Source organism: Chlorocebus sabaeus, chromosome 10 (genome assembly GCF_047675955.1).
Source record: "Chlorocebus sabaeus isolate Y175 chromosome 10, mChlSab1.0.hap1, whole genome shotgun sequence".
Classification (NCBI taxonomy): Eukaryota; Metazoa; Chordata; class Mammalia; order Primates; family Cercopithecidae; genus Chlorocebus; species Chlorocebus sabaeus.
The window spans coordinates 2278290-2422468 of record NC_132913.1 but is presented as its reverse complement, the minus strand read 5'-3'; the positions used below and the strand labels follow the sequence as shown (position 1 = coordinate 2422468).

The 144179-nt window shown below is 40.6% G+C and overlaps 1 long non-coding RNA gene across 1 annotated transcript; it reads right to left on the bottom strand.

Moving 5' to 3' along the window:
* Positions 1 to 47023: 47023 nt before the first annotated feature.
* LOC140712657 (uncharacterized) lies at positions 47024 to 123568 on the bottom strand. The gene is made up of 4 exons (XR_012094371.1): positions 123401 to 123568; positions 119862 to 119899; positions 98278 to 98399; positions 47024 to 49012 (listed from the first exon to the last, which is right to left on the bottom strand). It is a non-coding gene; the product is annotated as an uncharacterized lncRNA (long non-coding RNA).
* Between the last annotated feature and the right edge of the window lie 20611 nt (positions 123569 to 144179).

Below are 144179 nucleotides of genomic sequence, written 5' to 3'. Positions count from 1 at the left end.
CCCTTCCCGTTACTCCTTCTAGTTTGCTGTGCTGTCACTCCAAAGGCTGATCTGACAGGGTTCGGTCAGTGAGAGCAGTGCCAGGAGCCTGGGGCACAGGACGAGGGGCTGGTGGAAGGGAGCAGCTGAGTATGAGGATACACAGACTGGAATGAGGTGAGGGCTTCCGAGCTGGGGCAGTGAGCCAGACACGGGAGAGTGCAGAGCAGGATGCAGCTGGGAGTCTGTCCAGGCAGTGGGATGGCACCAAAGAGAAGGGCAGTGGTGAAGATTGATTTGAGGGCATCTACACCCTCCCTGCCAATCTGCCACTGAAGAACACAGAAGGAGAAGATCTGGGAGAAAAAAAAAAGGAGAGTTCCAGTTTGGATGAGTTATATTTAAAATGTCTGTGAGGTGTCCCAGTAGATATGGCCAGTTTCAACTGGGAACGAAGTCTGAAGCTCAGGAGAGAGGGCTGGGCTGCAGATACCTGGGGGAGGGCACGATCCCTGGAGCCCCTGGCTCAGCTCAAGTCATCAGCCTGTGCCCTGGATAAGATTCCCAAATCCTCAGTGTAAAACAAGGAGCATGATCTTGTGGGGTAGAGTGAAGTCATTCATGTGAATCCCTTTGAACAGTGCCTGGCACATGTAGTACAGTCTTTAAAAAAACACACACACACACTGTTGTGTATACTTAAGGTTTACAACATGATGTTGTGAGGATACATAGATAGTGAAATTGTTACTATAGTGAGGAAGATTAACATATCTAACATCTCACAAAGGTGTGTGTGTGTGTGTGTGTGTGACAAGAACAGCTAAAATCTACTTATTTAACAAAAATCCCTAATGCAATACACGTTTATTTGCTACAGTCTTCATGTTGTTCATTAGGTCTCTGGATTTGTTCACCCTACATAACTACTACTTTGTATTCTCTGACCTATATCCACCCCTTATCCCTCCGCCCCGCCCTCCCGCCTCGCCCCCCGTAACTACTATTTTATTCTCCATCTCTGTGTATTTGATTTTCAAATTTACACACATAAGTGAGATCATGCAATATTTTTCTTTCTGGTTTGGTCTATTTCACTTAGCATAATGTCATCCAGGTTCATCCATATGTGGCAAATGGCAGAATCTGCTTTTTTTTTTTTTTTTTTTAAAATAAGGCTGATTAATATTCTATTGCATATCTTTACAACATTTTCTTTATCCATGTGTCCATCAACAAACACTGAGGTTGTCTTCCATCTTGGCTATTGAGAGTAATGCTGGAGTGCAGATATATTCTTGATGTGGTGGTTTCATCTTTTTGGGGTATATAGCCAGAAATGGGATTGCTGGGTCACATGGTAGTTCTGTTTTTAATTTGGTGAGGAACCTCCATACTGTTTCCCATAACGGTTGTACCAACCTGCATTCTCATCAACGGTGTGCTAAGGTTCCCTTTTCTCTATATGCTTACCGACACTTGTTATCTCTTGTCTTTTTGATAATAGCCATTCTAATGTGTATGAGGTGATATCTCCTTGTGGTTTTAATTTGCATTTCCCTGTTGATTAGTGATATTGAACACATTTTCATCTATGTGTTGGTCATTATTATGTCTTCTTTGGAAATATATCTTTTCAGGTCCTCTACTCATTTTTAAAATCTTGTTGTTCTGCTACTGACTCATAAGAGTTCTTTGTAGATTTTGGATATTAAACCCTTATCAGGTATGTGGTTTGCAAATGTTTATACCCAGTCAGTAGGCTACCTTATCATTTCACTTACTGATTTCTTTACTGCATAGGAGTTTTTCAGTTTGATATTTTCTCATTTATTTTTACTTTTGTAGCCTGAGCTTTTGGTGTGATATCCAAAAAATTCATTGCAAAGACCAGTGTCAAAGAACGTTTGCCCAATTTTTCTATTGCCAGAGTTTTATGGTTTCACATCTTACATTTAGGTCTTTTATTCATTTCACGTTTATTTTTGTGTATAGTGTATAACAAGAGTCGAATTTCATTCTTTTGCATGTGAAAATTCAGTTTTCCCAGCATCATTCAGCATCATTTATTGAAAAGGCAGTCCTTTCCCTGTTGTGTCCTCTTAGTGCCCTTGTCAAAAATTAGTTGACCGTATACATCTGGACTTATTTCTGGGCTCTGTAGTCTGTTCCATTGGTCTATATTTCTGTTTTTATGCCAATTCCATACTATTTGATTACTATGGCTTTTTAATATAGTCTTAAATGAGGAAGTGTAATGCTTTCAACTTTGTTTTATCTTCTCAGTATTGCTTTGACTCCTCAGGGTTTTGTGGTTTCGGAAGTATTTTAGGATATTTCTTCTTCTGTAAAGAATGCAATCAGCATTTTTATAGGAATTGCAGTGAATCTGTATATTGCTTTGGATAGTATAGACAGCAATATTAATTTTTCAATCCATGAACATGGGATGTCTATTATAGTCTTAAAAATATGTTTATGAATGGAAGCTGAACTCGATGTCATGTGTGTCATCTCCAAATTTGGTAATATTTTATCTTTTTAGATATGGTGAAATATAACACCCGCCTAAAACTGTTTTTGACCAGGGCTTGATGATTAAGACCAAGTGGCTGTGATTTGGGTGTTTACAGATTTTATATAGTGTTCATATTCATGAGAGAGGGAAAAAAGTCACCTGAGTGGGTTATATAGGGTTGGCCTGAAAGTTATGTCCTGTTCATAGGTAGGTTGACTCTAAAATTTACAATCTAAACCAGGACATATTTGTGAATGAAAGAAGAGAGGGCATTTCATTAATGACCACAGCTTATGGTCAAGGAAAGGCATCCTGAGGGATGACAGCTTTGGGAAATGACCAGGACTACAGATCATATCAGAAGTCCAGGTGCTATTCGAGGTTCCGGCCTCATCCCATGCGCCTCTTCCTCCTCCCTCCCAGCTTACTCATTCAGCTCCAGCCATACCGGCCCTGGAACATGCCCAGGCTTTCACTCTCAAGCCTCAGTGCTCATAGTTTCCTCTGCCTGCTGTGTCTCCTCTCCAATTTGATCCTTCTCACCCTTCTGACCTCAGTTATTGTATGTCTTCCTGACTCGAACACCTCACCATCCAAAGATGGCTCTTCCCAAGTTCTCACTGTCAGCACCCCTCAAGATAATTCCCTCCATGGCTCTTATTGCAATAATTAGCTAATTGTCTTCGTATCCATTTACATATGAAATCCGCAAAGACAATGACTGGTCTCACCTTCATCTTCAGCACCTAAGACAGTGCCTGGAATACAGCTGCCACTCACTATGCATGAATCCAAGGAGCAAATAAACTAAGCAGAGCTCCACAGATGCCCCTTTGGGGATTCTGTGCTTTGAAGGCTCATTGAATCTATAATGGATTATTGATTTAGGGATTTTATGTTTTCCCATTTGAGGTCAGTGTTCTATTAAAGAAATGTATGTGCTTTCCGTACCACCTGGAATACCAGCTGCCACCTGAAATACCCGGTCAGCCCTCCTCACGTCTGCCCGTAGCTGACTTCTGAGGTCTTGCTGCCTTTAGGGAGCCCTTGCGGATTCCCATAGCATGAAGGTTCTTCTTGGTGCCCTCCTGCCCTGCATTTTGACAATTTCATTTGCATTTGCCCATTTCAGAGTGAGTCTGCCTCTTCTATTACGTAGATGCTCCTTGAGCTCTGGGCGCTCCTGGCACAGAGCAGAGCTTAGTCCCTCCGTGGGTGTGTGTAGGACAGGCAGGCTTGGGTACATGTGCCAGCAGCCAGGGACACTGATGGAGAGGCACTTGTAGAGGAAGACCCAACTCCACAGGGGATGCATTTGAGCTCTTACCAGTTGCAGATGCCAGATGCTAATAGTGGAAGACAGTTATTCTGAATAAAAAGGTGGTTAACATTCTGCAAACATTTTCTATCTCAGATGTGCACAGAGTAATTTTGATGAAATGTGTTGGTTTACTCAACCTTTGGTATTATGCACATTCACAGAAATGCATTTGGACTTGGGTCTGCCTTGGAGGATTATTGTGGAGGAACGTAATCAAATCACTTGTGAACTCAATATTGCTTTCCTGTGGACTGTTTGGATGTGGCTTTAATAAAAATGCTTTTTTTCCCCCTCTCTAGCAAATCATTTCTGTGTGCAGCCATGAAACGTTGTTGCACTCCTACTTTATTGCAGATTTAAATTACTTGGATTATTCTGTTGGACAGTGGCTCCCCAAAGCACAATGAATCAAATCATTAATTACCGCTCGAGTGTGTGTGATCCATTGGAAAGCATTAAGCTCCACTCAGGAGCTCATTTCGTGATGATGACTTCTGAGTCAGTCCCTGGGGCCCAGATCAAATGGAAACTTCCGGACAAGATGTTGCCGTTTGCTCCTCTGGGCCTGAAATTGTAAGTGCTGCTGTGTGAGATAGACCAGGTGCCCTGGGGTTCCTGATTCTGTCAGATGGGCCCTCTTTTCATGCCCCTTCCAGCACGTAGCGAACAAGCCTCACCTGGCACCTGCATTTTTCCACCACGTCTCCCTATTTTTTACTTTGTGTATCCTTCAGTTGACAACAAGGAAAATCAGCTTTCTGAAATGCAAATCCAGTCACAACTTGCCCTTTTAAAAATGCGTCACAGCCTTCCCATTGCCCTGGAAGGTAAATCAAGCTCTTCATCTAGCTGGACTCCTGCTAAGTCTGGCCTCTCCTGCCTCCCTAGCGTCATTTCCCACTACTTTACCCCGCCTTTTCCCTCCCAGTCCTGCACTGCCTGCCAGATGGCCCTTCTGGTATCTCCACTGTGTTAGGTTTCTATAAACAGCTCCCATAGAACACCACCGTTCTTTAAGCAATGGACTTCAAAGCACAGCGCTGACATCATTCTGTTCAGGAATCTCTTATGAGACCTCTGGCAGGTGGAGAGTGTTACCCCAGAGTGCCCAGTACCCTCTGATTCCCAGGAGCAGTCTCTCCCTGAGTAGATGGATACAGCAGTGTGGTCTGGTGGACACCCCTCACATGCACACAAACAGCATGGGTGTTTCATGTAGAACCAGTGAACTGGTTCTGGGGGACAATACAGAGTGGTGGAGACTGTGGCAGGGTGGAGAGCCCATGCCAAGGAGCTGTCACCATCTGCCTCATCATGCTGCTGAACGGGAAGGTGAACCCTTCAGTGACTCAAGCGATAGGACACCTGCCTTACCTGTGAAGCTTCTGGACTTTCTAATGTCAAAGGAAAAACTAAGTTGCTTTTGTGTGGTTTGCCTTACAAATATATTTTTACACACCATATGTACTAAGTAAAACCATTGGACAGATCAGATATGGCCCACTGGCCACCAGCCTTTTTTTCCCTCTGGTATGGATGTAGACAGTGAATGAGAAAAGCCATCTACATTGATACGTTTATAGTCATTGACCTCCCAGTGTGATTGCGGGCTTTGTGTTGGGACTGAGGCATGCAGACAGTGGATATGGCAGGAGCCAGGCCACCGCCGAATCCCTGCTCTCTCCCTCCTCTTAGGCCCACATTCAGCTGGATGACTCTTCCCATAGCACTCACAATTGGATGTAGCCAGGGAACTGAGTCTGGCCAATGGCATGGAGTGGAAGCGAACGTGCCCTGCTTTAACCCTCGGCCCATAGACACCTGTTGTGTTCTCTATTCTGTCTTCCTTAGCCTGCCCTGCAGAGGGTGACACCCAGGGTGATGACCTCGGGAACTTCTTTCAGCCAGGTCCCCAGATAACTGGGTGAAGCAGAGCCTCCCCTCCATGCCCACTCCCTTATTAACGGTACTTTACCTGAGCAAAAAATACATTTCTATTGTATGGGGCACTGAGATTTTAGAGTTCTTGGCTTGCAGCACTTCATGCTAATGTTACTAATGCAGCCTGGCTTCCCCCGACGGACAGTGACCATGCCCAGTGGGCCCCAGTCCCAGGTGGATGAGGCTACCGACCACTTTGGCTCTCACCCCAGAACAGAGTCCTTGGGTTTGGCCTCGAGCAACCCTCGGCCCTAATGCCCCGTAATCCTGGTGTTGATTGTTGCTTTCTTCATGGACAAAGGAGGCAAGGGAAGCTGGGCCTGGAGCAGTCCCACCCTCAAGTTGTCTGATGCTGGATTCCCTCATGGTCCAAGGCACAACTCAGGAGAAACAATCCGCTCTTTTGTGTGCAGCTCTGCCCTCTAATCTATCAGCCCTAGATGACCCCAGGGTCAATGCACCAGCTGTCACCTCTGCCATACCTTTCACTTTCTCCACAGTCTCTTGATTTTACCCCTATTACCTCTCTGATTCTCTGGCTCTGGCCCTGACCATGACAGTCACCTCTGACCTCAGGCTTCCAAATGTCCAGGGCTCCTGGGCCCCTCAACTACTTGGTACTTCTCTGATTTGAGAGTGGGGGATCTCCCACTCAGCTAATTTCCAAGTGAAATAGAAACCTGTGGTCCTACCCCAGCTGGGCCAGATCCCATCCCCCAATTTTATCCCCAAGGAAGGAGCACACGTGACTAGTTCTGGAGCCCTGAGTTAGGGAGACTCACCTAAGAGGAGATGAGGGGCTCCTGACAGGGAACCCACCTTTGCCTCCCCTGCTCTGTCGGCAAGCAAGGCTCACCACCCAGGACCAATGTTGGACTCTGGGCTCGGCCCCTGCTGCAGTTGCCTGGATCATGGAGCTCAGATCCCAGGATCAATGCAGCTGCCTGGATCGTGGAACTCGGATCTCAGGATCTATTCCCGACCCTAGTTATATCAGTTTCCTTCCCTACAGGGACTGAGTCTGAGAGAAGAGGCGCTAAATGCTTAGCATGTGGATGCACTTTGCCCTGCCTATCCAACTACAACCAAATTCCCAAGCGAAAAGGAGACAGGCAGCCCTATGGCCCCGACTCAACCCAGTGGTGGCGAAACCACTTTTTATTGACGGTCATCGATGCAGAAAATCTAATCTTGGGTCATATAGGTCAAAATAAGGCAAAAACTAAAACATATATCTCAAATTAATTTACCTAAGCATTATTGAGAATCTATAAGAGAAATTTAAAATGGTCCTGAAATAATTCAAGCAAATTTTATCTAACAAACAAGGTAATTGCTTTATTAAATTAGACTTTGATTTCTTGTTATGAATAGCTGGTGGAGCAGGGGCATGTCCATGAGTGTTCACGGATGTGTTCTTATTGTAAAGGAATGTCTACTCATTACTCGAGAACACATCCCTGTAGGCAGGAAAGGGGCGTGGGTGGTGGGACAGGTCATGCATGCCCTTTATTCTATGTTGGAATTGCTTGACTTTTTAAAAAAATGAGTATTACATTGTTTTTAAATTAAACATTAGGCTGGATGCAGTGGCTCATGCCTGCAATCCTAGCATTTTGGGAGGCCGAGGTGGATGAATCGCATGAGGTCAGGAGTTTGAGACCAGCCTGGCCAACATGGCAAGACCCCATCTCCACTGAGAGTACAAAAATTAGCTGGGCATGGTAGTGCATGCCTGTTATCCCAGCTAGTAGGGAGGCTAAGGCAGGAGAATTGCTTGAACCCAGGGGGCAGATGTTGCAGTGAGCCAAGATAGCATCACAGCACTTCAGCCTGGATGACAGAGTGAGACTCTGTCTCAAAAAAAATTACATAAATAAATAAAAATTAATAAAAGGAAGAAAAAGGGAAAGAAGAAAAATGAGTAAGGGAAAATAAAACAAAAAAGAGAAAAAGAAAGGGAGTGAACAAGGAAATATTGAGAGCCACAGGAGGCGTATTTTACAGGGTCAGGGGAGGGAGGGGAGAGCAGGGAGAGTCGGCAGAGAGAAAGGGGAGCCTCCTGCCCCATAAGCCCTTCCGTGTCACCCAGCACCTTAGTGAACCAGGTGACTGCCCAGCACATCTCATTAACTGCTGTTTATGTTCAAGTCTTCCTTCTGAAGCTCTGATTTAAAGTCACAGCCAACTAGAGACGAGAAGTGTCTCTCTAGTTTTCGCAGTAGAAACCATGGAGGGGCAGGGATCTGGGTGGCACAAGGAATCTAGGCAAAGGCCAGACATCCCAGCTCAAGGAAGGGCTCCATCCTTAAAGCAGGAGTCAGTGGGCCCCTGACATTTCCCACCTTCAATTCTTATTTTGTTCTTTCACAAAGCCATCTGCCAATCAAATAAACCGTATTTCCCACAAGAAAAGACTTCTTGCAAGGGCCCCAGAGTAAGAGGATGCATTAACACACACACAATTGGTGATGTGATGCGGATGTCACCTGGTCACCGTCTCCCCTGCTGGCCTAGGGTGTACATCCTTAGAAGGCAGTGCTAGCTTCACCTTCTGTGTGTGCAATAAGCACACACAGTTATTAAACTTGCTTAAGGGCAAAATGAGGGAAGACAGAACAGTGGAGTCAGGTAGATGTCTCCACTGTCCTGATTAATTTATAGCCCTCAAAAGTCATGGTGAATAAGGTCTCAGCACTTGACTTCCTCCCCATTTCTTTTTACCTTTTTTTTAGGTTTGAGATTATTTTTATAGTTTTTATTTTCGTAATTTTATTTTAGTTTCAGGGATACAGGTGCTGCTTGGTCACGTAGGTAAATTGTGTGTTGTGGGGTGATATGGTTTGACTGGTTGTCCACCCAAATCTCATCTTGAATTCCCACCTGTGGTGGGAGGGACCTGGTGGGAGGTAATTGAATCATGGGGGCAGGTCTTTCTTGTGCTGTTCTCATGATAGTGGGTACATCTCACAAGATCTGATGGTTTTAAAAGGAGGAGTTTCCCTGCACAAGCTCCCTCTCCCTCTTGTCTGTTACCGTGTGGGATGTGCCTTTCCCCTTCTGCCATGACTATGAGGCCTCCACAGCCACGTGGAACTGCGAGTCTATTAAACCTCTTTCTTTGGTAATTTGTCCAATCTCGGGTTTGTCTTTATCATCAGTGCGAAAATGACCTAATACAGTACACTGGTACCAGTGGAGCTGGACACTGCTGAAAAGATACCTGAAAACGTGGAAGGAACTTTGGAATTGGGTAACAGGTAGAGGTTGGAACAGTTTGGAGGGCTCAGAAGACAGGAAAATGTGGGAAAGTTGGGGAGTCACTAGAGACTTGTTGAGTGGCTTTGACCAAACTGCTGACGGTGATATGGACAATGAAATCCAGGCTGACGTGGTCTCAGATGGAGAAGAGGAACTTGTTGGGAACTGGAGCAAAGGTTACTCTTGTTATGTTTAACAAAGAGACTGGGGGCATTTTGCCCCTGCCTTAGAGTTTTCTGGAAGTGTGAACTTGAGACAGATGTTTTAGGGTATCTGGTAGAAGAAATTTCTAAGCAGCAAAGCATTCAAGAGGTGATGTTAAGGGCATTCAGTTTTATAAGGGAAGCAGAGCCTAAAAGTTCAGAAACTTCGCAGCCTGACAATTCAATAGAAAAGAAAATCCAGTTTTCTGAGGAGAAATTCAAGCCAGTTGCAGAAATTTGCAAAAGTAACGAGGAGCCGAGTGTTAATCGCCAAGACAATGGGGAAAATGTCTTCAGGGAATGTCAGAGGTCTTCATGGCAGTTCCTCCCATCACAGGCCCGGAGGTGTAGGAGGAAAACATAGTTTCTTCGGCTGTGCCTTGGGCCTCCCTGGTCTGTGCAGTCTGAGGACTTGGTACCCTATGTTCCAGTCTCTCCAGCCATGGTTAAAAGGGGCTAAAGTACAGCTTGGGCTGTTGCTTCAGAGGATGGAAACCCCAAACCTTGGCAGCTTCTACATGGTGTTGAATCTGTGGGTGTACAGAAGTCAAGAGTTGAGGTTTGGGAACCTCCACCTAGATTTCAGAGGATGTAGGGATATGCCTGGATGCCCAAGCAGAAGTTTGTTGCAGGAATAGGGCCCTCATGGAGAACCTCTGCTAGGGCAGTGCAGAAGGGGGTCAGAGCCCCAACACAGAGGCTAGTGGAGCTGTTAGAAGAAGGCCACCATCCTCCAAACCCCAGAATGGTAGATCCACCAACAGCTTGCACTGTGAACCTGGAAAAGTCAAGACACTCAACACCAGCCCGATTTATCCCATTTGGAACAGCTGTATTTACTCAATGCCTGTACCTCCATTGTATTTAGGAACTAATTAACTTGCTTTTGATTTTACAGATAGATGATAGGCGGAAGGGACTTGCCTTGTCTTAGATGAGACTTTTGGTCTGTGGACTTTTGAGTTAATGCTGAAATGAGTTAGGACTTTGGGGGCACTGATGGGAAGGCCTGATTGGTTTTGTAATTTGAGGACATGAGATTTGGGAGGGGCCAGGGGTGGAAAGATATGGTTTGGGTGTCCCCACCCAAATCTTGTCTTGAATTCCCATGTGTTGTGGGAGGGACCCAGTGGCAGGCAGTTGAATCAAGGGGGCAGGCAGGTCTTTCCCATGCTGCTCTCATGATAGTGAATAAGTCTCATGAGATCTGACAGTTTTAAAATGAAGAGTTTCCCTAAATAAGCTCCTTCTCTCTCTTGTCTGTTACTGTGTGGGACATGCCTTTCCCCTTCCACCATGATTGTGAGGCCTCCACAGCCATGTGGAACTGTAAGTCCAATAAACCTCTTTCTTTTGTAAATTGCCCAGTCTCAGGTATGTATTTATCAGCAGCATGAAAACGGACTAATACACGGGGGTTTGGAGTACAAATTATTTTGTCACCCAGGTAATAAGGTGAGGATTGAAAAATTACCTCCCCATTTGTTGATAAGGAAATAACCAGATAATCCCAAAGAATCTCCTATAGAAAGTTGTCTTTAGATTTTGCCAAACTGTTTTGATTTCAAAGAACATATGAGAACTTTCCAGGTGTGAAAACGTCTTGTTTATAAGCAGTGCAAGTTGCTGGCAGCATGTCTGCTGCTGCCCAGTTGCCTGCTAGTGCTTCCTTGGGAAGCCTTAATGCTGCAGACCCCATGTCCTTTGCTGTTCAGGAGCTTGTCTGCCTAACAGAAGACAATAAGGATGTAACGAGGGTGGGGCTGAACATGGCCCCTCTCATTATAGAACACGGTCTCATGTTTGAAATTTTATTATGAAACATTTGAAATAAATTTAAAAGTAGAGAGAATCTTAAGGATTCTCATCCCTGCTTTAACATATCAAGATATAGCCAACTTTGTTTTCTTTTTCTTTTTGTAGAGACAGGGTCTTTCTCTGTGACCCAGGCTGGAGTGCAGTGGCATGATCAGACCATAGCTTACTGCAGCCTTCAACTCTTCAGCTCAAGAGATTCTCCTGCCTCAGCCTCATCAGCATCTGTTGTTTTTTGACTTTTTAATAATCACCATTCTGATTGGTGTGAGATGATATTTCATTGTGGTCTTGATTTGCATTTTCCTGATGATTAGAGATGCTACACATTTTTAAAATGCTTGTTGGCTGCTTGTATGTCTTTGTTTGAGAAGTGTCTATTAATGTCCTTTGCCTACTTTTTAATGGGATTGTTTTTTGCTTGTTGAATTAAGTTTCTTATAGATTTTGAATAGTAGGCCTTTGTCAGATGCATGGTTTGTGAATATTTTCCCCCATTCTGTAGGTTATTTACTGTGTCAATATTTTCTTTTCCTGTGCAAATGCTCTTTAATTGGATACCACCTATCAGTTTTCTTTGTTGCAATTGCCTTTGATAACTGAATCATAAATTATTTCCCTAAAGCCAATGTCCATAATGGTGTTTCCTAGGTTTTCTTCTGAAATTCTTCTAGTTTAAGGTCTTACATTTAAATCTTTAATTCATCTTGAGTTAATTTTTGTATATGGTAAAATGTAGGGGGTCCAGTTTTATTTTTTTGTATGTAGCTAACCAGTTATCTCAGCATCATTTATTGAATAGACAGCCCATTCCCCAGTTTTTATTTTTGTTCATTTTGTCAAAGATCAGATAGCTATAGGTATAAGGCTTTATGTCTGGGTTCCTTATTCTGTTCCATTAGTCTATGTGTCTGTTTTTTGTTTGTTTGTTTTATTTTACCATTACCATGCTGTTTTGGTTACTGTAGCCTTATAGTATAGTTTGAAGTCAGATAGTGTGATGCTTCTGTCTATTCTTTTGGCTTAGGATTGTTTTGACTCTTAAGGCTCTTCTTTGGTTCCATATGAATTTTAGAATAGTTTTATTGAATTCTGTGAAAAATGACATTGGTAGTTTGATAGGAATATTGTGGGATCTGTAGATTGCTTTGGGAAGTATGATCATTTTAATGACATTGATTCTTCCAATCCATGAGTATGGAATGTTTTTCCATTTGTTTCTGTCATCTATGATTTCTTCCATTAGTGTTTTGTAGTGCTCCTGGCAGACATCCTTTACCTCCTTGGTTAGATTCCTAGGTATTTTATTTTTTTGTGTGTATGGTAATTGTGAATGGGATTACACTCTTAATTTGACTCTCAGCTTAAACATTATTGGTGTATAGAAATACTACTGATTTTTGTACCTTGATTTTATATCCTGAAAGTTTACTGAAGTCATTTATCAGTTCCAGGAACACTTTGGTGGAATCTGTAGGGTTTTCTAGGTATAAAATCATATCATCAGTGAAGAGAGATAGTTTGACTTCATTTATTCCTATATACCTCATCTTTATTTCTTTCTCTTGCCTAATTGCTCTGTCCAGGACTTCTAGTACTATGTTGAATAGGAGTGGTGAGAGTGAGCATCCTTGTCTTGCTCCAGTTCTCTAGGGGAATGATTCAAGCTTTTGCCTGTTCAGTATAATGTTGGCTGTGGGCTTGTCATAGATTGGTTTTATTATTTTGAGGTATGTTCTTTCAGTCTGGGGAGAGTTTTTATCATAAAGAGATGTTGGGTTTATTGAAGGCTTTTTTTTTCTATGCCAGTTGAAATTATATGTATTTTACTTTTAATTCTATGTGATTAGTCATTTTTAGTGATTTGCATATGTTGAACTGACCTTGCATCCCAGGACGAAGCTTACTTGATCATGGTGAATTAGCTATGTTTTCCTTTTTTGTGACAGGGTCTCACTGTATTGCCCAGACTGGAGTGGGTCACCACTGGAGTGGGTGATCTTGGCTCACCACAACCTCCACCTTCCAGGCTCCAGTGATTCTGCTGCCTCAGCCTCTGGAGTAGCTGGGGTTACAGACACACGCCACTACCGCCCAGCTAATTTTTGTATTTTTAGTGAGATGGGTTTCACCATGTTGGCTAGGCTTGTCTTGAACTCCTGACCTCAAATGATCCACCTGCCTCAGCCTCTCAAAGTGCTGGTATTACAGGCATGAGTCACCGTGCCTGGCCATGAACTAACTTACTGATATGCTGCTTGATTGAGCTTTCTAATACTATATGGAGGATTTTTGCTTCTATATTAATCAGAGATTTTGGCTTGAAGTTTTCTTTTTTTTGTTGTGTCACCTCCAGGTTTTGCTATCATGGTAATACTGGCTTTGTAGAATGAGTTAGGATCTGCTCGATTTTGTAGAAATGGTATTAGTTCTTCTTTGTATGTCTGGTAGAATTGGCATTAGTTCTTTGTATGTCTAGTAGAATTTGGCTGTGAATTCATCTAGTCTGAGGCTTTTTATGGTTGGTAGATTTTCTATTGTTGATTCAGTTTTGGAACTTGATATGGGTTGGTTCAGGGTTTCAATTTCTTCCTGATTCAATCCTAGGAGGTTGTGTGCTTCCAGGAATTTATCCTTTTCCTCGCATTTTCTAGTTTGTGTGCATAGATGTGCTCATAGTAGTCTTTGAGGATCTTTCTGTTTCTGTGGGATCAGTTATAACATGACCTTTCTCATTTCTGTTTGTGTTTACTCAGACCTTCTCTCTTTTTTTCTTTATTAATCTAGCTAGCAACCAATTAATATTGATAATCATTTACAAGAACCAACTTTTGGTTTCATTGGTTTTTTTTTTTTTTTTTGCGTGGATTTTTGGGGTCTCAATTTCATTCAATTCCATTCTGATTTTAGTTATTTCTTTTCTTCTGTTAGCTTTTGGGTTTGTTTGTCCTTATTTTTCTAGTTATTGGTGTGATGTTAGATCATTAATTTGAAGTGTTTTAAACTTTTTGAGGTAAGCATTTAGCACTATAAATTTTTCTCTTAATACTGCTTTTGCTGCATCCCTGAGATTTTGATATGTTCTGTCTGTTTTTATTTATTTCAAAGGAGATTATCATTTCTGCCTTAATTTAATTGTTTACCTAAAAGTCATTCAGGAACAAGTCATTTAATTTTTAAATAACTGTGTGGTTTGGGGAGATATTCTTGGTATTGATTTTTATTTTTGTTCTACTGTAGTCTGACTGTGTGGTTGGTGCAATGTCAGTTTTTCTAAATATATTCAGACTTGCTTTATGGCTAAGCATGGGGTTGCTCTTGGAGTATGTTTCGTGCATCTCACATGTTTTATTTATTGTTTTCTCATTCTTTAGAAATGATAATTATAGTGGAAGGCTTAATCTCTATATTCTTTGTTTTTAAATACCTAATTGTAAATAAAGTAAAAGGTGTATGCAGCCTATTAACAATTACAGATCTCATTACCAGCTAGTCAATAAATCCGTTTGGTGCTTATTATTTGCCAGATGTGCTATCCATAAAGAAATACAAAATAGTTGAGCTCTAAACATCCCTTCAGTCCTAAATCATGATCATTTAATTATAAAATTCAGGCACGCAAGCTGTTGTTTGTGTGTGAGTCTCTTCATCAGTTCAGATAAACACAGGGTCTATTGAAGGTAACCTGGATGGTGATGGGGTGGCTACTGTATCACCTGACAGGCCAATGATGCATGTTTTCACTTACAATTACTCCTTGGGACACTGCAGTGATTGTAGAGAGGGAGTCTAGGGACCTCTTTTATGGACAAGGTTGCCTAGGCTCATAGGAATCTCATGCTGTGCTCAGTGGTGTTGAGGTAGTATTATGGTGGCATTAAAGACAACTACCATGTATTGAGAACCTGCTGCATCCAAGGCATTTGGTATATGTTACTTCTGTTGATCCTTACACTGAGTCATGAGATAATATCATTCACAGTCTACAGGTGGAGAAATCAATACACAGAAAGCTCATGCGCAACCACATCTCCACAATTCATTGACGGTCAGGCTGGGGTTTAAACTCAGATCATTTCCTGTTCTGCATCATGGTCTTACTCTCCTGACCAGGAGGGACCAGATCAGGATCTCAGTCCTGAAAAAGTGGAGGCAGTTGGTCTAGTGGGCCAGACAATAGCCAGAATGAGGGCTACCACGCAGTGGGTGGGGTGTCGCAAGTGTGCCTTCCTTCCTCCGTCCTAGCTTTATTTCAGGTGTTCTAATTATGAAATCTGCTTGTATATGGTAGGTTCTCATTTTGACAACTTTTCTTTTTATTGTTATTCCCACGTGCTTGCAGATTGTGCTACTCCCTTCCCTTGCTTTGCTAGAAGCAATATGGGCCAGTATCTCTTGGGCCCACCCAGAGTGCCAGTGGGAGTTGAAATTAAATGGATTTGTCAGTGTCCAATAACCTTACCTTCAACGGCCCCAGTGGCCATCTCCATCCTGAGTGCCCAATGGACGGCCAGGCGCCCATCCAGCCCTAGTCCTGATTAAGGTTCTGTAGTGGAAGGGTCTCCTTAGTGTCTCCCTGAGGCCCTGATGTCCATGGAGAAGGCCATCCTGCATCTCTAGGATGCTGGACAAGGCATAATTCTCCAATGTCTGGAGCATCCATCCACCCATTCATCAACAGAGCATTCCTTAAACACCCAAACCTGCTCCTCTGTGCTGGTTCTGAGAACACAGACATGAAGAAAAAGAAAACTCTATCCTACAGGGGCTTACAGTTCAGACAGGGAGGCTGACCGGTAACCAGGAGGTCCAGTGCACTCTACTGGGCACTGATGCAGAGACACAAGTAAGGTGCTATTACTGCATGGTAGGGGCACCTGACCCAGTTTCAGTGCCCTGTACTGAAGAGTTCTGAACACTGCCCAGCTTAGTAACCCATTCTTACACTTCTCTTACCTTCACTCTTACCTTTTCCCACAGACTATAGACCTGTGCCCACATCTGTTTCAGAGACTATACACGTGTGCTCATGTCTATTTCAGAGACCATAGACCTATGCCCATGTCTGTTTCAGAGACCATACACGTGTGCTCATGTCTATTTCAGAGACCGTAGACCTATGCCCATGTCTGTTTCAGAGACCATAGACCTGTGCCCATGTCTGATTCCACAGACCATAAACCCTTTCCCACATTTCTTTCAGAGGTCAAAGACCTATGGACACCCACATCTGTTTCAGAGATCATAGGCCTGTGCCCACATCTGTTTCCACAGACTATAGACCCATGCCCATGTCTGTTTTAGAGATCATAGCCCCACACTTATGTCTGATGCCATAGAGCATTGATCCATGCCCATGTCTGCATTCACAGACCATAGACCTCTGTCCATGTCTGTTTCAGAGACCACAGACCCATGACCAAGTCTGTTTCCACAGACCATAGACCCATGCCCAAGTTTGTTTCCACAGACCATAGACCCATGCCCAAGTCTGTTTCCACAGACCATAGACCCATGCCCAAGTCTGTTTCCACAGACCATAGACCCATGTCCAAGTATGTTTAAAGACCATAGACCCATGTCCAAGTCTGTTTCCACAGAGCATAGACCCATGCCCAAGTCTGTTTCAGAGACCATAGACCCATGCCCAAGTCTGTTTCAGAGATTATAGTCTCATGCCTACATCTGATCCCATAGACTATAGACCCATGCCGAAATCTGTTTCAGAGATCATAGACCCATGCCATGTCTTTTTCAGAAATCATAGTCTTGTGCCTACGTCTAATTCCACAGACCATAGACCCATGCTCATGTCTGTTTTAGAGACTACGGACCTGTGCCCACATCTGTTTCCATAGACCATAGACTTGTGCCCGCACCCATTTTCATCAATTGTAGACCTTTGCCCATATCTATTTTTGTAGACTTGTGCTTAAATCTTTTTTTTTTTTTTTGTAGGTTTTAGACCTGTATCTACATCTGTTTCCATGGACTGTAAACCTGTGCCCTCTTCTGTTTCCACAGACAATAGTAGCATGACAGACTTGCACCCACATCTGTTTCTGTAGACCATAGACCTGTGTTCACATGTTTTGACAAACCACACTTGTGTTCACATCAATCTTCATAAACCAGAGACCTTTGGATACCTGCCACACAGTTTGGACATTAATTAATTTTCCCACTCTACCCTAATTTAATGTTAGTTATCTGTCACCCCAGAGGATTTTACTCACATTACTGCTATCACTTTTTCCTTCCACCAGAGAATTTCTCTCTGATTTTCAGTCTTTTCTTGGCCCTGAGAATAACCCCCACTGGCGAGTGTAGGCTGTCATGCCAGACACCTGTTACTATCTTATTAGAGCAAAACTCATCAAATCCCAAATGGTTTCATTCTTTCATAGTCATGCATGATATATTGGCCATGCCTTGCCTTGTGCTGGGAACTGAAGACACAGCACCAATATTGCTAACACATGTGCTCACTTTTGAGGCGATCACCATAGCATTCTCAGATAGGTTAAGTGTAGCACAGGTGTCCATTTCACCCCTCACTTGACCAGGGAAGACATCACTAATCAACCACAGCATCCTTTCCTGCTGAGCTAGTATTGGGGGAAACCAGTCCCCAATATTTCACATACATTCTTCTTTTTCCCTAAGTGTCAGCCAATTTGAGAAATAAAGGGAAAGAGTACAAAAGAGAGAAATTTTAAAACTGGGGGTCCAAGGGAGACATCACATGTTGGCAGGTTCTGTGATGCCCCCCAAGCCACAAAACCAGCAAGTTTTTATTAGTGATTTTCAAAAGGGGAGGGAGTGTATGAATAGGGTGTGGGTCACAGAGATCACATGCTTCACAAGGTAATCAAATATCACAAGGCAAATGGAGGCAGGGCAAGATCACAGGACCGGGGCAAAATTAAAATTGCTAATGAAGTTTCGGGCAATCATTATCATTGGTAACATCTTATCAGGAGACAGGGTTTGAGAGCAGACAACTGGTCTGACCAAAATTTATTAGGCAAGAATTTCTTCGTCCTAATAGGCCTGGGAGTGCTACAGGAGACTGGGGCTTATTTCATCCCTTATCTGCAATGTTAAAAGACAGACATTCCCAAAGCAGCCATTTCAGAAGCATCCCCTTAGGAATGCATTCTCTTTCTCAGGGATGTTCCTTGCTGAGAAAAAGAACTCAGTGATAGTTCTCCTATTTGCTTTTGAAAGAAGAGAAATATGGCTTTGTTCCGCCCGGCCCACAGGCAGCCAGACTTTAAGGTCATCTCCCTTGTTCCCTGAAAATCACTGTTATCCTGTTCTTAAGGTGCCCAGATTTCATACTGTTCAAATACTCATGCTCTACAAACAATTTGTGCAGTTAATGCAATCATCACAGGGTCCTGAGGTGACATTCATCCTCAGCTTATGAAGATGATGGGATTAAGAGATTAAAGACAAGTATAGGAACTCAAGAGCATTGATTGGGGAAGTGGTAAGTGTCCATGAAATCTTCACAATTTATGTTCAGAGATTGCAGTAAAGACAGGCATAAAAAATTATAAAAGTATTAATTTGGAGAACTAATAAATGTCCATGAAATCTTCACAATTTATGTTCTTCTGTCTCAGCTTCAGCCAGTCCCTTCAATTGGGGTACCTGAATTCCCACAACAAGCTAGAGTTTGGATTGAGAAGTCTTCTTTTCAATCTGATGATAAAAATGAAATGCGTTTGTTCTTCCTGGTGTGATGGGCAAGAGTTGGTGCCCTGAAAAATTCAAGCAGAGGTAAAGATTTTTACCTGGGTGTCAGCCTCTGCAGTTTGGAGGGACTCTGAGCTTCGGTATTCACACCCTGGTTTCCAAGCTGCCTGTTCTCTGGTAGAAAAGAGTACAGGCACTTGCATCAGAGTCCAGGCACCACCCAACATTGCCAAGAGAACCCTCAGAGAAGCCTCATGAGACAGGCACCACTTCCCAAGTAACAGATGGAGGACAACAGGCTGAAGACACCAGCCCCTTGGAAAGATTGAACAGCAGGTAGTGAGGGGACTAACTTCAAGTGCAACATCTGTCTACACCCCAGGAACCAAATGCATTCCATTACACAAGGCTGCCTGGCTGGAAAGACAGTGCCTCCAAGTAATAGTTTGTTCTTGATTCAAAGAAGGGTGGTAGTTTTGTTACTCTAAGTAGGATCATGGTCACTAATATGTAAACAGAGCAAGGACCACATCTTGGGACTTCTATGTCCAGCATTCTTACTTGAAAACTGAGTTTGCTCATGAAATGCAGAATGTAGATACTTCCCCCAAATACTGACAATGCAGTAAAAATGCCTGAGGTGCTGTTCACTTCATGCTCTGACCCTGCCAAGGGAATCCCCGGGTGCAGGGGAATGTCCCCTCCCTGGGTCAGCTTACCTCAGTGTACAAGTGTAAACCAGGGAGGAAAAGAGGAGCAAACCCTACAAGGAATATTTAGCACTGGATGACACAAAACAGCTTTGCAGAATGGGCTCTCTTTCTCCTTAGTGGGCTTGAATTGATGCAGCTGTCCTATTTTCTTAAAGCACGTGCATACATACATGTAAACCCCAAACACCACAGAACAAAAGAGGCCAATCTGACTCAATTATATTTCATTCCTCTATCAGGACTGGCTTGCAGAAATTGGTAACAGTAAATCTAAAAGGCTGCTCACAGGAACCTTAATAGGAATAACCCAGATTTGTACCAGGCTGAATGAGAGATTTATGAATTTTGAGAGCATCAAGCAGGCTAGGTTTCTGGCCCTCATCCATACCAACTCCCCAAAATTGATGTGTGGAATGAAAAGTTTGAGAATTGCTATTTCAGTTTTTTTTTTTTTTTGAGGCGGAGTCTCGCTCTGTCACCCAGGCTGGAGTGCAGTGGCGCGATCTTGGCTCACTGCAAGCTCTGCCTCCTGGGTTCACACCATTCTCCTGCCTCAGCCTCCTGAGTAGCTGGGACTACGGGCGCCCGCCACCGCGCCCAGCTAACTTTTTGTATTTTTAGTAGAGATGGGGTTTCACTGTGGTCTCGATCTCCTGACCTTGTGATCCACCCACCTTGGCCTCCCAAAGTGTTGGGGCTATTTCAGTTTTATCTGCATACATATCAGAGGGGCTGGCAGTGAGAGGGAAGAGGCAGAAACAGGACCAAGTAGGAATATAGTCACTTTTGTTTTTTGAAAACTACTTGCTGAAAACTTGAGGTAAAGCTATACCCAAGGTGGTCCTGGATAGAGCTTATCAGTGTGGGCTCATTGAGGACATCCAAGTTGACTTTACTGTCATACTGGACAGCTCCTCCTTGCCGTGCATCCTGGCTGATCACTATGAAGCAGGAGCTGCAGTGAGGGCAAGCACCAAAATGCCCTGTTATAGTCACAGACAGTCCTGTTATCCTTGCCTAGAGCCATCTGGAACCGTTCCTCTTTCTCTGTTCAGAGGAGGATATTAGACCTCTAACAACAGTCAGCCTGGGCAGTAAGTGGATCCTGGGAGTTCATTCCATACTCCAAAGTAGTATGACAGTCATTTATTTAATCATATATGTATTTAGCCCTCCACTCTAGCCAGCCTTTACCTTTATTCCTTCATTCACTTCTCACTTCAGGAACCAAAACCTACTGTTAAAGTCAATTGTATTGTCATTTTGCAGGAAAGGAAATAAAAGCAGACACTTTGGGGTCAAGTGCACATAGGTCTCAGGATCTTGGGCATTGAAGAAGTGGATTGCAAATTAATTATGTTGGGGACAGGACACTGTGGCTGGGTCTGGTGCTCCATATTTCATAATGGTTGATGCACATCAGACAGGTTGGATTTCCAAGTCTGCTGTTTGGGAGCATTAAGTCTTCCAGCCACCAAACTTTGAACTCAGTTTTAATGTCTGTAAAATGGGTGTAAATGGGAGTAAACCCCTTTCCCTACACATCTAAAGTGCCGTCACAGAGTTGGTGTGCACATAGGCCGAAGAGCACAGTGGGCACTTGATTAAAGACTGCTTCTGCTTTGAGAGAACATGAAGTCGGAATGGCAGGAAGGCCAGGCACCACCATCTTTACAGAGGGGATGCGTGTGTCTGTTGCATAACCGGTTAGAAGTGCATGGGAACACCCAGAGGAGACAGCTCTGCAACTAATAAAATACTGGTTCCTATCACACATTCCTGGCAGTGACAAGAGGAGATTGGTAAAGGGTGGCTAAGTTGGTGAGCTGAAGTTGGATGGGTAGAGCACCTCATCTAACTCATAGCCCTGTGGGGGTGCAGGGATTCTCCTCTATTGCCTGTGGGGAGGATGTGAGGACAGACATTTATGCCCAATTACTAGTAGGAATTTAAAAATCATGGTACCACTCCTCTGAAGGGCAACTTGGACATATTTAGCGAGGGTAGAGGTGCAGATGTCATCTATTGCTTTTTCACCAGGGTACTGAAAAAGGGAACACCTGAGACCTGCAAAGTATCAATACCAGGAAATAGACTTCAGCAGGGTGATAAAGCTCAGGAAAAATGATCCACAAAGTTGTTTATCTCCAGGGGAAACTCCTGAGCTGACTATATGTGGGTCTTATTCAAACAAGAATAGAATAGATTTTGATCACTTGGCTCTGGCTAGACTACTGTCCAGGCACGCTGATCCCTGGGAGTACATATGTAAGAGAGCTGTAAACAGCGTTTACAGCATGCAGAAGGTTGATTGGAACTTGCTGTGCTCACCAAAATGGGTCTCTTGGCTGCTAAAATAGAGTGTCTATTTTCTCTATAGAATTTAAATGGGATCCAGCATCTCAAAACACAGTATACATAATATCCAAGATAGTATCCAGAGTTACTCAGCAAAGAGTAAACTAGTAAAATCTTACCTCTCACAGGAAAGAATAATCAAGAGACTTCAAAACTGAGATGATACACGTTGGAATTATCTGGCAAAGACTTTAAAGTAGTCATAGAAATTCTCCAATAAGTAAGGACAAACACTCTTAAAAAAAAGACAAACAATTTCAGAAAAAAATAGAAAATGTAACACAAAAAGAAGCAGCAAATGGCAATTTTAGAACTGACAGGTTAAGCTATAAGAAATGAAAAATAATCCTACAATTCAACAAAAATACCAGCAAACCCATTTTAAAAATGGGCAAGGACTTGAATAGACTTTTTTTTTTCCAAATAGGTTGAGATCACCAATAAGCACATCAAATGTTCAACATCATTAATAATTAGGGAAATGGTAATCAAAATCACAAGATACCAATTCACATCTATCTGATTCACGTTAGGATGGCTATTACAAAAACAAACAAACAAAAACAAACAAAAAAACAGAAAATAATGAGTGTTGGTGAGGATGTGGAGAAACTGGAACCTTTGTGCCTTACTGGTGGGAATGTAAAATGGTGCAGCCACTGTGGAAAACAGACAGCAGTTCCTTAAAAAATTAAACAGAGAGTTACCGTATGATTTAGAAATTCCACTTGCAGCTATATATGTAAAAGAAGTGGAAGATGAGCTGATTAGATATTTATAAACCAATGTTTATTGCATCTTTATTCACAATAGCCAAAAAGTAGAAACAATCTAACTGTCCATTGATTGAAGAATGGATAAACAAAATTCAGTATGCGCAGTCACATACTCAAAAAGGAAGAAAATTCCAATGCATGCTACAGTATAGATGAAACTTGAATGTTATGGTAAGTGAAATAAGCCAGACATGAAAAGACAAATATTGTGTGATTCCACTCATATAAGGTATACTCAGTAGTCAAATTTAGGGAGCTAGAAAGTAGAATCAAGAGCAGGAGTTCGAGACCAGCCTGGCCAACATAATGAAATCCTGTCTCTAATAAATATACAAAAAATATTACCTGGGTGGCACCAGCCCTGTAATTCCAGCTACTCGGGAGACTGAGGCAGGAGAATCACTTGAACCTAGCACGCAGAGGTTGCAGTGAGCTGAGATCATGCCACTGTGCTCCCGCTTGGGTGACAGAGTGAGAGTCTGTCAGAAAAAATAAGAAAGAAAGAAAAAGAAAGAAAGAAAGAAGAAAAAGAAAGAAAGAAAAAGAAAGAAAAGAGAAAGAGAGAAAGAGAGAAAGAAAGAAAGAAAGAAAGAAAGAAAGAAAGAAAGAAAGAAAGAAAGAAAGAAAGAAGAGAAGAGAAGAGAAGAGAAGAGAGAAGAAATAAAACACCACAACTGGCCAGGCATGGTGGCTCATGCCTGTAATGCCAGTACTTTGGGAGGCCGAGGCGGGTGGATCACGAGGTCAGGAGTTTGAGACCAGCCTGACCAACATAGTGAAACCCTGTCTCTACTGAAGAAAAAAATTAACCAGGTGTGATGGCATGCGCCTGTAGTCCCAGCTCCTCGGGAGGCTAAAGCGGGAGAATCGCTTGAACCCTGGAGGTGGAGGCTGCAGTGAGCCAAGACCATGACATTGTACTCCAGCCTGGGTGACAAAGTGAGACTCCATGTCAGAAAACAAACAAACAAACAAAGTAACAACAACAACAACAACAACAACAACAAACAAGTGGAAGTAGAGTTTTACCTCAGGAGTTCAAGACTGTTCAGTAATCTAAAATCAACAATGTAATTCATCATATTTACAGTCTGAAGAAGAAAAACACATGTTATCATATCTTAAGATTAGACAAAATTCACCATCCACACATGATAAAATCTTAGCAAATTAAGCAAACCAAACAAAACTAGGAACGTGATATTGTTTGGATGTGCCCCTCCAAATCTCATGTTGAAATGTGACCTCCAAGGTTGGAGATAGACCTGGTGTGAGGTGTTGGAGCCATGAGGACAGATTTTTCATGAATGATTTGATGTTCTCCTTGCAATAATGAGTGAGTTGTCACTCTATTAGTTCACCAAGAGCTGGTAGTTTAAAAGAGGCTGGCACCTCTTCTCCATCTCTTGCTCCCACTCTTGCCATGTGACACACTGGCTCTCCTTCCTTCTTCTACAACTAAAAGCTCCCCGAGCCCTCCCCAGAAGCCAAGCATGCTTGGCCCCATTCTTACACAGCCGGCAGAACTGTGAGCCAAATACACCTCTTTTCTTTACAAAGTACCAGCATTGGGTATTATTTTATAGCAATGCAAATGGACTAATACAGATGGAAACTTCCTCAACCTGAGAACAGGACTTTACTAAAAAACCTTCAGCTCTCAATAGGCTTCATGGTGAAAGACTGAAAATTTTACCCCAAAATGATATACAAAGCTATTCTCACAATACATAGCTATTCATATCAAAATTGTACCGGAATTTATGCATAAATATATAAAACATGTAGATTGAAATGGGATAAATAAAATCATTTATTTTCTCAGATGTAATTGTGCAGAACATATCAAGGAATTGACAACATGTGTGCACACAGACACATTCACACCTCCTAGAACTCGTATGTGAATTTACAAAGTTACAGTATCATAGGTCACACAAAAATCGTACTTCTGTTTACCAGCAACGTACAACTGGAAATCAAATTTAAATAATAATAATATCATTTACAATAGCTTCAACAAATGAAATATTCATATATATATCTCTCTAACAGAACATAGATGGAATCTAAATGCTCACAACAACAGGATGTTGGTGAAAAACTGTCTTTGATTTATATTTAAACCAAAATGAATGGAGAGATACCACTTTCATGGATGGAAACACAGCAGTGTAGAGATGCCAATGTTTCCCAAGTTGATTTGTAGATTAAATGCAAACTCAATAAAAATCCTGGCAGGAGTTTCTTGTGAAGATACAGACAAGCTGATTATAAAACCTGTATGGAAAGTCAAAGGAAGTAGAGTAACCAAAATAATTTTGAAAAAGGAAAAATAAATTTAGAGGAATCACATTACCCAATTTTTAGATTCACTTTAAAGTTCCAGTAATAAAGTCAATGTATTACTTTTAAGTTAATAAACATATAGATCAAAAAAACAGAATAGAGAGTCTATGTTGACTCACCCAATTGTTTTCTAAGAAAAGTACAGAAGCAAAATGCAGAAAGGATAGTTTTTAAATAAATAGCTTTTGAAAAATTGGACATCCATATGCCATGAAAGAAAAAAAAAACAACTTTGATCTGAGCCTCAGACCTTAAAAGATTACTAAAAATAAATTATAAATTTAAATAAACAACTTAAAATTATAAACTTTTAGAAGAAATATAATAGTAAAACTTCTTGGCCTGTGGTTTGGCAGTAAATTCTTATATATGAGACCAAAGAAACAACCCAGAAAAAATGCAATTTATCCAAATAAAACCAATATTTTGTTCTGCAAAAGACATAGGTAGAAGAATAAAAATGTAGATGATAAATTGGGAGAAAATGCTTACATATCGCATATGCAAAGAAGGACTTGTATCTAGCATAAGTAAAAATCTCTTAAAACTCAGGAATAAAAAAAAAAAAAAAACTACCCCAAAAAGTGGGCAAAAGACCTGAATAGACACTTTAATAAATCATACATGTGGATGGCAAAAAAGCACATGAAAAGATGTTTAATATCATTAATCATTAGAGAAATGCACCAGTACACTGAAACCACAATAAGATACAACTTCACACCTATCAGAATGGCTAAAATAAAGTTTAAAAAAATAGTGACCATATTGAGTGTATTTGTCCATTCTCACAGTGCTATAAGGACTGTGACTTATACCTGAGACTGGGTGATTTATAAAGGAAAGAGATTTAATTGATTCACAGTTCTGCATTGCTGGAGAGGCCTCAGGAAACTTTCAATCATGGTGGAAGGCGAAGCAAACGTGTCCTTCACATGGGGGCAGGAGAGAGAAGTGCTGAGCAATGCAGTAAAAAACCCTTATAAAACCATCAAATCTTGTGAGAACTCACTGTCACGAGAACAGCAGCATGGGGGAAACTGCCCCCACGATTCAATTACCTCCCAGCTGGTGTCTCCCATGACACATAGGGGTTATGGGAACTACAATTAAAGATGAGATTTGGGTGGGGACATAAAGCCAAATCATATCATTCCACCCCTGCTCCTCTCCCCAGATCTCATGTCCTCACACTTCAAAACAATCACGCCCTTCCAATATTCCCCCAAAGTCTTAACTCATTCCAGCATTAACCCCAAAATGCAAGTCCAAAGTCTCATCTGAAATAAGGCAAATTCCTTCCACCTATGAGCCTGTAAAATCAAAAGCAAGTTAGTTGGTTCCTAAATTCAATGGAGGTACAGGCGTTGGGTAAGTACGCCCATCCCAAATGGGATAAATTGTCCAAAACAAAGCAGCTACAGGCTCCATGCAAGTCCAAAATCCAATAGAACAGTCATTAAACCTGAAAGCTCGAAAATGATCTTTGACTCCATGTTTCACATGCAGGTCATGCTGATGCAAGAAGGGGGCTCCTATGGCCTTGGGCAGCTCCACCCCTGTGGCTTTGCAAGATATAACCTCCCACCTGGCTGCTTTCACAGGCTGCTGTTCAGTGTCTGTGGCTCTTTCTAAGCACATGGTACAAGGTGTTGGTGGATCTACCATTCTGGGGTCTAGAGGATGGTGGCCCTCTTCTCACAGCTCTGCTAGGCAGTGCCCCAGTGGGAACTCTCTGTGGGGGCTCCAACCCCACATTTTTCTTCCACACTGACCTAGTAGAGATTCTCCATGAGGGCTCCTACCATGCAGCAAACTTCTGCTCAAACAAACAGCCATTTCCATACATCTTCTGAAATCTGGGTGGAGGCTCCCAAACCTCAATTTATGACTTTTGTCCACCTGCAGGCTCAAAACCACTTGGAAGCTGCCAAGGCTTGGGGCTTCTTTCACCCTCTGAAGCCATGGTCTGAGCTGTACCTTGTTCCCTTTGTGCAACAGCTGGAGTGACTGGGATGCAGTGCATCAATTCCTTAGGCTTCACACAGCGGGGCTCTGGGCCTGATCCATGTGACCATTTTTTTCCTCCTAGTCTCCAGTTCTGTGATGAGAGGGGCTGCTATGAAGGTCTCTGACATATCATGGAAAGATTTTCCCCATTGTCTTGATGAATAACATTTGACTTTTTGTTACTTATGCAAATTTCTGCAGCAGGCATGAATTTCTCCCCCCAAAATTGGTTTTTCTTTTTTATTGTGTCATCAGGCTGCAAATTTTCCAAACTTATATGCTCTGCTTCCTCTTGAATGCTTTGCTATTTAGAAATTTCTCCCTCCAGATACCCTAAATAATCTCTCTCAAGTTCAAAGTTCCACGGCTCTCTAGAGCAGGGGCAAAATGCCGCCAGTAGTTTTGCTAAAGCACAAGAGTCACCTTGGCTCTAGTTTCCAAAAAGTTCCTCATTTCCATGTGAGACCACCTCAGCCTGGACTTCATTGTTCATATCATCATCAGCATTTTGGTCAAAACTGTTCAACAAGTCTCTAAGAGATTTTAATTTATGTCCTCTAGCTCAGAGTTTCTCATTCAACTTAGAGTTCTCAGGGTTTCTCCCAAAGCTTTGTAAAAGCTGCTTGCTCAATAAATATTCATCAGTTAGATGAAATTATTTATTTGCTGAAAAAAAGGCAGGAGCTATTTCATTCTGACCCATTGTAATGTAACATGTATCTATAGTTACCAGTAAATACCTCAACCAACACGTCATTGTTAGTGTCACTTTTCTGAAATTATCCAGAAAAATTATCCAGAAAATTGGGGAAGAAGAGCTTGCCTTCTTGCAGTTGCCATGCACTATAAAATGGAAAATTCGAAGAAGAAACTCACAGGTAGTTTTGCTTCTATTTCAGTAGGTTATATTATTTCACTAGGTTGAGCACCCATTATTTTATGTAGTATTGTACTTTTATATTTTCTCACCATCACTTAAAGGAACGAAAAGTTTTTCATCTGTTTTTGTTAGCAGTCATACATTTTGCCCAGAATGAGAAATGCAACATGATACAGAGCAAACCTTCTGAATTGTATCCCATACTTTCCAACAGTAAAACACAACGACTCTCAGTGCAGTGAGTGAGTTGCTTTTATTTGTCACACTGGTCACCAGATATCTCGTTTTATGTTGGGATCACCAACATTGGATTTTCTCATTGCTTTGCTCTCAGATGCGAGAAAAGCATTTTTACTTTTTCCTACACTAGTTTGGAACCTTGTAGAAGTAGTTAGTCTTTATGACAAATATTGACCTAAGACAGTATAATACAATGGCAAGAGCACAGACTTAGAACTCAATAACATCCTAAGGTGATGAGAGATGCTGCCCCTGCTAGACATGTATGATTTTGGATCAATTGTGATACTTCTAACTTCCATTTCTGCATGCATAAAATGGGATTGTGAATACATGATTTTTTCAAGGTTGTAAAAATTAAAATATGTGATACATAAGACAACTATATCTGTTCACTAAATAATAAACTTACTTTCACTGCTCCACCCCTTAGAGGAAGAGCTGTGGATTTTACTCGTGGTAGTATGTTGGGTACCCATTTATTGCCTCTCAGCTCTGAATACATCCTTCAGTATAGATTCTACAGTATGTAAGTGAATTTCATCAAATATTTCTCCTCTGCATTGATATCAATGTTAAGATTTTCAGCAGAGGGTGTGAATAGGACATTACACCATTACACAAAGAAAAGGCAGTTAATAGTGTAGACTGGGAGTTGGTAGTGTCGGCATGAAAAAAAGAAATAAAGGACATCCAGATTGGAAAGGAAGTAAAACTATCTTTACCCACATATGGCATAATCTTGTATATAGAAAATCCTAAAGATTTCACTGAAAATCCCATGGTACAAATAAACAAATTCAGAGAATTTGCAGGATACAAGATCAATATGCAAAAATCAGTTCTATTTCTGATTTGCATTTCCCTAATGACTAGTGTTGTCGAACATCTCTTCACATGCTTATTGAAGATTTCTATATCATCTTTGGAGTCTATTCAAGTACTTTGCTCATTTTTAAATTGAGTTTTTTATTGTTGAGGTTTTTTTTAAATTAATTTATTTTTTATTATTCTTTAAGTTCTGGGGTACATGTGAAGAATGTGCAGCTTTATTACATAGGTATATATGTGCCATGGTGGTTTGCTACACCCATCAACCCGTCATCTACATTAGGTATTTCTCCTAATGCTATCCCTCCCTGTACCTCCCATCCCACGACAGGCCCCAGTGTGTGATGTTCCCCTCCCTGTGTCCATGTGTTCTCATTGTTCAACTCCCACTTATGAGTGAGAACATGAGGTGTTTGGTTTTCTTTTCTTGTGTTATTTTGCTGAGAATGATGGTTTCCAGCTTCATCCATATCCCTGCAAAGGACATGAACTCATCCTTTTATATGGCTGCATAGTATTCCATGGCGTATGTGTGCCACATTTTCTTTATCCAGTCTATCATTGATGCGTATTTAGGTTGGTTCCAAGTATTTGCTATTGTGAACAGTGCTGCAATAAACATACGTGTGCATGTGTGTTTATTGTAGAATAATTTATAACCCTTTGGGTATATACTCAGTAATAAGACTGCTGGGTCAAATCTGGTTCTAGATCCTTGAGGAATCACCACACTGTCTTGCACAATGGATGAACTAATTTACACTCCCACCAACAGTGTAAAAGTGTTCCCATTTCTCCACATTCTCTCCAGCATCTGTTATTTCCTTACTTTTTAAGGACCACCATTCTAACTGGCTTGAGATGGTATCTTATTGTGGTTTTGATGTGCATTTCTCTAATGACCAGTGATGATGAGCATTTTTTCATATGTTTGTTGCCTGCATAAACGTCTTTTTTGACAAGTGTCTGTTCATATCCTTTGCCCACTTTTTGATGGGGTTGTTTGTTTTTTTCTTGTATATTTGTTTAAGTGCTTCATAGATTCTGGATATTAGCCGTTTGTCAGACGGATAGATCACAAAATTTTTCTCCCATTCTGTAGGTTGTCTGTTCACTCTGACGGTAGTTTCTTTTGCTGTGCAGAAGCTCTTTTGTTTAATTATATCCCATTTTTCTATTTTGGCTTTTGTTGCCATTGCTTTTGGTGTTATAGTCATGAAGTCTTTGCCCATGCCTATGTCCTGAATGGTATTGCCTAGGTTTTCTTCTACAGTTTTTGTGGTTTTAGGTCTTACTAATTTAAGTCCTTCATCCACCTTGAGTTAATTTTTGTATAAGGTGTAAGGAAGGGATCCAGTTTCTGCTTTCTGCATATGGTTAGCCAGATTTCTCAACACCATTTATTAAATAGAGAATCCTTTCCCCATTGCTTGTTTTTGTCAGGTTTGTCAAAGATCAGATGGTTGTAGATGTGTGGTGTTATTTCTGAGACCTCTGTTTGTTCCATTGGTCTGTATACCTCTTTTGGTACTAGTACCATGCTGTTTTGGTTAATGTAGCCTTGTAGTATGGTTTAAAGTCAGGTAGTGTGATGCCTCCAGCTTTGTTCTTTTTGCTTAGGATTATCTTGGTGATACGGGCCAACATGATGGTTCCATATGGTTTGGTTTTTGGTTATGGTTCCATATGAAATTTAAAGTGGTTTTTCAATTCTATGAAGAAAGTCAATGATAGTTTGATGGGGATAGCATTGAATCTTTAAATTACTTTGGGCAGTATGGCCATTTTTACGATATTGATTCTTCCTATTCACAAGCATGGAATGTTTTTCCATTTGTTTGTGTCCTGTCTTATTTCCTTGAGCAGTCGTTTGTAGTTCTCCTTGAAGAGGTCCTTCACATGTCTTATAAGTTGTATTCCTAGGTATTTTATTCTGTTTGTAGCAATTGTGAATGGGAATTCACTCATGATTTGGCTCTCTGTTTGTCTGCTATTGGTGTATAGGAATGCTTGTGATTTTTGCACATGGATTTTGTATCCTGAGACTGCTGAAGTTGCTTATCAGCTTAAGGAGATTTGGGACTGAGACAATGTGGTTTTCTAAATATACAATCATGTCATATGCAAACAGAGACAATTTGACTTCCTATTTTCCTAACTGAATACACTTTATTTATTTCTCTTCCCTGATTGCCCTGGCCAGAACTTCCAATACTATGTTGAATAGGAGTGGTGAGAAAGAGCATCCTGTCTTGTGTCAGTTTTCAAAGGGAATGCTTCCCGTTTTTGCTCATTCAGTATGATATTGGATGTGGGTTTGTCATAAATAGCTCTCATTATTTTGAGATCCATCAATGCCTAGTTTATTGAGAGTTTTTAGCATGAAGAGCTGTTGAATTTTGTCGACGGCTTTTTCTGCATCTATTGAGATAATCATGTGAATTTCGTCATTGGTTTTGTTTATGTGATGATTACGTTTGTTGATTTGCATATGTTGAACCAGGCTTGCATCCCAGGGATCAAGCCGACTTGATCTTGGTGGAAAAGCCTTTTGATGGGCTGCTAGATTCAGTTTGCCAGTATTTTACTGAGGATTTTTGCATCAATGTTCATCAGGGATATTGGCCTAAAAATTTTTTTTGTTGTCTCTGCCAGGTTTTGGTAGGAGGATGATGCTGGCCTCATAAAATGGGCTAGGGAGGATTCCCTCTTTGTCTGTTGTTTGGAATATTTTCAGAAGGAATGGTAGCAGCTCCTCTTTGTACCTCTGGTAGAATTTGGCTGTGAATTCATCCGGTCCTGGACTTTTTTTGATTGGTAGGATATTAATTACTGCTTCAATTTCAGAACTTGTTATTGGTCTATTCAGGGATTCAACTTCTTCGTGGTTTAGTCTTGGGAGGGTGTATGTGTCCAGGAATTTAACTATTTCTTTTAGATTTTCTGGTTTATTTTTATAGAGATGTTTATATCTCTGACGGTAGTTTGTATTTCTATGGGATCGGTTATGAAATCCTCTTTATCATTTTTTATTGAGTCTATCCGATTCTTCTCTATTTTCTTCTTTATTAGTCTGGCTACTGGTCGATCTATTTTTTTTGATCTTTTCAAAAAAACAGCTCCTGGATTCATTGATTTTTGAAGGGTTTTTCATGATTCTATCTCTTGCAGTTCTGTTCTGATCTTAGTTATTTCTTGTCTTCTGCTAGCTTTTGAATTTGTTTGCTCTTGCTTCTCCAGTTCCTTTAACTGTGATGCTAGAGTGTCAGTTTTAGATCTTTCCTGCTTTCTCTTGTGGGCATTTAGTGCCATACATTTCCCTCTATATACTGCTTTCATGTGTCCCAGAGATTCTGGTATGTTGTGTCTTTGTTCTCATTGGTTCCAAAGAACATCTTTATTTCTGCCTTCATTTTGTTATTTACCCAGTAGTAATTCAGGAGCAGGTTGTTCAGTTTCCATGCAATTGTGTGGTTTTGAATGAGTTTCTTAATCCTAACTTCTAATTTGATTGGACTGTGGTCTGAGAGAATGTTTGTTATGATTTCTGCTTTTGCATTTGCTGAGAAGTGTTTTACTTTCAATTATATGGTCAATTTTAGAATAAGTGCGATGTGGTGCTGAGAAGAATGTATATTCTGTTTATTTGGGGTGGAGAGTTCTGTAGATATATATTAGGTTTGCTTGGTCCAGAGCTGAGTTCAAGTCCTGGATATCCTTGTTAATTTTATTTCTCATTGATCTGTCTAATATTGACAGTAGGGTGTTAAATTCTCCCACTATTATTGTGAGGGAGTCTACATCTCTTTGTAGGTCTTTAAGAACTTGCTTTATGAATCTGGATGCTCCTGTTTTGGGTGCATCTATATTTAGAATAGTTAGCTCTTCTTGTTGCATTGATCCCTTTTCATTATGTAATGTCCTTCTTTGTCTCTTTTGATCTTTGTTCGTTTAAAGTCTGTTTTATCAGAGACTAGGATTGCAATCCCTGCTTTTTTTTTTTTTTTTTTTTTCCATCTCCTTGGCAAATCTTCCTCCATCCCTTTATTTTGAGCCTATGTGTTTCTTTGCATGTAAGATGGGTCTCCTGAATACAGCACACTGATGGATCTTGAACCTTTATCCAATTTGCCAGTCTGTGTCTTTTAATTGGGGCATTTAGCCCATGTACATTTAACATTGTTATTTGTGAATTTGATCCTGTCAGTATGACACTAGCTGGTTATTTTGCCTGTTAGTTATGCAGTCTCTTCATAGTGTCAATGGTCTTTACAATTTGGTATGTTTTTGCAGTGGCTGGCATTCATTGTTTCTTGCCGTGTTTATTGCTTCCTTCAGGAGCTCTTGTAAGGCAGGCTTGGTGGTCACAAAATCTATCAGCATTTGCTTGTCTGTAAAGGATTTTATTTCTCCTTGGCTTATGAAGCTTATTTTGGCTGGATATAAAATTCTGGGTTTAAATTCTTTTCTTTAAGAATCTTGAATATTGGCCCCCACTCTCTTTTGGCTTGTTGAGTTTGTGCTAAGAGATCCTCTGTTAGTCTGATGGGCTTCCTTTTCCCGACCTTTCTCTCTGGCTTCCCTTAACATTTTTTCCTTCACTTCAGCTTTGGTGAATCTGACAATTACATGTTTGGGGTTGGTCTTCTTGTGGAATATCTTTGTGGTGTCCTCCATATTTCCTGAATTTGAATGTTGGCCTGCCTTGCTAGGATGGGGAAGTTCCCCTGGATAATATCCTGAAGAAAGTTTTCCAACTTGATTCCATTCTCCCCATCACTTTCAAGTTCACCAATCAAACCTAGATTTGGTCTTTTCACATAGTTCCAATTTCTTGGAGCTTTGTTCATTTCTTTTCACTCTCTTTACTCTAATCTTGTCTTCTTGCTTTATTTCATTGAGTTGATCTTCAATCTCTGATATCCTTTCATCCACTTGGTTGGTTCAGCTATTGATACTTGTATATGCTTTACAAAGGTCTCTTGCTGTTTTTCAGCTCCATCAGATCATTTATGTTCTTCTCTAAGCTGGTTATTCTAGTTAGCAATTCATCTAACCTTTTTTCAAGATTCTTAGCTTCCTTGCATTGGATTAGAACATCCTCCTTTAGTTCAGAGGAGTTTGTTTTTTCCCACCTTCTGAAGCCGACTTCTGTCAATTTGTCAAACTCATTCTCAGTCCAGTTGTGTTCCCTTGCTGGCGAGGAGTTGTGATCCTTTGGAGGAGAAGAGGTGTTCTGGTTTTTGGAATTTTCCGCCTTTTTGCATTGGTTTCTCCCCATCTTTGCAGATTTATCTGTCTCTGGTCTTTGATGTTGGTGATGTTTATACTATTCCTTTCTGTTTGTTAGTTTTCTTTCTAACAGTCAGACCTCTCTTCTGCAGGTCTGCTGGAGTTTGCTGGATGTCTGCTTCAGACCCTGTTTGCCTGGGCATCACTGCGGAGGCTGCGGAACAACAAAGATTGCTGCCTGTTCCTACCTCTGGAAGCTTCATCCCAGAGGGGCACCCACCAGAGGCCAGCCAGAACTCTCCTGTATGAGGTATCTGTTGGCCCCTACTGGGAGGAGTGTCCAGTCTGGATACATGGGGGTCAGGGACCCACTGGAGGAGGTAGCCTGTCCTTTATCAGAGCTCAGTGATGTGGTTAGAGAACCACTGCTCACTTCAGAGTTGTCAAGCAGGGATGTTTAAGTCTGCTGAAGCTATGCCCACAGTTGCCCCTTCCCCCAGGTGCTCTGTGCCAGGGAGCTGAGGTAGGCTCTTCCCAGTTTGATCTTCCTGTGGTGTTGTTTACACTGTATGGGTAAAACTGTCTACTCAAGCCTCAGCAATGGTGGATGCCCCTCTCCCCACCAAGCTCCATCATCCCAGGCCGACCTCAGACTGCTGTGCTAGCAGCGAGAGTTTCAAGCCAGTGGATTTTAGCTTGCTAGGCTCCGTGGGGGTGCAACCCACCAAGCCAGGCACTGGAGAGAATCTCCTGGTCTGCCAGTAGCAAACACCATGGGAAAACCACAGTATCTGGGCCAAAATGCACTGTACAGTCTCTTATGGCTTCCCTTGGCTAGGAAAAGGAAATTCCCCAACCCATTGCACCTCCTGGGTGAGGGCCACCTCACCCTGCTTTGGCTTGCCCTCTGTGGGCTGCACCCACTGTCCAACCAGTCCCAATGAGATGAACCAGGTACCTCAGTTGGAAATGCAGGAATCACTTTATGCCTTGATCTCGCTGAGAGCTGCAGACCAGAGCTGTTCCTATTCGGCCATCTGGCCAGCTCAAAAACTATTGTTGAGTTTTAAGAGTTCTTTACATATTCTGGTTATTCATTGTCAGATATATGATTTGAAAATATTTTCTCTCACTCTTTTGGCTGCCTTTTTACTCTGTTGATGTTGTTTTTTTATGCAAAAAATTTTATGAAGTCAAATTTTGGTAGTTTTTTCTTCTGTTGAGTGTGCCTTTGGTGTCATATCCAACAAATGCAATATTGTGAAGCTTTTGTCCCACGTTTTCTTCTAAGAGTTTTGTAGTTTTAGATCTTACATTTAGCTCTTCGACCCATTTCTTTTTCTTGTTTTGTTTTGTCTTGTGTTGTTTTTTGTTTTGAGACAGGGTCTCACTCTGTCACTCAGGCTGGAGTGCATTTGTGCGATCTCGTCTCACTGTAAACTCTGCCTCTCGGGTTCAAGCAATTCTCCTGCCTCAGCCTCCCAAATAGCTGGGATTACAGACACACATCACAACGTCTGGCTAATTTTTGTATTTTAATAGAAATGGGGATTCACGATGCTGACCAAACTGGTCTTGAACTCCTGACCTCAGGTAATCTGCCCGCCTCAGCCTCCCAAAATGCTGGTATAACAGAGGTAAGACATTGCCCAGCCTTTGATCCACTTTGAATTCATTTTATATGTGATGTTATGTAAAGGTCCAACTTCATTCTTGTGCATGTGGACATGTTTGAGATACTACCTCACACCTCTTGGAATGACTACCATTTAAAAAAGCAGAAACTAACAGGTATTGGTGAGCATGTGATGAAACTGGAACCCCTGTTTTGATGAGAATATAAAATGGTACAGCTGCTGTGGAAAGCATTATGGTGGTTCCTCAAAAAATTAAACATAGAACTACATAATCCAGCAATACTATTGTGGGGTATATATCCAGAAGGATAGAAAATGGAGTCTTGAAGAGATATTTGTATAACCATGTTCATAGCAGCGTTATTCACAGTTGCCAAAATGTGGAAGCAACCAAGATGTCCATCAGTGGATGAATAAACAAAATATCACACACACATACACGCACACACACACACGCACGCACATACACACACAATGGAATACTATGGAATGCTATTCAACCTTAGAAAATAGAATGGTGGTTGACAAGGTTTCAGGAGAGGGTGAAAGAGGGAGTTATTGTTTAATGGGTATAGAGTTTGTTTTACAAGATGAAAAGATATATGGAGATACTTGATGGTGATGGATGCACAATGTGAATGCACTTAATATCACTGAAAGGCACAGTTAAAATGGTTATAATGGTAAATTTTATGTTATGTGTGTTTTACCATGGTAAGAAATTGAAAAATAATCCATTGTATTCCTATACACTAGCAATAAACAATCCAAAAATACCACTAAGAATGCAATTTAACTTACCACAGCAACAAAGAGAATAAAATACTTAGAAATAAATTACATAAAATCAATGCAAGGCTTGTACATAGAAAAGTACCCTGTTGAAAGAAATAGAAGATCTAAATGAATGAAAAGATACACCATGCTCTTAGATCAGAACACTTACTATTGTTTAGATGGCAATACTCCTCAAATTGATCTATGAAATCAGCTCAGCCCTTACTAAAATCCCAGGTGGGTTTTTTATATCAACTGATAAGCTGATTTTAAAATTAATATGAAACTATAAAGACTCTGAATAGCAAAAACAATCTTGAAAAAGAACACAATTAGAGGACTTACAATTCCCAATTTAAAAATTTGCTATAAACTTCAATAATCAAGACAGTGTGGTATGGCATAAAGATAAACACATAGATCAACAACACATACTGAGAGTCCAGAAATAAATCTTACATTTATGGTCCATTGATTTTTGACAAGAGTGCCAATAAATCAATAAGAAAAATATCAGTCTTCATAACAAATGGTGTTGGGACAATTGGATATCTGTATTCAAAAGAATGAAGTTGTACTCTTTCCTCATACCATACTGAAAAAGTAACTCAGGTCTGTAATCCCAGCACATTGAGAGGCTAAGGCAGACAGATCACTAGGTCAGGAGGTCGAGACCATCCTGGCCAACACGGTGAAACTCTGTCTCTACTAAAAATACAAAAAATTAGCCGGGCATGGCGGTGGGTGCCTGTAGTCCCAGCTACTGGGGAGGCTGAGGCAGGAGAATGGCGTGAACCCGGGAGGCGGAGCTTGCAGTGAGCCAAGATCACACCACTGCACTCCAGCCTGGGCGACTGAGCAAGACTCTGTCTCAAAAAAAAAAAAAAAAGAAAAAGAAAAAGGAAAAACTCAGAGTGAAGCATAGAACTAAATATAAGAGCTGAAAAGAGCTGAAACTATACAACTCAAAGAAATACCAAAATAAACCTTATGACCTCAGGCTAGGCAATGGATTCTTAGATTTGACACCAAACGTGAGCAACAAATGAAAAAATAGAGAAAATAGACTTCATTAAAGTTAACTTTTGTGCATGAAAGGACATTATCAAGAAAGGGAAAAATATAGAGAATGGGAGAAAATATTTTCATTTCAAACATCTGATAAAGGTTTAATATAGAGAATGTATAAAGAATCCTTACAACTCAACAACAAAAAGACAACTCAATTTAAAAACTGGAAAACGAATTGAATAGACATTTCTTCAAAGAAGATACACAAGTGTCAAGCAAGCATATAAAAATGTTCCACATCATTGGCCATTAAGGAAATACAAATCAAAATCATGATGAAATATCACTTGTCACACACAAGGATGGCTATAATTGTAAAAAAAATGTGCTTGTAGAAATGTGGAGAAACAGAAATCCTCACAAATTTTCAGTGGGAATGTAAAATGGTGCAGCCACTGAAGAAAACACTTTGGTAATTTCTCAAAAAGTTCAACAAAGAGTTCCAGATGACCCAGAAATTCCCCTGCTAGGTAGATACCCAAGGGAAATGAGAACATCTGTCCATAAGAAACCTTGCTCATGAATTTTTGCATTGGAATTACTCATAATAACCAGATAGTGGAAACAACTCAAATGTCCATCAACTGATTAATGGGTAAATGCAACTTGATATATCCATATAATGAAAACTTATTCAGCCTTAAAAAGAAGTGATGTACTGACACATGCTGTAACATGGATTAACCTTAAAATCTTGATGCTAAGTGAAAGGAGGCAGTCAAAAAAGACCACGTATTGTACGAGTCCATTTATGTGAAATGTCCAGAATGAGCAAATCCATAGAGACAAAATATCGATTAGTGTTTGGCTAGGATTGGGGAATGTGTGTGTGTGGGGTGGGAGGCAGGGTGGGAAGTGACTGCTAATGTGGGGCTTCTTTTGGGGATGATCAAAATGCTCTAAAATAGATTGTGGTCTTTGGAATCTGTGGATTCACACTTGTGCCATGGAAGCACAACTAAAACTATTGGCTCATATACTTTAGGTGAGTTTTATTGTATATAAATCACATCTCATTAAAGCTGTTCATACCACACAGAAAAAAAGAATGGTGGGCTCAGGGGAAGATGGGCAGAGCCCTGAGATCCGGCTTTCCAGACAGTGGCCTCCCATGCCAATCTTTAAGTCTTCCGGTTGACCTTCAGTAAACATTCTTTTCTGCTTTCTGACCACCTCAATAAAAGGATACGTGAGAAAAATCACAGGATGCCCTTCCTGTGAAGCACAGCCATCGGGTGGCATTTTATTTCAGGATCACCTGCCAAGCCACTTACCAAAGCTGCTGCTGCCCAGAGGCAGCCCTGAGCGGACTCCCAGCTCCCTGAAGTGCCTCACTTGGTATCTCCTCTACCGGCCTGGCAAACCCCTGCCACTCACATTTTGGTCATTATTTAGTTTTCACTCATATGTATCAGCAAAGATGTTTATTAAATTTTAACAAATCCTTGAGTGAGAAATGTGGAACTTTACTGATGAAGCTATAAATGTAAATACACAAATGGTAGGATGAGGCAGGATGATGCTTCTAATAATGAAACATGTTTGATATTGGAAAAGACACGTCAATTTTGTGATTTAACTACTATCTATTTCAGTCAATTTAGCAAAGGAAAATTGAGTGAGGTTATGTTACTCAGATATTCTCACGTTCTTAGATCCTGTTTTGGTTTATTTTCATTGGGTGACTTTATTATTGCATCATCGTGCCCTTTTCTGCTTTTATTTTATATACAGGATTATTTATAGCGCAGACACATAGTCTTGCTAAAGAGACACTTTTACAGCAGTTTTCAGTGTCTTTTGGGAGCAATTAGAGAATACTTTCGGGGCAATGGTCTCATTTAGATATTCAGTTACAAACCTTTCCATCTTAAGCATTCTACCAAATGGCTTTTGAATGTTTCTGAAGTATTATGTATTTAAAAATATTCTGATTATGAAACAATATGAAACTAGACGTGCAGTGCCTTGCAGCTTTGAAATACTTTCACTCCTCCTGTCCAAGGCCATCCCGGACAGTGGGGGACAGGGGCTGGGGGCTCTTCCCTGGGCCTTCCTTCCTCCCTGGTCTTTGCTGACCCTCGGTGCCACCTCCTTCTTCCCATCGTGTCTGAACTATTCAGCCTGTCCTTTGGTGCCTTCCAGTGTTTCCCAGTGGAAATGTGCGTGGTCAATTGATGTGAGGACTCCCGACTAGAAAGCCTCGTGAACTCCGATCCTTTGCGGGAGAGCAGGACTTGCCTGTGTGGGCTGAGCGAGGCAGCACATCTGCTTCCTGCAACATGGGATGAACCCAGCTCATCGTCTCAACCTAGGGGATGATCCCTTCTCAGATATTACAGAGAAACCATCCCGAAGTCGCAAGTATTTCCTTCCCAGTCTAGAGCCCTGACAGCACGTTCTCTGCTTTCTTCTGGGGATGGGAAGGGCATGTTGATGTGGATTCCAACTCAGTTCAACACACTGACTTTTCTAGCAATGTGGGGCTTCATCTGTGTCCTCATCTCTCTCCTCTTTAAGGCCTGTTTCAGAAATGTCCAGGAAGTTGGAGTCACAAGCCTGCTGGCGCTGATGTCTTTGACTCAAGCAGTCCTGTGTCCCTCATTCCAGCGTCGTTGCTCTGCCAGGACCAAACCCATGCAGCAGGAGTTGGAGACACTCAGAGTGCAAAATGCAAGCCCTTCTGGTGGCCCTTTCAATCACCGGCCTTCAACTCTGCTAAGAACACATGAGCTTCTGGGTCTAGGCTTACTCTCCAGGTGACCCCGGAAAGTCCTTGACCTTCTCTGAGCCTGTCCCATCATGTGTAAGTGACACACATTCTCAGTAGCAGGTTGCTGCGAAGCAGATAGCAACGGGCAAGTGGCAGATGCTCAGTCCAAGACACCGCCTCCCTCACACCCCTGGGAACCGGCTCACAGGCAGGAGTCAGTGGCCCGGGACCCTCCCGTCCCTCCTCACCGGCATTGACAGGCAGATGTTACTTGAGGAAGCTAGAGCTGCTCAGAGTGATTCTTCTCTTAAACCATGGTGCTGTTTTGCAGCTTATACTGTGCAGTGTTTATTTTTTCTTAACAACTAATTCATTTATAAAATGGAGCTAACAGTCAAAAGAGGAGAAAAAAAGTAAAGTTTCATAAAAACCACAACAAAGATATTACAGCTGTCAAGAGGGTTTTGGTCAATGAGTTTCCACTTTGTACAGAGAATGGCAGGCTCCACGGTGAATCAGAAAGAGGCTGGGGTATGGAGAGACCTGGGTCAGGCCCCAACCCTGCCTGGACGTGTGTGTGACTCAGGGTTCGCCTTGCCCGGTCCCCGTAGAGCAGCAGGTGGATGGATCAGAGGCCTTGCCCCAGGCAAAACTCCATGTTCCAGATTAGTAGGTAGGAGGAAGTGAGTCAAACCACGCACGACGAACTCGACTAGACACCGGCGAGCAGGCATAGGCCCCACGGCTGCCTCCCCACAGAGGACAGGCACCCAGCCAACAAGTCTCATGCCAAGTGGATTACAGGTCCTGTTGGTTCCCTAGGGAGCACCAATGTCCCCTCCCCCATTTCCACTGCCAGCGTCATCTCACACAGATCCACTTTTTCTCTATTAACCCATCCACTCAGCAAGTCTTTGCCAGGCATGGCTACGTGCCCGGCCCTGTGCCAGATGCGCAAATGCAGCCGTAGTCCTCTCCCTCCTCGACTGCAGCCACGGGCAGACTCTTGGGTCTTCCTGCCCTGCACCCTTCAGCCTCTGTCTCACAGGCTGTTACGAAGGATGCTTCCTAAGACAACGTGGGACTGCACTCTGACCTTCAGGACACAGTCACACACTTTGACCTTGTGGCAAGGGCTCCCAGACCTGCTCCTGCCCCTCTGCAGCTCCGCTCAGACGCTGCTGCTGCTTACATCGGCTGTATGAAAACATCTGTGAGGCTGCTCAGGTCTGATTCATTTCCACACCTTTGGAACTTTGCTGAAATTTCTCTTCCTGCTGGCATTGCCCGATTCCTGTGCCAAGAGTGCTGATTCCATCTTTCAAGGCTCAGCTCAAGGGCACCTGCAAAGCCCTTCTTGAGCACCCTGCCCTCCCTGTCCCCAGGTAGTGCTCCTCCTCTCTTCCTAGCTCTCTCTACAGATTCCTACAGAGCATCTCTGTGCCTTACGTACCTGCCCGCTTTCCGGCTCTAAGCCTCTGAAGGTCAAGATGTGCCCTGGGTCTCCCGCTTCTGCCTGGTGCCTCACCCATCCTTATCCTCTATATGTTCCCGTTGAGTGGATGAAGATGTCGAGATTTCCTCCTGAGGCACCTCAGCAAAAGTGCACAAGGTTAGTGGCAAGAGGAATGAAGACAATATCAGCCCAGACACTTTTAGAAGCCAAGACTCTCTTCCTGCCTGCTTTCATGTCTAGCACATGGCATGGCATGGAGCAGTTTCTCACTAACCTGTTATTGGTTAAAATGAAAGAATGAGGGAGTAAGAGCTCAGGCCTCCTAACTTCCACCCCAGGGCTGCTCTTCCCGCCGGAAGACCATGGTGTAGCCTGCAGCGTCTTGGTGCCTCGTGAGACAATCCACTCTTTAGACACGGTTGAAGCCTGGAGTGGGTCCTCCAGAATAGAGCGGGCCCTTGGTTCTGCATGTGCTGACTTTTTCTGTCTTTATGTGGATGGAGAGTAGGAGGCATTCAGTCTGCTTCCCTGGGGATGGATGGCAAGTTCAGGGCGGAGAGCCACGTGCACCTAGACTCCCTCACTCCTGCACCCACAAGACAGGGGCCCTGTTTTCTGCTAAGCACAGATGATGGGTTTGAATTCTTCTTCTTCTTTTTCTTTTTTTTTCTTTTGAGATGGAGCATTGCTCTGTTGCCCAGGTTGGAGTGCAGTGGTGCCATCTCTGCTCCCTGGGTTTAAGCAATTATCCTGCCTCAGCCTCCCTAGTAGCTGGAATCACAGATGCCCGCCACCACGCCCAGGTAATTTTTATATTTTAGTAGAGATGGGGTTTTGACATGTTGGCCAGGCTGGTCTCGAACTCCTGACCTCAAGCAATCCACCTGCCTCGGCCTCCCAAAGTGCTGGGATTACAGGCGTGGGGCACCGCTCCCAGCCTCACAGAATCCCTCTTAACACTGTGCTAGAGTCAACGGCTTCAAACCAGTTACCTATGCCGTGAAGTTTATTTGACATCCTTGTCCAAGAGCTTCTCAGCCCCATCTTTATTTGACAGACTTGCCCTGCCCCACCCTCTGTTGCCCCCCTGCTGGCCCAGGACTCCTGGAGACAGGGCTTTTTGTGCCAGCCCCTCACAGGCTGGTCCATGAGGCACTGAAGGAGGAAGATTCCACAGGCCACAACACCGCTGCCTGCCTTGGGGAGGAGGACCTGGCCTTGTGGGGTGCAGATCTGCTTCTGCCTCAGGGCTTTCCACTGGGCTTTCAAGAGCTCTCCTGGCTATTAAAACTGCAAACCTGGGATAACATTAAAAATGTGAATGTGCTGTAAAACTTTCCACGTGTGAGACTTTCACCTGAAAAGAAGAGGAGATGAGCCTGTAATGGCTGGCTGTTCATCTTCTCGATGGATTTTATTATAGCAGTAACAAGTGCAATTCCACTTAAAAGACTCTTGTCAGGTAACAGTTCCAGTAGACTATAACTCAGCGTGAGAAACAATCTCTGCCCCACACGAACTTGGAACGGCCAGGAAAAAAAAAAATGAGTATCAAGAAATACAGCTCACTGGTCCTATACCCGTGAATGTTTTTGAGAGGGCGGACGTTAGGGATAAACTGGGGGGTGGGTAATGGAGGAGGCAAGTCACATCACTCCATTCATTCATGTGCCATCAGGGCACAAAATAGGCCCTTCTGAGGACTCCAGTATGATTTTTATCTCTTAAAAATTGTAGCGAAGACTGGGATACAGAACCTGTCAGGCCTGTTACAAAAGCAACATTGTCACTGGCAATTTTAAATAGCCGGGACAGTATTCACCTTGGAAGGGGGAGGAGGGTGTGTAAAGTGGGCAAACAATCCTGCTACCCAGACCAAATGATCTTGTGGAGAAGTCTCAGCAGGACAGCGATTCGGGCTCTGTTGCTCTCTCGGACTTCCTGTGTCCCAGGAACTGATACGGACTTCTGTATCACATGAAGCGGATATGTGGCAGCTCCATCCTCTCTGACATGCCACGACCTCCCCTGATGCCCAGCAAAGTTCAGTGGCAGCAGCCTGTGGTCTAAGTCCAGCCTGCGGCTGGTTTCCTCATTTTCCTGCCTGGTTTGCCAGGGACAGAATGGTAAGCAGGACCCAATGCCACACTGAGTGGCCACTTTGCATGTGAGAGCCACCAAGGAAAGGCATGCAGATAGCCACGCTGGGGTCTTTGGGGTCAAGGCCAGAGAGTTCGAGATTTCCTTACTTGTAGCTCAGTGAAAATATATAAGGTGGGTGGTAAGAAAAATGGAGACAAAATCAGCCTAGACATTCTTGGAAGCCAAGACTGTCTTCTTGTCTGCATTCAGGTCTAGCACGTGGCACGGCGTGGAGCAATTTCTCACCAACTAGTTGAATACAGTGAAAGAACGGGTAAGTGAGAACTCAGGCCTCCTAATTTCCATCCCAGGGCTGCTCTCCCCACTGGAAGATCACGGTGTAGGTGGCGGCATCTTGGTGCCATCTCTTAGCAGGCCTTGCTCTCTGATTCCCCTTTCTCAGTTGCCCGTGAAAGGTGGACCCCTGCCTCTAGCCTCCTGTGCTGGGAGTCTGATACGAATACAGTATCTGGGATGGTGTCTGGGCTTGCTGGACACAGCACTCCTGCTGTGAATCGTGTCCTTTGGGTAATTATTTCACCTCTTCTGGCTTAAGAGACAAACTTCTGGGTGCCATTGGCAGAGGGCAGCCTGGTCACAGAGTCATCCAACATGAAGAAATTAACCCAGATAGTAAAACCCAGGCCAGTTTTACCATGAGCAACCCAGTCTGGTAAGGCCATACCCTTCATTGCATTAGACATGGAAAGAAATATATTCTGGCACAGTGTGGCTCTCCATAGAAACAAAGCTCTCACATGAAGCATTGTTTTTATAAAGTGTTCAACATAAGGAGATGTGTAATTAAACTATTAAACATCTGTTTAATGATCATGATTGGGTCATTGAAAATAATGTTTTCAAATAGTTTACGATAATAGCTGACTTTCATATACAAGGTTAAAAGGTAGTACTCAAAAGTGTATATACAACATTATTCAAGCTTTGAAAAACGTTACAAAGCTATGCAAAAAATAACCCTCTGGGAGAAAATAGATTGACTATTATGATTTATTTATTATTTTTCTTTAGAGACAGAGTCTTGCTCTGTCACCCAGGCTGGAGTATGGTGGTGTGATCACAGCTCCCTGTGACTCTGAACTCCTGCGCTCAACCAGTCTTTCTGCCTCAGCCTCCTAAGTAGCTGGGAACACATGGCACATGCCACCACGGCTGGCTACTTTAGGTTTTTAGAGACAGAGTCTCGCTATGTTGCTCAAGCTAATCTCAAACTCCTGACCTCAAGTGTTCCCCCATCACAGTCATTTTTTCTTTTCTTTCTTTCTTTCTTTTGTTTGTTTGTTTGGTTTTTTGGTTTTTTTTTGAGATGGAGTCTCGCTCTGTCGCCCAGGCTGGAGTGCAGTGGCACGATCTTGGCTCACTGCAAGCTCTGCCTCCTGGGGTCATGCCATTCTCCTGCCTCAGCCTCCCGAATAGCTGGGGCTACAGACACCTGCCACCATGCCCGGCTGATTTTTTTTTTTTTTAGTAGAGATGGGGTTTCACGTGTTAGCCAGGATGATCTCTATCTTCTGACCTCATGTTCCACCCGCCTCGGCCTCCCGAAGTGCTAGGATTACAGGGGTAAGCCATTGCGCCCAGCCCACAGTCTCATTTTCTAAATACATTTTTAAAATTCTAGAATAGTTTTAGACTTACAGAAAACCTGTAAATACATTACAGCGTTCCCACATCCTCCACACCCAGTTTCCCCAGCTGTGACTGTATCGCATTACCATAGCACATTTCTGACAACTGCCAAAGCATATAGCATTGGTTTTTAAACAGAGAAGATGACTCACAATCTCTTCCTGCAGCGTAATGCATTTCAGTTCTGTACGAAACCTACAGACCTCCCCTCAACGGCTCCTTGGTATCTACTTATCTGCCCCATTACTGGATGGCTGTGTGTTACACAGACAGGCAGAGGCTGCTGCTTCGTAGCCACAGGGATTATCCTGCATTCTGGGACCAGGGAAATAAGCTTGGGCCTCCACAAAGAAAACTTAAACTTCACAGGGGTTGGAACTGGGGAAGAACAGGTCTTCCTTCCCATATGCTGAAGGGCTGCTTCCAGGGGTCCTGGGAGGATCTGAACTTGCCCTTGCAGATCACAGGTGCAATGAGAACGTGGCTTCCACTCCATCGCCCTCCTGGCCTCATGGGTTTGGACCAGGTTCAAGATGGTCATTGCGATGGCTGCTGCTTCATCTACTTTGCTAGGAAATAGGATTTTGAGTCCTGTTTTAGTGGTAGAGGCAGCAATAGATGCGTGCAGAAACTCCAAGGAGCTAGATTTAGGGGGCCTTAAAGTAGAACAGGGTAAGGCAGAGAGGAGGCTTGTGGCCTGATAAATTCATGTTGGACCAGAAATTTAACGATTAGACTGAAGGATAAGAGTGTTTGTTATTTTTTCCCCGGGTTCATTCATCAAAATGTTGGAGCAGATAGGATGTGCCTGGCATTAGACACTGCGATGGCATTTAAGCCAAATCAGCTGTGAGCTTTCTTTTTCTATTGAATTATTTAGAAGAAGCCCATATGTAATCAAGTTTAGAAAAGACCTGGTGGAGATATATCTTAAAAGTTCCCCTTCTGATATATTTGGAAACCGTTCTGTAAACATGTTCCAGATGAAGACCAAAATGCGCAAGAGTCCCACATCCTATAGGAGGTGAACTCGGAGGCAGAAGGCAAGGGGTGCTTCAAAGTAACGCCACCTCCCCAAGCCAAGTGCGACACCACAGCCAGGACAGGCAGTCTGGCAAAGCCACATCTTGCCTGTCCATTAATCTGACTTCCAGAAGCTAAGTGCAGCTTGTTCTAGCCCTGCTTCCTGGGCTGGTCATGGGAAGTTTAACAGACCCGAAGGCCTGGAATGAAGCTTTGACTTTGTGCTTGGCAAAATACGTTTAACGCAACATCCAATACAGTGCTGAGTCATGACTGTTCAGAGAGAGCCGTGATTCAGCATCTCACCAGAAAGGCCTGCTGGGGAGTTGAGCTCTCTCTCAATGAGTCCTGATCTACCCAAGGGAAGAGCAATGTGCAGGACCTGTGTGTTAAGGAGAGTCTGAGGAGAGGTTTAGAAAAGAAAGCAAAATCACCGGGAACCAGAATGATTTTACTTGATAAGAAGACCAAGAGGAGGAGAGGTTTAGAAAAGAAAACAAAATCACCGGGAACCAGAATGATTTTACTTGATAAGAAGACCAAGATGCTTTGTACAGAAGTGTTGAACATCTGGAAAGGTTGATGGCTACAAGAAAGCAAAGTGTAAGATACTCATGTTGGTAGTGATGCTGATCTGGTGGCAGCAGGCCTGAGCCAGTGCCTGAGCTGAGCCAGCATCTGTATTCGTTCTTCTCACATGTGCATTATCATCACAGCTAGTCTGTGGTGCAGGGATTACAACCTGCATCTCTTGGAGTGGGCAGGTTAAGCACATGGAGATAAAAGTTGACTTGCCTGAAGTCAAGGTGTCTGCGTTACTTCAAAGCCTCAGCTGCTGAGCTGTGCAGTCATCCATCCATCTGTCCATCCATCCACCAGTTCATCCACCTATCCATCCACCTGTTTGTTCATCTACTTGTCCATAATCCATCCATCCATCCATCCACCCACCCACTCATCCGTTCTTCCATTTACCCTTCCACCCACCCCATCCATTCTTTTATCCACCCATCTACCCACTCATCCATCTATCTATCTATCAGTCCATCCATCTGTTTGTCTGTTCATCCATCCATATATCCATCCACGTATCCATCCTTGTAGAAGCCTAGTGACATGAACTGATGAACGAGTACTGGGTGCTTTGGAGTCACTTTTGGGAGTCTCCTGTGGGCTGGCTGATGAAGCAGAGCTTGGGGGCCTATGCTGTGGGTAAAGTTTAAATAGGCAAGCACATATTTTTTGAGACTAAGTGTGAAAATTTGGAACTGGCAACAGGAGATGGATAAAGGTTGTTGTTTGTTTGTTTGTTTGTTTGTTTGTTTGTTTTTTCCTGTTTTTCTCTCTGAATGACTTTAAAACTAGATTTTTTACGTTACCCAATTAGGTAATATTTTTCTTCAACCATAAGCAGGAAAATGGATGACAGGAACATTCCTGTCCTATCTCAGTCCTAAGATTCAGTGCTTTGTCTGAGAGTGACCCATTTGGAACATCTCCGCGGGGAGGAGGGGCTGAGATGACTTGTTTCTGCTGCTCCGTTCCTTATTTTTGATAAAGGGTGAGATGGTTTAGGACCTCCTATAACAGTGTAATCTAATGAGCCAAGTAGGTTTTAAGAATCATAAAATGCTGTCGCGTTTCAAACGGCCATATCAAATTGTTTTAGAATTTCAGTTAAAGAAATGTATCCCAGCATGACACGTTTTATCTTAAAAGAACTTTTTTTTTTTCAGAGCCAACTTATAAACTCTTGCAGCAGTGGTACCCGGTAAAACTGCCAGCAGACCCTTAACTGCAGTGGCACAAACACTGCTACTGCAATAAAGAGAATAAGGGTATTGTGAGACCTGCCTTTTTACATACACTTTGCTATCCTCAGTCAGTGAGAGGATGCAGGACTGATCATATTCACAGAGTCCTAACAGTTATAAAACCTTGACAAATATATGGCTGTGTACAGAGTACCCCAAATGAAATATTTTTACTCTGCAATTCAGTCCTGGCTGGTGATAGAGAGCTAGGGCATGCCAAGCCTTTGCATTATTTATGATGGACGTTGCTGTGCTCTTATAAAAGTGTGAGCAATATTAGAAGGCATCTGAGTGGAAAAACTGATTATTTTGTTATTTGGTGCCTTCATTACATGGCATTCTTCACGTTGGTTATCTGAGACACTTCATGCTGTTATCAAAGACATTTTTCCATGCTCAAAAGTCTCTGTTACGGAGCAAGAGAGTAATCATATTAAACATCACAAAGCTGGGTTCAACATCGTGAAGGAGCAAGCATTTCCTGAGTCATCACAGCAGCTTCCCCATGTTGGGTGTTCCGTTCTGTAGACACTCACGTTCTGCCATGACGGTAGACCAGGCAGCCACATGGGATCCAGAGGAAGGGGTGGGCAAGGAGCTGGAGGGGAAATAATGAGATGAAGTCACAGTGAATTTGACTGTGGCAGTAATTAGATAACAGATCTTGCTGTGGGGCTGGGAAAAGCTAACACATTCTGGCATCGGCGAGACAGATGATTCTGCTGATTCAGCCTCGAGAGCACAGATGAAGAGGTTCCACTGTCATCAGGAAGGGTAGTTAGACTCACACCCGGGAATGGTAGGTTCTGCTCAGCTGGGAAGAGGGCAAGCCCTGGACCAGGAAAGGCTGTGGGTCATGTGGAGCCTGAGCACACCAGAGCGGGTGGGAGATCTGCAGAGCACTGGACAGATGTCTAGGACAGAGCCTAACACACATCAGGGGCTCATGAACATCATCTCTAAACGGTGCTGCCTACGGGTAAGTGGCTGAACAGTGTTGTTCTGTGGTAACTCCTGCCTCTCCCCCTGAGTGCACTAACTGCCCCGCCCATGCATTTCACTCCAGGAGCAGCTGAAGCTCAGGCCTGAGCTCTAAATAAGAGCCCATTGCCGCCATTGTCAGCTGACCTTCCTGCCCTGTGTCTGCTGGGAGGATGAGGGCTATGCATGGCACATCGGCTTCCCAGGCAGTTAGCAAAGAGTCTTCACAGAATAAGTGCTCCTCAATTACTAGCTTGCTAAATAATACAATAGGAAATGCTATAGAGGCCAAATTACTTTTTGTTTTAGCCTAAGCTCCTTAAGCTTTTAATGTGGCCCTATTTCCTAGCATGTTGTTTAGTACACAGGTGCATTTACATGTACGTAGATGAGTACATTAGTGACTCAATGGAATCTAAATTGTTTCTCGATGCGCATTATACTCTTTGAAGGTAAGGATAATGTCTTCTTTATATCTGGCCCACTACTTAGTGTAGTGCCCTGAATATAAGAACGTAGTAAATATTGGCGGAATGGAGGGAATGAGAAATATGACAAATACTTAATAACGTTGTACTCTGCATTAGATTCTTTTAACTTGAGCAGTGATTGAGAATGCAGTCTTCTGGGTAAGAGTCTGAAATAGGACTCTGGGGGAGCCAGGAGTTTAAGATTGTAGTAGAACTTCTAAAATAAAAATGGGAAGACTCCAGGATTCATTTTTACGGCATCCTAACTTTGCACCGAGAAGCCCTTCCTGTGTTCATGTTTAAGCCTCTGATGCCAGACTCTGAGCATTTGAGTCTTATGCACCTGAAAATATCAGCACATCCATGGTGCATCTGGTAGAAGCACGGCTGCATAAGATGGAAAGAGCCCAGGCCACAGAGTCAGCAGCCCTGGGTGGCCATCCTGGCTTTGTGTTCTTGGGTAATTTCCTTTAACTCGGAGCCTCAGATCCCTCATGTGGGAAATGGGATGACAATATTCCCTTTGCCTGATCATGTATGAAAATCAGTAATAACTTACGTTCAGTCCCTTATATGCTGTAGATACTCTACAATTGGTAACTAAAGATATTGATTCTAATTTTGCAAACTTTTTGTCTACAGGAAATTACTTCTACCTTTAATAATTTAGTGAAATAACATATAAATACATTGTCATTCCGAAAGTTCAAAACACAATATGTGAAAATTACCCTTCTTCACTACAAACTTCCAGTACACCTTTACCTGAAGGATATCTAGATTGGTATTAAACACATTATAAACATACACACATTTTATATATACATCTATGTACACACACCTTCTGTATTAGTATTACATTATATGTAATTAGATACAATGTGTTCTATAATATAAATTATAAATATGGTAAACTATATGTCTATATACACACGTGTATTTTGTAAATAGGTTCATTCTTCATGTCTCCACATACTGCCTTTTACAATCAGTGATAAGTTGGAAAATATTCTAAGCCATATTTATCTGGTGCCTTGTAAAGGCTGAGTTGTATCCTGCAGTGTGGTAGCATCGTCGTCCTGAGCTGTGCGCCAATCCTAATGGGCATTTAGGTGGCTTGTAGTGTCGTGGCCCTGGCACCTGTCTCTCTGAGCCTGCTGGGAGCAGTTCTCTAGGAGATGCAGTGGCGTCTCTAATTCATCACGTCCCCGCTTCCTCATGCCACAAGGCAGACTTTCTCCTCGGCTTTCCTTGGCTTCTCTATGCCATGTCTTACTCTGCTTGCTTTCTAAGCTCCGCACAGCTCTTTTTCCATAAACAGCAGGCATCAACTGACACACATTTGAGTTCTAACCTACAGGTTTGAATAAATGTATAATGGCATGGACCCACTATGGGGTCAATTATGTTTAAAGCAGCCTAGACTTCATGGAGAAGAAAACTGGAGTGACCTCTTTCTCCTAGAGACACAGGGAAGTCTTTTTGTTGACTCTGCTTCTAACTAAGGGAGGCTCTGGAAAGAAAAGTTTTGAAGGGTGTTTCTGGAGATGGCCCTGGGAGCCTCTGTGGTGGAACGAACCTGGCCAGGGGCAACACTGGGGCTTGTCCAGGTGCCCACGAGGGCACTAGGTGGGACACTGAGCTGGATTCTCTGCCCTGGAAAATTTGGCTGTTTTGGAAATCAAATAGAATGGACTTGGTCTTCACTTTGCACCTCTCACATGACCGGTTTCATATTAGGTTCTTGGTACCATATAAGAGCAGTAAAATTACACCCCAAAATCAAGAAGCTAGGGGTGTGTGTATGTGTGTATCTGCACATGTATGTGTATATGTGTGTCTGTATGTGAACGGGTATATGTGTGTAGATGTGTGGATGTGTGTGTGTGTGCACTGGTGAGTATGTATGTGCATGTGTCTGTGTGTGTGTGGTTATGTGTGTATGTGTGTGTGTGTGTCTGTGTGTGAATGGGCGTACATGTATATGTGTGGATGTGAGTGCATGTGTGTATGTGTGTGTGGTTGTGTCTGTATATATATGTAAGCGTGTGCCTATGTGTGAGTGGGTGTATGTGTATATATGTGTGGATATGTGTGTGCTTGTGTGTATGTGTCTGTGTGTGTGTCTCTGTGCGTGTGGCTGTGTCTGTACATATGTGTGAATGTATCTATGCCTACGTGAGTGGGTGTATGTGTGTAGTTGTGTGGATGTATGTGTTTGTGCACTGGTGAGTATGTATGTGCATGTGTGTGGTTATGTGTGTACATATGTGTGAGTGTGTGTGTCTGTGAGTGGGTGTAAATGTATATGTGTGGACGTGTGTGTGCCTGTATGTGTCTACGTGTGTGTGTATATATGTTTGGATACGTGTGTCTCCCTGTCTGTATGGATGTGCATGTGTGTGTATGTCTGTACATATGTGTGAGTGTATGTGTGTCTATGTGTGAGTGGGTATATGTATGCATATGTGTGTCTCTGTGTGACTGTGTGTGTCTGTGTACATACATGTGAGTGTATGTATGTCTGTGAGTGGGTGTATGTACATGTGTGTCTGTGTGTGCATCTGTGTCTGTGTGTGACTGTGTCTGTACATATATGTGTGTGTGTGTGCGCACATGTAGTTTTGGAGTCTGATCCATCACCTGAAAGTCACAGGGCGCCTGCCGACAGGGATGCTGACATGAGCTCTGGCTAGGGTTCTTTCTTCAGTATCTGCCAGTGCTTTAAAAAATAAAACAAGGCAGAATAAAGAAGGCTGAGCACTTTGATGTAAAAACACGCTACTCAAGAGCAAATTACCATCCCCTCCCGAGCCAGGAAGGCTGACTGTGGTTCTCTTGAGTCCCCACCTCTTGCAGATGTGGGACAGGCTATCAGCCAGGCTGCCAGACGCTCATGAGAGAGGCATTTGCAGATCTGTCCTTGGAGGGCAGTGGCTCATTCTCTGCCCTTAAAAGTCTCCATGACAGAAGTGTCAAGTTGGCAAACGAAAACCAAAAAATTATGATACGCTCATTCCTCAAAGCAGCAATCCTCTGTGAAGGCACAAATAAACTGCTTGTTATGCCAACTTCTTATTTATTTTTATTTCAAATAAAATGGTTAGAAGAGTATATAGTTCAATGACATACTTTTAATTTAAAGTAGAATAGATTATATCTAGTTTAATATATATGACAACAAATGCGTTATATTTCATTTACGAGTCGTTTGCTATTTCCGTCTCTTGCAGGTAATTTACTTTTGGGAATCATCACCGTCAATGCCTAGTGACATTGATGTAGCTGGTAAGATGAGTCCTCACACCCCCGCCAAGCCTGTGGTGGAGAACTTACAAATCAAAGACCGGAATGTGCGCCGAGACCTTGCAGCTTTATTTATTTTCCCCTCCAGGGTGTGACAAGCCCCTTGCCTGGCTTCTTACTTCTACTCCAGGCTCTGAAGGCTTGGCCCCCTCTGCCACTGGCGTAATTTGTGCTGTGTTTGAAATGACCATTACCGTGTCTGTCTTGATGAGCAATTCCGAGGACAAATGTCATAAAAATGGAGGCATGCGACCCGGGACTGGTCTTCGAAAAGAAGGATGAATCTCCCTGATATAAATATGAAGTTTTGGAGCCTTCTAAGGAGAGCTAGTCAACGAACGCTTCTCAGGGCTGGAGAAATTGTGAAATTCTTCTTTGGCAATGGGCACACACAATGCACTGATTTTCTTTAAGGTGCTAATATCTGATAGTGTAAGGTGGCATTTCCCCAAAGAAAACCAGTTTTATTCATATTTCTGGACTCACCAGATAATCCATTTTTACTGCTCAGTCTTGTTGGGTTGTGACAGTGTAAGGCTTAGGGAGTGAGCATTTCAGCCACGTCGAAATCCCACCAGGCTGGCAGGCTCTTCTGATTCCCACAGATGGGGCCCGGGAGAGCAGTGAGACCCACAGGCACTGGGGGCCCCAGCAGGCAGGTGCCCTGCAGGAGGCTTTACGCACCAACATGACGTGTCTTCCATTCGGAGCCTCCTGACCTGTGCTCCGTAGGTCACCTGTCCCAGGGCCATCTGCTTCTCTGGCTACCATGTGGGTTGGAAGTTCTTCAGAAGTTGAAGCTCTTCATCACCGTCTTTGCTTCTCAGCACTTACTCTGGACTCTGAGACATCCGAGGGGCTGCAGGAGGTTGGCCGAGTGAATGGGAGCTGCTTAATGTCGCATGCTTGTGGTGTGCCGGGCTTTTGCTCACATCCTCTCACCCGCACACTCACTGCACACCTAGAGGGGAACCATGAGTCCATCCGCCACATGAGGAAACAGGCTCAGAGTGCGCTGGACTGTGGGGTGTCAGGAAAGGGCCCTGGTACCCTCGTTAGAAAGTCCGTGATCTCTTCCGGGCTCCGCGGCTGCCCTGCAGAGGCTGCTGCCTCTGTCAGCAGGAAGCTCCGTGGCTGAGGCTGGAGAGGTGAGACTGTGTGAATGTTCTGGAGAGAATGTCATGGAAAACAAAGTCTTATTCTGACGGGACTTGGGCACATGTGAGGATGTGCAGAGCTGTGTGTGGGGCCCTGATGCCCCCAAAGTGGGCATTCATATTCCACGCACGGGCAGCACCAGACCTGATGGTCAGGTTCTCACCCAAGCCCCCAGGTGCAGGAATGGCAGGTGGTGCTAAGGTGCCAGGCCCTTTGCAGCGGCAACGTTTTCTTTTTTTCTTCTGTTCCTGCTACCCTGAGGGAGGGGCAGAGTGAATGTCCCAAGGCCACAGAGTTAGTAAACAGCCACACCTGGGCTCAGGGCCAGTTTCCTGACATCAGGCTAGCTTTAAATTAGACCTGGGAATGTCACTGGAGGGAAGCGCTGACCGGGTCCTCTGCATGCCGTGTGGCATCCTCAGACACACACACAGCCTCCACGGAACGGGTCTGAGGGGTCTGGCCCCTCTTGTCTTCTCTAGCCAAAGATGGAGTGAGGGTTGATGCTTAGACCTCCTGGACCCCCAAGCTCTGGGCCATCTATTTAATGTGTTTGAGCTTCAGTTTCGTGTTTGCAGGGTGGAAGCAGCTGTGAGAATCGGTTGAGATGACACACAGGCTGTGACTGCAGCGGGGGCTGGCTGCAAGCACGCTGTCAGTCGATGGCTTGTTATTGCCCCAGCCTTTACTTGCCCTGGACTCCTGCAAGGCTCCTCCCTGCCACAAGTGCACCCCTGGTTGTTTAGCTTGTGTGTTGCTTTCTGTAATTGCAATTCTTCATGAGGACATACCCTGTTCTTATGAGTTGGACCTGAGCGTTTTGAAGGTCACACCAGCGCCTGGTGTCAGAGCAGCTGTTAGGGTCCACTTCTCCTGTGCTAAGATGGCCTCTAAGGAGAACTGGGCAACCCTTCTGCAGCCGCTTGTGTGGATCCATATTATGAAGCTGAGGGTGTGGTGCCTGGAATGGGGACACGTGGACACTGGTGTGCAGCACTGGTGACATTGCTGGGGTGGTCTGGGCAGTGTTGCTTGATGTTCCCATGAGGATCTGTGTCTGTGGCCATCATGATGATGCCCTTGATAGGGACATAAAGTGCTTGATTGCTGCAACAGTCTGGCATTTTGCCAAATGCCTCTGAAAAGGTCCCAGATGCACCTTTTCCCTCTGAACCCATCTGATTTTTTGATGCTCTCATCCTCTGTTCTCTGTTTCCCTGGTGGATTTCCAGACTGTTTGCTGATTAGATGAATTTTTCTCAGCTGCACGGATGGTTAGTAGCTCCTGGAACTGCCTTTCCTGCCTGTCCTCCAGACTTCTAGCCCTGTTTGGCATAATGACTGTGGGCAATGATTAGAAAATAATAATGGAGTAAATTTTTTAAAGCTTGGGATGCTCCAGCAATACACAGATTTTTTTTTCAAGTTTTGGTCCATTTTATGATGGTTTTTCCTAATCCTTAAAACTAACAAAGAAAACCCTCTTGTCGTCAGTCACTGTTCACCACAATAATTATTTGTGTAAACATCTGATTTCTTTTTTTGTTTCTTTTTGTTTACTTTTGATTCCTAAAATTGAAAAGTCCACCAAATTTAATCAGATCTCAACTTGGCTACATCCATTATTAAGCAAAGTTCGTCACTTGGAGCTTTCCAGGTATTCTCTGGTCTGTTTCTGAGATTCAGATGCCAGCAGCCCATATAACATCAATACAACAAAACGCGTGCCCATGCAGTTCCAACCTTCCCATGGCCTCCATCCACACCCAGAGGACCCCAGTCCTCCAGGACAGGTGACTACGGCCCACTGGACCCCTTCTCTCCACGTCCAGTCCGTTCTCACATCCTGCAGGTCACTTCCTCCCAGTCTCTTTTCCACCCCACCCTCACCCATATCCCGGGTATGCTTACTTCACACGTAGAAAATTGGCACAGCCTAAGGGTGACCCTTGAGTAGTACAAACTCACCAGTGGATTATCTGTTTGCAGTCTGCCTTTTCCAACCTTCTCACAATTAGCCAGGGGATTATTTGCAAAATTAGTTACTCTCACAGTGACATGCCCTTGCAAAATTCCTCTGTGGGTGTCCGAGGTTCACGGATTACAATTCTACCACTCGTTCTTGTATTGAAGGCACCCCACAGTCCATTCCCAACTTGTCCAAGATGTTTTTCAAACCTCCCCGTGAAAATAACGTTTTCATTCTACTTTCCCAACATGCCAACAATTCCTTATCTTTATAGCTTTCATTCATGAATCAAGTGATTACTGGGCCAGTGGTCCACATGTTGGTGTCAGAAAGTAAAACCAACGATTGGATAGCAAAGGCAAATTGGAGCAATCCTTCAGAGGACTTCCATGAATTTTCTGAAGCATATCGTGAATGGACCCACAATACTACCACAGCTTTACTAGACACTGTCCCTTTAGTTTTCCAAAGAGTAGTTGATTGGAACAAAACCCAACGATGTTGATGAAATCTCAGTGAGCCTGTGGTGTCATACGATAAAAGGTGTTTACAAAAGCATTTAAATAACATTCAGGCCTATCAGAAGAAGGTTATACTAACCACCAAAATTGTACCAAAATCAAGTTGAATCCCCTTTATTCAACTTTATAAACAGATTGGACGAAGAACTGGCAATTTCAATAAAGAGACAATGCCCCCTTTGGGCTACCACTCAAACTCATGGTCTTGTTAATTTTGCTAATCAATGTCCCACACTCTGACCAGGGAAGAAAAGGAAAGGAAAGTTAAACAGAGCAATAAAATCAGCTAAACAATTGCCTTCCCATTTTGTAGCTCCCAAACAGCTTAAGAAGTTCCTAAACTGACCCAGTCCTCCACTTTGCAATCACTGGAAAAAGCCTAGATATTTCAAAAAGGATTATATAAAATTAAAATGGAAAGAACAGCAACAGGCCAAAGCAGAGGGAGAGTAGGGGTGCTCTGAGGAAATAAATAACACCTTCTCTTTTGTCTTCATTAATACCCTAGGGAAAATGGAAACGAAGAACAAATACAAGCTCCTACTGACATTGGAGCTACATCATCGGCGACAAATTCCACCTTACTACAAGGAGTGAAAAAAAATACAAATGGCGGGTAAAACAAATACTTATATATCAGTATGTTAAGTCTCAACCTGTAGTTTTGCAGGTGGGTCCCCTACAGGGAATTCATGTTTTTTCTTGCTTTCTTCAGCCCCCATCCATTTGTTAGGGAGAGGCTTTTTAGAATTATAAAATACCCACATCTCTTTCTCCCAAAAGGGGGAAATATATTTAGAATTAAAAGATGTGAAGAATTATAAGAGCTATTAAAAATAGTACCTGATTAATTGTGGTCAAATGCCTCCACTGATATTGTGAAAAGTATCTGGGCTGACCCTATCAAAATTCAAATAGATCCATCGAAACTTTTTCTGAACCTTAAACAATATCCTCTAAGATCAGAGGACTCAGAGGGGATAAGACCCATAATTTTGAATGATATAAAATAGGCTTGATTTTTCCTTTTACAAGCCCATGTAACATTCTATCCTCCCCATAAGGAATCCAAATGATAAAGGATGAGATTGGTACAGGATCTGAGAGCAATTACAGTCAGTCCCTACATCCAGTAGCACCAAAGCCCCATACGTCGTTGACTGCCATCCCAACAGAAGGTGAGTTCTTCACTGTAATAAAGCCTTGTAGTGCATACCTTTAGATAAACACAGTCAATATCCCTTTGTCTTCATGTGGGAAGACAGATGATACGCATGGACGGTTATGCTCAGGGATACACTGAGTGTCCTACTTATTTTCCACAAATATTAAAAGCCAACATTTTGGACGTTGAATTCCCTTAGAGATCCACCTTGATACGATACATGGGCAATCTACTTCTCTGTCCAAGGGACAGGCAACATCCACAGGAGAGGGAATTTATTTATTACAACAGTTAGCTTTAAAGGGACACAAGGTTTTCAAAGGAAAATCTTCCATTTCGTCTAAAACAAACAATATATTTAGGTCACCTAATATCAAAGGAAGGGTTTTTAATCAGTCTAGATAGAATAAAATAAATATTACCCTTCTCGATCCCAAAAAACTGAGAAACAACCGAGAGGATTTTGGATGTTGGCAGGATACTTTAGAAATTGGACCCCAAACTTCTTCTTAAAACCTCAACCTTTATATACTCTTTTAAAACAAGGTAAGACAGACCCCTTGGAATGAACTGAGGAAAATCAGTTAACATTAAAAGAAATGATAAAAACTCTTATAGATATCCCGAGCATTGGGGCATCCAAATTATAGTATTTTATTTTCATTGTTCATAAAAATCAGGACAATGCCTTAGGCATTCTGACTCAAAAAACGTGAAGATCAACTTGAAGATAGACCTGTAGATACTACAGTTAGCAGCTGGACCCCGTGGCTAGAGGACTGCTGCCTTGTATGAAGGCAGTAATGGCTACTGTCCTGCTAGTAAGAGTAACTGAAGAAATAGTGATGGGATCTTTCCTTTATTTCCCATTCTGTGGAAGTGCATTTAACACTAAACTGGCACCACATTCAATGCTATTCAGTTAGTAGACTTCTTTCTTATGAAGCTCTTCCTCTTTCTTATCTCCCTATTAGAATCTCCAGATGAAATAACCTAAATCCTGCCACTCTCCTGCCCCTGCCTTCAAATGAAATGATGCATAATTGCATATTCTTAAACAACCAGCTCCTCTCTCCTAGAATGGACCTGCAAGAAACCCCCTTCACTAACAGTGATGTTATTTGGTTTACAAATGGATCTTACTTAAAGGATGAATCTGGAATATCAGGGCAGGTTATGCTGTAGCAGCTTTGACTGAGGAACTAGAAAGTGCTCATCTTCCAGAAGTGACCTCAGCTGAACAAGCAGAGTTAATGACGTTAATTACAGCCTGTCAATTGGCAAGGGAAATAACTGCTAATATTTACATAGATAGCAGATATGCATTCAGACTAACTCATGACTTTGGAATGTTATGGAACAAAGGGGATTTTTAACTTCTTCCAGTCAGTCCATAAAAAATGGACACTTCATTTCAGAATTATTGGAAGCCATACTATTGCCAAAATAATTGTCATTATTAACATTCCAGGCCATTTAAAGCCAGACACTCCAGGAAGCAAGGGAAATCAATTAGCAGAGAGTAGAGCGAAAGGGCTACCCTAAGTGTATCCGAACAAGATGCACTTCAGAACGCTGACCTCATGCGTTTGGAGTGACTGTGGCTTTCAGGTGACCATCCTCAAGTTCTGCACTTGAATATGCTCTATACTTAATTCTCTTTACTGAATCTTATTACTTAAGGTTAACGAGGTATATATGCATGCATGCATTTAATTATTCCAACTCTGTTTAACAATTTTAAGATTATATATTGCAAAAAAGGCTAAGAGTAAACACACCAATATATTACCAGTGATTAGAATGTGGATGGTGGGTAATTTCTCTCTTTCTTTGTACTTTTTTGTGTCTTGAAAATTTCAGAATAACAAAATGTTGAAATACAATATTGAAAATATTGTGTATTAGTATGTAATACTGTGTATTATTATGTAATATAATATTGAAAAATTGTGTACGATTTTCAATATTAATTTTAATATAAATATTTTCCAATAAAATGTTTAATATTAAAATTTTTAAAATTTTAATTTTTAATTAAAAATTAAAATGTTTAGTATGAATATTTTTCTAACAAAAAATGTTAATATTGAAAAAAATACACAATTCACTTTTGAGCCAATTCTATGTGCGTTTCAACACCCAAATGTAGCTCCAACTTGCCACACATCATTTTCAGGCCACCACAGGCTGCCTACAGCTTCCTACAAACTCTAGTAACGCTCACTGCTTTTGTCTCTAGTCTGGCATATTGTATTACATTATCTACTCCTTCTGTTTGTATATACGATTTTTTTCTCCCCAATTAAATTGTGAGTGAATCAGAAGCATGCCTTAGGTATTGTTGTGCCCCCTCAGCACTCAGCCAATCGTCTTGTGTAAAAAAAAAAATTGGGCGAATAATTTGTGTTAATGAATGTTAAGACATACTAAAGGTTTACATAGGGTTTACACAGGCGACAAGTCATTTTTCCATTTGAAATAGGTAAGTGATAGCAAAGCAAAATCCTACAGGGGATCTGCTTAAATAAAAATACCTAAAGAAGGGATACTATGGAGGGACTCATGTCCTTTAAGCTCCTGCTCTGGCAACCATGTGGAATGATGACCGTTTTCTTCCAACAGCCTTATGGGGTAGGTGCTCCTCATCCCCATTCCACAGGGCAGGAGATGGGGGCCCAGAGGTGTCGGTCCTGTGCCTGAGGTCACCCAGCTAGTGAGCACCAGAGCTAGCATCTATACAGGTTTGACTAGCTTCAAACTCACCCCCCTTTTATTGGTGTCTCATGCAATAAGATCTGGTTGCAGAGTGGACTTCTGGGCACAATGGATGTGATATTCTACCCCTTCCCCTTTCCAGCCAGGCATCTGGCCAGGTAAGAGAAAGCTGAGGGTTAAAATAACAAAAGTCTAACCTCTAGTCCCCAAGCATATCAGCATCTCCCGCATTTTATGAACACTGCGGTTGTAGTTCTTTGTGGAAATAAATGAAGATCACTGAAATGAGACTAGAATATTTATTCAGAGCTTGCTACACCACAGGGAAGTCAGCCACCATAGCCCGCATGTGGCAGAGACTCAAAGGCAGGCAGGGGTGTGGGAACCTTTATAGTGGAAAACGAGGAAGACTCAGGGGTGCTCTGATTGGAGGCTGCCAGCATGGGGAGTCTGTAGGTGGACTACCAATACACAGGACATCCTATGTGCTATAATCTGAATATTTTTATACTCCCAAATGTGTATGTTGAAATCCTAACCTCCAACGGGATGGTATTAGGAGGTGGGGCTTTTGGGGAGATGATAAGATTGAGGATGAGCCCTTGGGAATAGGAGTAGTGACCACAGACAAGAAGCTTGAGGGGGCGTGCTCACCCCTTGCACTATGTGAGGACACAAGAAGGCATCTGCTATGAATCAGAAGTGCATCTTCACCAGACAGCAAATCTGCCAGCACCTTGGTCTTGGACTTTTCAACTTCCAGAACCACAAGAAATGAATTGGTGTTTCTAACCCAGCCAGTTTATGGCATTTTGTTACAGTAGCCTGAACAGACTAAGACATTATATGATTGTTTTGGGGAGTACATTTGAGTTTCTCTGGTTGGTCCTGAGTTGGAAGCAGGGGCAATGATTAGGGACGATGCCAGTGGCTAATCAGGATCTGACTGTTCTGGGCTGGTTGTTGCAAAGGTTTTGGGTCAGAGTTTAGCTGTTGTATATGGCCATTGTTTATTTGTATATTCAGTCACTCACCATTAAAAACTATGCAATAATGATATGCAATAATGAAATATAATTATAAATGGGTTGAAGGATCATGAAAGACCTACAGAAAGTAGGGCATGAAAAGAACTTTGAAACCTACCATATCCAGGCTGAATGGAGTTCTGGGCATATGTTTGAATATGCAAAAACAGTTTGTAGTGATATATTTATCCAAGAAGGAAAATAAAACTATGTGAATCTTGATTTTGAAAATTTTGTAAGTGCCCTTGTACTCACTGAGAAAATTGGAAATGTGAGAATTCAAACTCTGATGTTACTGGTTGCAGAAAATATTTCTATTTCTTTAGATAGTATACAAATTTTAACAATTTGTTTTTTCTGCTCTGTGATCAGAACATGGTGTAACAGGGCAGAAAGGGCTTCTATTTTGAAACTAGAAAGACCTATATCTGAATCCTTACTTCTGAACTTCTACCCATATGATCTTCAACAACTTAATTCATCTTTCTGAGGAGGAATAATAATATCCACCTCCTGGGTTAATACTCATAAAGATTAGAAGAGAAAAAAGTATATATATATGTGTGTGTGTGTGTATACGTGTGTGTGTGTGTATATATATATACGTGTGTGTGTGTGTATACACACATGTACCTAATAGAAAACCCAATGTAGTCTGGAATTTCTGATAAATTAAAATGCAAGAGAAAGCAGTAAAATTGTTGCTGGTGCCTTTTCGCAAGCCCTGAGGAATCCATTGTCCTCAGCTTTCCTGGAGGGTGGTAAATTCTGTGTATGCCGTCTCTTCAACCCGGTCACTGTGGTTCCTTATTGTTGTTCCTCCTAGGCTCCCAGAGAATGGCATTCGACTGCCAAGATTGATGAGGCTAATTTACACCTGGGATCCAGCTATCACACAGGTGAACAGAGCTGCACTGATTCAGCCATCTACCTTCTGAGAACCTTTAGAGGCCCTGCTGCTGTGGTTCCCACCACACTGTGGCTGCACAAAGGAATCGCTGGGGTCAAATCACTGGGGCCAAATCACTGGGGCCACTCATAGTCAGCTCAGGCTGCCATAAGAAAATATCACAGACTGGGAGCTTTAAGCAATGCTTATTTCTCATGGTTCTGGAGTCCGGAAAATCCAAGATCAAAGTGCTGGCAGATTTGGTGTCTGTCAGGGGCTTGCTTTCTGGCTTGCAGACAGCTGCCTTCTTGATGTGTCTTCATACGGCAGACAGAAAACACTGTCTCTCTTCCTCTTCTTATAAGGACACTAATCCTATCGGGGGTCTCCACCCTCAAGACTTCATCTAAATCTAACCACTTCCCTGCATCCAAACACCACCACATTCAGGATCAGGGCTTCAACGTATGAATTCTGAGGGGCACACAAACATTCAGCCCGCAGCATGACCGCAGTGCTAGGGCAGTGAAATGAGAACCCCTGGAGGCAGAGCCCAGATATCTGGACTTATTAGCAGCTCTCCACTGTCTTCCCTGAGAGGTGAGGTCCTTCATTCCAAGCAGGCATACAGACGAAGCAGCATGAACAAAGCCTGAGAGGCAGGCAAGCAGGGGCATGGACCAAATGTCACACACCAGAGGACAGTCCACAGGAGCAGAGAACCCAGTGTGCACAAGAGGCAGGAGCACATCATAGATGCCGTGGGCACACGCTGTGCCAAGGCTTACTCATTACCCCACTCAATGGCATGAGGCTTACCCAATTCTCGTTTTCAGCTGACATAGCTGAGGCTGGAAGAATTCACATGGGAAAAGTAGGGTGGAGCCAGGACTTGAACTCAGGTCTGTTTTTTTTTTTTTTTTTTTTTTTTTTGGAGATAGAGTCTTGCTCTGTCAGCCAGGCTGGAGTGCAGTGGCACCATCTTGGCTCACTGCAACCTCCGCCTCCTGGGCTTAAGCAGTTCTCCTGCCTCAGCCTCCCCAGTAGCTGGGATTACAGGCGTGTGCCACCACACCTGGCTAATTTTTGTATTTTTAGTAGAGATGGGGTTTCATCATGCTGGCCGGGCTGGTCTCGAACTCCTGACCTCAGGTAATCCGCCCACCTCGGCCTCCCAAAGTGCTGAGATTACAGGTCTGAGCCACCACGTCTGGCCCATGACTGATTCTTAAACCTTTCTCTATGGCACCTGTGGTTTTGCTTCAGAAAAAAAAAAAATAGATAAAACAGCTATGGAATGGATGCCCAACTTAACCCCTTCCCTGCTTCTCCCCACTCCAGGATACATTTTCAGACAAGCTAAATCCTAAGGGGGCACTCCTGTCCTGGACTCCTAACTGTGAACACCCTGGTGTCAGCTTGATTCAGTGAAGGGGAGATAGTCCCACCCTTGACTTAGAGCTTCCTTGTCAGGAGATTCTGCCTTTCTGAAAGGACGGCACTCCTCTTCCCAAGGCTAAGCGGACATCTTTACCCTGCTGCTGTGAAAAAGTGAGACCTAAAGGGAATTGTGGGCATCAATTGGTCCAGCCCGTCAGGTTACAGGAGGAAACTAAAGCCCAGCAAGATTGAGTGCCTCCTGCATGACCACACAGGCAATACAGGGAAAAGTCAGTATTAACATTTGGTTTCCAAAGTGTATTGTCATTCGAATGATTCCAGGCAGTCATTCTAACATAGCTTATCAAACATCTTCCTTTATCCAGTGTCTTGCTTTGAGCCTGACCAGTGGCACTCTAGCCCAAGAAGAGTCTCACTGGGATGGATGGCAGGTGCAGTCTGTGAGAGAGCCACAGGATCGATGATTAAGATTGCTTAATTAAGATTGCTCCAAAACACATAACAAAGGAGGAAAGCAGTTCTGGATTTCACTGGACATCGATGTTCCTGTCAAATTAAAGGTCTGCCGGTGGAATCAGTATCTGGAAGCTTCCAATAAGGGACTTTAATTTCTGTTTCATCCAATGGTGATGGAGAAACACCCACGCATGGCACTTTGAAATCACAAAGGCTTAGTGTGATACCTCGATTTACTATTTAAAAGCTCTCATCTATCACTTCATGTTGCCATTTCTCACCTTGTACCTACTTGGTGGTAGTTAAATGAGAAAGATCCTTGCACAAACTAGGTGCTCACTGAATCTTTGTTCCCTCCTAAAACACAATTTTAGAACTGAGAAGTGTTAAAGATTCTCTCTTTTTAAAAATATTTAAATATTTCAAAAAATGTTAGAAAATATATCAGTTGCTCAGCAGAGAAGAAATGAGTGTTTGTAGGAAAATCAATGGGAGAATTTTTACTGTATGTTTTTTAACTTTTAAATTTTGAAACACGTGATGTACTTCCTATGGCAGTAATTATATATTCTTTTAATGAATAAAAGAGAAAAGAAAACAATACTCTATTTTGTATTGGCCATTTTGGCTGGGAAGAACTCTACAGCAGAAAAAAGGAGCTGATGTACTGGAGATCTGTGTGTTTACTTATGAAGCAGCATATCTCTGGTTAAACTCCCTATATCTGCTTTTGGTGCAAGAAAACCTCCCACATGGCTCTGGATAACAAAAGCCCCCTGAGTGTCACTTCCATGGTGCCCTGGAATGGGATGAGCATTATGGAAGGGTAGAATTGTTTAAGGTACTTTTTACAAAAAAAATTTTTTTTTATTGAAGTGCTATAGAAAATGTTTTAAAATCATCTTTGTAGAAATGCACTAGCAAAACACATGGCAATCTTTCAAGGCACTTATTCTCACCTGCAAAACAAGAAAGGACACAAAACAAGAAAGAGTGACTGTAGAGAGGCAAATCAGTGAAACTGGCAGCGACCCGGGGGGATCAGCTATCCCTGCTGTGCTTCTGTTGTGAGCTGGGAGACAGAGTCTGTAGAGTTCATAAGGGACAAAGCGGGATGGAAGATTCCTGCATAAATACGAGGCCCTCAAAGAGATGCAGCCACAGTGACTCCACTATGAAAAAATAAAGCTTCCTGCACAAATGGAGACTGTCAGAAAATGTGATCTTCCTCGGCATCAGCTTTGGGTTAAAGGAATAAAAATTGCCTTTCCAGACAATTGTAAACCAGAAGCTGGGGTGTCAAAATAGAATTAGAATCTTTGTGACCAAAATTAACTTATGTATTATGAGAATTTAATTGTATTCTATGTTGGTAGTCCCCCTGGCCCTAAAAGAAGTAAAGTAAAATCCTTTTAGAGGAAAAGAACTTAAACAAAGGCTCTAAATAATTCACGTAAATAATGTTTTCAGAAATACTATGTTACAAAAAGTCAAAGACAAAAGGAAATAAAGCAGTATGATTAAGTGTCAATGAAAACAACAAACAGAAAACTCAAACCCACAAAAACTGCAGATATTGGAGTTATTGATAAAGAATATATCATGAGACAGATGCTCTCTGCAAATGATCTATTTCCTTATCCTCTGGTTTGGGAAAATACATCTAAGGAGAAAACCAGGGTGAAGGTGAAACCGGGCCCCCAAGGAGTTAAAGAAGCAAGTAACTAACAGAAATTCTGGAGTTGAGAGGATGGCAGCTAAGAATAGAAACGACTTGCTGAAACACTGCAATTCCCTCTGCTTGTAAGATAACAAAACTGGCTGAAATCTGCTGGAACCAATATGGCCAACTGGAGTCTGAGCAGAACCTGCTATGGATATCACAGCTCAAATTCCCACCACATGTTTCACACTAATTCACCCAACATTTGCACACGTAACCCATGAGGTAGCACGAAGCCATAACTGTGCCTGTCCAAGGACTCACCACATCTCCCCTTTCCTTCCACCCATCACCTACCAATCCCAGAATCTGCCCACTAAAACTTCAGTCATAATATTGCGGCCTTAAGCCAGCACAGGAAGACAAATTTGAGCTGGAGTCCTGTCTCCTTGTGAGTCAACTAGCAATAAAAAGTTATCTGTTGTCAAAAACCGAGTGTCATAGTGTTGGCTCGAGGACATGGGGCAGCAAGCCCCTTTGCATGGTAACAAATGTGGAACTCTTGTCCTGTGCTTTCCATCTCTCAAGGATTGTAGCTCCAACTGGATCATTGTCCAGTGTCTACGGGTTGTTGCCTTGTATATTTAATGCAGTTTTTATAGTTGTTTAGAGCAGAAGAGTTAGTTTGATACCAGTGACTCCACACGACTATAACCGGATACACTTTTCACTATTACCAGTAGAACTGCTGTGAACGTTCTCATACATGTCTTTTGGTAAAAAATGTATGCATACCTTTGGATATCTGCAGATAGTATTTCTGCTGCCCACAAAGATATATTCCTCCCTAAGATGGATTTGCTCTTCCCAATCTAGAAGGAAGTGATTGCTGGACCACAGGGTTTGTGTGTATTTAGCTTTAGTAAGTAACCGTTTCACATATATCCCTACTAACTGAGACAGAGAGAGACATCCATTTCCTTCATATCTTTGACAATATTTAATATTACCATTCACAAAATGTTTTGGCCATATTACTGGGTGTATGCTTGTGTCTTATTGGGGTCTTACTTTCTATTTCCTCGATGACTAATGATAGTGAGCACTGTCTCATATGCCTATTAACCACTTAGGAAGTATCTGTTCAAAGATTTTTCCAACTTGTATATGAGATTGTCTGGTTCCTACTTACTGCTTTGTAGGATGTTTTATTTTCTGTGTAATAATTCTCAATTATGTAAGTATACTGAGAAAGATAGCCCATTGTGGTTTGCTCTTTTGCTCTCTTAATAGTGTTTTAATAGCCACAAATGCTGAATCTTAATGTCTAATGTATCAACCTTTTCCTTTGTGGCTAGGGAGGTAAATATCCTGCTAAAGCATTTTGACTACTTACATATTCTCCCACACTTCTTTCTAGAAGCTTTATGAATGTGTCTTTCACATTAAGCTATGTGATCTATCAAGAATCAGTTTTTGTTCTGGGTATAAAATAGGTCAACATCTGTTGTATCTTACATGAATATCAAATTGGCCTACTTGAAAAGATCACAATTTTTACACTGCATCACATTGTCACCTCTGCCTTTGCTGAGGTGATTGTGCATGAAAGCATCTATTACTGGGCTCTGAGTGTGTGTTGGTCTATTCTGATGATCTATTTTTCCCTTCTTTCACCAATATTATACTGTTTTAATTACTGTAAGTTATTAAAAGTCTTAGTATATTGCAGTGTAAGTCTTCCAGCTTTGTTTTTCTTGAAGACTATCTTTGCTATTCTTGCAAATTTTTGTATTTTCATATAAATTTTGAATCAGATGAAAAATTGATTGGAATTGCATTGAATTTGTAAATCAATATGGGTGAGAATTGACATCTTTTAATATTGAGGCTTTTAATACATGAAAATGGCTTATTGCTTCATTTATTCAGGCCTTTATTTTCCTCTAGTAATTTCAGTTTTCTTGCAGAGTTCTTGCACATCTTTTATTACATTTATTTCTCAGAATTTGTGTTCTATGGTATTACAAATGGCATTATGTTTTACAATGTCCTTTTTGAATTGCTTTTTTTAGTACACAAAATTGCAATTGAATGTTACACATTGACATCATATCCAGCATCATGTTGTAATTATCAGCTGTGAGCACAGGCATACGATATAGAAATAACCCCTACGTTCAGTGGCAGTGGTTAAGGCGGTGAAGCTCTGCATGAGGTGGTGGGACTTGGAATTAGCCGGGGCTGCTCTGCTTCTGAATGAATCTGTGGGTCGGTCGGGATAGCTCCATTCTAAGTGTCTCATGCTGGGGAACAAGTTGGGTCAGCAAATATGACCTGCTATGTGTTCTTCTCCAGGAGGAGGTGGAAACTCTCAGAGGGCTGAATAGAAATACACGAAACACATGAAGCCCTAAAGACCTAAGCACATTCTCACTTCTGCCCACAGCCCATTGGCCAAAGAGAGTCATAGGCACATTCACCATCAGCGAGGCAGGCAGGTCTATCTACGCCTTTCCAGGAGGTAGGCAGAAGCAGCAAATACTGGCTAAATGAGTCTAATTTACATGGTTGCTAAATTCAGTTATTAATTCAAATAATCTATATGCATATCCTTTGGATTCTCTGTATGCCGAATTTTACTATCTTGAATTAATAACATTTTTATTTTTTCTTTCAAAGCTTTGTACTTTTAAATTATCTTTTCCCCTTATTGTACTGTCTAGGACAATACAATTGTTGAATATTAAGTGACCGCCTTTGTTTTTTTAAATTATCTCAAGGGTAATCCTTTTAATATTTCACACAAAAGTATAATTTTTGTTGTAGGTCTGTTAATTGTAAGTGGACGTTGAATTTTATAAAATGCTTCTTCTGTGTTCTTTGAGATGAACAGTTTTTTTCTCTTTTTCTATAAATGTGGTGAGATATATTGATTAGTTTCTTAATGTTAGAATAAACTCAATTCTGGAATAAGCCAAACTTAATTGCTATGAATTACATTTTAAAAGTTACCTTATTAGATTCATTCAGTTTGTGATTATTTTGCTTAAGATTTTTATATCTGTTCATGAGATAGTTTAATGAGAATTTGCCTGTAATTTTTTCCCATGTCTTTGTCAGATTCTGATATCCAGGTTTGATAGCTTTCTGACTTTGAGTTTGTAAATGATTCTTCTTTTATTTTTCATATTTTCTATTTCTTCTTCACCACAATTGGTAAACCTGTCTTTAAAAAATGAATTTGTCTATATCATCTGAATTTTTAAAATTTTGGCACAAAGTTTTTTTATAATACCCCCTAATGTGCAGAGCCTCTAATGATGTCATCGTTAATTCCTGATGTGGGCCCCATGCTTTCTCCTTCCCTTTTACCTCTTTCTCTCTCTCTCTCCACCTCTGTCTCTATCACTCCCTCATGAATTGTTGCTTTTATTAGTCATTTTAAAAACTTATGTTTTTTAAAATTTTTTCTATTTCCTATTTGTTTTTCCTTTTAAAATTTTCTGCTCTTATCTTTATTATTTTCTTCTACTTTTTTGGGTTGAATTTGCTGTTCTTCTCATCTTTTGAGATCGAGATGGCCTTCATGCGGTCCTGAGATTCTGGCTATGCTGGTAGCCCTGAACTTCAGCTCATGCCTCCTGTCCCAGCAAGCCTGCTGAAAGATGGAGGCATGTCACTTTCTGTTCACTGTCTATGCCTCATTATGAGCATTTGCAAATGCTCGAGGGCAAAATGCCACTGCAAATTTTTATGTGTTTTAAGCTTTTATGTGTTTTCCTTATCTCAAAGATTTGATCATTCAAACCCTGAGTGTCTTCAAGACCCTTCACTGCCATGAACAGATTTTTAAAAAATTATTTAGCGTTTCTTGTTGTTCTTAATATGAAGATTAATCTGAACAATGTGAACCCCAGATAAAATTCTAAGCTCCCCACTCAACTGAATTAACCTCCGTTTCGGTCAAGGGCATTCCCAAGTAAATCTGAAACTCTACCTCAGGCCATGCTGGAACAGAGGGGTTGGACATGCCTCATTATGCCCTCTTCCCTTTGGAATTCAGGCACAACTGACCAGCATTAAAACGGAGAGCTTAACACTGACAAAACAGATTGTAGCAATAAGATGCGAAGTAATAAGATGCCAAATTCCAGCCTGACTCTAGTACAGCATCACATGACACATAGCAGACCCTAAAAGAAACTAAAGTATTTTACCCCCAAATATAATTTTGACATATTTTGAAATGCCCCTGCAAAGCTGTCTCCTGTAGGGAAAATCTACATTTTTGGATAATCCCATTCCCTTTCTAAGTCTTTTCTTAATCCAGAAGAGAATTAACTAAGAGTCTGGCACCTTTTTAGGTCTGATACTTATCAGATATTAACCATCTATTCTCTCTGAAGCCTGTTGCCTGGAGTCTTCATCTGCATAATAAAATCCTTGCTTCCTAAAACCCCTTGTCTTAACCCAGACACTCCTCCTTCTAATGATTCCAGGTCTTTAGATAGTAACTTAACTCTTTTAAGCAATTTCCAATCAGAAATATTTGAAGCCACTTATAACCTGGGAGCCCACATTTTGACTTGTCCTAAGTTTCCAGATTGAAGCAATCTGGTGCTTCCAGATTGAAGCACCTTATGTGTTTTGATTGATACCTGCCTGTAACTTCTGTCCCCTTAAAATGTATAAGATCAAGCTGTAGCCCAAGTACTTTGGGAACATGTTCTCTTGACCTCTTGAGACTGTGCCTCAGGCCTTGGTCACTCATCTTTGGCTCAGAATAAACTGTTTTAAATATTTTACAGAGTTTTACTCTTTTCATTAACACAAGATACTTGTCACAGCTAAAAAGAAAATCTTCTCCAACATTAGTAGATAATGCCAAGTTTTATTTTAGTAAATGGGATTTTTAAAAGACAATTTATAATTCCATTTGCAGGATATAAAAACTCCCATTGCTCTATGTTGTCACCAACACCAGATACTAGCAGACTTTGAATTTATATAAATCTTATGGGTGTAAAATGGAATCTCACTATGGTTTTACTGCGCATTTCTCTGATTACTAAGATGGTTGGGCAATTTTTCATGTTTATTGACCATTCAGTTTTGAAATTCTGTGAAATTCCTATTCACATCTTTTGCTCATTTTTCTTTTGGGTTGCTGGTTTTTATTATTGATATGTAAAAGTTCTTTAGCTTTTGATATTCATTATTTTTTGTGATACAGATATACTCTTCCACTTTGTGTTTTTACTTCATGATTTTTTTAAGGACAGAGGTTTGATTTTATCCTATGTAAGTTTTCTCTGCCACACGTACATATTAGCTCTTCAATGTTTAAAAAATGCATATCATTTAGTCCATTTCATTGCCCCAAATGTTATATAAGTAACTCTTGTCTAGAAAGGTAGTGCACTAGAATGTGATGAAGAAGGAGCAACACCATTTGCTGATAACGCACCACTGCATGGTGGGCACTGTCCTCCACTGTCTGCAGTCACTGTCTCATTTAATCTTCACAACTTCATGACACAACCCTTCTTCTACCCACTGCATAGAAGCGAAAATTAGATTTCAAGTCTCCTGCAAATGACTTCTTGCTCTTTTCCTCAGAATAGAATTTCCTCTTATTCTTGTCAAGAATTGACATTTCTAAGAACATTTTTTTCTTTTTTGCCACTGAAACATGGAAAAATTTTCTCAATCACAGACTCATTTGTGCAAGGAAAAAAAAAAAAAAGCCCAGCAAATGCCTGTGTCCTCCCACCTCGGTACAAATATGCTTGTCCAACATATGGTGCAATCTGGCTGAGTAACTCCCTTGAGGCTGTGGCCAACAGTGCTCACTTTCTTCTTTCAGCCTTAACTCTTCTGCAAGCTTAATTTCTTCTCCTATGAAATCTTAATTTGTTTTATTTTGGTTTAAAGATCGTTTTTAATAGCCTATACTTAGTACATTTCTTATTTCTCATGTCACTGTATATTTTAGGCCATTATCCTTATTTCACTTCCAATGTTCTAAGCCCTGTTTTTCTCCCTTTTTTTTTTTTCTCAAGATAGAGTTTTGCTCTTGTTGCCCAGGTCGAAGAGCAATGGCGCAATCTTGGCTCACTGAACCTCTGCCTCCCAAGTTCAAGGGATTCTCCTGTCTCAGCCTCCTGAGTAAGTGGAATTATAAGGCATCCGCCACCACGTCTGATTAATTTTGTATCTTTAGTAGAGACAGGGTTTCTCCATATTGATCAGGTTGGTCTCAAACTCCTGACCTCAGGAGATCTGCCTGCCTCGGCCTCCCAAAGTGCTGAGATTACAGGCATGAGCCACCATGCCCAGCCTAAGCCCTGTTTTTCTAAATGCAACTGTCTGTTCTCCTCACCTGGCCTCCTTGGTCTTGCTGTCTGTGCCTCTTGTTCCTGTCCACTTTCTTACCTACCATCCCTGAGCATTGCTGTCAGCTCTGACTTAGCTCTCCTGTCTGACAGCTTTAATCCTGTCTATATACTAAGTATTTCCCCCATTTCCTTGGTGTCCACTGTCATGCTTCTGCTGTCCATGAGACCCTATTCCTTCCTAGGACTGACAACACTCCCTTGGCCTCTGTGTAGCCTCAGCCTCTGGCATCTGTGGCTAGGCTTTTCTCGGTATCCTCCACAAGCCCCACTTTCCCTGTCCTCAGCCCTGCCTTATGGATAATCTTCTCTTTGATAGCCTTTTTCCAAGCGCTTATTTCTTCTATCCCCACCACCCCCAACCTCTCTCCAGGTGAAGACTCTACCCACATGTTTATCTCCAACCCAGAGAACATTTTCCCGAGCTTCAGGCCTGAATAACCAATTGAATCCAGTGGGGCACCTTATCCAACAGACAAGCACACAGCTGCCGTGTCTTCACGACTTAGTATCCTGGTGGATACCTCCACGCCCTGGTGACTGAGCCCAAACACCAGTGTTGGCAGTGAGCCTTGCCTTTTTAGTCCCAGCATCTGTCTTCAGGTCCCCTGATTGCTCCTGCTATTCCTCCCAGCCTCACGTTTTCCAGTTGGAGTGGAAGATACTGGAACTTGTCTAATTTAGAGAAAATCAGGCCTATGTCAGCTAAACAGTCTGAGGGCAATATTGAGGTAGAGCATGCCAAGAGTCTTCTATCTTGACTTTTGAAGACCCAATTAGAGGAAATAAGAGCAGCTATCATCCTTTAAACACTCATTAAATAGGAGTCACTGTCTGAAGCACTTCGTGTTTTTTGTTTTGTTTTGTTTTGTTTTTAGTATATATAACAAATTCAAGAGGTAACTATTTCAGAAGAATGGAGGCTTGGGGAATTTAAATAATTTTCCTGGCGTCCCATGCTTAGGAAGACGAAATCCCAGACTTGTGTCCACTTCCACCCACTTCCAGAGCCTGCAGGCTTCCACTTGGCATCTGTCTCACAATTAGGAGCCGGGTCTGCAATTGTGATTTATAATGCCACAGTTCCTGCTTTTGTGAATACCTGGGGTGGAAAGTGGAAGAGAGGGACAACCTTGGGATTAGTTTCCTTGCCTTGGTAACAGCTTAGGTGAGTGGCCGACTGCTTTCTTCCTCATTCCACAGCAGTCCATCGAAGATGGCAGTGACGCGGCATGCTGCAGCCAGGATTTGCCCAGCCTTTCTCCTTCAGGGTAAAGTGAGGAGGGTATTTCTATTTCTAGACTTTGCTTTTACAGAGTGGAATGAAATAAAAGTTCTTTATAGATGCAAATTTAATTTTTCTCCTGATTTGTACAGATAAGTAGCATTGACAGTAGTTGAGAAATGATTAGAGCCAATATTTATCATATTCTTAAATGACAAGGCACTGCAATAGCTTAATAGCAACCCTATAAAGGAAATCCTATTATCATATTTTACAAATAATCATAATAATAGCTAATACACAAGATCATTCTAAGCACTTTACACGTATTAGCTCATTTGGTCTTCACGATAAACCTATGAGGCAGACAATATTATCTCCATCTACGAATAAGGAAATTGAGGCACGTTGAATTGAAATGACTTGCTCAAGGTCATCCAGCCAGTAACTGGGGAAAGGAATCCAGTGTGGGTGGTCCTATGCCAGAGTTTATACTCATATTATCTCACCATACTGCTTCCACTTCTGGTGTTTTCCAGAAACGTGGGAAGTGAGATTCAAAGGGAAAAAGACAGACACCGGGTGGGTGGGAGGAAGAGGCATATTAACACAAAGCGACTGTGATACAGCTGGCTATGGCCATGAAACAATGACCAAATTACCCTTTTGGTGTTTAGGGTTGCTAATGGTCATGGGCCTAATACCCCTGAAGCCTGAGTTCACCCAAAAGTTCCTGAACCTCTTCCCAGATCTTGCAGCATGGCAAAACAGGTTTTGCTGCAGGATAGGTTATGGGTTGCTGCGGGGGTAGGGCGGGGGGGAGAGAAGAAGAGGGAAAAAGTATGAGGCAAAAGTGGTCTTGCTAAACAGTTGAAACTTCACAGGTAGCAGTCCTACTCTGAAGGAGGAAAAATATAGATGGTAGTCTGTGGAAAATGTTTCTCTGTCAGACCTTGAGAGGTGTCAAGCTCTCAGCTACTCTTTCGTAGCTGCAGATAAGGAGGGTTGTGGAGTGGCATAAGAGAAATCCTGCTTGCACCGGCTGTTTACTTCACTTTACTTCCTCTGCAGGTGCAAATATCCCCCACAAAAGACAGCTTTTCAGGAGTGTTCTTGTGTCTGCAGGGTATGTCAAAGAAGTATATTTTGGAGTGAAATATTTTTGGCTTCCTTTACATGTTTTATAGATAATAGCTGAGAAGGAGAAATGGCCAGGCAAACACATGTAATAGAGGGTGTTGCTACAGTCTAACCTATGGGCCTCGTGGGCACATAAGAAGCTGTCAATTTGACTATGGTGGAAGGAGGGCAGGAAGAGGATGGGTAATGTCTGGCATGTGTTGGGATGAAGTTAATTCTGCCCTGACTGTGAACGCCATCAGGTCTCCTGACGTGGGGGCTCCTCTAGCAGCTGTGTTGCTTGCACCAAACAAAAAGGCTCATAACCCTGAATTTACCCCTAGTATATAAGACATGGAACCAGGGCATGGCCCCTTTCAGATCAAAGAGGACATTTTGTTGTATCCAGATGGGCCTTGGCCTTGAAGACAGGTTCTCCTGCAATGCAGCACTGTCCCCAGAGCATCCCCTGTGTTTCCAGCCCAGGTGCTTTGTTCTTTCCCTCCCTGTCCTTCAGGGCTCTGTGGACCCTAATCCTAGACTGCAGTTGTGCAGACTGGTACCCTCAGAGTTGGGGGACCCACCCGTGCCTCCCACAATTGCTCTCCCTTCTCTGAACTTGTCTTCAGTATGCTAACCAGTTTTTGTACCTTGCTAACCACCCAGTTATAGCTCAGCCAGTATGGATGCCCAGGTAAGAACACTGACAAGAACCGGCCTTCATTTTCTCTTTATGATGCCCAGACTTTTTTTCTTTTTTTTAAAGACGCTTCATTGAAATACCATCCACATAGCATCCAACCTACCCATTTAAAGGCATAATTCAGTACAGCATGGTGACTACAGTTAATAACAGTGTATTACATTCTCAAAAATCACTGAGTGGATTTTGGGTGCTCTCACCACACAAAAAAATGATAAATAGGTAATGCATATGTTAATTAGTTCAATTTAGCCATCCCACAATGTATACATATTTCAAAACATCATGCTGTACACAATAAATACATACTATTCTTATTTGTTAACTAAAAAATCAAATAAATTAATTTTAAAAATAAAGCATAAAGTTCAATATTTTTCAGTATATTCACATACTTGCACAACTATTATTAAGATCTAATGTCTGAACATTTCTGTCAAGTCAAAAAGAAGCCTCACTCTCATTAGTGGTCTCTCCCTGTTCCTCTTTTGTTTATACATTCCTCAGTTGTTTCTATGTTTTGGTTATTATGAATAATGATACTACGGAAATTTGCATATTAGTTCTTCTAAAAATATATTGAGAGAGAACAACATGCTAGCAGCCCTCGCTCTGGGCGCCTCCTTGGCCTCAGCTTCCACTCTGGTGGGCTTGAGGAGCCCTTCAGCCCGCCACGGCACTGTGGGAACCCCTCTCTGGGCTGGCCGAGGCCAGAGCCAGCTCCCTCTGCTTGAGGGGAGGTATCAGCGGGAACCCGGGCTGCACGCTGTGCTCGCGAGTCAGCGCGAGCTCTGGGTGGGCGTGCGCTTGGTGGCCCGTACTCTGAGCAGCCAGCTGGTGCTGCCAGCCCGGGCAGTGAGGGGCTTAGCACCCAGGTCAGCAGCTACAGAGGGTGCGTGGGGTCCCCCAGCAGTGCCGGCCCGCAGGCACTGCCCTCCAATTCCTGCCAGGCCTCAGCTGCCTTCCCATGGGGCAGGGCTGGGGACCTGCAGCCCACCATGCACTAGCCTGCCCCCTTCCCCTGCCATGGGCTCCTGCAGGGCCTAGCCTCCCAGAGGAGCACCACCCTCTGCACCTGGGAACCTGGTCCCATTGACCCCCAAGGGCTAAGGAGTGCGGGAGCATGGTGCAGGACTGGTGGGCAGCTCCTCCAGCCCCTGTAGAGGACCCACTGGGTGAGGCCAGCAGGGCTCCTGAGTCTAGTGGGGACTTGGAGAACCTTTATGTCTAGCTAAGGGATTGTAAACACACCAATCAGCGCTCTGTGTCTAGCTCAAGGTTTGTAAACACACCAATCAGTGCTCTGTGTCTAGCTAATCTAGTGGGGATTTGGAAAACCTTTATGTCTAGCTAAGGGATTGTAAACACACCAATCAGCACTCTGTGTCTAGCTCAAGGTTTGTAAATACACCAATAAGTACTCTATATAGCTAACCTAGTGGGGACTTGGAGAACTTTTCTGTCTAGCACTCTGTGTCTAGCTAAAGGATTGTAAACGCACCAATCAGCACTCTGTCTAGCTCAGGGATGGTGAACACACCAATCAGCACTCTGTGTCTAGCTCAAGGTTTGTAAATACACCAATAAGTACTCTATCTAGCTAACCTAGTGGGGACTTGGAGAACTTTTCTGTCTAGCACTCTGTGTCTAGCTAAAGGATTGTAAATGCACCAATCAGCACTCTGTCTAGCTCAGGGATTGTAAACACACCAATCAGCACTCTGTTAAAATGGACCAATCAGTGCTCTGTAAAATGGACCAATCAGCTCTCTGTAAAATGGACCAATCAGCAGGATGTGGGTGGGGTCGGATAAGGGAATAAAAGCAGGTTACCTTAGTAAGTAGTTATCATTTCTTGGCGTCTCCGTTCGGACCGTGAGTGGGGTGGTTTTTTGGTCAGTTTTTAACAAAAGTTGCTGCTGCCCGTTTTCTGGTTCCGTGTAGCCTTTATGAGCTGTCATTCTCACCGCAAAAGTGTGCCACTTCATGTCGGAAGTCAGCAAGACCACAAACCCACTGGGAAGAAGGAGCAACTCTAAACGCGCTGACTTTAAGAGCTGTAACATTCGCTGCTACGGTTTCCAGTTTCATTCTTTAAGTCACGAAGACCACGAACCCACCAGAAGGAAGAAACCAGACACATCTGAATATTTGAAGGAACAAATTCCGGACCCACCATCTGTAAGAACTGTGATACTCACTGCTAGGGTCTGCGGCTTCATTTTTGAAGTCAGCAAGTTTCCCAAGAACCCACCAATTCCGGACACAAAAGGTTTTCTTTGCTCTTTGGGTATTGTTAAATTTGGTCTGTAGCTGCCTTCTTACACGTTTTAAGTTCAGCCTAAAGGTTTCTCCGTAGGTAGGGAATTGTACAGGGGACCTGAGAAAATTTCCCTTTGTCCTCTTAAGTTTCACTGAAAAATAAACTGACAAAGCGCATATTCACAGGAGAAGTAACACAAATGTTTTAACGTGCACCAAGGGCTGCAGAGTGATAATGCCATGTCCTATCAGGGCCCGGTTACATATATAGCTTCATTTAAGAGGGGTAGGGAGCTGGGGAATATAGGTAATTCTGTTGAAAAGCAATGAATAATTTCTATGCAGAATAAATGGGTTGAGGAACAGAGATTAACGTGTAAATGGTTCTCTCTGGAATTTGAAAGGGCCTGAGAGACATCAGCTTGGGAAAGGGTCTCTTTGGGCATAGTTACATTCTTGGTCGTCTTTTCTGCAATAGATAATGAGCTAATGAGGGGAAGGAAAAAGAAAAGTGCTCTCCTCTTTGGTGGGCCCATCTCCTCTTTATGTAGAGAGAGGGGAAGTCTCTTCAAGTGTCCCTTTGATCTCTAAGGGCTTTTAACTTAAAAAATATATACACATATATATATTTCTGTTGGATAAGTTTTGACAATTTTTTTTGTACTTTAGGTTATGTGTTACATGTGTATAATGTGCAGTTTTGTTACATAGGTATACACGTGCCATGGTGGTTTGCTGCACCCCTCAACCCGTCGCCTACGTTAGGTATTTCTCCTAATGCTGTCCCTCCCCCAGCCCTCCACCCCCGGACAGGCCTTCGTGTCGTGTGTGATGTTCCCCACCCTGTGTCCATGTGTTCTCATTGTTCAACTCCCACTTATGAGTGAGTACATGTGGTGGTTGGTTTTCTGATCTTGTGATAGTTTGCTAAGAATTATGGTTTCCAGCTTCATCCATGTCCCTGCAAAGAACATGAACTCGTCCATTTTTATGGGAGCCATATTTTAAGAGTGAAGTTCCCTGGGCTCCTTCAACTGTAACCTAACTTGATGTGTATATAGACTGTGACCTATTCTTGTAACAAGTAGCTGAATCCCAGCCAATCACAGCAGCCGACTTTTGGCCAGTCACAGGTGGCCAACTGTTCAGCGAACTGAGCTGTAACCATTCCAGCTGCTTCTGTACCTCCCTTCTGTTTTCTATACATCATTTTCCTTTTTCTATCCATAAATGTTTTCCAGCCATGTGGCAGTCCCAAAGTGGCTTTGAACCTGTTCTGGTTTGGGAGCCTGCCTGAGTAGCGAATTGTTCTTTGCTCAGTTGAACTCTATTAAATTTAATTTGTCTAACTTTTTTTATATGTAGGAGTGAACTTCTTGGGTCATATGTTAACACTTCGTTTAACGTTTTGAGGAACCACTAACATGTTTTCCACAGAAAAAAATTGTCTGTTTTTTCCTTTGTTGTGTTTTAATATCATATCAGAGAAATTATTGCCCCGTCCAGGATCATGAACATTTTGATCAATATTTTCTTCTAAGAGTTTAGTTACATACTTTTAGTTCTCACATGGTTTTTGATACATTTTGAGTTCCTTGTGTATGGTATGAGGTAGAGATGCAAATTCATCTTTTTGCATGTGAGTATCCAGTTGTGCCAGATTTATTTGATTGAAAAGACTGTTCTTTCTCCCATTGATTAGTCTTGGCCCTACTGTTAAATATCAATTGACCACATACGTGCAAATTTATTTCTGGACTCTAAATGAGATTTCATTGACTAATACGTCTATCCTTCTGCCAATACTCTTCTGTCTTCATTATTGTTATTATGTAGTAATTTTTAAAATTTAGATGTACAAGTCATAAAATTTTGTTCTACTTTTTCAGAATTGTTTTGAATATTCTGGGTCTCTTCCATTTCTATATTAATTTTAGGATAAACTTGTCAATTTCTGCCAAAAAATTTAAATTTTGAAAGAGATTTTATTGAATCTATAGAGAAGTTTGAATAGTATTGTCATCTTAATATTAAATTTTCTAATTCATAAAAACAATATCTTTCTATTATAGATTTTCTTTAATGTCTTTCATCAATAATTATTTTCAGTGTGTAAGTCTTGCACTTCTTTGGTTAAATGGATTACTATGTTTCTTGAATTTTTGATGCTATTGTAAATCAAATAGTTTCCTTGATTTTAGTTCAGATTTTCATTGTTCCTTCATAGAAGTACAACTAGGTTTTGTATACTAATCCTGTTTTTTACACTCCTTTTGACTCTAATAGTTGTTTTTGTTTGTTTTTTGTGGATGCTGTAGTGTTTTTGATACATAAGATCACATTACCTACAAACAGAGATTGTTTTACTACTACTATTTTAAATCTGGATGAGTTTTATTTATTTTCCTTGACTAATTGTCCTGATTAGAACCTCTAACACAATGTCGAATAGAAGTGGTGAGGGCAGGCCGGGCGTATGGCTCATGCTTGTAATCCCAGCACTTTGGGAGGCCAAGGTGGGTGGATCACGAGGTCAGGAGATCGAGATCATCCTGGCTAACGTGGTAAAATCCCATCTCTACTAAAAATACAAAAAAAAACACACACACACACACAAAACATTAGCCTGGCATGGTGGTGGGCACCTGTTGTCCCAGCTACTTGGGAGGCTGAGGCAGGATAATGGCATGAACCCGGGACGTGGAGCTTGCAGTGAGCCAAGATTGCACCCCTGCACTCCAGCGTGGGTGACAGAGCAAGACTCTGTCCAAAAAAAAAAGTGGTGCGGGCAGTTTCTTTGTCTTTTTCCTAATTTTAGGAAGAAAGCTTTTAGTTATTCACCATAAAGTATGGTGTTAGTTATGCATTTTCATTAAAGCCTTTATTTGGCTGAAGAAGTTCTCTTCTATTACAAGTTCATTGAATTTTTCTTTATCATAAAAGTGTTGAAATTTGTAAAATGTTTCATCTTAATCTGTTGAGATAATCATGTGGCTTTTGTTCTTTATGCTATTTATAGGGCTTAAAATATTATATTAAGTGATTTTTTTTTCGTGTTAAATCAACCTTTAATTCCTAGAATAAGTCTCACTTGATATGGGTATAATTATTTTTATTTTGTATTGAATTCAGTTGGCTAGTGTTTTCTAAGGATTTTTACATCTCTATTCAAAAGGGGCATCAGTCCCCTAGTTTACTTTTCATGTGATGTCTCTGTCTGGTTTTGATATCGGGGAAAAATAGCTATATAGAATAAATTTGGAAGTATTCCCTCCTATTCCTCAAAAGAGTTAATGAAGGATTTGTCTTAATTTTTAAGTATTTGATAGAATTTACCAGTGAAACTGTCTGGTTCTAGGTTTTTCTTAGGTAGTGTTTTTGATCACTGAATATCTCTACTTGTTACAGGTCTCTTCAGGTTTTTTTTTTTTTTTTTTTTTTTTTTAACTTCTTTTTGAGTCAGTTTTGGTAGTTTGTATCTTTCTAAAACTCTTTATAATTCATCTACATTTTATTATTTTTTGACATAAAAGTGTTCATAGTATTCCCTTGTAATCATTTTTACTTACATACAACCAGTAATAATGCCCTTCTTTCATTCTTCATTTTAGTAATTTGAGTCTCCTTTCATTGTTTTCTTGGCAGGTGTAGCAAAAATTTTGTGAATTTTGTTGATACTTTGCAAATCTATTGGCATACTGACTTTCCCCTCTTGGTTTTCTATTCTTTATATTCTCTGTTTATCCTCACTCTAATCTTTCTTATTTTCTTCTTTCTGCTTGTTCTGGGTTTAGTTTGGTCTATTTTTTTTTTTTTTTTTTTTACCTTTTTTTAAGTGAAAAATTAGTATTGATTCAAGGTCTTTTTTCTTTTATACTGGAAGCTTTTATAGCTTTTACAAATTTATCCCTGAATACTGCTTTGGTTGTATCCCATAAATTTTGGTATGTTATCTTTTCATTTTATCTTGAAGTATTTCCTAATTTTTTTCTTTGACCTATTGATTATTTAAAGGCACATTCTTTAATTTCCAAGTATTTATACCTTTCCTAGTTTTTCTCTTTTTTTGTATTTTTTTCCATTGTGGTTTAGAGAGATATTTTGTATGACTGCAATCATTTTAAATATAATGAGACTTGTTTTTTAGCCTAACGGATTGTCTACCCTGAAAGATGTTCCATTTACACTTCAGAAAAATGAGTACTCTGTTGTTGAGCATTCTGTGTATGTTTGTTAGGTCTAGTTGATTAGTAATATTGTTTAAATAGTCCATTTTCCTAGTGGTCTTTTGTTTAGTGGTGATCTTTTGTAAAGTAGGTTATTAAAGTCTCCATTATTGTATAGTTATTTTTCTTTCTTCACTTCTGTGTGTTTTTGTTTCATTTATTTTAGGGCTCTGTTGTTAAATAAATATGTGTTTATGTTTGATATGTGTTTCTGAAAGATTGGCCTTTGTGTCATTATAAAATGATGTTCTTTGTCAACATTAACAAATTGTTTCCTGAAAGTTGGTTTTGTCTAATATTAGTAGCACCACTCCATCTTTCGATTACTGCTTACTTATATATCTTTCTCGATCCTTTTACTTTCAACCAGTTTGTGTCTAAATATCAAGTGAATCTCTTGTAGACAGATAGCATATAGTTGAATCATGATTTTAAAAAGAGGTCTATTCTCCCCGTTTCGCCTTTTTTTTTTTTTTTTTTTTTTTGACATGGAGTTTCACTCTGTCACTCAGGCTGGAGTGCAGTAGCGCAGTCTCGGCTCACTGCAGCCTTCCCTTCCTGGGTTCAAGTGATTCTCTTGCCAAGTAGCTGGGACTACAGGCATGTGCCACCATACCCAGCTAATTTTTGTATTTTTAGTAGAGACAGGGTTTTACCATGTTGGCCAAGCTGATCTGGAACTCCTGATGTCAAGTGATCCATCCTCTTTGGCCTCCCAAATGCTAGGATTACAGATGTGAGCCACTGCGCCCGGCCCCATCTCACCTTTTAATCTTTCTATATGTAGTTACTCAGAAGTTAGCATTCAGTTCTACCATTTTTCTATTGTTTTCTACGTGTCTTAGGTCTTTCTTTTTTTTTTTAACCTCTATTCCCCCATTACTGTTTTCTTTTGAGTTAAATAAGTATTTCCTGTGTAGCATTTTAATTCCCTTTTAATTTCTTTTACTATGTACGTTAAGCCATTTTCTTGATGAGTGCCCTGGTATCATAATTATTATATTAATGTGTAACAGTCTAGTTTAGATTACCACCAATTAAATTTCAGTTGTATACAAAAACTTTGCTCAACCCTTTTACCCTTGCCTTTATGCTGCTATTGTCACAAATTACATTAAATATTTTATGTGCATCAATATAGATTTACCACTATTGGTTTATGAAGTTGTTTAAAATAAAAAAAAATGTTACAGACGAAAAATAAGATAAATATAAAATACATCATAAACCTATTTGTTGTTTGTTCCTATATGGCTCCCTTCACCCAGTTATTTTCTACCAGTCCTTATTTCTTCATGTTGATTTGAGTTACTCTCTAGTCTCCTTTCACCTTAGTATTTCTTATAGGGCAGGTCTGGTAGTGACAAACTCTCTCCATTTTTTTTTTCCCAGAATATCTTAATTTCTATTTTCTTCTTTAAAATAGTTTTGCTGGATGTGGGATTCTTGTGTGACATGTTTTTCTTTCAGCACCGTGGTTATGTTATTCTCATGGAGACCATTGGGCTCCATGGTTTCAGATGAGAAGTCAGCTGATTATCTTATTAAGGATCCATGTATGTAAGTTGCTTCTCTCTTGCTTCTTTCAAGATTCTTTCTTTGGCTTTCTACACTTTGATTATAATACCATATTTAGGTATGGATCTTTTTTAGTTTATTATACTTGGAGTTTATTGAGCTTCTTGGATGTTTAGATTAATAGTGTTCATTAAATTTGGAAAATTTTCAGACATCATCTCTTCAAGTGTTTTTCTGTATGCTTCTCTCCTTTCTCCTTCTGGTTGCTTGATTCTCCCATATGTTAGTATACTTTATGGTGTTCCATGTGAATCTTGTAATCTGTTTTTATTTGTCCTTATTTAAAAAAATTAATCAGCCTGGGTTAATTGACCTCACTTCAAATTTGCTGCTTCTTTTTTCTGTTTGAATTTGTTTAGCTTCTGTAGTGAATTTTTTCACTTCAACATTTGTATTCTTCAAGTACGTAATTTTCTCTTTAGTGATATTTCCTACTCAGAGAGAAATTGTTCTCATGATTTAAAAAAATTTCTTTAGACATGCTTTCCTTTAGGGCCTTGAACATGTTTAAAACAGTTGATGTAAACTCTTTGTCTAGTAAGTCCAATGCTTGAGCTTCCTCAGGAACTGTTTGTATTAATTGCTTTGCCTGTGTATTGACTATAACTTTAAAATTCCTTTTCATGTCTTGCAATGTTTTTAATATGAGCATTTAAAATTGTATAATGTGGTAATCTGGAAATAAGCTGCTTCTCTCTTTCCAGAGTTTTTTTCCTGCTCATCATTGCAGTTGTTGGTTTTTGTGTAATGGCTTTTTTGAACTAAGTATTTGTAGTATGCATCTTTTGTTGTGTATGCTGAAGTTTCTACCTGGTTATCTTAGTGATCAGCTAATAATGGACCAGGATTTTCTTAAATGCCTGGAACCAATAAATCTCAAATTTCCCGGGGATTGTTTTGTTCATGTTGGAGTATACTTTTAACACTCAAACAGGCAGTTGAAAACTCTGCCTTACCATTTACTTCCTGTTTTTGCAGCGACTGAAGGTCAGCCAGAGGTGAGAGCTTAGGAAATTTTTAGAATTTTCTTGATCATATGTAACAGTCCTACATGTGTGCCTGCTATATTTCCAGAAATATGTAGGAGCTTTCAAATCCCTTATAGACATCTTCTTAGCTTTTCCTTTTAAGGTTTTGGTTGCTATATTGTTTGTGCCACCTTTTATCTATTGCCTCATTTAGTCATATCTTTAAAACATTTACCAGTAAAGATTTCAACAAACATCTCTGTCTATTGGGGAAGTGCTTTCAACACTGGATGACCAATAAACACAGGTGTTTCTAGTCAGGTCTTCCAGAAAACCACTAGACAGGTAAAATAATAAAAATGCTTTGGGAATTATCTTCTTTCTGTTCCCTCCACTACTAGTAACAAAAGCCATTGTTTTCAAGGCTGTCATTGAAGGTAAGAAGTTATTATGGAACTAGAGTAGTTTAAAATGCCACAAAGTTCGACACCATGCAGATGTTTTTGTTGAACAGAAACATCCTGGGTTGTTGCAAGCCATCGTTTGACTTACAGAGTTCTGAAAAAGTTGGTTTTGACACTTAAAAAAATATATATATAAATTGTTTTAATAGAGGTACAAATTTTCAGAGGTCCTTAATCTTCTATTTTCAAGCATTTCTCTATTTTTATATATTTAAGTGGTTATAAATTTTGCAGCAATTAACACCTACACGTATATATGTTGTTGTTATCATTATTTCTTATAATACAATCTTATAACTGGAATAACTAGGTTACAAGGTTAACAATCATACTCTTGAGAAATATTGCCTTAAGTCAACAAGTAGGTTTGGTAATGGACAGTAAAATTAATCCTAAAATGAATATTTGTTAATACTTCTTAATTTTCTTTAGCTATGGAATAATTTTGGATTGAGACTTTGAACATCCAACATTTTTATCGTAAATGATTTCATTATCATTTATTGGTGGAGTTGGTGAGAAATTGAGTGCACTGGGCACTGCAAAGGCTGTAATCCAGGGCTTATCTCACCCCAGTAGATTTGTGACCTGTTACTAATTGCCTTGTGCTTTCCTTTGCCACAGGAATATAGAAAAAAAGGTTTCCTTCCTGTAATGAAGTTTTAATTTTTAGACAAATGAAATGCAAAATCTATCTTTCCCTTGGCTCGAGTTGAGCAGGATCATAGATATCACAGATCTATCGTAGATGAACTTTGAAAGGTTCAGGGATTTATAATGGCTGCAAATTTTATTAACAAAGCACTGCTTGCTGCTGTGTGAATGCAAAAGTAGCTGAAGTGTCCTTATTGGAGAACTTTTCTCTTGCTCTGTGCAGAGCACTAACAGAGTAAGACAGGCAAAGATTACTCAGCTAATTGACTAGAAGCTGAGAATCGCTAATCAGGCCAAATGATCCTTCATGGTGTAACCCCAGCACATGAATAATTGTGGAAGTCTTTGTTGAATGATGATTATCTGGTGGTGCTTATATGTGTCTAAATGATAATGTTTAGGAAGGCGTCTTTGGACAATAACAACAATAAAACATCTAAAAGAGTAATGATCAAGCAGCATGGAGCTTCGACAAGCAGTCAGGGATGCAAACATTTAGGCTCAGCAGTGCCTTCTCCAGATTTCGTTTTTAATTTGCAAATTCTTAGGGGATGTATATAAAGTTCTCAATATTTTGAAATGAATCAAATGACCTGACTAGTGGAAGAGGAGGTCTATAGGAATTAGAGTGACCTGCACTTGTTTCCATTTCCTTGATTTCCATGTGTAGCTGGGTGACATGGTTCTAAACCCTCCTGGATGGGTGAAAAATCCATGAGATCTATAGCCAGAACGTCAAGATCCAGGGTGAGTATAACTTACATATGGGTTGTATCCAGAATCCTGCCCCATGACCCTTGTCCCTGCCCAGATCTTTCACAGGTCACAGATATCTGACTGACACCTGCTTCCCTTCAAATTCCCACAGTCTCTGTTAACCCACCCTAATCCAGGGTGAAGCTTAGATTTCTTTTCCAATAGTAGAAATAACGTTCCAGATACCATTGTCTGTCTGGTTATCCCTGTCATGGGCTACAAAACCCCGTGAAAGCTGGGTAGGGTCAAGAAGTTGATGTTACGGACCCTACTCTGCCCTATTTCCCTCCTACAGAAAGCAGCACGGTGTATGGGGGAACTGCTGAACTGAATGCTCCCAGAAGCAGCTCTACAAGAGATATATTGTGATATGGTAGAAACATCATGGGCTTAGGACTTTACAACTTTCTGGGTTACCTTGGGCAACATTCTTGCTCTGATCCTGAGTTTTCTTATATGTAAAATAGATATTGGGTAATTTATTAAGACTCCTTATCTAAGAGCCTTAGGTTCAGTCCGACCCTCCAGTATTGAACTTGACTCACACTTGTGTTTCTGGAGATGTTCTTCCACAGCGTTCTGTACTTCCCTGGCTTGAAGCTTACCACAGTACATGGGAATCCCATGGTCAGAGTTTCCCTAGCACAAGTTCTGTGTTTGTCTAGTACATAAGCACATTGGCACATACCTAGCACACATATTAGCTTCTTGGGCACTTCTGGGGTGAGACAGTGAATGAGTGAAAGTGATTATATCTCCTAAATAGCTAAGGGTCTCAGAAGCAATTAATCCTATGCTTTTTTTTTTTTTTTTTTTTTTGCCATATCAACTAGGTAACAGAATTTGGAGCCTGGTCCATTTTAACAGTTTTGCTAAATATTTTGCATTTATCAGGAGCACATAATTGAATAATTTTTCTGCACAAAACCATTATGAAACCATGCCCAATGCCCAGTTTTTTCCTGCAGGAAAGGCACAGAGACGAACCCTGAACTTTCTGTGCCTGGGAGGATGTGAGCAGCAGGTCAAGGTCAGGCAGGGGTCAAGTTCAAATCAGAATTATCTGAGTGGCCAGGAGCAAGGCACAGCCAAAATGCCTCCTAGAGTCCTAGGAGGGGAAGGGGGTGGAACTGGGAAAGGGAAGGACAAGGGGGTAGTTTTAGGATGAAGGGCAGGTGCCTGTTTCTGCTGTGTGCGTCGTCCTGGTGTGTTGGCGTGCGTCCATGGAGCAGACCCAGCTATGGAAAACAGCAGCTTGATCCTTTTTCCCATCTGCCTCCTGTTTTCCTACCCTAGGTCTCCAAACCTAGTCTTCCCCAGGCTAAGGTTCCTTTCCAGTCAATAACATCTTATTCTCCAGATTTCCTACATTGACTTTCATCTACATTTAGTTTATATAAGATCTCTTTAAAGTTCAAGGATCAGACACCAGACACCCACATCCCTTACCCCCAAAATAATTCTCAACCATGGCTGCATTTAAACATCATTCCCAGAGACTTTCTAAAATACCCATCCCTGAGCCACAGGCCAGGACAACTAAATCACAGTCCCTCAGGCACAGAACATGAGATTCAGTTTTGTTTTGTTTTTTTATCTTGAGCTCCCTAGGAATTTCTAATTTGCAACCAGCGTTAAGAACTGCTGCCTTAGAAACCAGCATGTTCGTGGGAGAAGGGCTGGTTTTGCCTCATCATTGCTTTGAATTGATCTCTGCTGGTTCCTGCAAATTCTACACCCATTTTGCTTTATTTCTCGTTAACTTCACTATTTTTTTCTTCTCTGCTCTCCGATCATAACAAAGAACAGGACCCTCAGAGACTGGGAATAAGATGAACATTTCTGAAGGGGAGGTGTATCCACCCAGCACCCAGTCCTCATCTCCTCCCGTGTCTGTGTCATGCATCAGCACCCAGGATGGAGAGCATCAAGTTCCAGAGAGTGTTTAAGAAGGGCTAGGGTAAGGGTTACCAATTGTCTACTGCTACTGGTTTGATTTTGTTTATACTTATTTTTGAATTTTTGGTTGCAGTGATAGTTTTCTATCTATCTAACCAATTATTATAAACGTGGTGGCTTAAAACAACACACATTCATTATCCTGTAGTTCTGTTAGCTAGGAGTCCAACCTTGTTCTCACCAGGATCCCGTGGTGATACCAGCAGGGCTGCATTCCTTCCTGGACGCGCTAGGGGAGGATCCTTTTCCTCACTCATGTGGGTGACTGGCCACATTCATTTCTTTGGGGTTATAGAACTGAGCTGCATTTTCTTGCTGGTTGTGAGCTGAGGACCATTCCAGCTTCTGGAAGTCACCACGTTCTGTGGCTTGTGGCTCCTTCCTCCATCCTCCAAGCCATCAAGGGAAAGTTGAATCTTTGGCATATTCCATGTTTCTGGCTACAGTCAAGAGAGGTCCTCAGCTTTCAAGGACTCATTTGATGAAACTGTGCCCACCAGGGCAATCCAGGAGAAGCTGCCCCTCCTAAGGTCCACAACAGTATCACATCTGCAAAGTCTCTTTTGCCATGTAAAGCAGCATATTCACATGTTCTGGGGATTACAGCGTGGGCATCTCTGGAGGGGCATGATTCTGCCTGCCAACTTCAACCTCGATTTCAGCTCTTTCTTTGTCAGAATTTGCAGCCCACATGCACTAAATGCCCAGCACAGGCCCAGTACTTAGGAGGTGCTTAGTAAGTGCTTGTGGGGTGCGTGCATGGATGTCGAGGAGTGAGAATGCTGCTCCAGAATTTGGACCTAAGCTCTGGCAACAGGCTTTGCTTCTTTCATCCTTCCTGCTCTCACAGCTAGAACATTTACATTCTTATCCCAGCTCCTGGGAACCCAGCCCCACACCCAGGCCCTCATCTGAGACTGGTGCACATTTCTCACCATCTGCTCCAGCCCAGAGTTGCTGAGGGCCGAGGTCTCATGGGGTGGCGGCCTGAGGACACTGGATTTACTTACTCTTGCTTGACCTCTTTCCTAAAGCATGAAAGTGAAATTTCATAGCACAGGCTACACAGAGTTTAGAAATCCCTGGATAAAGTTCACAATATTCTCCTTAGATCCTTTAGGGGTGTCCATGAAGAAAAATTAGTAGGCTACGTGATTCAGTAAACAAGAGAGTGAATGGGATATTGGCTTTCTCAGGCAGTTCGTCAAATGCCGTGATTCCAATGGCCCGTGGTGGGGTAGAGGTTTGGTTTCTCGGAACAGTGGGGGTTCAGAGGGCCTGATGGTGACAGCATTCAAGGAGGATGTGTTTACACGATCTAAACCGGAAGAACACAACCTCCCCTCAGCTTCTCTTTCTTTCTCTTTTTAATCCTTTTCTCAATATGTATTGATTTTTCCTTCCAGGCAGCCATTCATTCATTTAGCAAACACTTACTGAGCAGGTGCCCAATCCCTGGCACTGAGAATACATCAGCAAATCACAGACAGTGATCCCTGCCCACAGCTTTTTCTTTCTCTAGGCTGCCCCACTGGGGGCCTTCCCAGTGGGTCCCAGGTGGTGGAAGGTGTTAGGTCCCAGGTGGTGGAAGGACGTCAGACCGAGCCACTGCCTCACTGAGTTTACATGCAGTGGTGGAGGCACACGCTAACAGGCAGTCAGAACACATGATAACACATGGTATTATTCCACGGCAAGTCCCTGAGGGCCTGAACACGGTGGCCCGAAACAAGCACAGGGTGACCTGCACCTTGCTCAGTCCAAGGGCAGAATCTCGAAAGATCCATGATGTCCTAAACAGGAAAGAGGTGGAGAATTTTCAGAAGGAAGGTCTGGTGTGTGCCTAATGCAGACGTGAAGTCAGGAACGACTGTGATGCCTAAGCTGTGCTGTCTGTCTGGGAGGCTGGGGTTGACAAGAGTGGCTTGGTTAAGAGTTGACTGACAGGCAGCTGAGGTGAGGTCAGTGACACTGCCTTGTCAAATCACAGGGCAGCTGAGTGGGTTGGAGGCTCGGTTTGCTACTGGAACACCTGGGCCCAGGAGTGTGAGGAGCTGTCCTGTGTGCCATGAGCTGTTCTGTGTGCCATGAGGAGCTGTCCTGTGTGCCACGAGGTAGTGACACTGTCTCCATCTCTGGCCACATGGTGAATTGTGGAGACCCGACAGGAGGGAAGGGGATGAACAAAGCCTCTACCGTGAGCCCTCCCCTGGCTGTGCCACCCCTGGGTGGGGTGCCTCCTGCAGCCCATCTTCTTCTGTCTCCTTTCCGTTGCCAACCCCGCCTTCACCAAGAGTCTTCAATCCGTCATCCAGTACTCTCTAACCAGGCAGTCGTCTTATTTTTAATCTGAAATCCTTCAAGCATTATATATGCCACTTATTTGACAGATTTGCTCTGTGTTGGATTTTACTATCACTAAATGATTTCTCTGTTTCCTCTACATATTTATATTGTGTCGTCCTACCAAGGCAGTAAAATTCATTAAGTACAGAGGCACGTGCTGGCTTCATCTAACCCAGGATACAGAATTGAATGGCAGGTGTGGAACAGACACTTCACACATGGTTAAAGGAGGAAGGAGCATATTCCTAGACATCAGATTGACTGATAGAAAACTGAAGAGGGCGGGCGCGGTGGCTCATGCCCGTAATCCCAGCACTTCGGGAGGCCGAGGTGGGTGGATCACCTGAGGTCAGGAGGTCAAGACTAGCCTGGGTAACATGGCGAAACCTGGTCTCTACTAAAAATACAAAAATTAGCTGGGCATGGTGAATGAAGCCTTTAATTGCAGCAACTTGGGAGGCTGAGGCAGGAGAATCGCTTTAACCCGAGAGGTGGAGGTTGCATTGAGCTGAGATCACACCACTGCACTCCAGCTTGGGCAACAGAGAGAGACTCCATCTCAGAACAAAAAAATAGAGAAGAAGGAGAAGGAGGAGAAGGAGAAGGAGAAGAAGGAAGAAGAAGAAGAGGAAGAGGAAGAAGGAGGAGGAGGAGGAAGAAAGGAGGAGGAGGAGGAGGAAAAGAAGAAGGAAAGAAGGAAAAGAAAACAGGAGAAGAAAATTGCTTCTCCTTAAGTCCCTAGGCCTGTGCTTTCCCACAGATGAGAAGTAAGGTGCCCTGCAGGTGCAGAGCCACAGGTGAAGTGTGATGCTCCTCTCCCGTGAGTCTGTCTTACTCAAAGAAATGTGAGAAATGCATTATTTTTATATTAACACCATCTGAGATATATACTGTAGTGAAATGCACAATTCAGATGAGTAGCTTTTTAAAAGGATAAAACCACCGCTTGCTTTACTGTCAGGAGAACCTTGAGGAGAAAATTCTGAGATGAGGTCCCTGTGCACACCGAGGAATGCCTCCACCAGTCATGAGCCACGGCTCTCAGGCTCCTTTGTACCACGATATGTCCCTGGGAAACACATCAGCTATCTGGTGCCATTAGTGGTTTGCATTCACTTCATGTCCTATTTTATGGCATTATTTTTTAAAAGAAATTTTTGGTTTGACCTCAGACTTTACTCAGGGAGAGGAAATATGCAGACTTTTTGTGTTTTTATGTTAACTCCAAGGTCTTCACAAAACAGTAACAACTCATACTTGTTAAAAGTAGGTGGGGCTTTTTTTGTTGTTTTTTCTGTTTTTTTTTTTTGTTGTTGTTTTTTGACAGAGTCTCACACTGTCCCCCAAGCTGGCGTGCAGTGACATGATCTCGGCTCACTGCAACCTCCACCTCCCGAGTTCACGCCATCCTCCTGCCTCAGCCTCCTGAGTAGCTGGGATTACAGGTGCACCACCACGCCCGGCTAACGTTTGTATTTTTAGTAGAGACAGGGTTTCACCATGTTGGTCAGGCTAAACGTAGTTTTTAGAACAATTTGTGAATAGATTTGAGGGGCTTTGTGGGGGGATAAACCAACACCATAAATCCCCCTTATCTGTGGTTTCTGCAGATTTGCTTCACATGGTTTTAGTTCACCAGAGTTCACTGTGATCTGAAAACATTCAATGGAAATTTTCAAAAATAAACAAATCATAATTTTTAAATCATGCACCGTTCTGAGTAGTGTAATTATATATCCAACAGTTCCTTTCTGTTCACCCAAAATGTGACTCATCCCTTTGTCAGGCTATCTGTGCTGTAGACACTGCCTGCCTGGCATTCACCAAGTAGTGCTTTTTGTTATCAGATCCACTATTGTGGTATTGTGGTGCTTGTGTTCAAGTCACCCTTATTTTACTTAATAATGGCCCCATTGTGCAAAATTAGTGACATTGGCATGTTGTTACAATTGTTCTATTTTATCATTAGCTACTGTTAATCTTTTATCATGGCCAATTTATAGATTAAACTTCATCATAGGTATGTTTATATAGGAAAAAACATAGTATATACAATATTTAGCACTATCTGTAGTTTCCAGCATCCACCGGGGTCTTGAAAGATATCTCCAGGAGATGAGGGGGGACTCCTGTACTAAGTTGCTATTTACTAAGCGTGCCCAGCACTGGAATTACATCAGTGAACAAAACAGACCACAATCCCTGTCCCCATGGGGTTTGTAGACCGTGGCCTGACATTGACTGAGGGCTTTACCTGTGCCTCCTGTTAGCCACAGGCCAGTAAAACATGGTAGGAAATGATCATGACACTAATTGTAGTATGTGGAATACTACAAAATAATTGTTCTAAGTCAATAATAGTAGGACATTGACCATTTCACCCGGCTGAACTCAGTGACTGTCATGAGGAGCATCTTTAATATGTCTGAACCCAGGTGAAGCAAGGCTCCATTTCACAGGTGGTGAAAGACTGGGTGGAGAAGGGCAAAGAGACATGAATGGCTTGTTTATGGAAAGATGGCTGGATGTGACACCTGGGCTGAAATATGGAATAATAACTATGCAGGGAGATAGGAAGTCAGTGCAGACCGACTTCTTTGCTTTGTTTTGGTGGCCATGCATTAGTTCAATCATTGTCCACCATGCCACAAACAAGATCAGGTCAGTTACTGTTCTAAGTACTCACTAAAAGGCCTCTGAGTCTCTGCCGCTCTGAAGGTGTGTCAGGCAATCCATCACTGCTGCTCAGGAGGGCAATCTGCATCACAGATGAAAGAGCCATGGTCCCTGCCTCCACAGGTGCAGGTGCAGGTGCAGATGCAGGTGCAGGGTTAGGATTCCCCAAATGACCCTCTCTCCCACCTCCCTTAGCTGGAGAATTCATTTCCACATCATGTAATTCACTGTATTAACAATGGCTGCCTACATAAGGTTCTCCTTGGAAATCCGATAAATTCTTTCTTCCCTTCCTTCTGTGTTCCTCCAAGATAGCTGTGGGCTCCTAGGGCCTTCAAGAAGGTCTTTATCATTTTTTCCAGGCATGTCTGAAAGACGAGTGGGGCGAAACAATCCCCCGAGATGTTCCCACCGGTTAGCATCCCAAAGGAGTCCCTTTGGGAGGCCTTTTGAGATGTCGTGCCTAACGCAGCCATCCCACCCAGGAAGTAGGAGCTGGAACACAACACGGGTGTTCACCAGCTCTAGTGGGCCACACAGGCTGGGTGCCCAGTGGTCCAGCAAGATAAAATGACACTTCAAGCCATCTGGTATTTGTACTTGTGAAGAAATGATGTGTTCAATCCCGGGGTGAACTCTGCTGTGATTTTATTTTTAGCTCAAAAAAAAAAAAAAGTTTATGAAGACTAAGCATGTAGTGCCATTTAAAGTATATGCAAGTTTATTTGTAATTACAGAGTGATAAAAGTCACTCTTCTTTTTTGGAATATTTTCCTTTCTGTGGAGGTACAGGCATAACTTGGAGCTATTGCGGGTCTTCCAGACCACCACAATAAAGCCAATATCACATTAAAGCAAGTCACATAAAGTTACTGGCTTCCTAGTGCATATAAAAGTTTTATTTACACTACTCTGTAGTCTATTAAATGTGCAGTAGCCTTATACATAAAATACCAATACCTAGCTTGACTAAGAGTATTTTATTGCTCAAAAATGCTAACGATCATCTGGGCCTTCAGCAAGTCATAATCTTTTTGCGGGTGGAGGGTCTTGTCTTGATGTTGAGGGCCTTGCTGTGGATTAGACTTGGCTTAAGGGAACATTGTGGCTGGGTCAGTCCTCTATCCAGACCACTCAAACTTTCCTCTTCTCTTCGATAGGGTTATTTCATTTTCTTATCATTCTTGTGTTCACTGGAGGAGCATTTTTAATTTCCTTCAAGAACTTTTCCTTTACATTCATAAGTGGGCTAACTTCGGCACAAGAGGCCTCTCTTTCAGTCTATCTCGGCTTTTGACACCATCTGCTCACTGAGCTAAATCACTTCTAGCTTTTGATTTAAAGGGAGAGACCTGTGACTCTTCCTTCACCTTGAACATGTAGCGGCCATTGTAGGGTTATAGGTTAATAAGCCTAATTGCCACGTGGTTGTGCTTCAGGGAATAGGAAAGCCCCAGGAGAGAGAGAGGAACAGAGTATCGGACGGTTGGGGAAGCAGTTGTCAACTAAGTTTACCACCTCATATGGGCATGATTTGTGGCGCCCCAAAACCATTACAGTGGTAACATCAGAGGTCACTGCTCATAGGCCACCGTAACAGATATAATAATAACGGAAACGTTAGAAATATTGGTAGAATTACCAAAATGTGACACGGAGACACCAAGTGAGTTCTTGGTATTAGAAAAACGGTGCCCATAGCCTTGCTCTGATGAGTTGCTGCACACGTTTAATTTGAAAAGCATGAAGTCTGTGAAACACAGTAAAATAGGGTGTGCCTATGCGCTACAGAGACATTAACATTTAAAGGATGTAGTTTTATGTGTTTTGACAAATGCATATACCTCTATAATCCACAATCTATTATGAAGCTATTATAATTAAAAAGTTTATTTTAATTACACAGAACATTCCCTCATGGTGCTCCCTTACCATTCAATCTCAGTCACCTCCTATAAGGCAACTACCTGTCTGGTTTCTATTCCCAAAGATAATTCTGCCTTTTATTGAACTCTAGTCACATGTGTTCAAAGAGAATGTGATCTTTCCTGTCTTCCAGCACTCAGTGGGATACTCTTGCAATTCATCTATGTTGTTACAGATATCAATAGTTTGTACTTTTAATTGATAAATAGTATTCCATTGTATAGATACACATACTACAATTTGTTTGTACATTCAGGAAGTGAAGTACATTCATGGTTTTATCACTGTACTGTTGAGATATTACGAATAATTTTTTTTTTTTTTTTTTTTTTTTGAGATGGAGTCTTGCTCTGTAGCCCAGGCTGGAGTGCAGTGGCATGATCTCAGCTCACTGCAAGCTCCGCCTCCCAGGTACATGCCATTCTACTGCCTCACCCTCTGAAGTAGCTGGGACTACAGGCACCTGCCACCACGCCCGGTTAATTTTTTTTTTTTTTTTGTATTTTTAGTAGAGACGGGGTTAGCCAGACCATGTTGGTCAGGATGGTCTCAGTCTCCTGACCTCATGATCCGTCTGCCTTGGCCTCCCAAAATGCTGGGATTACAGGTGTGAACCACCGCACCCGGCCATGAGTAAACTTCTTAATAAATGTTTGCATAGAGCTCTTTAATTGAAACATGTTTTTTGGTCTCAAGGTTAAATATGTGGGAGGGAGATATTTTCAACATACGGTAAGTGTAAGTTTTAACTTTGTTTAAAAAAATTTGGCCAGGTGTGGTGGCTCACGCTTGTAATTCCAGCTCTTTGGGCGGCCAAGACAGGCAGATCACCTGAAGTCAGGAGTTCGAGACTAGCCTGACCAACATGGTGGAACCCCTTCTCTACTAAAAATGCAAAAAAATTAGCCAGGTGTAGTGGCGTGTGCCTATCATCCCAGCCACTTTGGGAGGCTGAAGCAGAAAAATTGCTTGAACCCAGGAGGCAGAAGTAGCAGTGAGCCCATGGCACCACTGCACTCCACTCTGGACAAGAAGAGCAAAAACTCCCATCTCAAAAAAAAAAAAAAGAAAGGAAGAAAGGAAGCTACGTTGTTTTCCAAATAGTTAAACTGTTTGCATTCTCATCAGCACATAAGAATTAGTTTCCATGAATCCTAACATTTAATATTGTTCCTCTTTTAAAACTTAGTCATTTAGGTGGTGTGTAGTGGTATGTTGTGTTACTTGCTGTTTTAATTACATTTCCCTGACAAACACTAACTTTGAGTGTTTGTCATTTCATGTTATTTGCTATGTCTATATCTTTTCCCTGTTTAATCAAATCTTTGCTAACATTTTAACTGAACAATTGTAATTTTCTTATTGAATTGTGAAAGTTCTTTATATGTTCTGAATATCAGCTGTGTTTTTGCAACTATTTTCTATAAAACGAACCTTTTAAGTTCTCAAGGTGCCTTTCACATTATGCTAGGTGAAGTAAGCCAGACACAGACAAGTAGTGCAAGATGTCACTTACATATGAAATCTAAAAGAAAAAATAAAAACGAAAAGAAAAACTCAAGTATGTAGCAACAGAGCAAAACAGTGGTTATTTGGGGTCAAGATGTGAGGTCACGTGTGTCCAGAATTGGTGGGTTCTTGGTCTCGCTAACTTCAAGAATGAAGCCGTGGAACCTCACGCTGAGTGTTACAGCTCTTAAAAGATGGTGAATCTGGAGTTTGTTCCTTGAATGTGTCTGGAGTGTCTCCCGTGTGGCGGGCTGGTGGGTTTGTGGTCTCGCTGACTTCAGAGCTTAAGCTGCAGACCTTCACAGTGAATGTTACAGCTCTTAAATGCAGCGCTATCCCGAGTTGTCACTTCCTCCCATCTGGAGTTGTTTGTCCCTCCCGGTGGGTTGTGTTCACGCTGGCTTCAACAGTGAAGCTGCAGACCTTGACGGTGTTACAACACATACAGGTAGCCACAACCCAAAGAGTGCACAGCAGTTTAGGATTTACTGCCAAAAACTAACCAACAAACCTTGGTCACCATACAGGTTCCCACTGCCGGCTTGGGTGGCCTGCTTTTATTCCCTTATCTGGCCCCACCCACATCCTGCTGATTGGTCTATTTTACAGAGAGCTGATTGGTCCATTTTGACAGTGTTGACTGGTGGGTTCACAATCCTTTAGCTATAGACAAAACTTCTCCCAGCCCCCACCAGATTAGCTAGACACAGAGCACTGATTGGTGCATTTACAAACCTTTAGCTAGACACAGAGCACTGATTGGTGCATTTACAAACCTTTACCTAGACACAGAGTGCTGATTGGTGCGTTTACAATCCTTTAGCTAGAAAAGTTCCCCAAGTCTCCACCCCACCGGGAAGCCCAGCTGGCTTCACCTCTCAATGGCACTCGTGGCCGGGGCTGCACTCCTGCCGCCCAGAGGGAGCTCGGTGCACGGATCAAGCCCAGCAGGCGCGGGCGGGCGGAGCCAAGTGCGGGACCCCGGCTCCTCGGCTCCCCTGAGCCCCCCACCGCCCCCAGCCCGTGCCCACCCGGAACCGGCGCCAGCCAGCGAGCGCCGCGCCCAGTCCCAGCTCCTGCCCCCGCCTCTCCCTCCACACCTCGGGCCAGCAGAGCGCGCCGGCTCTGGCCTTGGTCAGCCCCAGGAGGGGCCCCCACAGCGCAGCCGCGGGTCGAAGGGCTCCTTGAGCGCTGCCAGAGCGGACGCGGAGGCTGAGGAGGCGCCCAGAGCGAGCGGGGGCTACCAGCACGTTGTCACCTCGCAATGGGAGATGAAGGTCAAAAGGTACAAAATTTTAGTTTCTTATAATAAATAAATCTAGAGATCGAATAGACAGCATGATAAGTATCTGGCTATGGTGGCAGATACCTGTAATCCCAGCCGCTGGGGAGGCTGAGGCAGGAGAATCGCTTGAACCCGGGAGGCAGAGGTTGTAGTGAGCCGAGATGTCACCGCTGCACTCCAGCCAGGGCAACAGAGTGAAACTCAGTCTAAAAAAAAAGAAAGTAATAATAATAATAATAATGTACAGCATGGGGACTATCAATAATACTGTATCATATGCTAGAAATATACTAAGATAGTACATTTAGCATACTTTACCCACACATACAAAACAAAACAAAACTCTGTTAATTTGTTTGACTATAGTAATAATTTCACTATATATACATATATCAAAACATTATTTTGTATATCTTAAATGCATACAAGAAAAAACAAAAAAGTCCTTCAGATAAGCTTTTACCTTGGTGAAAGTCAATTGTCTTCGTCTGTTTAGAGTATTACAACAAAAATACCATAAATGGAGTGGCTTATAAATAACGTCAATGTATTGCTCACAATGGCAGAGCTGGGCTGTCCAAGACGGAGGCACCAGCAGATTCGGTGTCTGGTGAGGGCTCTCACATTCATAGATGGCACCTTCCTGTTGGGTCCTCCCAGGGTGGCGGAGGCAAGCTGGCTCTCTGGGACCTCTTTCATAAGAGCAGTGCCATTCGTGAGGGCTCACCCACAGGACTTCATCACCTCCCAAAGGTTTCTTCTACTAACACTGTCACATTAGGTTTCAATGTACAAACTTGACGTGGACACAAATAGCACCCAAATTTTTTTATCATTCATGTTTTTGTCCAATTAAATAATTTGCCCAAATCAATGCTAGGGAGATGTTCCTATGCTTTCTTTTAGAAATATTTCGTTTTTGGGATTTACACTTAGGTTCACGATTCATCTCAAGGAAATGTTTGTGTATGATGTAAGGTACGGGTCAAGGTGGTTGGTTGGTTTGTTTATCTTATGAATGATCAGCTCCACTTACTGAAAAGACTGTCCTTTTGATTTGCCTTGGTACCTTCACCAAAAATAAGTTGCCCATGTATCTGTGAGTCTATTTCTAGACTTCCAGTTTTATCCTTTTATCTCTGCCTCTATCCTTAGGTAAATACTACCCTGTTTTGGTTTTCAATTTTTTTAAAATTTTATTATTATTATTATTATACTTTAAGTTCTAGGGTACATGTGCATAACGTGCAGGTTTGTTACATAAGTATACTTGTGCCATGTTGGTGTGCTGCACCCATCAACTCATCAGCACCCATCAACTCGTCATTACATCAGGTATAACTCCCAATGCAATCCCTCCCCGCTCCCCTCTCCCCATGATGTGATGTTCCCCTTCCCGAGTCCAAGTGATCTCGTTGTTCAGTTCCCACCTATGAGTGAGAACATGGGGTGTTTAGTTTTCTGTTCTTGCAATAGTTTGCTGAGAATTTCAATTTTTAAAAGATATTTTTCTTACTGACTTCTAAAAATTATTTATATATTCTGGATACAAGCCGCTTATCAAATATGTCATTTACAAATATTCTACCATCCTGTAAACTATCTTTTTGCTCTCTTCGTGATGTCATTTGTAGTGTAGTTTTTTTATGAAGTCTGAATTTATCTTTTTTATTTTATTTTGTTTGGTCGCTTCCAAGATTCCAGTGCCTAATTCAAGATCATGAGTATTTACTCCTATGTTTTTTCCTTAGAGCTTTAGTTTTTACCTTTAGGTCTCTGGTTCATTTTGAGTTAATTTTTTTGTATGCTATCAGGAAGACACACAAATTAATTATCTTGCATGTAGACGTTAGACAATATATCTACAAGTATACTTTCAGTCATCTCTAGATTACTTGTAATACCTACATAGATACAATGTAATGTTATGTAAATAGTTGTTACACTGTATTGTTTTTCCGTTTGTATTATTTATGATTGTTGTGTTGTTTATAAACAGTATTTGTTTATTATAAATATCATTTATTGAGGTTGGGCATGGTGGCTCATGCCTGTAATCCCAGCACTTTGGGAGTCTAAGGCGGGTGGATCACTTGAGGCCAAGAGTTCCAGACCAGCCTGGCCAACTTGGTGAAACCCCTGTCTCTACTAAAAATACAAAAAATTAGTGGAGCATGGTGGCACACTCCTGTAATCCTAGCTACTCGGGAGGCTGAGGCAGGAGAATTGCTTGAACCTGGGAGGCGGAGGTTGCAGTGAGCTGAGATCGCACCATTGCACTGCAGCCTGGGCAACAAGAACAACACTCCATCTCAAAAAAAAAAAAAAAAAAAAAACAGAAAGAAAAGAAAAGAAAAATAAATATTCTTTATTGTTTGTTTATAAACAGTGCAACATGAGCATCATTTATTGAACAGACCATTTTTTCCCATTGAACTGTGTTGGCGTGTTTGTTTTAAAAATTGACCATAAACGAAGAGGTTATTTCCACACTCTTAATAGTACTGATCTACATGTTCCTCCTTTGGCAGCACCACGCTCTTTTTTTACCGTGGCTTTACAGTAAGTTTTGAAATTGCAAAGTGCGAACTTTCCCAAGTTCGTTTTTATTTTTCAGTAGTAGTTTGACTGTTCTGGTGCCTTTTCAAGTCTATATTGGTATTAGAATCAGTTTTTGTTAAAAAAAAAAAAAATCCAGATGGCACCCTATTAAGCATTGCATTTTCCAAATAGCTTTGGAAAGTATTGATTTTTACTTTGCTCTATAATACGTTGTGGATTTTTTTTTTATAAGGCAACTAACTTGTTTCAACTTGAACTTCAAGCTTTTTCCTAGAAAGTGGCTGAAATTTCACTGGTGTTCTTTTATCCTTAGTTGCTGTCTGCCTGTACGAGCCAGGAGTGAGCTAGAGATTTGGTTGAGTTTATCATAGAATTTGAGTCTCCTTCCCTCTTGTTCTCTTTTTCTGTTTCTGCCTCACTTTCCAGCAATTATGGTTGTTGTGACCTCCGGCTTCCCTTTCCCATGGAAATTTTGTGTTTTGTTTGTTTTTAATCAAATATTTAGCTGCCAAACATGGTGTTGATTTCAGTTTACTTTTGGACCAAAAGCTATGAAAACAGCATAATTAATCGCTCTGTGTGGTTGCATTTTTCCATACGACAGCTTTCTTCCACAACCAGTCTGCTTTTCTCATTCTCTGGTCCCTTTAAGTGATTTCTGGGGACATTTTCAACTTTTAAAACTTTCTCTCAATGATGTTTTGGTTCCAGTGGGAACCACCCATCCATCTAGAAGGGTGCAGTTGGCCCTCTGGATCCCAGGGTTCTGCATCCACAGATTCAACCAGCCACGGATCAAAAATATTCATAAATAAATACATACATACAGTTTTAAAACCAAAAATCAAACAATTCAACAATTAAAATCATACAAATAGAAAAACAGTATAGTGCAACAATTATTTACATACCATTTACATTGTATTAAGTATTGTAAGTAGAGATGTAGAGATGATTTAGAGTATATGGGAGGATGTGCACAGGTTGTATGTAAATACAAAGCCATTTTATAACAGGCACTTCAGCAACTGCAGATTTTGGTATCGAGAATCCTGAAACCAATTCCTTGTGGATACTGAGGGACAATTGTAACTGAAAGTTTGCGTTCTCTCTTAGTGCATGCTCTTGAAAAGAACATACAATCTTAAATTGCTGGTTTTAGAGTTCTATAAACAGACTATGCTGTTTGCTAAGTGTTGTTCAAATCTGTTTTCTTAATAATTTTTTTCTACTTAATCAATCCTGGTGGAAGGAGTATTAAGTATCTTCAACTATAATTATAGATTTGTCGATTTATCCTTTTAATTATATTATTTTATACTTCATAGTTTTAAAAATAACTAACAGACATTTTAAAGAAATTTTGAGGCCAAGTGCGTGGGCTCACGCTTGTAAAACCAGCACTTTGGGAGGCCGAGACGGTCGGATCACGAGGTCAGGAGATCCAGACTATCCTGGCTAACACGGTGAAACCCCGTCTCTACTAAAAATACAAAAAAATTAGCTGAGTGTGGTGGCGGTGCCTGTAGTCCCAGCTACTCAGGAGGCTGAGGCAGGAGAATGGTGTGAACCCGGGAAGTGGAGCTTGCAGTGAGCCAAGATCACGCCACTGCACTCCAGCTCTGTTGCCCAGGGCGAGACTCCATCTCAAAAAACAAAAGGGAAATTTTGAGTTACTGGAACATTTCGTGATAAGTACAGAGTCCCCAGTACCTTCTCACCAACCCCCAATTTTCGAGAGGTTTGTACTGGTCTATTTTGTGTAATATTAATATAGTTACCCTAGTTTTCTTTTAATTGATGTTTGTGTATTACTTTTATTTTGCCACTTAATACAGTACTACAAATTAGTGGGTTAAAACAACAGCCATTTAGTTTATTTAGCTCAAAGTCCAGGCATAGGGTATCTGGGTTCTCTTGTCAGAGTCCTACAAAGCTAAAATCAAGATGTTAGCCAGGAATACAGTCCCATCCTGAGTTTGGGTGCCCTTCCAAGTTCATTCAGGTTGTATACAGAATTCAGTTTCTTGTGTTGTTCGACTGAGGTTCCTGTTTTCTTGATGGCTGTCAAATGAAGGTTGTTCTCAGCTCCTAGAGGCCACCCTCAGAACCTAGATATGCCATTCTTGATTTGGCTCTGTTTTCTTCCAGGATAGAAGGAGAAAGTCAGCTATTTTTTCTTGTATTGTTTCCTATTGGTAGGTTTTCAGGTTAGAATTACTAACCTAAAATCTATCGTTTCACCAATGCAAAATTGACTGACTAGGGATCTTAGTTCTTTTGTCATGTAGTGTAACATAATCAGTGGGGGTGAGAGCTCATCACATTCATAGGTTCTCCCCTCAATCAATGGGAGAAAATAAAATAGGCAGGTATAGAAGGAGTTTTGGAATCTTGGGGTGGGGTGGGGGGCTTCCCTGTACTGCTTTTCTCTTTTTTTTTCTCTTTTCCTGCTTTCTTTTGTATTAATGTGGCAATTTTAATATTCCGTTTTATCTCTTCCACTGGTTTTTAGTGATACCTCTTTGTTCATTTTTTTGTTCCAGTTGCTCTAGAGATTGCACTATATATCTTTAAATGATCACATCCTACTTTGAATTAATATTACACCATTTCATTATATAATTTTAGAGCAATATAATCCAATTTCCCTCATTCTTCTCTTTCACTGTTTTTCATATTCCTTTTACTTCTACATATATTATAAATCTCAAATACATTAATATCCTTTACACAATCACCTTTTTAAAGAGATTAAAAAATGGAAAAAAGTCACTTTTTTTTCTCTGTATCCCTAGAAGTTCTATGTTGGGCCAAATTAGAATCTGGGACAAAAAGAAAAAACAATAATCCTGATCCTATTTAAAATTGTAATATTTTGCTCATTGATTTTTTTTGCATTAATTTTGAATTAAGACATTTCTTTTTCTCTTTGATGCTCAGTATTTCTGGCTGCCCATTAAACATGTACCTGAGACTAGTGCCCCCGTCACCTGGCCCTGATTCCAGCCTTAGTAACCATTTTCTTAATTGGGTGATGAGTATTACTGATGATAAATTTTGAGTCTCCATTATATAGTCTCCCATGAAAGAGTGCTGAGTTTTTTCAGACAGGCAGTTCATTTCATGGAGGCTCACCCTGATCCTGCTGAGGTTTGTTCAGGCTGTGTTAGGGTAGTTCTGGACAGCTCCTTCCTGCTAAGGCGCTGCCTCTCTGGGGTCTCCCCTGGATGCTGAATGTGTTTACCTCGTTACTTTGCTGGGTGTGGATTCCAGCATCTCTCACTCCTGGAAACCTCCAGTATTTTCATTCATCCCTTGGCCTCTTAGGCCTCAATCTGCTCATTCACAGTTTTGTATTCAGCAAAGAACTGAAGGGGGGCCCCCTACCTAGATTTCTGTGGCTGTGTTTCTATGTAACTTCCATCCCACCTGCACTCTGTCTCATAAATTCCAGCCTTTATAGTTAGCCTCAAGGTCCAATCTTCATTTCCTCTACCCAGCTCCTGTTCTCTGTGCCAGGAAACACACAAGAACATTTTAGAAAGTTTCCCAGGCAGAAAGTTGGGTGAAAATATGAAGCTCACTACATCATTTTTTTTCTATCTCAAGAATAACATCCCTGCCCTGCCTGTCATATATTGCTGCAGTTAATCCATTTATTTTGCCAGTTTAGTAGCCATTTAGGAGAAATATAACTGTGCCGTTTGTATTTCGCCACGGCTGGACTGCCTCTTGAACTTCTTAAAGAGAAAAAGCACGCTAGAAAGCCATGGTTCCTTTGACTAGAAAATGTGCAAGTATTGCCCAGAGCCCTAGGTGTTGTGTCAATCACACGGAGACTGACAGCCCAGGAAGGCAATGTGTCAATCACACGGAGACTGACAGCCCAGGAAGGCAATGAGAGGCCCTTCCCCTCACACCAAGTCCTGGGTAGATTCAGCAGGAGGCAGGTAGAAGGGCTGATCTCTCTTCTATGACTTCCATCAACACTCAAAAAGAGGCCAGCCTCCTAAAAGATGAGTGCAAAGACTTCTTCTGTTGTGTTAGGGTTTTTTGGTTTTTTTTTTTTTTTCCCATTCACCCAGCTCAGGTCTGGATGTCCTGCTGGTTCCTGGGAAGGAGTTATGGATCCTCTTCTGGAACACTCCCATTGCATCTAGAGTAAAAGCCAACTTGTCCCCATACCTGCAATCACATATGGAGACCGTGCCCTGAGGTCCCTTCTTGCTGCGTTCCAGCTGAGCTCAGCAGGGTGCCGAGCACAGGTCAGCCAGGTCTGTCCCCGTGGAGGTAGATTCACACCCAGACATTCTTGGGGAATCCCCCAAATGTGCTCTTCTCTCTTCCTTTTTCTCTCGTATGATTTAACCCTTCTCTTCTTTCCTCTTTTACTATAATTTTCTTCCCTTTTTCTTCCTACACAACTGATTCAATTCATTATTCCTAATATAATGTGTTTACTCTGTCCTGGACTTCCCTGGGTAATACAAGACAGGAAATACATTATAATAAATAGTTTGTATATTTGTATAATACTTGACACTTAGCAAAATGCATATACTTTGTCTAATTGAACTTCTCACAAGTAAGGCAAATATTATTATTCACTTTAACAGATACATAAAACAGTTCATAAAACTATTTCATTATGCCAGTAGGTGTCCAAAACTGGGAATTAATCTATGTCTCCTGGTGAAAATTTTGATATGCATTCAACTGTATTCCATGACCATTGGTAATGCCATGACACCAATTTTGTTATATTTGTCAAGTTTGGTCTATTTCTCAAACACATTAAATTTTTAAAATTTTTTTCTAATTTTTAATAGCTTTAAGGATACAAATGGTCTTTGATTACATGGATGAATTGGATAGTGGTGAAGTCTACAATTGTAGTGCACCCATCTCCTTAGTAGTATACATTGTATCCTATTAATTTTATATCCTTTATTCCCCTGCAGTCTTCCCCCTTCTGAGTCTCCAATGTCCAGTATACCACCGTGTATGCCTTTGCATACCCTTAGCTTAGCTCCCATTTGTACGTGAGAACACGTGGTTTTGTTGTTGATTCCTGAGCTACTTCATTTAGAATAATGGCCTCCTCCATCAAGTTGCTGCAAAAAACATTATTTCATTCTTTTTTATGGTTAAGTAGTATTCCATGGAATATATATATATCACATTTTTGTTACTCATCAGTTGATGGGCACTTAATTCCGTATCTTTACATTTGTAAATTGTGCTCTGATAAACGTATGTGTGCAGTTGCCTTGCTGATATAATGACTTCTTTTCTTTTGAGTAGATACCCAGGAGTGGGATTGCGGGATTGGATGGTAGATCTAATTTAGTTCTTTGAGAAATCTACATACTGTTTTCCATAGAGATTGTACGAATTTACGTTCCTACCAGCAGTGTCTAAGCATTCTTTTTTCATCATATCCATGCCAACCTCTATTGTTTATTGACTTTTTATTAATTGCCATTCTGGCCAGGCTAAGGTGGTATCTCGCTGTAGTTTTAATTTGCATTTCCCTGATGATAAGTGATGTTGAGCATTTTTTCATATGTTTGTCGGCCATGTGTATATCTTCCTTTGAGAAATGTCTCTTCATGTCCTTTGCCCACTTTTTAATGACATCATTTTTTTTCTTGCTGAGTTCTTTGAGTTCCTTGTAGATTCTTGATATTAGTCCTTTGTTAGACGCTTAATTTGCAAATATTTTCTCCCATTCTGTAGGTTGTCTACTCTGGTAATTATTTCTTTTGCTGTGTAGAATATTTTTAGTTTACTTAAGTCTTATTTATTTATTTTCATTTTTGTTGCATTTGCTTTTGGAGTCTTAGTCATAAATTCTTTGCCTAGGCCAATGTCCAGAAGAGGTTTTCTGGGTTTTTCTTCTATAATTTTCTTCTATAATTTTTATGGTTTCAGGTCTTAGATTTAAGTCTTTAATTATCTGACGTCAATTTTTGTACATTGTGAGGGATAGGTATCTAGTTTCATTCTTCTACATGGGGCTATCCTATTTTCCCCCACACCATTTATTGAATAGCAGTTCTTTCCCCAATTTATGTTTTTTTTGTTTGTTTGTTTGTTTGGAGACTGAGTCTTGCTCTATTGCCCAGGCTAGAGTGCTGTGGCACAATCTCAGCTCACAGCAACCTCTGCCTCCTGGGTTCAAGCAATTCTCGTGCCTCAGCCTCCCAAGTAGGTGGAATTATAGGCACCTGCCACCATGCGTAGCTAATTTTTGTATTTTTTTAGTAGAGGAAGGTTTCATCATGTTAGCCAGTCTGGTCTCAAACTCCTGGCCTCAAGTGATCCACCCGCGTTGGCCTTCCACAGTGCTGGGATTGTAGGCTTGAGCCGCCAATTTGTGTTGTTATATACTTTGTAAAAGATCAGTTTGTTGTGAGTATTTGGCTTTATTTCTAGGTCCTCTGTTCTCTTCTGTTGGTCTATGTATCCACTTTTATACCAGTGCCGTGCTGTTTTGGTTACTATAGCCTTGTAGTATAATTTGAAGTCAGGTAATGTGATGCCTCCATATTTGTTCTTTTCGCTTAGGATTGCTTTAGCTAATTGGGCTCTTTGTTAGTTTTATATGAATTTTAGGATTATTTTTTCTAATTCTGTTAAAAATGATTTTGGTATGTTGATAGAAATTGCATTGAATATGTAGATTGCTTTCAGCAGTATGGTAATTTTCATGACATTGACCCTTCCAATCCATGAACATGGAATGTATTTTCATTTGTGTCATCTATGATTTCTTTCAGCAGTGTTTTGTAGTTATCTTCGTAGAGATCTGTTACATCCTTGGTTAAGTATATTGCTAGGTATTTTAACTTTTTGTAGCTATAGTAAGAGCGATTGAGTTCTTGATTTGATTATCAGCTTGGTCATTGTTGGTGGATAGCAGTGCTACTGATCTGTGTACATTGATTATGGAACCTGAGACTTTACTGAATTCACTTATCAGATCAGAGTCTTTGGAAGGAGCTTTTAAGGTTTTCTATGTAGAAGATAATATTGGCAAACAGATATAGTTTGACTTCCACTTTACCAATTTGGATGCCCTTTATTTCTTTTTCTCACCTTATTGCTCTGGCTAAGACTTCCAGTACTATGTTAACAGAAGTAATAAAAGTGAGCCTCCTTATCTCGTTCCAGTTCCCAGGGGATATGCTTTCAACATTTCCCCATTCAGTATGATGTTGGCTGTAGGATTGTCCTATGTGGCTTTTATTGTTTTATATAGCTTTTGTCTGCTAACTTTGGGTTTGGTGTGTTCTTGTTTCTCCAGTTTCTTTGAGGTATGTTTCTTCTATGCTTAGTTTGTTGAAGGTTTTAATCATAAAAGGATGCAGGATTTTATTGAATGTCTCTTCTGTGTCTATTTAGATGATAATACGGTTATTTTGTTTTTAATTCTGTTGATGTGATGAATCACATTTATTTATTTGTGTATATTGAACCATCCCTGCATCCCTGGAATGGAACCTATTTGGTCATGGTGAATTATTTTTTTATGTGCTGTTGGATTCAGTTTGCTAGTATTTTCTTGGAGATTCTTGCATCTATATTCATCAGAATTATTGGTCCTTGGATTTCTTTTGTTATGTCATTTCCTGGCTTTGATATCAGGGTCATACTGGCTTCATAGAATGAGTTAGGGAGGAGTCCCTCCTTGGTATTTTGGAATAGTGTCAGTAGAATTGTTACCAATTCTTTGAACATCTTGTAGAATTTGCCCGTGAATCTGTCTGGCCCTGGGCTTTTTGTTGTTGTTGTTGTTGTTGTTGTTGCTGCTATTGGCAGTTTTATTTTTATTACTAATTCAGTCTCACTGCTTGTTATTGATCTGTTCAGAATTTCAATTTCTTCCTAATTCAGCTAGGAGGAGAGTATTGTATGTTTCCAGGAATTTATACATTTCTTCTAGTTTTTCTAGTTTGTGTGTGTAGAGGTGTTCATGGTAGTCTCAAATTAGCTTTTGTATTTCTGTGGTGTCAGTTGTAATGTCTGCATTTTCATTTCTAATTAGGCTTATTTGAATCTTCTCTCTTCTTGGTTAATCTAGCTAGTGGTTTATCAATTTTATCTTTTTAAAGAAGCCGCTTGTTGCGTTATTAATCTTTTCTAATTTTTTGGTTTCAATTTTATTTGGTTAGGTCCTTATCTTGTTATTTCTTTTTTTCTGGCTAGCTTTGGGTTTGGTGTGTTCTTGTTTCTCTAGTTTCTTGAGGTATGATGTTACGTTGTCAGTTTGCAGTCTTCCAGACTTTTTTCAGGTAGTTGTCTAGTGCTATAAACTTTCCTCTTAGCACTGCTTTTGCTGAGGTTTTGATAACTTGTATTATAGTTATAATTTATTTTGAAAAAATTTTAAATTTCCGTCTTGAATTCATTGTTAACCCAAATGTCAGTCAGGATTAGATTATTTAATTTCCAGGTATTTGTGATATTTTGAGGGTTCCTTTTTGAATTGATTTTTAGTTTTATTCCTGTGTGCTCTGAAATACCAGTAAGGTGGTGTCACATTGTGGTTTTGATTTGCATTTCTCTAATGATTAGTGATGTTGAGCATTTTTTCATATGTTTGTTGGCCATTTGTATATCTTCTTTTGAGAATTGTCTGTTCATGTCCTAAGCCCACTTTTTAAAGGGAATGTTTGTTTTTTTTTCTTGCTGATTTGTTTAAGTTCTTTGTAGATTCCAGATATTAGTCCTTTGTCAAATGTGTAGGTTGCAGAGATTTTCTCTTTCCATGGGTTGTCTGTTTACTCTGCTGATTTTTTTTTCTGTGCAGAGCTTTTTAGTCTCATCTATTTATCTTTGTTTTTGTTGCATTTCCTTTTGGGCTCTTGGTCATAAAGTCTTTGCCTAAGCCAATGTCTAGAAGGGTTTTTCCAATGTTATCTTCTAGAATTTTATGGTTTTAGGTCTTAGATTTAAATCTTTGATCCATCTTGAGTTGATTTTTGTATAAGGTGAAATATGAGAATCCAGTTTTATTCTTTTACATTTGCCAATTACCCCAGCCATTTTATTCTTTTACATGTGCCAATTACCCCAGCCATTTGTTGAATAGGGTGTCCTTTCCCTGCTTTATGTTTTTGTTTGCTTTGTTGAAGATCCGTTGACTGTATTTGGCTTTATTTCTGGGTTCTATATTTTGTTTCATTGGCCCATCTGCCTGTTTTTATACCAGTACCAGAATGTTTTAGTAACTATGGCTTTAGAGTATAGCTTTAAGTTAGGTAATGTAATGCCTCCAGATTTGTTATTTTTGCTTAGTCTTGCTTTGGCTATGCAGGCTCTTTTCTGGCTCCATATAAATTTTAAGATTGTTTTTCCTCGTTCTGTGAAGAATTATGGTGGTATTTTGATGGGAATTGCATTGAATTTTGTAGATTGCTTTTGGCAGTATGGTCATTTTTACAATATTGATTCAATCCATCCATGAGCATGGAATATGTTTCCATTTGTTTGTGTCAGTTATGATTTTATTCAGCTGTGTTGTTTTAGTTTTCCTTGGAGAGGTCTTTCACCTCCTTGGTTAAGCATATTCCTAAGTAATTTATTTTTTTTTTCAGCTATCATAAAAGAAATTGAGTTCTTGATTTGATTCTCAGCTTGGTTGCTGTTGGTGTATAGCAGGGCTACTGATTTGTGTACATAATTTTGTATCCTGAAATTCTGCTGAATTCGTTTACCAGTTCTAGTAGCTTTTTAGATGAGTCTTTAGGGTTTTCTAAGTATACAACCAAGTCATCAGCTGATGTGGTTTGGCTCTGTGTCTCCACCCAAAGTTCATCTTATAGCTCCCATAATTCCCACCTGTTGTGGGAGGGACCCAAAGGGAGATGATTGAATTATGGGGGCAGGCCTTTTTGTGCTGTTCTCATAGTAGTAAGCAATTCTCACAAGACCTGATGGTTTATAATGGGAAACCCATTTTGCTGGGCGCTCATTCTCTCTTTCCCTGCTGCCATCCGTGTGAGATGTGACTGTCTCTTCCTTGCCTTCCACCATAATTGTGGGACTTCCCTAGCCATGTGGAACTGTAAGTCCAATTAAACCTCTTTCTTTTGTAAATTACCCAGTGTCGGGTATGTCTTTATCAGCAGCATGAAAATGGACTAATACATCAGCAAACAGTGACAGTTTGACTTCCTCTTTACCATTTTGGATACTTTTGATGTCTTTCTCTTCTCTGGTTGCTAAGGCTAGGACTTCCAGTACTATGCTGAATAGAAGTGGTGAAAGTGGGCATCCTTGTTAAACCATTGCAGTTCTCAGGAGGAATTCTTTCAATTTTTCCCCATTCAGTATATAATGTTGGCTGTGGGTTTCTCATAGATGGCTTTTATTACCTTAAGGTATGTCCCTTCTATGCCAATTTTGCTGAGGGCTTTAATCATAAAGGGTGCGGATTTCATCAAATTCTTTGCGTCTATTGAGATGATCATGTGATTTTTGTTTTTAAGTCTGTTTATGTGGTGTATCACATTTACTGACTTGTGTGTGTTAAAACATCCCTGCATCCCTGGTATGAAACCCACTTGATCATGGTGGATTATCTTTTTAATATACTGTGGGATTCACTTAGCTAGTATTTTGTTAAGGAGTTTTGCATCTATGTTCATAAGGGATATTGGTCTCGAGTTTTATTTGTTGTTATGTCCTTTCCTGGTTTTGGTGTTAGGGTTAATACTGGTTTCATAGAATAATTTAAAGAGGACTCCCTCTTTCTCTATCTTTTGGAGTAGTGTCAATCAAACTGTGAATCTGTCTGGTCTTAAACTTTTTTGGTTGTTGTTGGTAACTTTTTAATTACCATTTCAATATCGCTGCTTGTTATTGGTCTATTCAGAGTTTCTATTTCTTCCTGTTCTAATCTAGGAGGATTATATACTTCCAGGAATTTATCCATCTTCTCTAGTTTTTCTAGTTCATGCAAGTAAAGGTGCTTATAGTAGCCTTGAATAATCTTTTTTATTTCTGTAATATTGGTTGTAACATCTGTTGTTTCATTTCTAATTGAGCTTATTTGGATCTTCTTTCTTCTTTTCTTGGTTAATCTCACTAATAGTCTATCACTTTTTTCAAAGAAGTAGCTTTTTGTTTTATTTGTTTTTGTATTTTTCCTTGTTTCAATTTTATTTAGTTCTGCTCTGATCTTGGTTATTTATTTTCTTCTGCTGGATTTGGATTTGGTTTGTTCTTGTTTCTGTAGCTCCTTGAGGTGTTACCTTAGATTATCCATTTGTGCTCTTTCAGACTTCTTCATGTAGGCATTTAATACTATGAACTTTCCTGTTAGTGCTGCTTTTGCTGTATCCCAGAAGTTTTGATAGGTTGTATCACTATTATTGTCTAGTTCAAGAAAATGTTTAATTTCCATCTTGATTTCATTGTTAAACAAATGATCATTCAGGAGCAGTTATTTAGTTTCCATATATATAATATGCATGGCTTTGAGGTTTCCTTTTTGAGTTGATTTCCAATTTTATTCCACTGTCGTCTGAGAGAGTACTTGCTATAACTTTGATTTTCTTAAATTTGTTGAGACTTGTTTTGTTGCCTATTATGTGGTCTATCTTGGAGAATGTTCCAAGTGCTGATAAATAGAATGTATATTCTGCAGTTGTTGGGTAGAATGTTCTGTAAGTATCTGTGAAGTTCATTTGTTCCAAGGTATAGTTTAAGTCCATTGTTTCTTTGTTGAATTTCTGTCTTGATGACCTGTCTAGTGCTGTCAGTGGAGTATTGAAGTCCCCTACTATTATTGTGTTGCTAGCAGTCTATCTCATTTCTTAAGTCTAGTAGTAATTGTTTTTGTAAATTTGGAAGCTTCAGTGTTAGGTGCATATATATTTAGGATTGTGATATTTTCCTGTTGGACTAGTCCTTTTTTCATTATATAATGTCCCTATTTGTCTGTTGCTTTAAAGCTTGTTTAGTCTGACATAAGAATAACTACTCCTGTTTGCTTTTGGTATCCATTTTGCATGGAATATCTTTTTCCACTCTTTCCCTTAAGTTTATGTGAGTCCTTATGTGTCAAGTGAGTTTCTTGAAGACAGCAGTTACTTGGTTGGTGAATTCTTGTCCATTCTGCCATTCTGTATCTTTTAACTGGAGCATTTAGGCCATTTACATTCAATGTTAATATTGAGATGTGAGGCACTAGTCTATTCATCGTGCTATTTATTGCTGGATACCTTTTTTTTTCATTGTGTTGTTGTTTTATAGGTGTTGTGAGATTTATGTTTTAAGAAGATTCTATTTTGGTGTAATTTCAAGGATTTGTTTCAAGATTTAGAGCTCCTTTTAGCAGTTCTTGTAGTGCTGGCTTGGTAGTGGAAAATTCTCTCAGCATTTGTCTGAAAAATACTGTATCTTTCCTCATTTTGAAGCTTAGTTTCACCGAATACAAAATTCTTGGTTAATAATTGTTTTGTTTAAGGAGGCTAAAGATAGGACACCAATCTTTTCTAGCTTGTAGGGTTTCTGCTGCGAAATCTGCTGTTAATCTGGTATGTTTTCCTTTATGGGTTACCTGATGCTTTTGCCACACAGCTCTTAAGGTTCTTTCTTTGGTCTTGACTTTAGATAATCTGATGACTATGTGCCTAGGCAATGATCCTTTTGTGATGAATTTTCCAGATGTTCTCTGAGCTTCTTGTATTTGAATGTCTAGATCTCTAGCAAGGCTGGGGAGCTTTTCCTCAATTATTCCCTCAAATTTGTTTTCCAACCTTTTAGATTTCTCTCCTTCCTCAGCAACACCAATTATTCTTAGGTTTGGTCATTTAACATAATCCCAAACATCTTAGAGGCTTTGTTCCTTTTAAAAATCCTTCTTTGTCTTTGTTAGATAGGATTAAATCAAAAGCCTTGTTTTCAAGCTCTGTAATTCTTTCTTCTACTTGTTCAATTCTCTTGCTGAGACTTTCCAGTGCATTTTGCAATTCTGTAAGTGTGTGTGTCCTTCATTTCTAGAACTTGTTATTGCTTTTTATTTATGCTCTGTATTTCACTGGAGATTTTTCCATTCGTGTCCTGTATCCGTTTTTTTAAACTTTAAGTTGGACTTCACCTTTCTCTTACCTCCTTGACTGGCCTAGTAGTTGACTTTCTGAATTCTTTTTCTGGCAATTCAGAGATTTCATCTTGGTTTGGATCCATTGCTGGCAAGCTAGTGTGATCTTTTTGGGGGGTGTTAAAGAACCTTGTTTTGTCATATTACCAGAATCATTTTTCTGGTTCCTTCTCATTTGGGTAGACTGTTTCAGAATTAAGATCTGGGACTCAAGGGCTGCTGTTCAGATTCTTTTGCCCTTTGGGATCCTCCCATGATGTCTTCTTCTGTCCTTTCCCTTAGGGATGGGGCTTCCTGAGAGCTGAACTGAGTATTATTTCTCTTCTGGGTCTAGCCACCCATCAGAGCTACCCTAGTAGCAGTAGCAGGCCCTAGGCTGCTACTAGTGAATGTGTGCAAAGAGTCCTATGATATGACCCATATTCAGGTCTCTCAGGCATGGATAACAGCACCTGCTCCAGAGGAGGTAGCAAGGAAGTGATATGGTCTCTATGAAGGTCCTTGGTTGTATTTTTGTTAAGTGCACTGGGTTTTTTGTGTGTGTTGGTTGGCCTCCAGGGAGAAGGTGGTGCTTTCAAGAGCACATCAGTTGCAGTAGTATAGGGAGGATCAGGTGATGGGTGGGGCCATAGAGCACCTAAGAGATTATGTCGTTTTTGAAGTTCCTTGGTTGTCCTATAGAGCCTACAGCAGCAATCTACCTCCTTGAAAGGGTCTGTGGATTATCTTGCTGTTGTTGCCTTAAAGTCTGTTTTATTTTATATAAAAATAGCTACTCCTACTCTCTTGTGGTTCCCATTTGTCAAGTAAAATATTTTTCCACCCCTTTACCTTGAGTCTATAAGAATACTTACATGTTAGATATGTCTCCTGAATACAGCATATATTTTGTTTCTGATGTTTCATCCATTCTGCCAATCTGTGTCTTTTAAGTGGAGCATTTAGACCAGTTCCAATGTTAATGTTGACACATGAGGTGCTATTCCAGTCATCATGTTGATTGTTGCTTAGTGAGTTTATTTTCTTCAATGTGTTATTATTTTTAGAAGTCCTGTGAATTTTGTGCTTTTAGGAGTTTCTATTCTGATACACATCAACCTCCTGTTTTAACATGTTTAACTCCTTTTAAGATGTCTTGTAGGGCTGGGCTAGTATTGACAAATTCCCCTCTGCAGATGCTTGCCTGATAAATACTTTATTCAATTTTTTATGAAACTTAGTTTTGGTGGGTACAAAAATTCTTGGCTGAAGGTTTTTCGGTTTAAGGAGAATAAAGATAAGAACCCAATTTCTTCTGTCTTGCAAGGTTTCTACTGAGAAGCCTGCTGTTAGTCTGATAGGTTTTCTTTTAGGAGTTACCTCTTGCTTTTGTCTCACTGTTCTTAGAATTCTTTCCTTTACATTGACTTACACTGACTGATAATTATATGACTTAATGATGTCTTTTTTGCAGTAAGTCTTCAAGGAGTTCTTTTTGCTGCTTGTATGTTGATGTTTAAATCTCGAACAAAGTCAGGGATGTTTTCCTCAATTATTCCCTCAAGTAGGCTTTCCAAAGTTTTAATTTTTCTCCTCCTACAGAAGAAAAAATACCTATAATTCTTAGGTCTGGCTATTTTATATAATCCCATATTTCTTGGTGACTTTGTTCATTTATTTTAATTCCTTTTTCTTCATTTTTGTCTGGTTAATTCAAAGCCTTGTACTCAAGCTATGAAATTGTTTCTTCTACTTGGACTAGTCTGTTAAAACTTTCCACTGCATTGAGTAGTTTCCTAAATGTATCTTTCATTTCCAGAAGTTCTCATTGTTTTTTTATTTAAAATATGTATATTTTAGAAACATTTTTATTCATATCCTAAATCATTTAAATTTCTTTATGTTGGTTTTCATCTTCATCTTGTATCTTCTTGAATAACTTAGTAATCAATCTTTTGAATTATTTATCTGGTATTTCAATGATTTTATCTTGGTTTGGATCCACTGTTTGAGTTAGTGTGATCTTTTGGGGGTATTATAGAACCCTGCTTTTTCATATTGCCGGAATTATTTTTCTGGTTCCTTCTCATTTGGATAGACTATTCTAATTATTTTTCAATTTATTTTTTATTCAATTGGGTTTTCTTGATTTTTCTTTTTTCCCCCTTGAGGATGTGATTTTAATGCGTATAGTTGAATGTCACCTAGCTTTGGCTCGGGATGCTTGCAGTTAAAAAGGTTCCATATGAGTTCCTTAGATATAGAGAGTGTTTGTGCAGCGGCTTTCTCGGATGCTGTTTGCAGGAGTGATGCTGCTGGGTGTGTGGGCTGTGGCTCAGTATCTCCTGTCAGGAGTTCTCCATCTTGTTCACAGTTTAGGATGCTGCCTGACACTCTCTTCAAAAGCTCTGTGATTTCATTCAGGTTTTCTGTTATGTTTCTGTGTTGTTTCTTGGACAGGAGTTTACAGTATGAATCTCTACACACTATTTTGTCTTTCTAAGTGGGAGATGCATGCTAACAATGCCCCCAGTCTTCCATCTTGACACGTCAAAGTTTATAAAATAATTTCACATGTTCTCAAATCTGTTTATATTTATTTCAGTTGCACTGTGTTAATTAATGTGTTTATTTCCCATCCAGGCCCCCATAACAACCTATTTTATCATTCTGTCCTCAGTTTTCATATGTGAATGTACATACACACACACACACACACACACACACACACACATACATACATACACACCTACTCATCAAACTAATGTAGTCTTCTCATCTCTGTCTTTTGAAAAAGGCTAGAAGCAATAACACCACAGCAACAGTGGGTAGCCTGAGCAGCCTTAGCAGCTAGCTTGGTTTCTAAATCCAATATTGTATTAAGAGGAAACAGAGCTCTTGGAAGAAATGGCTCTTTGAATATCTTGGACAAGGAAAGTGCCAAAAGAGTTTGAGAGACCCTGTGCAAGAAAACAAGGAAATATTCAAAGACTAATAGGTACATGTCAACAGGACATAAGGGCCACATTGAACAGGCTTCCATTTGCCAAATTTGAAATAATTTGAGTTTTAAAAAAATCTACAGTTTTTGCAAAAATAGCTCTTAGAAGATAGCATATTAACTAGAAATTATTAATCCATAATGACAATCAAAAATACAGAAGAAAAACAGATTTTCCATCATTTCAAGTATTTATAATAATTCTTTACTCCTAAAATTGATATTTAAAGGGAAAACAGTAAGAATTTATGTGACTTTTTTTTTTGAGCAGTTAAAATTTATTTTCAGTTGATGTAGGAAGGCTCTTCTTTATAGAAAAATACTGGCTAATAACTACAGATAGAATGATAAAAGTTAAAGTATGTTTTCGACATCAGGCTAGGATTATTAATAAATGCCAAAACAATTTATTTAAATATTAGTAAAATGATGTATATTTGCATTTGCATAACATCAAAGTATATATTTTCAATAAAAGAAGATCTAATTGTCACTATATTAACCAAATAATTAACCAAGCATCACTTTCAGTGGGACAAACTAAGGTAACACTGATACTAATGTGATACAATATGAAGGACACATCAACTATAAAAAATGTGCCAACAATATGTAACCCAAATAGAACCAAGCCTCTAGGCTAACTTTTTCTGTAAACACAGGGGATAGTGGAAGAAGAGGTAGATTACATCACTAAAACAATTGGAAAAATATAAAATGTGTGCATTCTACATTAAATGGTCCAGTTTTATTAAAAAGGGCAGACATGAATAAAAAGAGGAAAAACTTACTACTACATATTGAATTAGATTAAAGATACAAGACACTGAAATGCAATGTTCAAGTCTTAATTGGATCCTAGTTTGAAAGTAAACAACTATAAAAGGATATATTTGGAAAACTGAAAAAATTTGGATAAGGAATAGTTATTAGTTTACATTAGAGAACGATGGCTACTTTTTTATGGTATGATAATGGTATTTTGATGATGTAAGAGAATGTCCTTATTTGCAGAAAAAACCTAATTTGGGGGTAAAGTGTGTTGATATATTCACACGACCATTGCACATGAGCCTTTGAGCAATCTAGATCCATACCAGGCTGGATTAATTCCTCATCTCTGTACACACCATCATCTTCCCTTTTCACAGTGTCTTCTGTGTAGATGGATGGCTAGAGTGTCTTCATTCCTCTGGAAGATGCCTGACTATCTTTTAAAACCCTCACCAAACCCTCTCCTATGAAGTTAGTCCTGCCTTCCTCAGGGAATGGTGGTTGCCATTAACCACGTGATCCCAAAACACATTGAACATATTTCTGTTGTAGGATGTACTACACTGGGAACTCCTTCAAGATACGAGCTCTATTTTATTTACCGTATTTACCTTTATAGTCTAGCCCCTTGCAGACTGCTCAGCAGTATGTGCATGGCAAGTGTAAAATGGTAAAATGCATAAAAAATAAATGAATGACAAAACTGGAGCTTCAGATGTTTGTGTGACTTATCAATAGTAATACAGCAGACAGTATAGTTAATAGTGAAACTGACCCAATTGTCCCGTAGAGCTGATGTCTTTGAATAAATATAGAAATTACTCCTCCTGGCCTTAAAACTTGAGAAAGTTACATTTGTTTTTATCTGAGTTCTTTCCTCTGGAAACCAACCTTCAGGCCTCCCAGATAGTATGAAGAAGCTGAAACTCACTACATCACTGCATTTAGCCAGACCTTTCACCCATCATGACTAACTGACAACCTGCTTTTTGTTGACCAACTCCTCTTCCTTTCTCCTTCCTAATTCCTGTTTTTCCATGCATGGTTTCACTTCTTCCCTGCTACATAAAATCCTAATTTTAGTCAGTCAGGGAGATTGGTGTGAGACTGATCTCCCATTTCCTTAGCTGCAGCACCCAACTAAAGCCTTCTTCCTTGGCAATACTCATTGTCTCCATTGTTGACTTTCTGTGTGGCAAACAGCAGGACCTAAACCAAATCCTTGGTGTTTCAGGCACAGATTTTGGTTGCCTGACTGGGAATGCATTACTTCTGGCTCAGCGAAAGGGTGCTGGGAGTCTCAGAAGCTCTCCTGAGTAGCTGCCTACCCAATTTTGGTTGGAGATGCATTTCAGGCTCTCTGGCCCCACTGCTGCTGGTCCCAACTATGTTCCTGATTGCCCAGGAAAAACAACCTTTGAAATTTGACATTTGCACTCATATAGGTGAGTGTTGTTTGTGGGCCCAGAGAGCAGGATCTGCTTCTGTCAATTTGGGAAATTTTTAAAGGCATGGTCATTTGCAGGTTGAACAAGCCCAGCTTACTGAGAGGAAAGCATACTGACTGTTTCAGTTTTTGAGAAATTTGACTAATTAACACTGCTCATTGCTAAAGTTCTTAGTCTTGATGAAGATAAAGTAAGAAATATAGTAAAGGAGTGCATTAGCTGTTTGGCAGTTCTTTTTTAATATAGTTAAGCATGAACCCAGATTTAGCATGGGGCCAAATTGTACATCCAAGCTTGCTTTTTTTCACGCTGTACTTGTTCTGCATAGACAGCACGAGCATTAAAGCACTTACTGGTCATGTATCTAAGTGAATTTCTCAATTGCACAACATATTTAGTGGTATTTGAGGACTTAAAGATATTAAATTGTATATCGGGAACAAAATATCCATCATGTGTTTTCTTCATATTCTGGGTAACACTGTAGCCTCCAAGGTAAACTGAGTAGAGAAAAATTTGTGTCTGTTTTTTTTGTTTTTGCTTCTAACTTGTATGTATTAGCTGTTCTTTGGGCTTTACTTATATATACATATATAACCATTGATTTTTTTTTAGTTTGTAATGGAAGGCTTCTACCTGGTTCTATGAATAGTCATTTTTTGTTTCTCATACATTTCCAACAGTTCACCATTTGTTCTACTTATCTGAAGTTCCTAAGCTACCTTTGTCAAGCTTTCAAAATTGATACATGGCACAAGATATTTAAAATCTGATTGGTTTTGCTTACCTCTGATGATCTTGAGAACTGTAAGAGCTTGAAGGTTCCTAGTGAAAAATTACATAAAACACTTATGTTTAAAAGTTCTGAACAGAAATAGTGCATTATATGTTTTGTTATTTGGAAAAGTGGGTGATAGTTAAATGGTGCTTGTTTCCAAGGTAATTCAGTTCAATCAGTAACTTGAGTTTGTTTCAGGTCTTTTCCTGCAGTGAGGAAAACCTGTGATGTGGGTACAAAGTTTGAATGTTCAGGAAAGATTTGGCTTTGCCCTTAAAGAAATCATAGGGGTTGGGATTTCTCTCAAACTATGTGAGTTGTGTTGGCCATTATTAAAATTAAGTGGCATTCACTTGGATTAAGTAGTAATAAAAATGTGAGACTTTCTAGTGATTTTTGATCCCAAGCTGTCCCACTGTTGGGCCTTCATGTGTGTACTTGAAAACAGATACGCACAAGTGTGTGGCACTGGTTTGAAGATTCTGGTGGTGAAAGTTACCTAATCAGTTGTCAGTACTATATCCAGAAACCAATCTTAGAAATATTTCAAAGGATGATACTCTTTTAAAATAGCTGAAATTTCTGTGTGCCTACTCTCACTTTGCTCCTGTTTTGCTGTATAATATTTAAATGAAAGGAGATTATTTATCCTCATACTGAATTTCCAAGAGTGATATTTACTTTTACCATTTTTTAAATGGTGGAGAAAAAAGTTAGTTGTCTTACTTTGGTAAGTTTAGCATAGGGCCTATTACATATTTGATGCTTTTGGTCACAGTTCTGTCACTAGAATGCTAGCAATTAGATATATCCAAGGAGTAACCTAACCACTTTAATACAGTGGTTTTAAGTGCTGCAGATGGTAACTACTGGACACCAAATAACAGTGTTCTAATTTGTGACATGTTAGAGAAAATGATAGGACTTTCTGTGGTATAAATGTCCTAATAACTAATCCTTGTGCTGTTAAGTTACAGGGCTTTGACTCCTGGGTTGGAAAAATGCACCTACTCCTGCTACATCTTGAGTATTTATCTTTGTGAAAGTCTCATTTTCAGACCCAGGAGAAGATGACAATCAAAAGCAACTGCTTTTATGAGACACAGGGCCAGAAATTAAAACCACTGAATCCCTCTAGGGACTATCACATAAGAGGTGGGCACGAGATTGTAAGGGCCACTTTTGAGGGATAAAATTAGTTCAAAGTTTTTCTATAAATTAAACATTAATATCAAAAGCACATTGATGCAAGACCATCTGGGTTCTTGTGTTGGAATAACAGGATTTTCTTGGAGTGTTGATCTGCTCTTTAACAGAAAGTTATAAAAGTTTATGAAAGTTTTATGGAAATCATACCTTATGGTCAAACTGATTAAAACTAGATACATTTGTTTACAAGGTTTAATTAACACTAGCTTTTAACATTAATGATACACCATACCAACATAAAATATGGTTTTGTCTTTTGAACAAAATATTTGTGTAATATTAATAAGAGATAAAAGATTTTTGTTTAGCTTTTGAGGAAACTGCAGGGGAAAAAAGAAGGACAGAGAGACATTTAGTTGGCCTCATGCTGTCTCTGTTAGGTCTTATTGTCTGGAAAACTGAGTCTGCTCTCTATCAAAAGGTAAAACTTTTAGTTTTATCATTTTGACTTGGCATATTAGAATTATGCAGGAAGCACTGTCAAATCTGAGGTGGTGTTTAACTTCTTTTGGGTTATATTTATATAGATGTGATGTTAATATGCATTCCAGAATTGTATGAATTCCTAAAATTCTGATGTCTTAATATATGTTGTCAGTAATAATTATGATTATGTTAAATTGTTGCATGACACAGATAACCAATTTTCCTTGTCCACTGTGTCTTTATGGCTGTCTTAAGATGTTTGTTATCTGCAATTGTTTACATGCTTTCATTCTTCTCGAAAAGTGACTTATCAGCTACAGTCTTGCTTCTTGGCGGGAGTCCATGCAAATGACTCTTGAACATAGGTTTCCGACAACTTTGGAAACTGTGCCATTGAATTAGAGAGAAAACTTCCAGGACACTAGTTGAAAGGCTAGTATGTTCATAAAGATTGTTAACCCAATATGAAGCAGACCAGGAGCTGATTGCATGGATTGAACTAATAGAGGAGTAAAATAATTTTATGGCTTTTCAAAAATTTGAAACATTGCTGCCTTTAATAACCGAGTAGGATACACTTTTGCAAACAGAATTTGGGGCACATTTCTCTCTATGCCTAATTTCTTCAAAATTCATAAACTATTTGTGAATATTTTTAATTCATGGCAATGTGATTCTCTGTGTTAAGTTCAGTAAGAATCTGTTTTCTTGTATAATGGGATGCAATTGGAGGAAGTAGTTATTTTCCCAGGGCTTTGACTAAAATGACGTTGTGAGAGGTTCCAGCAAAGACAGTTTCAGAGAACCTACATGGACCATGATTCTTGTTGCACTTTGTGCTGGTAATCAGGCCAAGTGTATGGGATTGAAGCTTATTTTGTAGGCAGGTTGGTCCTGCTATGATTTGTCTTTAGCAGACTTGGGGGACTAGAGAAAGAAAGACTGTGCTTCAGAAGAAAACTATAGTATTAGATTAACTTTTGATTCCTGGGTGGCCACATGGTCACCCATGATACGGAGCTGACCATAACACCCCCTGTCAGCATGAAGCAGCTGGAAATATTGATACCAGATTCTGCATGATTGAGGAGTTTATAAATAGAAAAGCAGGGACTGAAACGAATCCAATTGTCCCATAGAGCTGATGTTTATGGTTTCTTTGAATAAACACAGAAATTGATCCTCCCAGTCTTAAAACTTGAGAAAGTTACATTTATCTTATCTGGCTTCCTGTCTCAGGAACCAACTATCAGGCCTCCCAGATAGTATCATGGAGCTGAAACTCCCCATATTACTGCATTTCCACAATGAAACACCGGAGCCCTCACCCACTAAGATTGCCTAACTGACCACTTGCTCCTGTTGACCAGCTCCTCTTCCTTACCCCTCCCTAATTTCTGTTTTCCCACATGTGGTTACATTTCTTCCCTGCTATATAAGCCCCTAATTTTAGTCAGTCAGGAAGATGGATATGAGACTGATCTCCTGTATTTTTGGTTGCAGCACGTAATCAAAACCTTCTTCCTTGGCAATACTCATTGCCTTAATGATTAGCTTTCTGTGTGGTGAGCAGCAGCATCTGACCCAACCCCTGTCCTTTTGGTAGCAGTAGTAGAAACTCAGACTCCAGGCTCCTGTCTACTGTGGCTGATATAATGTAGTTTTAAACACATGCTCACATCATGCTAGGCACAAGCAGGTATGCATTTCCCAGCCTCACTGTAGCTATGCTGGGCTTATGTAATTGGACTGAACTGATAAGTCACTTCTAGGCTTAATTCCTGAAACTGGCTTTCATGATCCTCACTTCTTTCTGTTCTTACTGCAGTGATCTTAGAGGGTGTGTTTCAAAGGGAATAATAGTTTCAAGGTAGAAGAGGGTACCCTACATAAGACCGACTTGAATAACAAACCTTTGATAGGTGACAAAGTGCTAGCAGCCCTCACTCTCAGCGCCTCCTCGGCCTCAGCCTCCACTCTGGCGGCCCTTCAGCCTGCCGCGGAGCCCCTCCCTCTGCTTGCCGGGAGGTGTGGAGGGAGAGGCGCGGGCGGGAACCGGGGCTGCCCGCTGCGCTCGCCAGCCGGTGTGAGTTCCCGCGGGGCGCGGGCTCGGGTCCCCCACAGAGAGCCAGAGGCCAGCACCGCCTGCCCAGGGCAGTGAGGGGCTTAGCACTGGGGCCAGCAGCTGCGGAGGTAGTGCCAGGTCCCCCAGCAGTGCCAGCCCGCCGGCGCCGCAAAGTCTCCCGGGGCCCTAGCTGCCTCCCTGCGGGGCAGGGCTCGGGACCTGCAGCCCGCCATGTCTGAGCTCCTCCCCCTGCCGTGGGCTCCTGCGAGGCCTGAGCCTCCCCGACAGGCGCCGCCCCCTGCTCAGTGGCCGCGGGTCCCATCAACAGCGCAAGGGCTGAGGAGTGCGGGCGCTGCTGGGGACTGGCTGGCAGCTCCGCCTGCAACCCTGGTGCAGGATCCACTGGGTGAAGCCAGCTGGGCTTCTGAACTGGATGGGGACTTGGAGAACTTTTATATCCAGCGGGAGGATCCTATGTGCACCAATCAGCACTCTGTATCTAGCTCAGGGTTTGTGAACATGTATCTAGCTAACCTAGTGGGGACTTGGAGGACTAGCAGTCTGACTCTGTGTCTAGCTCAAGGATTGTAAATGCACCAATCAGCACTCTGTGTCTAGCTCAAGGATTGTAAATGCACCAATCACCACTCTGTCTAGCTCAAGGTTTGTAAATACACCAATTGGTACTCTGTATCCAGCTAACTCTGTATCTAACTGACTAGCACTCTGTGACTCTGTCTAGCTCAAGGATTGTAAGCCTACCAGTCAGCACTCTGTCGAAATGGACCAATCAGCTCTCTGTAAAATGGACCAATCAGCAGGATGTGGGTGGGGCCAGATAACGGAATAAAAGCAGGCTGCCCAAGCCAGCCAGCGGAAAGCAGCTGTGGTCGCATTTCGCAGTGTGGAAGCTTTGTTGTTTACCTCTTTGCAGTAAATCTTGTTGCTGCTCACTCTGGGTCCACCTTGTCTTTATGAGCTGTAACACTCACTGGAAAGGTTTGCAGCTTCACTGCTGAAGCCAGCGAGACCACGAACTCACCAGGAAGAACAAACAACTCTAGATGTCCTGCCTTTAAGAGCTGTAACACTCATCACGAAGGTCTGTAGCTTCACTCCTGACAGGAGACCACGAACCCAACAGAAGCAAGAAGCTCCAGACGTATCTGAACGTCTGGGGGAACAAACTCCGGACAGTCCATCTTTAAGAACTGTAACACTCACGTGAGGTCCGTGGCTTCATTCTTGAAATCAGTGAGACCAAGAACCCACCACTTCCGGACACACCTTGCTGTTAAGCCACTGACACTTGGAAATTGGTTTATCCCTGTAGCGTTAGGTATTATATCCTGATTAATAACCATCTCATATTCCTTTTAGTGCAGCAATTAGGAGACATCATCAACCACCACCTGCCAAAATGAGGAAACGCACCCATCTTTCTGCGTGGACACTTGCAGAATGGGTGAATTGGGAAAAGAGGAACTGGTACAGACAAGACGATGGGGCTCCAATTCGACTGTACAGAGAGGTATAGAAAGTGGAGGCTGGAGAGTGCTGAAGACAAAAGATCATGGGAACCAGAGGTCTTAGAACATTTAGCCAACCTTCCCTTCTATTCTCCTTCCCTTTTTATCAATGTATTGAATATTTTTGTGTAATGAGTCTGGGCAGTTTTAGGCATGGCACATAGGATCAGGGTGCTGTGAGAAAGTTTCTCTCTTTCTTTTTTTTTTTTTTTTTTTGAGAAGGAGTCTCGCTCTGTCGCCCAGGCTGGAGTACAGTGGCCGGATCTCAGCTCACTGCAAGCTCCGCCTCCCGGGTTCACGCCATTCTCCTGCCTCAGCCTCCGGAGTAGTTGGGACTACAGGCGCCCGCCACCTCGCCCGGCTAGTTTTTTTTTTGTATTTTTTTAGTAGAGACGGGGTTTCACTGTGTTAGCCAGGATGGTCTTGATCTTCTGACCTCGTGATCCGCCCGTCTCAGCCTCCCAAAGTGCTGGGATTACAGGCTTGAGCCACCGCGCCCGGCCAAGTTTCTCTCTTTCTTTTCTGGGGACTTTTGAGATCACAGTGTCCAGTATTTGCCAGACAACTAAGAGACTCCTCACTACTCACCACGTGTCAAATACAAGTCCAAGGATTGAGTTAACACAAAGTGAAGAATTTATAGAATAAAAAGGAATTAAAAGTCAACTCAGATAATTTAGAGAAGCAAATGTAGTTAACCTTTTGTAATACAGAAAAATTTTAAAATTATTTGTAAAGTACAAGAACATATAAATATAGCTAGAATTAATGCCCACTTTCTGTGCATGTAGTACTTATATTTACAGTTACCATGGAAACAATTTAGAAATTAGTAAAAATCAAGTAAATGGAAGGCAGATGCTGACAGCCAGGTGGTATTTCTCCGTTGGAGTGGGAGGTTACAGATAAACAAGCAGAGAGGCCTGGAGTGACCCACGTGGTGATGGGTTAGAGTCGAAGACATCAGTATGAACCTATGCTCTGCTTAACTCAGACGTAGACATAGATGGGTAACTCTAGACATATGTATGCACATGTGTATATACACAGATCGGTATACACACATTCATTTCCTTGCTGTGTCAGCTCAGAGTGCCTAGAAGCACTGAAACTCTGGTAGCAGTGAGCACAGCTAGTGTTCAGACCTTGGTTTCTAATACTTTTCTGAAATAGGTACTCAGACTTTTCCAACGTATACAACTTTTATTTCTTTTTTTCTTTCGTTTTATTGCACTTGCTAATGTGATGCTAAATAAGAGTGTTGAGAGAGGACATCTTCGTCTCATTCACAGTCAGAGGGGCAAAGCTTCCATTTTCTCACCGATAAGTACCAGGTTAAGATTAGATTTGTGTAGATACTCTTAAGTTGATGAAGTTCCTCCTGTGATCCTAGCTTGCTGGGAGTTTTCATCATAAATGAGTACTGGGTTGTGTCAAATGCTTTTTCTGCATGAATTGATCTGATCATATGATTTTTCATATTTATTTTGTTGGGGTGCTGGATGACAATGCTTGATTTTCAAAAGCCAGAGCAGCCCTGCATACTTGGAATAAACCTCATTTGTTTTGTTGCGGGTTCTTGCATGTATGTTCGAGAGAGAGATTAGTCTGTAGTTTTCTTGTAATATCTTACCTGGTTTTGATATTTGGGTAATGCTGGCATAGCTAGGATGTATTCTTTTTACTTGTATTTTCTGGAAGATGTTAGATAAAATTTGAATTGTTCCTTAAATATTTGATGGAATTCAGCAGTGAGATCATATGGAATTAGTTCATTTGTGGGCGAAAGGTTTTAAGCTATTGATTAAATTTTTAATAGATACAGCCCTTTTCAGATTATTTATTTCTCTCACTGTTTTTAAGTAATTGATACATTTTATCTAATTTATCAGTTATGTGGGTGTAGGTCTTCTTTTTCTTTCATTATCCTTTCATCTTTCATGGAATCAGTACTGATGATCTCTCATTTATCTCTAATATTAGTAATTAATTTTCTCCTCATTTTTCTCAGCCTGGTTATTGGTTAATCAATTTTATTGATCTTTTCAAATAACCAACTTTGTTTCATTGATTTTCTGTATTGTTTTTATGTGTTCAATTTCATTTATTTCCGTTTTGATTTTTTTTCTTTCTGCAATATGTTTACGTTTTTCTTCTTTCTCTACTTTTCTAAGATGGAAGGCTTAATGACTGATTTTCAATCTTTATTCTTTTATAATATATGCATTTAATGCCATATTTTTCATTTAAGCACTGCTTTTGCTACATCCTGCAAATTTTGGTAAGTTGCATCTTCATTTTAACTTAATCCAAAATATTATATTTTTAAAATTTATCTTGAGAGTTGTTTTATCCATGTGCTAAATTATAATTTCAAAGTGCTAAATTATAATTTCAAGGTATTTAGGGGTGTTCTAGCTATCTTTCTGTTATTGATTTCTAGCTTAATTCGTGTAATCAGAGAAGGTGTACTGTATTCCATTCTCTTAAATTTCTTAAAATGCACTTTAGGGCCCAGAATATGAGCTTGAGAAGGATATGTATTCTGATACTGTTGGATGGATTTTTTGTAAATGTTTTTAGATCAAGTTGATTGACATTGCCTTTTAGGTCAATCATTTTGATACTTATTTTTTTTTTGCCTGCTGTTATCTTTTACTAAAAGTGGGGGATTGAAGTCTCCAACTGTAATGGTAAATTTGCCTACTTTATCTTGCAGTTCTGTAAGTTTGGGCTTGCATATTTGATGTACCTTGCAAGAGAGTACATCCAGTTTTTAGGTATGTCCCCATTAAATGGTGTTTTGTCTTCTTGGAAAAGAGACTACATTATCAGAATGTAATGCTGCTATTTATGCCTAAATTCCCTCATTCTGAAGTCTATTTTGTCTGAAATTAAAATAGCTACTCTAGCTATTTTGATTAGTTTTAGCATGGTATATATTTACCATCCCTTTATTTTAAACTATCTGAATCATTATATTTAATATGGGTTTTTGTAGACAACATATAGTTAATGTTTTAAAATCTACTCTAAATGATTATTGATAGAAATGGATTAATATATGTCATATTTATAACTTTATTCTGTGCATTGCATTTGGGTTTTTTATTAGTTTGTTTCTTTACTCTTTCCTTGCTTTCTCTGCTTTTTATTTGAAAACTTTATATAATTTTATTTTACCTCATTACTTAGCATATCAATTACACAATTATACTTTAAAAATTTAGTAGTTGCTCCAGAGATTTAAGTAACCAACATTCTTCAAATAACACAATGCTACTTCCCATGTACAATTGTAACATCACAACAGACTATTTCCTACTCTTCTTCATCTTTATGATATTATTGCAATTATTTTAATTTATGTATATGTTGTAAATACCCAGTACATTGTTACTATGGTTACTTTAGCAGTTATATTTTAGATTGGTAAAAATAATAAGAAAAATATTTTATTTTTATTTCTTCTTCATTGCTATACATTTTAATATGTAGATCTGAGTTTCCAACCTATATTACTTTCCTTCTCCCTAAAGAACTTCTTTGAATATTTCTTGTAAAATATGTTTACTAGCAATAAATTCCATTAATTTTTGTCTGGAAAAGTCCTTATTTTCCCTTCATATTTAAATGATTTTTCTTCTCAATATAGAATTTTAGGCTGGGAAGTTATTTTTTTAGTAACTTAAATGTTTTCCTTCACTTTGTTCTCACTTTCATAGTTTCTGACAAGAAGTCCATGATAATTCTTATTTTTGTTTCCTACAGATAAGTTGCTATTTTCTTCCTCTTGCTTCTTCAAAGAATTTGTCTTTGTCTTTGTTTTTCTGCACTTTGAATCCCTTGATGTAGCTTTTCTTTAGAATTGATCCTGCTTGGTATTTCTCTGATCTTCCCATATACGTAGTTTGATGTCTGTCATTAGTATTTGGAAACTTATTGACCCTCCTTCCTTCAAATATTTCTTCTACTTCATTGTCTCTCTTCCTGTTTCTATTAATTCAATTACATATATGTTACAGAGATGTAAAAGTCCTTCAGCTTCCTTGATTTTGACTCCCTTTTGATTTTGGGTTTCCCTGTGTGTTCCTCCTCACTAAGTCTGCAGCTCTTAGTTCCTACATCTGTAACCCTCTGTGACCATACTGAAGCCCAGGTGATGTGAGTGAAGGAAAGCATTCTATACTATTATGACTAAATGTCAATCTATTATTGAACGTGTGTCTTTAGGCTGTTCATGTTCAGAAGTGTTTTTCTAGTTGTGTGGTTTATTTCTCCCCCTCTGATGAGACAGGCTGGCTAGAGGGGGTTGGAGCGGGAACAAAGCTCTTTCCCCAGCTAGGATAACACTCTGGTAAAGTCATTTCTCCTGGATAGTAGGCCTTTGCTATAGAGAAAGCTTTGGGTATATTTCACAATGATTATTCTTTCTCTCCTCTCTAGTGGGGTTCATGGAGATAAAACCCATGAAAAGTGGGGATATTCCTAATACTGCATCCCCAGGAATTTCTCTCTCTCAAGTTAGCTCATGCTCAGCCCTCAGGTTTTTGTCGAAATTGCTGTTTAAATGTCCCTACTGGTTTATGGCTACAGTGGCTTCTCCCCTTGGCTGTTGAGCAGCTGTTGGCTGTGACTCTAGGTTTTCCTATCTGTCAGGATTTTGTAGTCGTAGTTTGTCTTGCAACCTTAGTTTTCTCATGAATCCAAGAAAAGTCGTTAAGTTTCCGTTTGCTCAGCTTTTTCTTGGTGTAAAGATATCAGTAATAACTTTCAAGGCCTTTCCATGTATGATCCAAAACTGAAAATAAACAAAATGAGTTTAAAAACCATTTTTGGAAATGTTAAAATGTACAAAATGCAAATAAAAGCCATCCACAGTCACGTCAACCAGATTAAACTAGTATACTATTATAAAACTTTTGACATATTTTTCCAGACTTTTTTCCCTCACATCCTCAAAATTTACTATTATTTATTCCAAAATAATACATCCTAATTTTAAATAATTAAAATAGTGGAAAAAGTTGTAAACAAAAAGGCAATGTCACTTGCAATGCTATCATCCATACATAATATTAGGTATTTTAGACATTTTTAGTCATATACATAAGAATAAAGTGATAAATGCTCTTCTATAAGTAAAATCATATTATTACGGACAAGAAGGGACAAACGAAGGCTGCATTCTTTACAACTTCTTGGTCTCTGCTTTGTCTTAAGAGACTTTGGCATTTACCGTACTAGTGTTTGCTTCACTTACGGGTGCAGCGTCCTCCATTCCCATGGGAAGACCCTCTGACTGTGCATCTTACCTCCAAGTCACCATATGGTTCTAGGAACTTTGCCCTTTTACCTCATCTAAGTATTTTGGATTTCTTTAGTATTATTATTATATTTGAGGCAATCTAAGGAAAAAAATGAGCACAACAACTAAGATTGCTTCTCTGCAGGGAACTTGTGAGGAAATGAGGTTTTTTCCTAGTTTGTCTTGATGGTTGCTTGAAGGGTTGATGTCAAGTCGGGCTTAGCAGATAAAGTATGGTTCACGCCAGAAGCTTCTGTTCTTGCCACCAGCCCCGGGTTTTACAGGTTGTTGCTTTAAGCTGTCCTGCATTTTATTTGTGCTATTGTTAATGATAAATCACTGCTGTCCCTGTGGTACTTTTATCTGATTTTATTAGTTATTAGAAGAGGAAAATGCTCTGAAAAAGTTTCAATTCATCACGTTAAAGTCATTTTTCCCCATTATAGTTAGCAGTTTGATTAGTAAAATGTTTCTTAAATTTGTTTACTCACCATTGGTTTCTGCTCTCAGCTTTTCCATATGTGTTCACTTTTGGCTGACACTTTGGTTGATTTTAATCTTTTTAAATGTATTGAGACTGGTTCTGCCGCCTTACCTGTGATCTATCTTGAAGAATGCTCTATGTGTACTAGGGAAGAATGCACATCCTGCTATTGTTGCGTGGAGTCTGTGTATGTCTGTTAGGCCTAATTCATTTGTAGGGTATTCAAATCTTGTATTTCCTTACTGAATTTCTATCTAGTTGTTCAGTCTATTATTGTAAATGGGATATTGAAATTCACAACTATTATTGTAGAACTATTTCTTTTTTCAATTCTGTCAAGGTTTGCAACATATATTTTTGGGCTTCATTATTTGTTACATATATGTATATAATTGTTTTATCTTCTTTCATTAATGTATGACCTTCTTTTTCCTTGCAACAATTTTTTACATAAAAGTCTATTGTGTCTGACATTAATATATTAACCCCAGCTCTTTTTTGGTTATAATTATTATAAACTATTTTCATCCTTTAACTTTCAACTTATTTAAGTATAGAGGTCCAAATTATGTCTTTTTAAAGCAGAATATAGCTTGATCATGTTTCTTTCTTAATTTTCTGCGAATATCTGTTCTTTGGTTGGAAAGTTTAATATATTTATACTTCAAAATTACTGATTAGTGATGACTTATTTCTACCATTTTATTACTTGTATTCCTTATGTCTTATATCTTTTGTGTTCCTCATTTCCATCATTACTCAAGGGAGCCTCTTGCCTCAGTTTCTCAAGTAGCTGGGACTATAGTCATGCACCACCATGCCCGGCTAATTTTTTTTATTCTTTGTAGAGATGAGATTTCGCCCTGTTGCCCAGGCTGGTCTCAAACTCCTAGGCTCAAGTGATCTGCCCGCCTTGGCCTCCCAAAGTGCTGGAATTTCAGGAGTGAGCCACCCCACGCCTGGCCTAGTTCACCTTCCTAATCCCCGGTTTCTTCTTCTGTAAAACGTGGGGATTTCAGTATCTCCTTTGAATATTTCTTGAGAGAATCAGTGAAACCACATGTTAAGAGCCACGCACAGGGCAGGGCCTGGTTTCGTGATATCCACTAGTTACTGTTATAATTATTAGTGCAGTTATGAAATTCAACCTCTGTTTTCCTTCCTGGAGCATGCCTTTCTCAACTCTGAGATCCCTGATTGTCTCCGTCAGAAAACAAACAAGCAAACAGAACTTGTAGGGAGCTTGATACTAGCAGAGTGCTCTGTGAGTGCCTGGGGCTGGGGGCGACGCGGAGGAGGCACAGAGTCTGTCTTGTCAGTGTGGGAAGATGAAGCAGAGGCCAGCAGGATCCGGCAGCCGAGGCTCCTGCAGCATCAGTGCTGAGCCAGGGGCCTGGTGAAGCATTGCAGCAGGGCGAGGAGGGAGAGAACACTGCACTGCCAGCTTCTGCAAAGTGGTTCAGTTGCTTCAAAACTCCTCAGGTTTCTTCCTTCTCCTGCATTTTGTGCCTCAGAGAAGAGGTCTATGGCCAATGAAATTTGACTATAGTTGTGATTTGTCTATCTCTGGATGTTTATAAAATGTCTTACCTTCATAATTGCAATTCAAAAATGTAAGCAGATATCACTGTCTTCTGATTTCTCTGCTCTCACTCCCCTACAATCCATTTTTTAATATTAGCCAGGTGAGTCTCTTAGAATATAAATTATGTTGTTACCTTCGTGTTTAGAAACCTGAAGTGTCTCTCGTGAACTTTAGAATAGAACCTGGGCTCCTCTCCCTGGCCAGGAGGATGGGTGTGGCTTGGCTTCTGATTGTCTCTCTGACCCCCTTTCCTGGCTTCCCTTGCCCACCTCCTCTGACTCCAGCAGAGCCAAGTCCTGCCTGGCTGTGCAGCTGGATCATTACCACCTTCGAGACCCGCACTGCTGTTCCCTCTGCTGACACATTCCACCTCAGATGCCTGGCAGGCCAGATCCAAGCTCCAAGCTCCTCTCCAGAGAGACGTTCTCTGCACAGCCTGCTCCACTCCACTCCCACCGTGTCTCTTGCCTCACGATTTTTCATTTTCCTCTCACCAATCACCAGCACTTACATTCTGCCTGTGTGTACTACAACCAGTGAACTCAAAGTTTTTTTGATATCTGTTCTAATTGGTCACAACTTTCACTCTGACTGGTTCTGTGTATCTGTACTGGATGCCAGCGTTTATATCATTACTCTAGCTTACCACTAACTGTGGCTGTCTTGTTGTTTTACATGCTTGTGGTCTGTCTCTCCCCACTGCCCATGAGTTACCTGGGAGCAGGAAATAGCCTGGCAGCGTGTCGGAGACTGCTGGGCATGGGCAGCACGGGCCCTCGCTAGGGATCGCCCTGGAAAAAACGGATGACTCCTTCCAAGAGCAGTGTGCCGAGCCCTGAATCTCTAGATTCTCAGCGCTTTTAAAAATATTAGGAAACACATTTTCTTCTATTATATCCCCAACTGTTGCTTCTGCTATTCCTAAGTAAACCCTGCATTTCTTAGGTCGAATCTCCCTTTTCAGTTCTCAGTTTTCAGCATCTTTTTCTTTCATTATTTTTATCTCTTTGCTATTTTAATTTTTCACATACTCAACTGTGTATTCTTCTGCCTCTAATGCATCTTTTAATTCTGTTATTTAATGTTGGGTGTCCTCAAGTTCTTCCACTATGTTTCCTTTCCAATTCAGCGTGTCCCTGGACACTTGCCTTTTTGCTACATTTTCATACAAGTTGTGTGCCTGCATCTTGTTGAAGACACCAAATGATAATGTCTAAACTTCAATTTATTGAAGAAAAGCATTTCTTCCTTGTACTTTAATTAAAGCTTTGAGTTAATTTTATTCATTTATTATGTGGGATTTTTTTAAAAGCTTTGTAAATCTTTCCCCGCCCGCCTTTACCTAAGGAAAGACTTATCCAACCTCAGTGAGCAGTGCTGTCCACCCAGGTGTTGTTAGTACCCTGTTTCTCAGAGCTGGAGGACAAGGGAGCCTGATGTGTGCAGCTACTGCAAAACACTCAGGTAGGGCCTTACTTCTGAATGTGAGTGGACTCTTCTTAACTCCGTGGCCTGACACTCTCAGCTGGTGAAAAGTGTAAAACCTTTGAACACTCAGTGTGCATCACCCCAGAATGCATCTAAATGCCTCATCCTCCAGGTGTGCAAGCTGTACCTCCCAGGATGCAGTGCCCTGAACGCCACCCCTACCTGTTGTCTGGAGCCCATATCTAGAGTTTCTAATCAGTTTTCATGGACGGGGTGATCGGGATGGGGATACAAAGACCAGTTCTCAGCGTTTTAGGTTTCACGTGGTTCTTTTATGTTTTTATTCATTCATCTTTATTGAGGTATAATTGACAAATAAAAGTTGTGTATGTTTAACATGCACAATATGATGTTTTGATATACAGGTACATTGTGAAGTGATCACATTCAAGCTACATCCATCACCTCATAGGAGATAGTTGTTACTTCCTTTTTGCATATGTGTGGTGAGAACATTAATGTAAGATCTACTCTCCTGGCAAATTTGGAGCAGACAACACATTATTATTAACTCTAGTTACCACCCTGGAACTTAGCTCTCCATAACTTGTTCATCTTACATTACTGAAACTTTTTCCATCTTCACATTTTTCCCTCCCACAGTTCCTGGTAACCACTGTTCTACTGTTTGCTTCTACGAGTTTGACATTTTTAAATCCTATGTTTGAGATCCTGCAGTATTTGTCTTTCTGTGCCTGGCTTATTTCATTAAGAATAATGTTATCTAGGTTCACCCATGTTGTTACAAACGGTAGGATTTCCTTCTTTTTGTGACTGTTGTATATTATACCACATTTTATTTATCCATTCATCCATGAATGGACATTTAAATTGTTTCTGTATCTTAGCTACTGTGAGTAATATTTCAGTGAATATGAGTGCAGGTATTTCTTCAAGATACCGAGTTTGTTTGCATTTGATATACACCCAGAAGAGAAATTGCTAGATCATATGGGAGTTCTATTTTTAATTTTTGGGGAACCACCATACTGTTTTTCATAATGACTCTACCCGTTACATTCACCAACAGTGTAAAAAGGTTCCTTTTTCTCTACATCCTAACCAATACTTGTTACCTTTTGACTTTTTGATGATAACCATTTTAACAGGAGTGAGCTGATATCTCCTTGGGGTTTTGATTTACAATTTACATTTCCGTTATGATGAGCAGTGATGTTGAGCATCTATTCATCTACCTGTTGGCCATTTGAAGGTTTTGTTTTGAGAACTGTCTACTCAAGACTTTTGTCTATTTTAAAAATTGGAATATTTATTTATTCATTGCTATTTTGTTGTATGAGTTCCTTATATATTGTGGATACTAATACCATACAGTATGCAAATCTGTAAGTTGCCTCTTCACTCGGTTGATTGTTTTCTTTGCTATCTAGAAACCTTTTAGTTTGATGCAATTCTACTTGTCTATTTTTGCTTTCTTTCCCTGTCCTCTTGGGAATGTATTTTTAAACAGTCCAGAGTAGTTCTTACTATTTAACTTTTTTTAAAAAAAATAAGTTTAAAAAAAAATTTTTGTGGGTACATAGTAGGTATATATATTTATGGGGAACATGAGATATTTTGGTACAGGCATGCAATGCATAATAATTACATTATGGAAAATGGGTATCCCTTTCCTCAAGCATTTATCCTTTGTGTTTTAAATAGTGCAACTATATTTAGTCATTTTTAAATGAACAAATTATTATTCACTATAGTGCCTCTGTTGTGCTATCAAATACTAGGTCTCATTCATTCTTTCTAATTGTTTTTGTAACCATTAATCTCCACCTTCCCTCTTCCCCCTACTATCCTTCCCAGCCTCTGGTAATCATCCTTCTATTCTATATTTCCAGGAGTTTAATTGCTTTGATTTTTAGATCCCACAAATAAGTGAGAGCATGTGGTGATTGTCTTTCTGTTCCTGACTTATTTCACTTACCATAATGACCTCCAGTTCCATCCATGTTGTTGCAAATGACAAGATCTCATTATTTTTTATGGCTGAATAGTACTCCATTGTGTATAAGTACCATATTTTCTTTATCCTTTCATTGGTTGATGGACATCTAGGTTGCTTCTAAATCTTGGCTATTGTGAACAGAGCTGCCACAAACACAAGGAAGCAGATATCTCTTTGATACACTGATTTTCTTTATTTCTGGTATATACCCAGCAGTGGGATTACCCTATTTTTAGTTTTTTGAATTTTTTGGGAAACTCCAAACTGTTTTTCACTGTGGGCATACTAATTTACGTTCCCACCAGCAGTGTATGAGGGTTCCCTTTTCTTCACTTTCTCACCAGCATTTCTTATTGCCTGACTTTTGAATAAAAGCTATTTTAACTTGGGTGAGATGATATCTGGTTGTAGTTTTGATTTGCATTTCTCTTATAATCAGTGATGTTGAGAACCTTTTCATATACCTGTTTGCCATTTGTGTGTCTTCTTTTGAGAAATGTATATTCAAATATTTTGCTCATTTGAAAAATCAGATTATTAGATTTTTTTCCTATAGGGCTGTTTGAGCTTCTTACATATTCTGGTCATTAATCCCTTGTCATATGGGTAGTTTGCAAATATTTTTTCTCATTCTGTGGTTATCTCTTCACTTCGTTGATTGTTTCCTTTGCTGTGCAGAGGCTTTTTAACTTGATGTGATCTCGTTCGTCCATTTTTGCTTTGGTTGCCTGTTCTTGTGGGGTATGACTCAAGAAATTTTTGCCCAGACCAATGTCCTAAAGAGTTTCCAGTATTGTCTTGTAATAGTTTTATAGTTTGAGGTATTAAACTTAAGTCTTTAATCCATTTTGATTTGACTTTTGTATAAAGTGTGAGATAGGAATTAAGTTTCATTCTTCTACATATGGATAACCAAATTTCCCAACACCATTTATTAAAGAGAATGTCTTTTCACCAATGTATGTTCTTGGCACCTTTGTCAAAAATGAGTTCACTGTAGGTGAATGGATTTGTTTCTGGGTTCTCTGTTCTCTTCCATTGGTCTATGTGTCTGTTTTTAATGAGTGTAATATGCTGTTTTGGTTACTATAGCTCTGTAGTATAATATGAAGTCCGGCAATGCAGTGTCTCCAGTTTTGTTCTTTTTGCTTAGGATAGCTTTGAATATTCTGGGTCTTTTGTGATTTCATATAAATTTTAAGATTTTTTTATATATTTCTGTGAAGAATGGCATTGGTATTTTGAAAGGATTTGCATTGAATCTGTAGATTTTTGGGGGGTAATATGGACATTTTAACAATATTGATTCTTCCAATCTATGAACATGAACTTTCGATTTTTGGAGTCCTCTCTAATTTATTTCACTAGTGTTGTGTAGTTTTCATTATAAAGGTCATTCACTTATTTAGTTAATTCCTAGGGATTTAATTGTATATGTGACTATTTTAGCAGGGATTTCATTTTTTAAGTTTCTTTTTCAGATTGTTCACCGTTGTCATATAGAAATGCTAGTAATTTTTATGTTAGTTTTGTATCCTACAACTTGGCTGAATTTATTTATTAGTTCTAATACTTTCCTGGTGGAGTCTTTAGATTTTTCCACATACAAGATCATATTATCTGCAAACAGGATAATTTGACTTCCTTTCCAATTTGAATGTCCTTATTTCTTTTTCTTGTCTGATTGTTCTAGTGAAAACTTTTAGTACTATGTTGAAGGACAATCATGAAAGTGGGCATCCCTGTTGTGTTCCAAATCTAAGAGAGAGGGCTTTTAGTTTTTTCCCATTTGGTACTATACTAGCTGTGGGTCTGTCATATATGACTTTTATTATGTTGAGGTATGTTCTTTTATACTCAAGTTTTTGAGGGTTTTTATCATGAAAGAATGTTGAACTTTATCAAATGCTTTTTCAGCATCAATTGAAATGATCATAAGGTTTTTGTCCTTCATTCTGCTGATATGATATATCCCCTTGATTGATTTGCATATGTTGAACCATCCATGCCTTCCTGGGATAAATCCTGCTTGGTCATGATGTATGATCTTTTAAATGTGTTGTTGAATTCAGTTTGCTGGTATTGTTAAGAATTTTTGCGTCAATGTTCTTCACAGATACTGGTCTGTAGTTTTCTTTTGATGTGTCTTTATCTGGTTTTGCTATCAGGATAATACTGGCCTTGTAGAATAATTTTGGAAGTATTCTCTCTCCTATTTCTTGGAACAGTTTCATTAGGATTGGTATTAGTTCATCTTTAAATGTTTAATAGAATTCAGCATAAAGCTACTGGCTCTTGGACTTTTCTTACTAGGAGTTTTTTAATTATTTTGGCTATCTGGCTATCATCTTGTTACTTATTATGGGTCTGTTAAGGTTTGGGATTTCCTTATGTTTCAATCTTGGTAGGTCGTATGGATCAAGGAAATCAATAAATTTATTCATTTATTCTAGATTTCCAATTTATTGACATACAATTGCTTCTATTAGCCACTAATGGTCATTTGGATTTCTGAGGTATGAGTTATAGTATCTCCTTTGTCATCTCTGATTTCATTTATCCAAATTTTCTCCTTTTCCTAGTGTGACTAAAGGTCTGTCAATTTCATTTGTCTTTTTGAAAAAACAACTATCTCTTTTGTTGATCTGTTGTATTTTCTTCACTTCAAATTCATTTGTTTCTCCTTGATCTTTATTATTTCTTATACTAATTTTGGGTTCAATTTTCTCTTGCTTTTCCAGTTCTTTAAGATGCATCACTAGGTTATTTATTTGAAGGTTTTCTTCATTTTTGAGGTAGGCACTTATAGCTATAAATTTTCCTCTTAGGACTGCTTTTGCTGTATCCACTAGATTTTGGTATTCTGTGTTTCCATTAACATTTGTTTCAAGAGATTTTTCAATTTCCTTCTTAATTTCTCTTTGTCACCACTGGTCATACAGGAGAATATTGCTTAATTTCCATGCATTTGTATAGTTTCCAAAATTCCTCTTGTATTGATTTGTAGTTTTATTTCATTGTGGTCAGAGAAAACACTTGATATTATTTCAAATTTTGAATGTTTTAAGACTTGTATTGTGTCCTAACATGAGCTATCCTCAACATAAGAATGATCCATATGCTGAGGAGAAAAGTGGGTATTCTGCAGCTTTTGGATGAAATGTTCTGTTAATATGTATTAGGTTCATTTGTTCTATAGTGAAGATTAAGTCTGATTTTTTTTGTTGATTTTCTGTCTGGGAGATCTGTCCAATGCTGAAAGTGGGGTGTTGAGGTCTCCAGCTATTACTACATTGGAACCTATCTCTCTTTTTAGCTCTAACAATATTTGCTTTTATATCTGGATGCTTCAGTGTTAAGTAAATAAATATATATGTTATGTAAATAAATAAATATACATATTTACAATTGTTATGTCTTCTTCCTGAAATGACCTCTTTATCATTATATCATTACCTTCTTTATCTCTTCTTACAGTTTTTGTCTTGATATCCATTTTGTCTGATGTTAGAATAGCTACTCCTTCTCTCTTTTGGTTTCCATTGGCATGGAATATCTTTTTCCATCCCTTTGTTTTCAGTCTGTGTGTATGTTTGCAGGTGAAGTGTGTTTCTTGTAGGCAATAGATCATGTGATCTTTTTTAAGAAATCTATTCAACCACTCTGTGTCTTTTAATTGAAGAATTTAGTTCATATATATTCAATATTATCATTGATTAGTAGGGACTTACTACTGCCACTTTACTTGTTTTCTGTTTTTTTGTGTGTTTTTTTCTTTTTTCTTTTTCTTTTTTTTTCAGTCTTCTCTTTCTTCTTTCCTTCTTTCTTGTCTTCCTTTGAGTGAAGATGATTTTCTCTAGTGGTATGCTTTTAATTTCCTGCTTTTTAGTTTTGTGCATCCATTGCATGTTTTTCAATTTGAGATTACCATGAGGCTTGCAAATACTATCTTATAACCAATTATTTTAAACTGATGACTATTAGTTTATCCTGTACTGTCTTATAACCCATTGTATATATTATTGTATAACCTGCTATTTTAAACTGATGACAACTTAACACTGATTGTATAAACAAGCAAACAAGTATGCAAAAAGAAAACTAGTAAAAACTCTACACTTTAACTTCATCCCCCTGCTTTTTAACTTTTTGTTGTTTCTCTTTATGTCTTATTGCACTATATATTTCCTGAAAAGTTGCTGTAGTTATTACTTTTAATTGGTTCATCATTTAGTCCTTTTACTTAAGTCAAGAGAAGTTTACACACCACAATTAGTGTTATACTATTCTGTGTTTTTCTGTGTGCTTACTATTAACAGTGAGTTTTGTACAGTCAGATGATTTCTTCGTGCTCATGGACATCCTTTTCTTTGAGACTGAAGAAATTCCTCTAGCATTTCTTGTAGGACAGGTCTTGTGTTGATAAAAACCCTTCAGCTTTTGTTTGTCTGGGAAGATCTTTATTTCTCCTTCATGCTTAAAAGCTATTTTTACCAGATATACTATTCTAGGGTAGAAGTTTTTTTGTGTTTTTTTTTTTCCTTCAACACTATAAATATGTTGTGCCCCTGAAAAGTCTGCTGTTAGACGTGTTGCAGCGCCATTTTATGTTATTTTTTTCTTTTCTCTTGCTGCTTTTAGGATTGCTTCTTTATCCTTGACCTTTAGGAGTTTGACTATGTTTTTTCTTTTTTTTTTTTATTTTTTGACATGGAGTCTCATTCTGTTGCCCAGGCTGGAGTGCAGTGGCACAATCTTGGCTCACTGTAAGCTCCACTTCCCAGGTTCACACCATTCTCCTGCCTCAGCCTCCTGAATAGCTGGGACTACAGGCGCCTGCCACCATGCCTGGCTAATTTTTTGTATTTTTAGTAGAGACAGGGTTTCACCGTGTTAGCCAGGATGGTCTCGATCTCCTGACCTCGTGATCCACCCACCTCGGCCTCCCAAAGTGCTGGCATTACAGGCGTGAGCCACCACACCTGGCCAGGAGTTTGATTATTAAATGCCTTGAGGTAGCCGCCTTTGGGTTAAATCTGCTTGGTGTTCTATAACTTTGTACTGAAATGTTGATATTTTCTAGGTTTGGGAAGTTCTCTGATGTTATCACTGTTAATAAACATTCTACCTCTATCTGTTTCTTTATCTCTTCTTTAAGGCCGTTAACTCTTAGATTTGCCCTTTTGAGGCTATTTTCTACTTGTAGGCATGGTTCATTATTTTTTACTCTCTTTTCTTTAGTCTCCTCTGTGTATTTTCAAATAGCCTGTCTTCAAGCTCACTAATTCTTTCTTCTGCTTGATCAGTTCTGTTAAGAGACTCTGACATGTTCTTCAGCGTTAGTTGCGTTTTTCAACTCTAGAATTTCTGCTTATTTTTAATTATTTCAATTTCCTTGTTAAATTTATCTGATAGAATTCTGAATTCCTTCTCTGTGTTATCTTGAATTTCTCTGAGTTTCCCCGAAATAGCTATTTTGAATTCTCTGTCTGAACAGTAATATATCTTTGTTTTTGCAGGATTGGTGCCTGGTGCCTTACTTACCTCATTGGGTGAGGCATGTTTTCCTGGATGGCGTTGATGCCTATAGATGTTCTTCAGTGCCTGGGCATTGAAGAGTTAAGTATTTATTGTAGTCTTTACAGTCTAGGATTGTTTGTGTGTGTCCTTCTTGGGAAGGCATCTTAGGTATTTGAAGGGACTTGGGCCTCAGCCCCAATAAAGCTGTGGCATTTGCAGACTCATAGAGGTACCACTTTGGTGGTCTTGGATAAGGTCTGGAAGAATTGTCTGGATTACTAGGAAGATAATCTTATTCTTTTTCCTTACTTTCTCACGAACATAAAGAGTCTGTCTGTCTGTGCTGAGCCACCCTGAGCTGGCTATGAAGTGATGCAAGCACCCTTGTGGCCACCAGCACTGGGACTGTGCTGGGTCAGACCTGAAGCCAACACAGCATTGAACCTTGCCCAAGGCCCTTCCCGTTAGGGTGGCAAGGCCCCTCTGTTCAGAGTGCTATCTTGGAGCCAGGGATTACAGTAAAAAACCTTAGCAATGTACCTGATGTTCTATTCTAATGCAGCTGAGCTGGCACTCAAACCACAGTACAAACTCCTTCCTGCTTGTCCCTCCCTTTTTCCACAGGCAGAGGCCCCTCTCCCTGTTGAGGGGGTTAAACCAGGCCACCACTGATGTTCGCTTGAAGCCCAAGAGCTCTTCTGTCAGCTTGTGGTGAATGCTGCCAGGCCTGGGCAGTGGTACTTGCATTTTCTGCCTTTCAGGGCAGTGGGCTCCCCTCTGGCCCAGAGCAGGTCCAGAAATGCTTTCCCAGAGCCTAGGCCTGGACTTGGGGACCCCAAGAACCTGCTGCTTGTTCTGCCCCACTGTGGCTGAGCTGGTACCTAGGGTGAAGACAGTCTCCTTTGCCTTTTCCTCTGCTTTTCTCAAATAGAAGAAATCTTTGGAGGCAGCCGCCACAGGTAGGAATGTGCTGAGTCACACCTGTAGTCAGCACATTTCAGAGCCCAAGGCTCCATGTACTCCCTGGGTGTTGCTGCTTGTTATTCAGTGCCCAGGAGCTCTTTAGTCAGCAGGTAATGAATCTTATCAGGAGAGGGTCCTTCCCTTCAAGGCAGCACCTGCTGCGCTTTTGGCTCAAGATGTCTGGAAATGTTATCCGGGGAGCTAGGGCCCAGAAAGGAGGCCTCGTGACTCGGTGCTCTACCCTACTGTAGCTGAGCTGGTATCCAAGTTGCATGACAAAGTCCTCTTTATTCTTCTCTCTCCTCTCTTGATTTCTGGTTCTTGTGATGGTGCTTTTCTGTGTGCGTATAGTTGTTAGAATTTGGTGTTCTAGTCGGGGAATGAACAGTGTGGGCTTCTATTCTGCCATCTTACTCTGCCAATCCAGTTTTTACTCTTGAAATGTACCTTAAAAGGGAAATTAGAAGAGGTGAGGTCAAGAATACAATTGCCATTTTAAACAGAAATAATCACAGTGATGTTGTTTTTTTCCTCCAAGATTAACTTTTTAAACCTCACACATGAAATACTCTAGTGTCTTTCACTTTTGGCTGCTTTACTTTCCCTCACCTCTCATTACTGTTTGTTTAAACTTAACTATATTTATCCACTGTCCTCTCATGTGCCCCTCTACCTTACTGAAAATGGCACCAGCACACTGCTATCTGCCAAAATATGTTTTCCAAGGGGACCCATGGTCTTCTGTTTGCTAATATTTGTTACCTGCCTCTTCTTTGTCCTGATCCTGCTCACTTTCATTTTGTGAGCTTCCTGGACCTGGTTCCTTATTTCTTATTAACTATCTATGATCACCCCTTGAGATTTCCCACTGGTGAGCTTCTGCAATCATGCTCCAAAGCCCCAAGGCTCTCTTGTCCTTCATCTCATGTGGTTGTTTGCTTGTACCTTGGTGAGCATGCCCATCCTGTCGACCCCTTTCTGCAAATGACTCTTTTGCACTGATCTTGTCTGCAAGCTCCACCCATTTCCAGGTCTCCTTTCCTGCAGTTACACAGAGGGACACTTCCCAGCCCCCTGCTGTTAGGTTAGGTGGGACCATGTGACTCATTCTGTCTAAAGTTATGTGAGCAAAGGTGCCATGTTTCACTAGTAGGCCAAAGCATTTAAAACCCAGTTTTTGTTTGTTTGTTTGTTTTTTGAGATGGAGTCTCGCTCAGTTGCCCAGGCTGGAGTGCAGTGGCATGATCTCAGCTTCTGCAACCACCATCTCCTGGGAAAACCCAGGTTTTTAAAAAGTACATTTAAAAAAACTTTAAAATAGTGTTAGATTTATTAAAAACATGGTGAAGATGGTACAGAGAGTTAACCATATACCCCATACCCAGGAACCCCTCTTGCTAACATCTTACATAAATGTGGTACTGGTCACAGTTAATGAAACACTATTGGCATATTATTATTAACTAAAGTCCATACTTTATTTAGATTTCCTTAAATCTTACCTAATGTATTTTTTCTGTTCCAAGGTCTTATCTAGGATTACATTTAGTCACTGTCTCCTTAGGCTCTTCCTGGTTGTGACAGTTTCTTAGAGTTTTCTTTTTTTAAAAACCACTTTATCGAGGTATGAATGACATGCAAAAAGCTGTACATATTTAATGTATATGACAGATGAATTTGGAGATAAGTGAATGCACATGAAACCATTAACACAATCGATGCCCTAAACATACCCATCACCTCCCAAAGTTTCCCTGTTTATTTATTTGTTATTATTATTATTAGAGACA